The following is a 119,973-nucleotide window of genomic DNA, read 5'->3' on the forward strand; positions in this document are numbered from 1 at the left end:
ACCTGACATTGGCAACACATGAGCAAGCCCAGATGTGATAGGTAATTCTGCCCCACTCTAGCTAAATCCACCAGGAAAGCAAGTTGTGGTTTTGTGGCAGCGCAAGCTGAGTCTGAGATCAGAAATGCCAAGGTCTAGCACACCTTCTTTCAATGACCCCCAGTTTCTAATTTCTTCTATAAATATGGTGGTCTCCGCAAGACGGTGCTTCTCTAAGCCATCTAAAAAAGTACAGTTCCTATTTAAATCAAACTTTTCACAGAAATGCCACCCAAAACAAGAGGGGGACATCTAACATTTACATACAAGTTACAGTTATGTTCAATGATAACGTATGTTTGTGTGTGTAACACTTTTTAGGGGGCATCTTACATTTAGAGTTATCTTTCTTTTGAGCAAATCTGGCATCCACTGGGACTCCTGTCTCTGTGATTTTGGTCAAATTTTCGTTTTCTGTATATTTGGCCATGACCATGTTCCAGTAGAATGAATTCCAAGGAATATTTGGGGGGGGGGGGTGGGGGTGGAGGGAAATCAAATGGGGATGGTTTGCATATCACTTTAAGCATTTTAAAAAATCAAAATGGAATTAGTAGTAGCCCCCCTAGGCAAACGATGACCTCTGACCCATCTCATTCAGCATTGGATTTTCTACAGTGGGTCATCAGATGTTTTTGAGAAACCAATACGCATTGCACAAACAATGCAGCTGCCCTACTAGAAACCTCAAGTGGCAAGTGGCATTCTGACATGCACAGACTTTGTACATGGAAGATACATTCCAGCCTTTGATCCCTCTTATTTTCCATTACCATCTCTGATCTACCCTAAGATTGTAACTCATTCTAGTAACCATTAAAGGTATGTGGAAATGGAGTCCCCAGTGCAGTCCCAGTCATTACTGACCCATGGGATGATATCATATCATGGTGTTTACTAGGCAGACTACTGTATGGGGTGGTTTGCCATTGGCTTTCCCAGCCTTCTATAAGTTGTAACCATCAGGGCACATTTTACTTGATCAAGAGGTATATGCAGTGAAGAAAAAACAACAACAACTAATGCATAACATGGAAGATACTGTTTCCAGGGTCAGATCTCAGTTTTTAGGATACAAAAGAGAGCAATGGAAAGGGCAAAGGGTGCCATTGGAGAGTGCTGCCCATTGGCCTATTTACAGAGGTTTCACAACCCCAATTTTGGGTCCTGATCCACAAGCTGGGATCACTGGTCTAGAAGAAACAGAAGCCCTAGAGTGTCTGCAGCGGGTGCATTTTCTAAGACTTTTGCTTCTCCTATGGTATACTGTAGAGATTAAGAGAAACTGATTGTCACCTGTAGCTAACACATTGTTTTGGCTCTAGAACCTATCGAAGCCTTTCATGTCAGAATGGCTGTGTGCCTGCTGGCCATGTTCCCTTCTCAAATGAAAAAGACTTACCCAATAAATGCATTTTTCAACAGGAGTGGCAGGAAGTAAAGGCACTTTTGTCATTAATGAAAGAAATTGCCCTGCCTGGAATGGTGCCTTTCTACCCCTTATAAAAACCAAGAGATGCAGATTGGATCTCATCTGCTCCGGAATTGCAACTGATACAGAAAGCTGATTTCTCTAACTGTCAGCAAATCAGCAGGTTTTCCCATGTTAAATTGGAGATGAGAGCTGCACCTTAGAAAGGGAGAGTGTGTGTTAACAATGGCTAGCTAGAAGGTTGGATAGAGAAGATCTGGGTTCAAATCCTCTCTCACAGAGTGATCTTCTGCCAGTCACTATCTTTTCCTAACATTTCTGTTCTTAAGAGGATGAAATTAGCGGTGGTCTTAGCCAATGGACAACAGGGGCAGATGTTCTGGGCTTCATACTAGGGGGCTGCAACTGCCCATTGACCCTCTCTCTCAAGGAGGGTGAAAAGAAGAAGAGCAGGCTTCCTATCACCTCTTGGTCTTACCCATCTGGGGCTTTGGCAGCTGGCTTCCACTGGCAGAAGTGGCTCTCATCCAGGTCGCATGAGGTGAGAAACACTCCTCACTACAGGGAAGGGCAGTGGTTCTGGGACCCCATCCTGGACTTTTGCCCAGGGATATAGATTTACTACAACTACTCTTGAGTAAATTGGAGGAGGAGATAGTCATGCATGCCATCATGAGCTTTTTAGAAAAACCCATCTGAGGAGGTGGTGATGAGGTCAAGGATGGAATTCCAAGGCAGACAAGGGGACTGTATGTCGTTTTGCTTGCAGTTGAGTACTTGAGTTGAGGAGCAGCAGTGGTGTAGTGGTTAAGAGCAGTTGTACTCTAATCTGGAGGAACCGGGTTTGATTCCCAGCTCTGCCACTTGAGCTGTGGAGGCTCATCTGGGGAATTCAGGTTAGCCTGTACACTCCAACACATGGCAGCTGGGTGACTTTGAGCTAGTCACAGCTCTATGGAGCTCTCTCAGCCCCACCTACCTCACAGGGTGTTTGTTGTGAGGGGAGAAGGGGGAAAAGTTTGTAAGACCCTTTGAGTCTCCTTACAGGAGAGAAAAGGGGGATATAAATCCAACTCCTCCTCCTCCTTCCTCTTCCTAGAAGTAGCTCCTGGAAGCCTCATCTTGGGAGCGGTGACTATCTTTATAAGCTGGCTGCCATGGCTGGAACAATGGCTTCTACCTCTATGTGTCTCTTGAAAGCTGTGCTGCTTTGTCTTCTTTAAAAAGTACTTGTACTTCTGACACCATGTTTTAATGGACTGTTCAAAGGCAACAGAGGCCCAGCTTCATTAACTCATGGTTTATTACAAGCAACTGTAGAAAAAAAATTGCAACAGGTGTAGCTTCTCCCTTTGTACTTTGATTTTTAGGGTTGCCAACCTCCAGGTGGGGACAGGAGATCTGCCATTGCAACTGGACTCCAGATGACGGAGATCAGTTCCCCAGGCAATATGGCTGCTTTGGATAGTGGACTGTATGGCATTGTGCCTTGCTGGGGTCCCCCCCCTCCACAAACCCTGCCCTCCCCAGGCTGTACCTCCCAAATCTCCAGGTGTTTTCCCACCTGGAGTTGGCAACCCTATCTCTGACCAGAAGCTGCACTTTACAGTCCTTAGAAGAAGAGTTGGGTTTTATACCCCACTTTTGTCTACATTTAAGAAGTCTCAAAGCCTCCTACAATGGCCTTCCCTCCCACATCTGACACCTTGTATAACAGGTAGGACTGATCAAGTTCTGAGACAGCTGTGATTGGGGTCACCCAGGTCACCAAAGGTCACCCAGCAGGCTTCATGTGTGGGGAGTGGGGGAATAAAACCTGGTTCTCCAGGTTAAAGTCCGTCAATGTTAATCACTACACCAGGCTGGCTCTCCTACTGACTAGGCACAGTCTTTGTTGCAGGTTCATAACTTTCCACTTTAACAGACACCACTTCCAGTAGAAGCCCCCATGCCAGTGTAGGTCCAGTCCACATGTCTTTGTTTGCAGGGTGAGTCCATTCATGGTCAAGGCACAGGACTTCTCAGTGGCAACCTCAGTTCTATGTATGGGGATGCCAAATGATGTATGGAGGCCTTTTTTTATTGCTGGCCTTTGCCTGTAAAACTCTCCTCTCAGACTAAGGTCGTTTCCCCACTTGCAAAATGGTGGCCGATAGCTGCGGCTTCCTTTGCTGCGGGACCTTTTGAGCACGGGCTCACAGTCCCCACCACAGCTTCGTCCCCTGGTCAAATGAATTTTGCAGCTGCGCAGCAGCTACGCAAGACTCCCCACGATCCGCTCAGGGGCTGTCCTGATTGGCTGGTCCTGATTGGCTGCTACGCTGTTCTGGGGCGGGGATTTTTTTATTATCAAAAGGACGAAACCACGTCTCCACGCTTTGCCGAGGAATCCACGTGTATTTGAACAGACACAATACACATCTATGCCCACGACGTGAAGACGTGGATTTTTAGTGTTAAAAAGAAAATTTTTAATGTAGGCTGCGTGCGCATAGCGCACACTTCGCCATTGCCTAATTGGATGGAGGGCTCCACATCACCAGCAACGGTGGGAAACTTGAACCCGGAGTCCCCCCTGGGTTTCCGCACTCCCCCGTGCACCCCCACGCTCAGCGTGGGGTTTTTGAAAAAGTACTCATCCAAACAGGAACTGAAATGACGCGCGCAAAGGAGGAAGGAGAGCTGCAGAATCGGGGTTGCTGCGTTGCTGCCGCTGAGGTAGTGGGGAATGCAGCAGCTCCTTGGATTATTTGCCGCAAATGCCCCGCAACTAAAAGTGAGTGGGGAAACGGCCTAAGTTATTGGGACTGATTGTTATCTGTCTCTGACCCTTTCTGCACAAGTGTTTTACCTCATATTCAGCCCACAAATAAAACAGTTTTTCCGTGGAGTTCTGTACTTGTATTCCTCCGTTTGGTGTCAGAAATGCTTCCAAACAACTTTTACTTCAATGTTTTCCCTTGAAACATTTCTGAGCTTCCTTCCATTAACAGTGTGGACATAACCATTCAATCTTTCTTTCCCATCTCACCAAAAAGTCTAGCCATTATCCAGGGCCCCTGTGAGATCACCCTACTTCCCCTTGACTGTCTGCCGTTTCCCCCTGTCCTCTACCTTGCTCCATTTTCCCCCTCAGCATTTACTGCTGTTTTTTTTTAAAAAAAATTCATGAGCATCTGCATTTTTCCATGAGCATCTGAATTCTTAGATGCACTGTACTTCTTTGTAGTTACCTTTGACTACTTTGGCTACCAAATCAGTGCATAATAGATGCAAACTAATAGCAAGTTTATTGTATGCTATTCACAAAAAGCTTCCTAACATGTGTGTAGACCAAATCTAGTGAATGGAAATACAAAGGCATATATAGTCCATAAGAATTAAAAACAGTTTAAGTGGGTTTTCTGTGTGTCTATGGGCATCACCTATGGTGAGGGAAACTTTGGAGGGAACCAGCTACTAGATGGTTTGATTAGACTTTCACTCTTATGGGAATAAATGTAGCCAAGGTATAAATTTGTCTTTGTGTTGTGGTTTATGCTTTTGCATACTATACCTGCTGTATTGTTGTGATGATATTGTGTACCTTTGATTGTAAGCCACTTTAAATTTTGGATAAAGCAACATATGCTTCCCCCCCAAAAAAAATAAATATAAACAAACAGATGAGGAGTGAGACTCTTGTTGGGACTGTGAGGTCCCAACTGCTGATTTTAAACTGGCCAGTGGCAGCACTGTGAGGGCTGGTGGCCATGGAAACAGGAAAACATACAGACTGGCAGAAGAACCGCAGCAGTTCAGGCAACCTTCTGAGAATCCATGAACAGTTCAACCTACAACTCAATTTCTGAGGGGCTAGAGTCACAGTGTACATGAAGCTCAAGTGGACCTCAAGTGGACCTCCAGGATTCCTCCTAAGCTGCAGCTCCATGTCTGACTATCTGTGATGGTGGTGCTTCAGAGCAGCAGAGATTAAGCCAACCATTCCCCCTGCTTACAAGTTGCCAGGTGGGAAGAGCTTGTCAAAGTCTAATATCAGCCAGATAATCCTCAAAGATGTCAAGTCTAACACCAGGCTTTGGATTTTCCTGTTCCCAGAATTCAAAGCAGTCCCTTAAACATCACTGGGAGGGAGCTGCAGTTCTTGGTTTCTTGTTTTGGCCTTTTCCATCTCAGAGGGTTGCTTAGGTCTTTGGGGGTCTGTATGACGCTACTCTACCATGGAGGTCAAAAGCAGCCCCTGGCACAAGGCATGCCTACAACCTGCCACCTTGTTGGAGAGGAGAGGAGTGGCAAGCTCAAAATGTGGGAGTGTCCATTCTGAAAAAGATACAGGGAGATTTCCTCAGTATATTTGGGTGAACTCCATTTGATTCTGTGTTGCTTAGCAACTGACTGGGCTACTGATGCAGTAAGGGCAGCTCCTTCCCTACTCTGTGCAGACAGAGAATCATCTGAAAGTGTGGTGTCTATGTGACAGCCAGGTGTGTGTTTGTGTGTGTGTGTGTGTGTAATGTGGGAGGAAAGGGGAGAGTTTTGGGAAAGCATATGGTGGAATAATACGAATATTGCAAGGTGAGGGAAAGGCAGGTAACCGTGAAGGGGAGATTATCTGCCCCTCCAAAACACATTGGGAATGTGAAGTTATTTGGGAATGTAATTTGGGAATGTGAAGTTACATGAAGGTTCTGACAAGCTACTTCCAGACACAATCAAGCTACTTCTGACAAGCTACTTCCAGACACAATCATCCAGGTGGACTTTCTCAAAACTTTCATATGTATCAGGCTCATGCTTTATCTTCCCAGATTATATCATATGGTTTAGTGCAGAAAATAGTAGCTGGAAACTTTTCTATTTCCTCCAATCGTACCTTGCAAGAAATGGCTTTCAAATGAAAAAATGGTTTGTAAGGATGCTGCTGCCCTGGAATTTCTTTCACAGGGCTTCACTGGATTAAAGTCCAGTTAAAAAGTCAGCTTCAAGCCTCAGTTCTCTTCTATTAACCCTATATCAAAACTTCCCACTCTCCCACCATCCAGCTTCAATGTCCCGTTGCAAAGACCAGTGAATGAATGATGCAGTGAGTTTGGATTTATATCCCTCCTTTCTGTCCTGTCTCAAAGCAGCTTACAAACTCCTTCCCTTCATCTCCCTCCACAGGCACCTTGTGAGGTAGGTGGGGCTGAGAGAACCAGCAGGCATCATGTGCAGGAGTGGGGAATCAAAGCTGGTTCTTCAGTACAGAATCAACACTCTTAACTGCTACACCACACTTGACTCAGAGAAGTCCCCTTTTCTCACATGAAAATGCCCTGAATAGGGTGTCCTGCAATGTGGGAAAGAATTGCTCCAAGCATTTGCTGGTGGGGTGGAGGTGGGTGGGATGAGGTTGAGAATTGGCCTATCTAGCAGTATCTTTCTCTCACCTCTCCTTCATAAACATGGAGTATTTCTGTGTGGAAATTTTGAATGATGGGTCCAGTTATGCTAGTGGTGAGCTGGGATTGCTTCAAGAAGGACTTGCTGCTGTCAAAAACTTTCAGCAAGGCCAGAATAAGACTGCAGCATCACTATAATTTCCAAACTTCCCAGATGTGTCAAGAGGATCACCACTGACAAGAAATAACTGGGAGACGCTGGTGGACAGCTGATGGCGGCTATCTAGCAAGGGTAGATCTTGTTTAAAAGCTCTGATACATGGACAGTGCAATCCAATGCAGAATAGCTCCAGGCTTAGACACTGATTTCAGTGGGCTTAAAGTTAAATCTAGGTTCATGCTTATAAAGGTTGAAGGTTTTGGGTTTAATCTTTAAAGCCCGAAACTGTCTGGGACCATCATACCAGCAGGACCCTGCTCAGAGCCGGAGATCCCCAAAGAGCATTATGTTCAACTGGGAACAATTTGCTGGACGTCCCTGGCCTCAGAGGCAGAGCTGCAATGGGGACATCCGGGATGGCTTGCCCCAGGTGCCACCATTGCAGTCATGTGGAGGGGGCAGGGGCAGGGCAATGTGTTGGGGGCAGGGCAGGGTGGGGCAGGAGGGAGCGCACGGGCACCTCATGCCCTGGGCACAGTTCCCCCTCCTTTCAACACTGCCTGGCCCTGGAAGCTCTGGCCCCAGTCTAGGGGAACCCTCTGTCTACAGGGACTCGGGCCCTGCAGAATTTTGTTCAGATCTGCAGGGCCTGTAAGATGATGTTCTGCCAGGCCTACGGTTGAGGCACCAATAGTTACATCATTGCTGGCCTTCTTATCTCTATTCTTCTCTTTATTTTGTGTTATCTTCATGTGTTTTATTTGTGGTGATTAGATATTGATTAATTTGGTTGTTGCCATTAGGTTTTTCTTTCCATGGTTTGGTCACCAGGTGGTGAATATGAAGTACTGGGTTCCAGGGATGTTGGTATTCATAGTTTTCAATGTATGTGAATTGGGTTGTATTAATATTCAAGTTGTTAGCTGCCCTGAGTCCCCTCTGGCAGAGAGGGGGGTGGAATTGAAGTCCAATCAATTAACCAATCAGAAAGAGAAATGGGGTTGGAGATTGCTAGACCATTCACAGCTCTCAGCTTATTCAATCTAAAATCTACATTTTATTAAATTCACCAATGTCCCAAATGTAAGCATCTTTGGTTTCAATGAGAAGCCTGTGGTGGGTGTGGGTTACCATTCTTGCTGGCTGGTTTTCTGCTGCAAATGGATTGTTTCCTGTCTTGGACCTCCAGGCTGTTGCATGAGTCACTTAGTGGTCCTTTCTCTGCAGGCCCGTCATGCTCGCTGAACACGAGATGGTCATGGTTTTGGTCCATTTTTGCAGAATTTGGCTTGAGGATCATATTGTTGGATGACACCCTTGTAGATTTATCTCTTGGATGTCTCCACTGCGTGATTGAGTCTTCATCTTCTGGTAGGTCCTTGCTTTCCCATTCACTTTCACTGTGCAGAAAATGGGCTCGTCAGCCTTCAGTTTAAAAATCCAGAGTAGAAACTGAAAAAGCACAAACAGTGAGACATCATGTCGTGAGTGGCATTTCCCATGGAAAAATAGACAACAAAGGGACTTGGTTCACCTTAATTGAACCCAGGAACATATACACACATTGAGCATGGGGGAGAAAATGCTGGCTGCATTGGGGATTGAGGGCTGTACCGAAGGGCAGTTTGCTCTGCTCACCAGAGCCAGCCAAAGCCTTGTCTATATTTAACCTGGCACTTTTTCTTGATGTGGACATAAATATATTCTCTGGGTTTCAGTCCCACACTGAGTGCCATATCACACCATCCTTCTGCCCAAGAGCGATGCATTTCCATTAGCACATTTGTGCTTTGCTTAGTGAAAACATGTGAACTCTGCTGGAGAGAGGTGATGGCACATTGAGCAAAGCCTGGGCCTTCATGACTGACAGAAACACTGTTCCTTCTAAACCTGTGGGCTTTATGGCCTCATTTAAGCCTTGAGAACTGAAGTCAAGTCAGGGAGTGCAGAGCCTTCCTTGAGGCTTGCCAGATGAAGACCTGTTGAGGCCCTAAACTGTGTCAAGTTTAAGAGGCTCCTTAGCATTATCCTCAACATTCGTAATTTGGCAGACTGTAGCTTACTTAGTTTATACATAACCTTGATTAGAATCGCCAGCTCTCATTAAGATAATGTTGCCATCACAAAAAGTTCAAGACACCTGATTTCTTTGAACAAGTATCTCATGAGGGTATTTTCCAGCTGACTCCCTTTAGTGGAAGTCCAGCTGATAGAGCGCAAAAATAATGGGGTACCAATAACCTTGGCCTGGCAGCCTAACTCAGACCAATGAATAGACAATTCTAGACAATCTGGCTGCATTTTTAACTGTTTATTTGTATTGATTTTAAATTTTTAATGGACACATTTGTTGTTTTTACATCTTTGCAGCTGTTGCTGCTTGAGTCAGAAGAGATAAGGTGGGGTATAAATATTTCAAATAAATTAACAAGTGTGCTTGTACCTAAAACAGCAGACCTTCCATTAGCATGAATCAACCCTCCAAGCAAAGAGGACAAGACAAGACTACAGTTATGTTTCTTTTCCCCTTCCCCTTCCCCTTCCCTATATTTTTCCCTTTTCCCCTTCCTCAGTGGCCATAGGGGATGGGAGGGAATGATTATGGAACTGCCCAAATGGCTCCAAGTATGCTGCAGGTATGGCAAAGCATCTTCAAGTAGTGGTGTAGAGCATATGCAGGCCTGTCTGGCAGCAGAAGTTGCCACATTTTCCTTTTGATCTGTCCAGGTGACAGCATTGGAATAAAAGATGTTTCTGGTACTTTGAAAACTAGAAGATTGGTTCATGGATTAGGATCTTGCTTTGTCTGGTGTGGAAAGTATAGCTTTAGATGGAAGATCCAGGTCAGTGATGGCGAACTTTTTCGAGACCGAGGGCCCAAATTGCAACCCAAAACCGACTTATTTATCACAAAGTGCCAACACGGCTATTTAACCTGAATACTGAGGTTTTAGTTTAGAAAAAAGGGTTGGCTCCGAGGCGTGCGTTACTCGGGAGTAAGCTTGGTGGTAGTCGGTGGCTTTGCTTTGAAGCAACCGTGCAACTCTTCCGACGGGTGAATCACGACCCTAGGAGGGTTTACTCAGAAGCAAGCCCCATTGGCAGCAACCGAGCTTACTCCCAGGTAAAGGATCAAACTTTAGTACTTTGCATGAAAATCAGTGGGGTTTAACAGCACTTAACAGGGTTACCTACACAGCTTCACCAAAACTAGGTCTTAGGTTTAATGCTAATAATCGAGCCCAGTGGCCCAGGCCAGCCTAAATGTGTGAGGGGGTAGGGGCAACTCTGTTTTCACATGCCCACCGAGAGGGCTCTGAGTAAACCTCTGGCACCCATGCCATAGGTTTGCCACCACTGATCTAGGTAATCTAGGGAGAGGGTGGAGTGTCAGGGTTAAGTGCCCATTAGAATGCTAAAGTTCTACTGTGAGATTCCAATGCAGAACTTGAAAGTTTACAAGATAAGCACAGCATTGCAGTACAGTAGTAATTGATGACTGAGGGAGAGAGAACCTTCATCTCAGTTTAAACCTAGACCAATGTAAAATCTTTGAGTCTTCTTTTGAAGCCCTTTTGTTGGAGAGTGTTTTTGTTGAAGAGCAGAGTGTCGTGGAAGATGGAAATCTTCTCCTTCTGTTTTCTGAATGTTGCAGTCTTTTATATATCAGATATTTGTCTGCTTCTTCTTTTGCACAAAAACTGAACTGTTTGTTCTGTGTGTATCTCACTGGGTAATGAGTGAATGAGTATGAGTGACATTTGTTGGTCCTATAACAAAATTGGCTGAGTAGGCACTGTTGCCTTGTCCAGTCCCTGGGCTTGTTTCTGTTAGATGGACCATGAGTTGCTGGTGATGAGCTGTAGCTCTTCTGAATTTGGGAGATGGCATAGGGGTCTGCCTTATCCTTCCTGGCCAAACAGAAGCCTGCTACTACCACCAAGACTAGTGATTCCCAACGTGGCACTTGTGAACAACGTGGCACTCATCAAATCAATGCATTTCCTATGCCCACTTCCTTCTCCCTTAAAGCAAAACAGCCAGACTGGAGCAGGATGTCCTCAGAAGAGCCCAAGAGGCATCACTTTAGTGCCTGCTCAATTTTAGTGGCCTTAATAGTCTGTGGTCCTCCTTTGAAGCTGCTGGGTGTTGCTTTGAAGTAGCATGCTGTGCATTTTTCAAGAAATAGCTCATCAGAACTCATGGCATTCACCTAAGCAGAGCTGAGTTCATTGAGGAGTCTTTGCTAGCCCACTCCAAATTTCAAGCTTCAACTTCACAGTTATCAACTTCACAGTTATCGACATATCAACCAACGTACATGATAAGTGAACACCACAGATGAGCAAACTGGGATCTGGAGAGCTGGGGGATGTGGTGTTGTTACCAACTCACCAACTCCCCCCCTCCCCAGAAGTCTAGTGCCATCATGAGCGTATTTTCTTGGAACTGCCATCACATTCTGAGAAAGTATATTTCCTTCCAGGTAGAAAAAGGGTTGAACTGAAGGGTTGAACTGAAAAGAAAGTGGCGCACTGGGAAGGAAGAGACACACAGAGCCTGCAGAAATATCAGGGCAAACCTTAAAGAGAGCCAAGGGAGATGAGAATTCTGAGAAAGCGTGCACCCACTGGATTTGGGCAGACAAGCTAACTTGGACAGAGAGATGTGGTTTTTATTTCCTGTTTTAGGCTTAAGAAAAAGTGTGGAAAGATCTCTGGATACAGAGAGCAGAGTGCCAGGTATGACTCTGCTATTGTGCATGTGTCATGGGGATTTTCATAGGGCATAATTTGATTTTGGTGCCAGAGATTTTTCTTTCTTTCTTGTGGACAAGGGGAAGGGCCAGGGTGGTCCTCTTGGCAGAAATTCAAGATGACGCCATCCTCATGAATGATGCTAAAAAAAAAACCCCCTCCCTGTGCACAGCATGAGAATAGACTCCAGGGAGGGAAAAAGAGGAGAGGGCTTGTGGGTAGTAAGTGGCACTTCATGTTAATGAAATTATGATTAACTGTCACAATTAAGCAATGAGGGATGTAGCCTAGTCTCCTACACCCGCCTCCCATGATTGATGAGGTACAGAACCTGCTTATGTTCACCTGACAGCTGCTTCTGCTGACGGGAGCATTTTTCGGAGGTTTCGGCTTCCTTGGCATCCAGAGAGAGCAGACCTGCCTCCAATGATGTACTTGCATGCTGCCTTGCTCAACTAAGCCAAGAAGTAGTTGTCCACCAAACAGAGGCAGCCACCACCTCCTTCTCAAGTGGGCTCATGGATTGGCAGGCAGGGGCAGGGTGTGAGGGAGAAGTGGAAGGTGGAAAGAGGCAAGGGACTCACTCACAAGCTGATGAGTGGGAAAGACATCTGGTAACTGGGGTTCCCAGGGCATCACAAAGGAGCGGCCATGACTTACTGCAGCCGCCATTGCTGCCAGGGGAAGGGCGGCACTTCCGCTTCTTCCCCCTCCTAGGCTGGTAAGAGGCGGCGAGTTCCCAGGGCATCACAATGACCTGGCAGGAGGGCAGAGAAGTAGGCATTTGCTAAATTGTCCCTCTTCCATGATGTGAGCAGAAGACCTGTCAGCATGTAGTGGCCATGTATAGTGTTTGCCCCGTCTGTCCTTCCTGCTGCTTAGGATGGCCAAAAAAGGGGATGGAACCCTCCGTGTGTCATAATTGTATTGATCATGAAAGATTTCAGAATTCCATAGGATCCCTTTGCCAGCAATGCCTATGTCTCCCTACAGCTTATTGAAGAACTTTTTTTGTAGTTCTGCACACTACCGACTAGCCCTTGCAGCAAATCCTAGGTTTGGAAGCCATTCTGTAGGACAAGGTGGTTGGATCTGGTTCTGCAAAGGCCAACTGACAGCAATGGGAAGAGAGATCGGCTCCTACATCACCCCCTCCTCCACTGTAGATGCCCAGTGCTCTACAGGTGATGTCTGCAGTGAGAATATTTGCAGCAAAGGGCTTACTTGCATGCACCAGCCTAAGCAAGATTCATGGCAGGAATCCCCAGAAAGGTTCAGGGGACAGCCTGCAGCTGCCTTTTGAGCAAGACATGCACACAACTCTCTACAGCCCTACAGATTCTGTTATATGAGTGGCTCTAACACAATTTAAAATATCAGGAGTAACTTTTAGCATGATGGGGTGGGGAAGGTGGTCCTTCTCTGGCTGACCACCCTGCAATGGGAGGGAAGAGTTGCTTGTCTGCAGACAAATCTACTCACTGCAAGGGATGGCGACTGGTTGTGCAGCTGTATGTGTAGTTGTCCTTTATACTGGTCTACAAGGTTGGCTCTTGTTCCATTTATATCTGTCCAGAGGTGGGGCCATGGCTCAAGGACAGAACATCTGTTTTGCATGCAGGAGGTCCCAGACATCCCCAGTTAAAAAGAAATTGTAAGTGATGTGAAAGATCTCCACCCAGGGGACTACTGAGCCACGGCCAGTTGGAGCATATAGCACTGACCCAGACAGAACAATGATCTGACTTGGTAGAAGGCAGCTTGTGCATGTATTAATGTGTGCACATGACATTGCCATCTAGCCGTGGATTTAAGTGTCATACAGCAAAAACAGTGAAAAGAAACAGCTGAGCTTTGAACATCACATTAGATATGGTGGATGGGAGGGAACTGGGGCAGAATGCTGGGAGCTGCATGTTAGCTGACCTATCTTGTTGAATTCATATTCTGCAAAAACTGGGGACCAAATTCCTGGGCCACCTCAGGCGGGAAACTGGCTTCTTGTGATAGTGGATTGCTGAGTTCTCTGACCAAAGCTGCATCCCAGTAGGCCAACTGTAGCCACGCCAACACCAAGCTGTGACAGAAGAGGGGGAGTCTGACGACAGAGGCAGAACTTAGAAAGAAAATGGTGGACTTCCTCACGCACCACTCAAGCAACCTGACATGAAAATCAAAGAGAAGTAAGTTTAGACTCTCTGATGGGCACAGTTCCGTGACTTGCACAAATTGCAATTGATTAGCAGTGTTGTTTGGGAATCACAAAACAAGGAATGCAAACGTATCCAGCTCACAGTGCCCAGAGGCATTTTGAAGAGAATGCTGTTGCCTCAACATTTCATCTGACCAAAATGTTTCAACATAGAATATTACAGAGGTTGCCAAATTTCATGACCATATTGTTTCAGTTAGAAATATTCCACTTTCTGAATTGTTTGCCCCCATTATGGATGAAACTGCAATTGTCTTCTTTACTACTCACACTAACAACATTTGACAGAACAATTATTATTAATGTATTGTCGAAGGCTTTCACGGCCAGATTCAACTGGTTGTGGTAGGTTTTCCGGGCTCATGATGACCACGGCCACACAGCCCGGAAAATCCACCACAACCAATTACTATTGAAATGGTTTCCTTGAATCCCAGGAGATAATTCAGTATAAAAATGTTTTAAGTATATTCAATTAAGTTCGTTCGTTCGTTCGTTCGTTCGTTCGTTCGTTCGTTCGTTCGTTCGTTCGTTCGTTCGTTCGTTCGTTCTTTCTTTCTTTCTTTCTTTCTTTCTTTCTTCATCAATGGTTTAAACATGGCACCTAGCATTTAAGTAGGGTTAAAGTCCCATAAAACAAAACAAATTAATTGGAAACACCAGCAGCAAAAAATAATTGAAACAAAAAGGCTCATGATGACAGTATACATAAATAAAAAGAACTGCAAAAGGACACAATTATACATCCCTAGAGCATATGCTCCCTTTTTGTGCCTCCATGGTATGGATTCCCCAGACTAGACAGCACTCACAAAGACAGCTGCTGTGCTGGCAACTTGGTGCATGGTTGCTGATTGTTGAAATTAGCTTGGGAATTGAAAGGGAACAATGTGTGTAATAGACAGAACAATCTCCTGGCCCCAGAGGTCTCTGGTCCAACAATTTCCAAGTCATAAATGTTCACCTACTCCCTAAGGGTAGGATTTGCCAATGTGTCAATGCAATGTGTGCAGACACCAGGAAGGAATGATGGTTAATACTACTATTCTAAAAAAAAAAAAACACCCAAAAATATTTTTATAACCCCCCCCCCCCAAAAAAAAAGTCTTACAGAAAGCAACCTAACCAAATGTTTTTTGTTAATACATGCCAACCAGGTCACAACCAATCATGTATGAAGAACTGTAAAAAATATAAATGAACCATCCCCTAGAGAGTTACAATCGCAGTCTTTATGACATTTGTTTACTGTCACAGTCCATTGGAAGCAATAATACAATTCCCAAATGGCACAGCAAGAACCTACTTGTGTCTCCCTACCCTTGTTGGAAATGAACTGCACATGTGCAAAAAAAGGGGGGGGAAGGAAGCCCCACACCCTAATTTAAGGGTGGGAAGTTGTTGGGGTTTTTTTTAGTGTTCTCCATTAATGCCTTTTGCAATGCCTTCAGATCAGAGATGGAGACATTTGCCCATCACTAGAATTGACTGATGAGAACTAGCATGGTGTGGTGGTTAAAGTGTCAAACTAGGACCAAGGAAATACAAAAATCAAATCCCTACTCATGCGATTGAAGCTTGCTGGGTGACCTTGGGCTAGTCAGGCACTTTGAGATCTGACCCTGGCTACTATTTCGATGGGAGACCTCCAAGGAATACCAGGGCCATGACATGGAGGCAGGCAATGACAAACCACCTCCAAATGTCTCTTGTGTGGAAAATCTCACAGAGTCACCATAAGTCAGCTTTGATGTGATGGCAAAAAAATAATAATGACTGAGTCAACTCTTAACTTCCCTGGAATGTGTATTAGAACTGTATCAGGCAGGCTCTCTTGGCTTAGAGCGAAACCCACAGGTCTTGCAAGTAGAACGAAATTGATTTGTTTGTATTGATACATTTGTTCACCGTTGGAGCTGACTCCAGCATTTGACCAGCTCTATAAATATAATCATTTTGCTAAGAGAACGAATCGTGACTTTGGGAAACCGCACACTGCTTGGGAGGATGATCAGGGACTGAGATGTCAAGCCCTATGAAAAATATCTGGGGGGCTTGGGAGGTTGAGGGGGGAGGATGTGATTTTACTTTTTAAATATTGCAAGGCTGTCTCTTAGAGAAAGGCAGGGAGCTGTTCCTATCATCATCAGAGGACAGGACTCATTATTATGGATTTGAATTATGAACAGAAAGGTGCCAGCTGGACATTAGGATTTTTTTTTTGTTACAGAAAGAGTAGTTCAGCAGTAGAACTGGCTGCCCAGGGAGGTAGTGAGTTCCCCCTCACTGGTGGTCTTCAAATAGTGACTGGTTGAACAATTGCTAGGGATGCTTTAGGCTAATCCTGCATTGAGCAGAGGGTTGGACTAGATGGTCCGTATGGCCCTTTCCAGCTCTATGATTCTGTCTTTTCTTCAGATGAAAACTTACAAGACAATTTACTTGTCTTGGAGGCAGCTCTTGCAATCAGTCTTAGCCAGGGAACTGAATTTGCTCATGAGTGCTCAGCCCCATGAACTGAATTCTATACACTGCAAATGCTGAACCCAGCCAGGCGGAGGCAAAAGCAGGCAGCAGGACTTGGGAAGAGAGAGAGGCTCATTTTGCTATTACTGAGCTGCAAAAGCAACCCTTAGATTTATTATTGAACGTTTCTTTTTTGAATACAGGCAAACTCTCCGTTCCTCCAATGGGAATTTCATTTCAGATTGGAAGCAGCATCTGTAAATTCCTTTGAAAAAATGCTGGCTTTTTGACTGAAGAGTAAAATTGGATTGTGCATGGACGCAGCTACATTATGTGTGGGGCAGGACAAAGCCCAGTGGATTTGGCCTTCCGTCACATTCATCACAGCCCTTGCAAAGAATGAGAAGAAAAGGAACAGGTTGGAAGCCCAACTTGCCTGGGGGGTGGGAGATCCTGGAGAGGCATTTCTGCTACCCATGCCACCCCTTTTACCCCTTCACCACTCTGGTCTCTGGGAGCAGAATCTCCTCATACAGTTGTCTCCACAGTAGTTTGAGAAGACTGGCCATTCAGGTGACCATAAAAACTACTTGCCTTTCCCCCTCTTGTTCTCTTTCTATGTCTCCACTTTCTAGCTGATAGACCATTAACCCAATTTGGTCATCTGACTCACACCAAGGCCTTACTGACTCGGTGAGGAGTTGTCCTTCATCTAGATTGGTGAGGGGCCATGTGCAGGGATTTTTTGAGGGGGTCTTTCCCTGTTATGTGTGGCCTAGCTTGTTCATTCAACCTATCTATATTGTCTTGCATTTATGACAGTGAAATATCCAACACCGAATGGCTGAGTTGGTGTCCTGATATAATTTCTACTGTTCAGGGGAGGAAAAGGAGGCTGACAGCATCCAGATCTTCTCAGTCCTGCATTGGTGAGAAGGAAGAATAGCCAGCTAGGCTGGGGTCAAGACTTGTACAATTTTCTGTGGAGGACTGTTTGGGCAAGGTTCAGAACCAGAAAGCTTGACCAGGAAGAGAGGGCATGGAACTTTAAATTCAGAGACATGGAAGCTGACGGAAAGGAGCAGATTACGCAGTGGAGGAGCTTGGAGCTGAGCAATGGCTTGAGGGCTGTGAGCTTTGAAGCTGAAACCAAGAGAAAAAAGTGCTGCCTAGTCTATTTCTTGGGAAATTTGGATATGCACAGTTGGGAGAACTCTGCTTGCTGTGGCTTCTTACCTGGCAGTTTTAAGGTGTCAGTGAGGTCCACAATACAGTGAGCTGGGGAGAGCGGGGTTAAGTTCCCATGTTAAATCTGAACTGATTCACCAGTTCTCTGTTTTGCTGAACTGTATTCTTGCTGTCTTTCTCTGTTTGTGGGAATCATGATATGGATTGCACAGAGTTACCACTTGGAAATACAACCCTGACTTTGAGCATGTGCTTATTTACTTCTTTACTTCATTCAGACACTGCCTTTTCCTCCCAAAGGGGAGCCAAAGTATCTTATATCATTCTCCTCTCCTCCATTTTAATCCTCACAATGACCCTGTGAGAGAGGTGAGAATAACAGTATGTGATTGGTCCAAGGTAACCCAGCAAGTTTCCATGGGAGACTGGGGATCTAAACCTCCCAGATCTTAGTCTAACCATTACACCTCACTTGCACAGATGGCCTTCAGCACATTCCAGACGTGCACATCTAAATTTGCTGCTAATTTGTGAGGCTGAGTTGAGGAGTCTTACAGGCGAGGTTGTGTGCAGGTATCCTAGTGACTGCGCTGGAATAAATGGGACTTCCCCAAGTAATAGCTCATTTCCTCTTTTTGCTATCGATGGTGCCTTTGCAGGATCCACATTAGCCAGCAGAGTGCAGCAGAATCCAGAGAACCGAAGCCTGCTTGCCTCCTGCAGCAGAGAGAAAAGCACTGCTTTTGAGTCCTTCTGAAGCCATTTGCCCAGCTGCCCTTAGGACTGAAAACAGAAGAACAGCTAATGGAGCACCACTGATAGCTTGGATCTAAAGCAAGCGAGCCAGTAGTCAGTTGTTTTGCACCCCTGAGGACGAAGTCCTTCTGTTATCATGGATGGGGAAAAGAGCCACCCAACAGCCAAATCATCCTTCCCACCCATGAAGGCTCAAGACAACCCTGGAGAGCCCGGAAGGGGAGGGGCGGACTATCAGATCTAACAATTAAATAAATGAATACAATTTTGCACACTGTTCAAAAGGGATAGTGGCAACACGCTCTAAATCCTTCCCTCCCTGTGTGTTTGTCCAGTGCTATGGAAAAATCCATGATAGGGGAGCCAAGGTATCTCTCCCTGTTTTGAGCAGGCATTTTTACCAGTCGAGTCACTCCTCTGTTTAGGGAAAGGCCATTAGCCACCTCAGTGGCGGCAGGAGGAGCAGCAGTGGCGTAGGAGGTGTATCTAATCTGGAGGAACCGGGTTTGATTCCGCACTCTGCCGCCTGAGCTGTGGAGGCTTATCTGGGGAATTCAGATTAGCCAGTACACTCCCACACATGCCAGCTGGGTGACCTTGGGCTAGTCACAGCTTCTCGGAGCTCTCTCAGCCCCACCTATCTCACAGGGTGTTTGTTGTGAGAGGGGAAGGGAAAGGAGTTTGTAAGCCCCTTTGAGTCTCCTACAGGAGAGAAAGGGGGGATATAAATCCAAACTACTCTTCTTCTTCTTCTACTCTTCTTCTTCTTCTTCTTCTTCTTCTTCTTCTTCTTCTTCTTCTTCTTCTTCTTCTTCTTCTTCTTCTTCTCCTCCTTCTCCTCCTCCTCCTCCTCCTCCTGCTCCTCCTGCTCCTCCTGCTCCTCCTGCTCCTCCTGCTCCTCCTTGGAGGTGCTGAATGCTGCTGCAGCAGAATCTATTCACTTTCTAGTTTGTCACTATTAGCTGAGCTGGGGTTGTCTAACATTGCTCCACTCCCTCTCACGGACACATAAAAAGGTAAAGGTAGTCTCTTATGCATTACTGACCCATGGGGTGATGTCACATTATGACGTTTACTTTGGCAGACTTTGTTTATGTGGTTGTTTGCTATTGCCTTCCCCAGTCTTCTACACATTACCCACAGCAAAACAGGCACCGGTACTCATTTTACCAACCTCAGAAAGATGGAGGGTTGAGTCAACCTCTCCCAACTTTTTCTTTTCAAGGTCTAGGGGTCTGCAATTGGCCATGCTGGCAGGTGCTGATGGGATTTGTAGTCCATGAACATCTGGAGAGCCACAGGTTGCAGACCCCTGTGGCAAAGAGCAAAGTACTGTTGTTACGCACAATACCAATTTTCATATGAACTTGAAGGGAGCTGCCGTACCCTTAGTTAAACATTTCTCCTTATTACGTGTGTGTGTGTGTGTGTTTAATCTCTGTTCTAATAAACCCTTCCTTGCCAATTCCCAGATGTTGCCTTCTGGGCAGAGGACAGTTGGTTTGAGCAGAACCTGCTCTGCTCTGTCTATCTGCCTCTGGAACAGTTCATGCCAATCTCACATTGATTTTCACTTCAGTCAAACATATCCTGAAAGCCCCAGAGGGACTTCCACAACAGCTGCAACTTCCTCTGATTTCCTGCATCTTTTACCTCTCCAGGATGCTAAATACCTTTGTGCACTGATATGTTATCAAGGGATTCCCTGGGTGTCTGATGAGCACCTGTTCTTGGGGGTACTCTCTCCTCCTCCAAGCATCATTTAATGTTCTTCCTGATGAGCCACTCCACAGGGGAAGGGAGCCATCTCCTGGAAAAAGACAGACCTCGCCTTCGGACCTGGACAACAGGTGCTCAACTCCTACAGGAGAGAGATTCACTATGGGATTTCAAGAAGGAAACAGGCAGGATGTAGAGAAGAGCAAATGATAAAGCATTTGGAGTGCATCACATAGGCAGCCTGTTATTTGGTATGTTTGAGTTAGAGAAATAGGAAAGAAGCGGTACTTAGTCCTTTTTCAAGAACTGAAAAGCTTTTGAAGGATGGCCCAAAACAATATGGGGAGGGGCCATGCTCATCTGAAAATCTTTCTCAAGACAGAATATTCAGAATTTAGACCACCAGGGCACTATTTTCCACTCTGCCATGAAATCTCCAACATTTTCCTTCTTGTGAAAACAGAAAGGATCCTGTTCTGCTCAGTGGTAGAACACCAGCTTAGCCCTTTCAGTCCTACACCTCTCCAGTTAAAGGGGTCAAGTAGCAAATGAAGTGGAAGACTTCTGATACCCTGGATAGGATTTGTCAGTCAGAGCAGATGATATTGATCTGGATAGCCCGATGGTCTGACTCAGTATCAGTGCAGCTTTGTGTGTTCAGTGCATTCAGTTAATGCACGGTGAACACCAGGGTCCATTTCCTAAATGACAGTACGAGCAGATTTTCAGGGAACTCTACTGAAAGAAACATTTATCACATATCATTCATCACTCCAAGTACAGATATCTCCTTAAGCATTTTGTGTGTGTTGCCACCGAGTTCTGGAGACAAGACAGAGGATTTGGCCTGAATTCTGAGTATCCAGTCTTCTGAATATGTTTCAGATTAAATTTCATTCGAAGCAGAAGACAGTGACGGTGAACCTTTGCTGGACATTCTTAGAGTGCACATGGAACCATTTTAAAATTGGTGCTTTCAAACCCCATGGTAAGATTATAAAAGTAGGCAACTCAGTTGGCCCTCATCACTTTCCAGGATGGTATGGAGCAGTGGTTCTCAACCTTCCTAATGCCACGACCCTTTAATACAGTTCCTCATGTTGTGGTGACCCCCAACCCTAACATTTATCCATTTTACAGATGGAGAACACTGATGCAGAGAGTCTTAGGCGACCCCTGTGAAAGGGTCATTCAACCCCCCAAAGGGGTCCCGACCCCCAGGTTGAGAACCACTGGTCTGGAGTCACCTCAGAGACAGGGAAGGAGAGGCGGTCCCCAGGACAGGCAGCCCAGGGAAAGTGAAGAAGGAGCACTGTGTAGTGCTGTTCACTGTGTTGCAAAAATCTGCCCACTGGTGAAGGCAGGACCTAATTGGAGCACACTGAGAACCACTGTTCTGCTGCTCAGTATTACGATGGATTGTTCCCACGGCAGGCTGATATGAACTGGTTTGACAGTAAACTGAGAATCAATTACATCCATTTACTGTTTAAAATGGATTCCCATCAATCTGAACCCATTGAAGTCAGTGAGATCAACCTCTGGAACAGTGCCAAACAGATGCGCTGGATGGAGAGAGTGCAGGAAGAGGAAGGTGTGTGCAAGAAAGCCCCCTGCTTCTCTACAGACTTTCCCAAATTTACTGTCTGACTGCCTCCAACATCTCTTCGGGTAGCAGTCATAATTGCAAAATTGAACATTAATTATTTCACTATTTGTTTATAAAACAGTAATAAAGGGAAGGGACTGAACATACAATTGGATGATGTAAGAACTACAAAACCGAGGTATAGTAAGAATGACAGGAAGGCATGAAATGGTTCTTCCAATGCATATTACAAAGACTTTGAAGGGGCTCTGAAATGTTGTTCTCAAAGCATTGGCGTGAGATCTTCTAGTATGCTTTGAAGTCGCAGTCAAATTTACAAGGTGGGGGGGGGGGTTGGAGGCATACCAGGGAGGATTCCTCCTCCACTATTTGGTGTGTGCTGATAGGCAAAGCCAAGTTTCTACTCCATGGTTTTGATCCTATGGAAACTGGGTGTGCTAGCTCTGGCAGAGACTCTGGTAGATACATGATCTCTGACAGAGCAACGGACATGGAGCCTCTCAGTTATTCTGAATGGGGCAAAGTCAGGCAGCTGACTGCTAGCCATAGAGAGATGGGGGTCTCTCGGAATTAAACCGTAGATGTGTTGCCATGGAGACTGGCTAATGAAGCCCTAGGCAGCAGCTGGCTTTGACAATGCATCCCCTGATACGAAAGCATAACAAAAATCTCAGCACGGTGTGTGCATGTGAAGGTGAGAAGGCGAAACAGGTCATGAGCTGAGATAAATTTGAGATGGGGAACCCATGGACCAGAGGTCTCTCTTAATATGTCAGGGACCACAAAGAGATGACAAATTCCAGGGCCTTAACAGCATGCACAGAGAGACTTGGCATCTAAAAGGGAAAACCAGGACAGGACTCAGCAAGGACGTGCTGGAAATCTCCCCTACCCGGCACCCATTCTATCATTCCATCCAAACTTCCGCCCTCTTCCCACATTTTTCTTCTTTGTGTATCTTCCCTGATAGATGTGCTGAGAGAAAAATGAGATTTGGTTTTGTTGAAACAAACTCTCTTTTTGCTTTGCTGAATGGAGAAGAGTCTTTCCTGCTGACCAAGAGCTCCACTCACATGTGGCCACTGGTTTACCGCTGCTCCCAGCCTCCTCCTGGCTTTTTTTAGAGCCAGCCTCTGCTGCTGTATCTTTATTACAAGTGTCACCATAAAATACCTGGATGCCAAAAGTCATTGGCTTCTTTATTGGCTGGATAATTTTCTCTACTTGCTTGGATGAAAAATGACCTCTTTGGACAACTGGTGGTATTTTTCCCCTGTGCAGTATATCATACCCATACTGTTCTTGAAGCCTCCACAGGGTCAGCCAGGAGGTGAAGCCAAGGGTCAGATGGCGTTTGCCAGAATGGATGATGGCTACCAGATGTAATGTGAAACTTTGATCTTGGCTGGCTTCAGAAAGTCCTGTTCATATAGTGATTGCTTCAGCCAGATGAGCCAAACTCAACAAAAATCTTGGACCAAGCAATGCAAGATAAACCATTAAAATGAACATCAGCACTGGCTCACACTGTCATATCCCTGCACAGGTGAACAAGAAGGGTCAAAGAAAACTGGAATATATATAAAGGTAACGTTTCCCCTTCAGTCGTGGGGTACCACTGCAAGCAGTGATTTTATAAGCAAGCCTCTTTTGTGGGGTAGTTTGCCATTGCTTTCCCCGGCTATTCTTTACCCCCTAGCTATGAGCTAGGTACTCATTTACCGACCAAGAAATGGATGGATGGCTGAGTTGGCCATTAGCCAGGTGCCAGGATATCTGATCCATAGGGGGCTCGAACTCCTGACCATGTGAGTGGCAGTGCAAGCACTTAACCACTACGCCACACGGCTCCTCGAATATATATATTTACATATTTATCTCCCAGTCCTTTGCATTCTAAATCGATTCATGCTTACATTGTTTTCATTTCATCCATGTTATTCTCACAACAGCCCTTTGAGATAGATTAGAGCAGGGGTGTCCAACTCTGGTTCCACAGATGTTCATGGACTATGATTCCCATCAGCCCCTGCCAGCATGGCCAATGAACATCTGGGGCACTAGAGTTGGACACCCCTGGATTACGGTGAGCAAGAAAGCGACTGGCCCAAGGTTACCAAGTTAGCTTCCGTGGCAGACTTTGGATCTGAATGCGGATTTCCCAATCCTAGTCCAACATTCTAACCATTGCACCATGCTTTGACATGCAAGGAATATCACTTCAATTGCAGTGGTTGAACAAATGGACAATCAAAATCACAGAAACTGTTGGCTACCTTAACTCAGTTTCCATTAATGTTTCCCCATACTCAAGTTGTGTGAATTAGCCTGACAGGGTGGACCCAAGAAGTGGAAGCGATAGAGCTGTTTTCAGTGGGACAGAAGGTAGGCCAAGAAACCATATCATGAATGGTCCAAGCTAGGTAATGGCTCCTGGGCCAACCAGAAAGCTATCTGCTATCATTGGCTTTTAGCATGTGGCATGTACAAAAGTACAGAAAAGCTTCATCTTTGGCCAGCTGTCTCCTGATGGAGCAGAGCAAAGCTGAAGGAAAAAGATAAGTATCTCTGGTAGCAGAAAGCATGGAAAAGCTTTCAAGCAATTTCTACTACTCTTCCTTCCGAAAAGAGATTTGACTCTTGCTGTTTAAGGGAGAGATTAGAGAGGGGGGATATTGGTGTGGAGTTTGATTGTTTCATTGCCTCTTGCTTTTATGACCTGCTGTGACCTGACATCTGGTTTTTCTTGCTTGTCAGACAATCCTCCATGGTCTTCTACTGTGACCTGAAGAATCTGTGTTTCCACTCTTTCATATTTTGTAACATCTGGTCTGATCAAGAGTTCTTGAGTACTCCAAAACCTGCGCACTGTTTTGTCTCACTGTGTTGCTCCTAATAAAGTGCAGTCAAGCCACAGCTCACATAGTGTGACCTCTTTAGGGTTTTCAAGGCAAGAGATGTTCAGAAGTGGTTTGCCATTGCTTGCCTCCATGCAGACTGAGAGAGTTCTGACAAAACTGTGACAGGCCCAAGGTCACCCAGCAGGCTTTGTGTGGTAGAGTGGGTTCTCCAGACTAGAGTCCACCACTCTTAACCACTGTACCACTCTGGCCCTCAATAAAGATACTGCTTGGATGATTTTTTTTGCTTGTTCTTTTGCACCAAGATAGTTGTAAACAACTTGTTGAAGAAGAAGAAGAAGAAGAAGAAGAAGAAGAAGAAGAAGAAGAAGAAGAAGAAGAAGACGACGAAGACGAAGACGAAGACGAAGACGAAGATGAAGAGTTGGATTTATACCCTCCCCTTTCCCTCCTATAGGACACTCAAAGGGGGTTTCAAACTCCTTTCCCTTCCCCCCTCACAACAAGCACCCCGTGAGGTGGGTGGGGCTGAGAGAGCTCTGAAGAACTGTGACTAGCCCAAAGTCACCCAGCTGGCATGTGTTGGAATGTACAGGCTAATCTGAATTCCCCAGATAAACCTCCACAACTCAGGTGGCAGAGCGGGGAATCAAACCCGGTTCCTCCAGATTAGAGTACATCTGCTCTTAACCTCTATGCCACTGCTGCTACTAGCCTGACTGTAGCCAATTGGAGTAGGAAGGGTTTCCACAGCCATCTTGCCCTCACAGACAAGACCTTGCCCCCACCACAGGTGCAACAAGAGTGACTGCACCAAAGAAAGGTGGCTAGGCTTCTGAGACCACCTGTTATGGGACCTTTGAAGCATCTCCAGTGAAGGCCTTGTGGGAGACGAGAGTTAAGGGTGTCTGTTGGGCTCTACTGAAGTTCAAGCTTCTTCTGACCCAATTTTTTTTTCGGTACATGTGAACGTTCTGACAAGTTATTTTTGAAACAATGTGTTAATTAAGCAGCAGTCAAAAACTAATTAAGAAAAACTAGTGAAAACAAGTTCACATTGAGTGCCATATATGGGACCTGTTTGTTTAAAAGGTGCCAGTGACGAAAAGTGAAAAGGCTTCTGCTGTCAAGTGAGATATTTGTGCTCTTTTACTGAGGTCCCCCCAGGGCTGACTAAAGGCAGACTCCCCTCTTCCATAATTGCTAGGCCATTGTGTATATTTTACAATTTGTTGCTCTGCTGTTTTACAAGATAAAGAGTTATCTTTTATTTTAAAGGATTCCAGTCTTAAACTTCAGATTCAGATTGAAAGCTCAGGTCTAAATGAATGTTCAGCCATGACGCTCACAGATTCCTCTCACAAGACCTTCAAGGTTGTTTGGAAGATAAAACAAGCCACTCACAGCTTGCCTGCCAGGCCTTGGCATTGCCCAACTATCAGAGTTCTTCTGAAGGCAAAAGACATTTGAGGCAGAACTGAGGCCTGCTCTGAACTCATAGAAGCCCAGAAGTCTGGTGGTTTCTACCACTAAGATCGATCCATTAAGAGGGGGTCTTAATCAGTCAACTAAAAGGCTCCACCCTGATATGTCAGTCTCTTTCCCCTTTCTACGTGCCTGCCCAGATTTCCAGTCTAGCACAGGCAGTTGGGGGAAGGTAGTGAAACCTTTGGTGGAATATCTGGAAGGGGCGGGGGAGCTAACTCCGAACAGACCAATCAGAACTCTGGGAAAAGCTGGGCAGTGCTGGACAAAAGAAGTGAAAGCAGTCATTTACCTGCCACCATCCTCTTCCTCCTCTTTTTTATAGGAGTTGTTGGAAATCAAAGAGAGAACTCTGGTGGACACAGTTAATGCAAAAGCAGGACCTGACAGGCAGTAGTAGAGGCAGTGACCAATTCTAGACAGATAGCAAGTTTGGAAGATAGCTAGCTAGCTATTCAGTCTTTAACCTTGACCAGGTACCATTAAAGAAAATGCAAAGAATGTCAGCAAGATTACCCACATTTTAAAAATATCTACGGAACTTACTTAAGAAAGCTTTTTATGGGGGGGGGGGACTGTTCACTTTCCCCCCTGTGCAACTAGAATCAGTAAAGTGCACCATTGAGCAAAAGGACAGTGGAGACTCTTTGCATTCTTTGTGGGGAAACTTCCACACTCTGCCTCCAAAGCAAGGATTGTTGTCCTGCATTCCCCCCCCCCCCCCCGTCGCCCCCCTGGATAACAGCAGGGTGTAATGGGCACAGAAAACGCTTCAGGCACATTCCTGTACAACAAAATGAAACAGTGCATGTTGCAGTGCATGCCACAAAGCCCTGCTTGCTTTCTTATGGCGTGTGGTGGTCCCAGGGGACCATCCAGTGGAAACTTTCGTGTGGCACAGATGGCATCCGTGTCTCTTCTGCCTTTAAGGGTTTGTCAAGTCAGATTCTACCATCATGGCATCGTTCTCTTCAGGCCTCAGGGGAAAGCTGACCCTTCCCCTTGCCCTGCATCTGCCTGGCTGTGCCTTTGGGATTGATCCAGATGTTATCAGGCTCCTCCTGTGCCTCCCATCTGCCAGGGGAGAGCCGTTTCCTTGCAGCTGACTGGAGTCTGCATTCCAGCCAGTCTCAGCAGTGAACAGCACTTCCCCCAAACATAATTCTGGTGCTCGCATCTCTGCTAACCTTTGGACTCACACAAAATTTCCACATCTCTGGTCAAATTCTTGCTTCTGCTGCTTGTGTGTAGCTTTAAGCCTGCCCTTTGGTCATTTCACTTTGATTACAGCAGCTTTTTTCTCACACAAATGTTGGCACGGAAGAGCATCCTGGTAACCAAGACCCAGTGAACCGGCTTCTGATCCCAAACCCCACTCCTAGAGGAGGAGGAGGAGTTTGGGTTTAACCCCCCCTTTCTCTCCTGTAGGAGACTCAAAGGGGCTGACAATCTCCTTTCCCTCCTCCCCCCCCCCTACAACAAACATCCTGTGAGGTTGGTGGGGCTGAGAGAGCTCCTTGGAGCTGTGACTAGCCCAAGGTCACTCAGCTGGCATGTGTTGAAGTGCACAGGCTAATCTAGTTCCCCAGATAAGCCTCCACAGCTCAAGTGGCAGAGCAGGGAATCAAACCCAGTTCTCCAGATTAGTGTTCACCTGCTCTTAACCACTACGCCACTGCTGGTAGAGCCTAGATGGATGGCGATCAGAACCAGTGATGGTGTGAAAGCCCTGAATGTATAGGACTGGGGTCTTCCACATACTGGGAATTGAGCCTGGGACCTTCTGTATGCACATCTGGTACTTCAAGATCTTTAAATATTGTGGGGGGGGGGGCAGGGGGTTGATTAAAGTGAAGTCATGTTGAAGTGCATTTTGATTATTTTTGCAGTTGTGAGTTTTAGGCCCCATTTGTTCCCTCTTCCTCCGGGTGCCCTTGCATTCACTCCACCAGCTGCCCACCCTTCTGATGGGCTCAATTGCCATCTGGGCGCTCTTGTGGGTTCCTTCCTCGCCTGCTTTTCTGAACCTCCTTCTGGCTTGCGCAGCCTGCAGCCAAGAGCAACCAGGTCCTGCAAATGGTCGTGCTCCATTCCTCAACGCCTTTCCATCCCATCACACCCCCACCACTGTCTGTGTCCCTGGCCTGCATTTGTCTTCGATTTCCCTTCTGTTTGACAGGTGTTGCCACACCTTTTCTGCCCAGGGTCCTCGAGTGGCACCTTCCTTATTGGGGATCAGCATCACTTGTGTATTGGGGGTGGGGGGGTGGGGGTTCGTCTGCCTGGCTCCGAAGAGTCAAAGGCTCAACAGGTCGCCCTGTGGACGTCGAGATGGACGTCATTGCAACAGGTCGCACGCTGGCGCCCAGCCTCGCCGCTGCTCAAGGACTCCGGGCAGGTCCCACCTTCCGCGTCGCCCACCCCTCCGGCCAGCCGCCCGCCCGCCCGCCGCTAGCTTGGGGGGCGAAGAGGCGGGGGGCACACCCCGCGGGCTTTGCTCGTGGCCGGTAGACGAAGCCCGATTGGAGGGGCTGCTGGGGGGGACGAGGGGGCGCTGCGCGTCCAGGCTGGCTGAGCCCTCCTCCCCGGCGCGGAGGGAGGGGGAGGGGAGGGGGAGGCGGCTGCGTGGCCTCGCCTTGCCACTGCCAGTCTGGGCACGGCGCAAGGCGAAGGCGGACAGCTGGCGCTCCAGCCCGCTGGCAGACGGAGCGCGAGAGCCGCCGGGGCGCCGCGAGGGAGGCGCAGCCGCTGGATCCGGCCCCGCTGGAGCTGCGAGACCGCCAAGGAAGGAGCCGGCGCCGCCAGCCCGGGAGAGAAGCGCGGACTGGGCGGACACCAGCCTGTCTGGCTGCTCAGTTCGGCGCGCCGCGGTCCCTTCGCCGCTTGGGTCTGGCCACAGCCGCGCTGCAGGAGGTAAGCCGTGTCCGAGCAGGGGGGTCGGGAGGGTCCCCCTCTCTTCTCGACCCCCGCCGGAGGGGGCCTGCCTGCCTGCCTTCTCGCCGGCAGGTGCACGGGAGCGATACTGGGAGCCGCCGGCCGCGCCCAGGGGACGGGGGGCTTGTGCCGGCTTTCTCTCTCTCTCTCTCTCGAGGCGGAGGGGCGTTCGGGCGGGCGTTGTTGCCCCCGCCGGCGCCCCCTCCCATGGGCCGACCCCCTCCCCGCGCCGCTGCTGGCTTTCCGTCGCCAGGTTCCCGGCTGCGCCCTCGCCACCCCGCTGCCTGGCGCAGCGCAAGCTCCTGGCCAAGTTGCGCGGAGCCCAACGGGCCGGTCTGGCATCGGGAGCGGGTGCCTGGGGAAGGCTCAAGGTGGGCGCGCCAAGGTTCCCCCCTCCACCCGCCTCCTCGGATGGCCTGCCGGGCGGGGCTCCAGGTATCTTGTGCGGAGCCGCCGACACGTGTCTCCAGGCAGACTCGGGAGCGGAAGAGGGGCCGCGCCTGGGGGGCGGAGGAATGTCCTTGCCGGGGAATGGCGCTGGAGCATCTTGTCGCCGTTGCCTCCGCAGTTGATCTACAGCCGCGGCAGTGGACTTTGCGGCGCTGGAAACCCGGCTGGGTGGGCGGAAGAGGCAGCGGTCAGCGGGGCGCCCGGAGCTCCACAGGGAGACTCGGGAAGGGCAGCGAAGCTGTCCGAGGCTCGGCCGGGGCTCTTGGAGCCTCTCCCCAGCCAGCCGCATCCCTTTGGGTACCACTGGTGATTAATTTGTTGCAGCAGTCACAAAGCGGGGTGGGGGGGGGGGAGGGCGGCCGTGAGTTTTCTCCGGCTTGCGGCCCCTGCGCTGCACAGAGAAGCTGGGCGACTCGCTGAGGAGGTGGGCAACCTGCCGGTCCATCCGAGGCTGGGAGAAGAGGGAGGGGGAGGATGCCCAGCCACTCTGGCGTTTTCCAGCGCCCCTCCTCCCAAGAAAGAGCCTGGGGGGGCCTCAGAGGGGCCTTCCCCGGTGAGCCACTAAGTTTGGGGGGGAAAGAGTAGCCCTTGAGGTGAAAATGTGGTCGACCACCCTGGATAGAATCAGTGGCACATACACACACACACCAAGCCTACTAGAATGTCGAAACACCTGTCAGCAGCTCATCAGAGTGGGGGGGGGGGCGCAGAGGAAATGAGTAGTGCTTGAGATACACATGAGAACCTGAGGGAGCGATCCCTGGTGGAGTGGAACCAGTGCCGAGTGTACAAGGGAGGAAGGCGGAAAACATCTGGAAAACCGAGTTGACAGATATTGGGGGTGGGGTGGGGTAGAGCGGTGCACTCTCGGCTGAGATGTGCTCGCATGGCCAAAGGAGGGTGCCACAGGGCAGGAAATGGAGACCGCCCCCCAATACATCCTGATCATAAATCGAGCTTTGGTGAATCAGCGGTGTGAAGAATCTCAGGGCGCAGAATTGACACCCATGAACAGCCGTGGCGACAGGCCAGACCTTCCTGAAGCTGCCGGGCGCTGGTGCCCACCTGTGTAACCCTCTCCAGGCTTGGGAGCCTGGAGCTCAGCCTCCTCACCTCAAGGTTGCAGGGGAAACCTGGATTTCCTAGTTGAATGCCCTCCTAACGTCCACCCAATTGGCCATGCTGAGCAGGGGCTGATGGGAATTGTAGTCCACGAACATCTGGAGCACCATAGGTTGGCCACCCCATTTTGAAGTCTCCCACCAGCAGCAGAACCTGCTGCTTCCCGGAAATCTGGTTGGGCTCCTACCATGGACAGCTCCCGAGAAGAGGCATTCAAAGCCGTTATTTGCATGTTGATGCCCAGGGATCTGCAAGCGTATGGATGTGCCTGCAGGTGCGTGTCCCTTGGGAGGCTTCGGGAAAGATGGAAGCCTTCCTGGCGGGCACTGAGCAAATAAGACATCTGGGGGGAGCTGGCTTAGAAATGGCCATATGCCTACCCCAAAGCACCTGTTCAGGAAGGAAAATAATGGGAAGCAATCAAGGAAAAGCCTGGAAAGGGGGGGGGGGGGACTGGTGGTCAGGAGTCAGACCACTGAGAATAAAATTAGTCTTGTAGGTGGGAGAGGAGGGTGTGTGTGTTTGTGTGTGGCTTCCAGTTTTGTGCCTCTGCAAAGTACCTTCTGCTCCTCCTAAATACTCCATCAAGTGGCCTGCGCATCACGCCGTGTTGGGTGTTTGGCTGTCCCTCTAGAGCTGGTCCTCTACCCCTCCCCATCCAGAGGGATGCAGATACTTCTGTGTTACTTACAGTTACAGAACTGCACAAAGGAGGTGACCCACCTCTGGAATCGTATGTAGGTGCTGGGCCCCGGGACTGCCCCTCGGCTGCTGAAAAGGAGCCGCGTGCCCCTCATCTCCACGCTGGCGGCTCTTGCTGCATTCAGCAATCTCGGCTTTCCTTCCACTGATGCATTTCTCCCCTGAAGCTGTTCTCTCTCCTGCCTTTGTTTATCTTCCCCTTGATCTCTATTGGGCCCTCTCCTTAAAAAAAACAAACCGCAAAACCTTGAGAGAGAACAAAGAATCTGCTCTCTTTTGTCCACCACCTTCCTGCTTAGGCATTTTTTCCAACCCACACAGCTCTTTTCAATCTCAGGCATCCTCTCGCTTTGTCTCTCCCCCCCCCCGCCTCCAACCCCCCCCACTCCTCCCCCCACACCAGTGATTCTCTTCATTTTTCTCCTCCCCCTCAGTTTTACTATATCTCTAGAAAGAAAACCGATCCCGTTCTCTCTGTGGGTGTATTTCTGCCAAATGTTTACAATGAGTTGCTCAATGTACAGACCGGATCCCATCGTAATTATACACACAGACAGAGACAGTGTAGTAAATAAGCCAGCTGTTGAGTACGCCCCCTTCTTGAGCTGCTGCCTCCCTTGGGGATTTTGCCTCTTGGCCGGATTCTTTATCTTGGGATTTAACAGATGTTGTTGGGGACATATCATGGGTCTACCTGTTATGAATAACATTTGTGTAGGCAGGTGGGGAATGTTTGAAGAAAAGATATTGCTCTGAAGCTGGTTGGGGTCTATCTGTCTCCCTCTCACTTTTCCTCTGAAGCATCACAGAGAGGCCAGCTACGCAGCCCATCAAATACACTCAGGACCCTTAGTCTGATAGACAATTCCTCGGCTTGATCTTTGTGTGTGCGGGGGGAGGTTCTATGGTCAGCTTTTAGTCCCTGCTGTCTGGTTTATTTGCCTGTTTCAGCCACAAGATCATCCAAGACAAGTCCAACACATGTTTTTTGGTCACTCACATTCTTCCCTGGGAAGTGGAGACCCAGAAACAAAGGCTAAGGGGCTGAAAGCCCCTCCAAGGGGCAGAACACGTCACATCTACAGTAATTGCCTAGAGGCTTTCCTGTAGTTTTTGGGTGCAGCATCATGATGAATGGGCTGGTTGTGAGTCAGAGTTGTTTGCAGTGAGTCAGTCTGTCAGCAGTTGTAGTGGTGTAATGGAATGTTTGCCCATCCGAGGAGTCCACGGACTTGTTTGGAATCCAACACCTGCCCCACCAGCAGAAGGGCACGCTGATTTGGTTTAGTTTTGGTTGATGGAAATGATACTTTAAGCTAGATCACTAGGGAAATGGCTCCCTTTTGGAGCCCAGAAATATTGTTGTTTCAGGTGGGTAGCCATGTTGGTCTGCAGTAGAAAGGTGAGATTTGAGTCTGGTAGCACCTTAAAGATCAACAAACTTTCTAGGGGATAAGCTTTTGAAGCACCCTTCTTCAGGTACCTGACAAAGGGAATCTTGACTCTCAAAAGTTGATTTTCTGGAAATCTTGTTGGTCTTTAAAGTGCTACAGGACTAGAATATTGTTCAAAAATATCAGTGTTGTTTGTTTGGGGTAAAGTGCCCTGGACAATGTGGTGCAGGGCAGGTTCTTTGAGTGGTGAGCTGAGATTTCACACTATGTCTTCTGAGTTCCCTTTCGATCAGGGGTCTCCAACCTATGCCCCTCCAGATGTTAACAGACTACAATTTCCATCAGCCCCTGCTAGCATGGCCAATTGGAAGAGCTGATGAGAATCGTCATCCATGAAAATCTGGAGGGCATAGGTGGGAGATCCCTACTTTCGAGAGACTCTTCTGAGCAGGATGCAAAGTGAAAAGAAAAGACATTCTGATCACTTCCTGTTTCTGCTCTTGGGTGACTTTAATTCAGAAGGTGAGCTGTATCTCTGCTGGACGCTCCTGAGTCCTTGTGAGTATGGAATACATCTTAGGTTGTTTGGGGCCAAGCAAGGAGAAAGCAAGGACTGCTCAGTCATCAACCACCTCTCAAATCTGTGGGCAAATTTCCAAGTCTGTGAGGACACAGTGATGCTCCTTCTGGTTTCTGCAGCGTCTGGCTCTGGCTTGTCCAAAGGCTAAAATAAAGCAAAAATCTAAATATGGGAACAAAAAAAGGCTTTGTAGATGGCACCAATCCTCAGGGCTACAAAACGAGCACAGATATTACTTCAAGGGGAGTGAATGAAATTAGTATTACGACACACTGAGATGTCCTATTCCCAGCTCACCAAGGAAGAGCCGAACTAAAAGATCTCATAAAGTTAGAGGTCAGCAACCTGGAGCATATAAAGGGGCAGATCTCATTTAACTCTCAGCTACTTTAAAGAACATGCATATGGGAATAATAAGGGACCGGAGGAAGGTATCATCATTCTGAAAACTTCGGCAGGTTTTTTTTTAATGTGGGAAATAAATCAGTTGTCCTAGAAAAACCAATGCAAAAGGATGTCCATACCTCCGCCTACCAACTATTCAAATTGGAATGGAATTAATAAGAATTGTGCACCCCTGGCAGAAAAAAAAATCCTATTCCATAGACAATTAAAGTTTCTCATTTACACAGTGGATTTAGACAGCTGTGAATCAGCACCAGGGAACTGTTCACGTTTCCTGGGGATGCTCAAGAGTGTGTTGTGACTGTTTTTTAAACAAAACCAGCATTTTGCCCTTGCAAAAGAAATTGAACCCTCGCCTTTTAACTCCACTGGGCCTATTTGCTGGGCCATCACTAGAAGTGTTTATCACCCAGGTATTCCTTGCTTATGCCGCAGCAGCACAGAGTCCACTCATCTCAGACCTGGTGGTGACAGGTGGGGTCACCCTTTGGTGAGTCTACCCCTGTGTCATCATTGGCCATGCCAGATCTAGCAGGTGCAGGAGGCAGGTGCCCCAGGCAGTGGGCAGAAAGGGGGCAGAGAGAGGAAGTGCAGGAGGCTCAATTGCCTGTAAGAGATGGCTCTTTCTGCAGCACATATGCCCCATTACCCTGATTAGCCTGCTCTTGGAGGTGGGGGAGGCTAAATTGCCCAGCAGAGTTGGCTCATTCTGTAGTGCATGCACCCCATTCCCCCAATTAGGTTGCTCCCAGGAGGTAGGGAAGGGAGAGGGAGTCTCTGGGCTTCCAGGAGGTGAGCCCACAGTCCCTTGGTGGTGCTGAAGCATTGTATTGTTAGGCTAGAGTGCAGTGAAAGAAGAGAAGAAGTTTTAAGGCCCTTATGTGAGATATCCAAAGTTGTCAGGTTCTATGTTATGGGAGAGGCAGACTCCCAAGTAAACCCCCTGGCTCCCTATAATCTCCCCCTCCCTGCTCCTCCAGCTCTGAGGCAATTCCTCCCCTCTTCCTAATCTTTGCAGGACTTTTCACCCCTCTGCTTTCTCCCCTGCCCTCTCCCCCATGGCTGGGATCTGCACATTGATTAGTGGCTGTGGTAGGCTTTGGACATATAAGACTTCGGAGGGTGGGGGGGAGAGGTTATAAATACTCACCAGGGGAGAAGAGTTTTGAGGGCTACTGACTGTTAATGGTTTAGAATACCTTTCCCTCCCACCCCCCTGCCTTGTGCTGTGCTGAAGAACTGCAAACCCTGCTGCAGCCTGGGGTCAAATGGGGCAAGAGGAGAAGAGGACTGGCTCTGCTCTTGCCCCCCACTCCACTGCTTTAAAACTGGGAGCTGTGTTATGCTTGACTTTGCCAAAGGCCTCTAGTAGACCTGCCCCCTCATCTGATAGGTATGGCCTTCCCCAAAGAGGCTGACTGTTCACCTGGGGAAAGGGGAGGGACAAGAAGGAGGGCCTGTTCGTGTGCATTATGTGCCATCAAGTTGCTTCTGACTTAAACTGGCTGAGAATCTCCAAAACAACCTCTTTAATAAATAGCCTTGCTCCTAGGGTCAAGTGCAAACTGAGGGCTACATCTTGAGCTGGCTGTCCATCCTCATATGGGTGCTTTCCTCTTTTCCTACTGTCCTCAAAGCAAGCCTCCTAGTAATTAGCTAGCCTGGCTCAAACAAAGTCTGACCCCAGTGACTGCCAAAGAAATGAAATTTCCATTTTAACCATTCTATTCTAGCAGCATACAACTACAATTTAAAGCTTTTCGTATTGTTCTTTATCAGCAGGGCTGCTAAGGAGCGTGAGGTGCATTTCCTCTAGGTTTCCTGTATGTCAAAATTACATGTGCTGTATTTTAAAAAATGTCCGGGAAAAGGCTACGGTTGGATTTTTATGTAGGCAGAGGGGTTGAGGGGATATTTAAACATTATAAATAGATAGAAGTGTAATTATTAATTAACAGCTCATAGAGGTCAACATTCTATTGTTTAAAAGAGATGTTGATTATATACATATATATAAATATGTATAGAATATATCAATACTTTTGCCACCCTTGTTCCAAGGCTGTGATAATATTCCAATTTTTCCCTGAGCACATGCAAGGGAGTTGGACCTTCCTTTCTTCTTCTGTTCCTCTTCCTTCCTTCCTTCCTTCCTTCCTTCCTTCCTTCCTTCCTTCCTCCCCCCCCCCCCCCCCCCCCCCCCCCCCCCCCCCCCCCCCCCCCCCCCCCCCCCCCCCCCCCCCCCCCCCCCCCCCTCCCCCCCCCCCCCCCCCCCCCCCCCCCCCCCTCCCCCCCCCCCCCCCTCCCTCCCCCCCCCCCCCCCCCCCCCTCCCTCCCCCCCCCCCCCCCCCCCACCCACCCCCCCACCCACCCCCCCCCCCCCCCACCCCCCCCCCCCCCCACCCCCCCCCCCCCCCCCCCCCCCCCCACCCCACCCCCCCCCCCTCCCACCCCCCCCCCCCCCCACCCCCCCCCCCCCCCACCCCCCCCCCCCCCCACCCCCCCCCCCCCCCACCCCCCCCCCCCCCCACCCCCCCCCCCCCCCACCCCCCCCCCCCCCCACCCCCCCCCCCCCCCACCCCCCCCCCCCCCCACCCCCCCCCCCCCCCACCCCCCCCCCCCCCCACCCCCCCCCCCCCCCACCCCCCCCCCCCCCCACCCCCCCCCCCCCCCACCCCCCCCCCCCCCCACCCCCCCCCCCCCCCACCCCCCCCCCCCCCCACCCCCCCCCCCCCCCACCCCCCCCCCCCCCCACCCCCCCCCCCCCCCACCCCCCCCCCCCCCCACCCCCCCCCCCCCCCACCCCCCCCCCCCCCCACCCCCCCCCCCCCCCACCCCCCCCCCCCCCCACCCCCCCCCCCCCCCACCCCCCCCCCCCCCCACCCCCCCCCCCCCCCACCCCCCCCCCCCCCCACCCCCCCCCCCCCCCACCCCCCCCCCCCCCCACCCCCCCCCCCCCCCACCCCCCCCCCCCCCCACCCCCCCCCCCCCCCACCCCCCCCCCCCCCCACCCCCCCCCCCCCCCACCCCCCCCCCCCCCCACCCCCCCCCCCCCCCACCCCCCCCCCCCCCCACCCCCCCCCCCCCCCACCCCCCCCCCCCCCCACCCCCCCCCCCCCCCACCCCCCCCCCCCCCCACCCCCCCCCCCCCCCACCCCCCCCCCCCCCCACCCCCCCCCCCCCCCACCCCCCCCCCCCCCCACCCCCCCCCCCCCCCACCCCCCCCCCCCCCCACCCCCCCCCCCCCCCACCCCCCCCCCCCCCCACCCCCCCCCCCCCCCACCCCCCCCCCCCCCCACCCCCCCCCCCCCCCACCCCCCCCCCCCCCCACCCCCCCCCCCCCCCACCCCCCCCCCCCCCCACCCCCCCCCCCCCCCACCCCCCCCCCCCCCCACCCCCCCCCCCCCCCACCCCCCCCCCCCCCCACCCCCCCCCCCCCCCACCCCCCCCCCCCCCCACCCCCCCCCCCCCCCACCCCCCCCCCCCCCCACCCCCCCCCCCCCCCACCCCCCCCCCCCCCCACCCCCCCCCCCCCCCACCCCCCCCCCCCCCCACCCCCCCCCCCCCCCACCCCCCCCCCCCCCCACCCCCCCCCCCCCCCACCCCCCCCCCCCCCCACCCCCCCCCCCCCCCACCCCCCCCCCCCCCCACCCCCCCCCCCCCCCACCCCCCCCCCCCCCCACCCCCCCCCCCCCCCACCCCCCCCCCCCCCCACCCCCCCCCCCCCCCACCCCCCCCCCCCCCCACCCCCCCCCCCCCCCACCCCCCCCCCCCCCCACCCCCCCCCCCCCCCACCCCCCCCCCCCCCCACCCCCCCCCCCCCCCACCCCCCCCCCCCCCCACCCCCCCCCCCCCCCACCCCCCCCCCCCCCCACCCCCCCCCCCCCCCACCCCCCCCCCCCCCCACCCCCCCCCCCCCCCACCCCCCCCCCCCCCCACCCCCCCCCCCCCCCACCCCCCCCCCCCCCCACCCCCCCCCCCCCCCACCCCCCCCCCCCCCCACCCCCCCCCCCCCCCACCCCCCCCCCCCCCCACCCCCCCCCCCCCCCACCCCCCCCCCCCCCCACCCCCCCCCCCCCCCACCCCCCCCCCCCCCCACCCCCCCCCCCCCCCACCCCCCCCCCCCCCCACCCCCCCCCCCCCCCACCCCCCCCCCCCCCCACCCCCCCCCCCCCCCACCCCCCCCCCCCCCCACCCCCCCCCCCCCCCACCCCCCCCCCCCCCCACCCCCCCCCCCCCCCACCCCCCCCCCCCCCCACCCCCCCCCCCCCCCACCCCCCCCCCCCCCCACCCCCCCCCCCCCCCACCCCCCCCCCCCCCCACCCCCCCCCCCCCCCACCCCCCCCCCCCCCCACCCCCCCCCCCCCCCACCCCCCCCCCCCCCCACCCCCCCCCCCCCCCACCCCCCCCCCCCCCCACCCCCCCCCCCCCCCACCCCCCCCCCCCCCCACCCCCCCCCCCCCCCACCCCCCCCCCCCCCCACCCCCCCCCCCCCCCACCCCCCCCCCCCCCCACCCCCCCCCCCCCCCACCCCCCCCCCCCCCCACCCCCCCCCCCCCCCACCCCCCCCCCCCCCCACCCCCCCCCCCCCCCACCCCCCCCCCCCCCCACCCCCCCCCCCCCCCACCCCCCCCCCCCCCCACCCCCCCCCCCCCCCACCCCCCCCCCCCCCCACCCCCCCCCCCCCCCACCCCCCCCCCCCCCCACCCCCCCCCCCCCCCACCCCCCCCCCCCCCCACCCCCCCCCCCCCCCACCCCCCCCCCCCCCCACCCCCCCCCCCCCCCACCCCCCCCCCCCCCCACCCCCCCCCCCCCCCACCCCCCCCCCCCCCCACCCCCCCCCCCCCCCACCCCCCCCCCCCCCCACCCCCCCCCCCCCCCACCCCCCCCCCCCCCCACCCCCCCCCCCCCCCACCCCCCCCCCCCCCCACCCCCCCCCCCCCCCACCCCCCCCCCCCCCCACCCCCCCCCCCCCCCACCCCCCCCCCCCCCCACCCCCCCCCCCCCCCACCCCCCCCCCCCCCCACCCCCCCCCCCCCCCACCCCCCCCCCCCCCCACCCCCCCCCCCCCCCACCCCCCCCCCCCCCCACCCCCCCCCCCCCCCACCCCCCCCCCCCCCCACCCCCCCCCCCCCCCACCCCCCCCCCCCCCCACCCCCCCCCCCCCCCACCCCCCCCCCCCCCCACCCCCCCCCCCCCCCACCCCCCCCCCCCCCCACCCCCCCCCCCCCCCACCCCCCCCCCCCCCCACCCCCCCCCCCCCCCACCCCCCCCCCCCCCCACCCCCCCCCCCCCCCACCCCCCCCCCCCCCCACCCCCCCCCCCCCCCACCCCCCCCCCCCCCCACCCCCCCCCCCCCCCACCCCCCCCCCCCCCCACCCCCCCCCCCCCCCACCCCCCCCCCCCCCCACCCCCCCCCCCCCCCACCCCCCCCCCCCCCCACCCCCCCCCCCCCCCACCCCCCCCCCCCCCCACCCCCCCCCCCCCCCACCCCCCCCCCCCCCCACCCCCCCCCCCCCCCACCCCCCCCCCCCCCCACCCCCCCCCCCCCCCACCCCCCCCCCCCCCCACCCCCCCCCCCCCCCACCCCCCCCCCCCCCCACCCCCCCCCCCCCCCACCCCCCCCCCCCCCCACCCCCCCCCCCCCCCACCCCCCCCCCCCCCCACCCCCCCCCCCCCCCACCCCCCCCCCCCCCCACCCCCCCCCCCCCCCACCCCCCCCCCCCCCCACCCCCCCCCCCCCCCACCCCCCCCCCCCCCCACCCCCCCCCCCCCCCACCCCCCCCCCCCCCCACCCCCCCCCCCCCCCACCCCCCCCCCCCCCCACCCCCCCCCCCCCCCACCCCCCCCCCCCCCCACCCCCCCCCCCCCCCACCCCCCCCCCCCCCCACCCCCCCCCCCCCCCACCCCCCCCCCCCCCCACCCCCCCCCCCCCCCACCCCCCCCCCCCCCCACCCCCCCCCCCCCCCACCCCCCCCCCCCCCCACCCCCCCCCCCCCCCACCCCCCCCCCCCCCCACCCCCCCCCCCCCCCACCCCCCCCCCCCCCCACCCCCCCCCCCCCCCACCCCCCCCCCCCCCCACCCCCCCCCCCCCCCACCCCCCCCCCCCCCCACCCCCCCCCCCCCCCACCCCCCCCCCCCCCCACCCCCCCCCCCCCCCACCCCCCCCCCCCCCCACCCCCCCCCCCCCCCACCCCCCCCCCCCCCCACCCCCCCCCCCCCCCACCCCCCCCCCCCCCCACCCCCCCCCCCCCCCACCCCCCCCCCCCCCCACCCCCCCCCCCCCCCACCCCCCCCCCCCCCCACCCCCCCCCCCCCCCACCCCCCCCCCCCCCCACCCCCCCCCCCCCCCACCCCCCCCCCCCCCCACCCCCCCCCCCCCCCACCCCCCCCCCCCCCCACCCCCCCCCCCCCCCACCCCCCCCCCCCCCCACCCCCCCCCCCCCCCACCCCCCCCCCCCCCCACCCCCCCCCCCCCCCACCCCCCCCCCCCCCCACCCCCCCCCCCCCCCACCCCCCCCCCCCCCCACCCCCCCCCCCCCCCACCCCCCCCCCCCCCCACCCCCCCCCCCCCCCACCCCCCCCCCCCCCCACCCCCCCCCCCCCCCACCCCCCCCCCCCCCCACCCCCCCCCCCCCCCACCCCCCCCCCCCCCCACCCCCCCCCCCCCCCACCCCCCCCCCCCCCCACCCCCCCCCCCCCCCACCCCCCCCCCCCCCCACCCCCCCCCCCCCCCACCCCCCCCCCCCCCCACCCCCCCCCCCCCCCACCCCCCCCCCCCCCCACCCCCCCCCCCCCCCACCCCCCCCCCCCCCCACCCCCCCCCCCCCCCACCCCCCCCCCCCCCCACCCCCCCCCCCCCCCACCCCCCCCCCCCCCCACCCCCCCCCCCCCCCACCCCCCCCCCCCCCCACCCCCCCCCCCCCCCACCCCCCCCCCCCCCCACCCCCCCCCCCCCCCACCCCCCCCCCCCCCCACCCCCCCCCCCCCCCGCCCCCACCCTCCCCCCCCCCCCCCCCCCCCCCCCCCCCCCCCACGCGCCCCCCGCGCCCCCCACCCCCCCGGCCGCCCCCCCCCCCCCCCCACGCCACCCCCCCCCCCCCCCCCGCGCCCCCCGCCCCCCCCCCCACTCGCCCCACCCCCCCCCCCCCCGACCCCCCCGCCCCCCACCCCCCCCCCATCCTCCGGCCCCTGGAGGTCGGAGGGCAGCGTGGGTGGGGCTGCGACGGCCAGCAGGCCGACGACGGGGACACGGTGAGTCAGACGGGGAAGAGGGCAGAGGCGGCTCCATGCGGAGCCTCCTGCCGTCCGCCGGCCTCTCCTGAGGCCACCCGCACGCGTGCGTGTGAACGGCCTCCACCTCCACGCCGGCAGAATTCTTGCCGGCGTGGAGGCGCATCGACGGCCGTGCGGAAACTGCCTGAGTTAACTTTATAACTTCAGATGGCCTGCTCACTAACATGTAAGCAATTGCTATCTCACTGACCAATAACTAATCAATAGATCAGGTCATAAGCAGTGACTTCAGCAACTCGTTTACATACAAACAGTTAACCCTTTTATAGCTGGTTGTGACAGACACTTGCAAAAACCCAACAAGATGTTCTTATATTTATGGTTCACTTAGGCAAGAAAAAGGACAAGGATTAAAAAAATATGTATAGTAGACACAAGAAAAGGGAAGGTTAAGGTTTGTGGGGAACGTGAAGTATTTGGAGCACGGGGTAGTGGATCTTAGATAGGTGTGTTCTCTGGTTCATACGTCTTTAGCATTTGAGGCTACCATGGCTTTTGTAAGTCAGCATTTCCAAAATTGTCTTCCAGAATTGCCCATTTTCCCAAGGGACTGTGCTGCCCTGTACAGAAACTGTATGCCTGCTTCTCAAAGCAAATTCCAAATGCAAGGAAAGCTGTTGAGGAAGTCTTTTTTTTGCTCAGTAATTTTAGTGTGTGACAAGACATGGTCAAATTGGTATAAATTACCTTCTTGTAAGTGCGTGCTAAACTGTGCCTTCAAGAAATTAACTGCAAGAGAGCAGATGGAAAAATGAAAGCAGAAATGTGTATGCGTGTGGGGAGGGGAAGGGAAGGGAATGAAAAACAACAATGTAACAGTTTTTTAAAAACAATCTTTGTTCTTGATGTATTTGTTCCAGTTAAAGCAATGTCTTGTCTATGGTCGAGACACAAAACAGAAAACAAGAGCAAAGTTGTAGTAGGTCTCCTTCTCAGCAAAAGACTAGTGTGATTTTCTGTATGATGGCTGAAAAAGGACAGATTCTCTTTGTGAAGACATCTTCCTTCTCAGTTCATGTGTGGGAAAGTATCTTCCCAATTTCCTGCCCTTACCCTTCTATATTATTTCAAGCTCATTTGGGGCCGTTCCAGAGACTTTGATGTAGGTTTGCTAAGTGAACCTACTCCAGACCTGTGTGGTTTGTGAGTCCTAAATCCCTGTATTTTTACGGGGCCATAGATTTTTTATAAGGTCATGCCCAACAGCATCAACAAAAAGAAAGTATTCCAACAAGGTATCTCAAAAGTTACACAGTGAAGAAAATATAATTGAACGTTATTGTAAAATGCAACTATTGTTATGTCAATTCTAAACAAATGTGGCAAAACCTCTGCACAGTTCAGGCAATCCACAAATCCCGAATATGTTTAATTTATTGATTTAAAAATATTTCTTTACTGCACTCTAGTCCAGCAACAAGTTACTGTGGTAACCCCATGTCTGCAATGTGGATATTATATGAATCAGCCCTCAGCTGAACTCATACAGACAGAAGTATAAATGTCCCAGCCCAGAAGTATTCTGGTTGGCTGAGCCTAACCAACTAATCATTAGAGATGCTGGTTTGGGTAATAGCTAATCAAAACCCAAGGCAGGCATATCTACGGTTGCCAGATCCTCCCTGGTGGCAGGGGATGGTTAATCATAGAATGGTAAATAAGTGAAATTTCCTGTAATGTTCAGATCTAAACCAATCAGATTTGGCTGTTCTTCTGACAGCCATGATGTCTGGAGCCACAGTTTTGCTCTCAGCTTCCTATTGCCCCATCTTAAAGTTTCCACTTCAAGAGGGGCACAGAATAAGGGAAGGGAGGGGAGTGTCTAAGTGGACATGTGCCTGACAGCCACTCAGTCTCACAAGAATACTTGGCCTATGCCTGCCCCAAACAGCAGCATCTTGGCTGCCATTTCTGTGCACATTTTCCCAGTCACATAGCTGGTTCACTGGTTTAGGGATGGCTCTTCTACACCAGCAGCCAATTGGCCATGCTGGCAGGGGCTGATGGGATTTGTAGTCCATGAACATCTGGAGAGCCACGGGTTGAAGACCCCTGTGCTAGGAGCAGACAAAATCCTTGCTTGCAGCTATTGATACAAGATGGGTGGAAGAATGGAGGCAGAAGGGTGTCCCCCCCCCCCTCTCTCTTAGAAGTCCAAAACACACCTGGTGCCTTGGGACAAAGCAAGAAAGATCTTGCTTATTCTTTATAAGGTAAAAAGTGATGTTTTGACACTTTGGGGAGCAGCCAAAGAGCCATAATGTAATTATCTTGCTGTCTCTGCCCTCTTTCCAATTTGCAGAGCAGAAGCTTCCACTCTCTATAAGCAAAAGAAAAGTCAGGAGGACAGAAAAAGATAATATGTAGTGTATTGTCAAAGGTTTTCATGGCCAGAATCACTGGGGTGCTCTGTGGTTTCCGGGCTGTATGGCCGTGTTCTAGCAGGATGGTAGAACATCCTGGCATCCTCTGAAGATGCCAGCCACAGATGCAGGCAAAACGTCAGGAGAGAATGGCCATACAGCCCAGAAACGCGGCCATACAGCCCAGAAACCACACAGCACCCCAATAATATATAATATTAGACCTCATCTAAAAGCTATGGTAGAGGAACCCAACTGTGGACAATGTGTCTACGTATTCCCACATAAAGCATTAGTGGTGGATGTTTTTTTAAAAAAAATTAGATTATGCAAGCAAAGGGAGGTGAAGACCACACCCAACCAAATTTGGCACTGCTGTGTGAAGCATTTCACTTCCTCCAGGCAACCCCGTTGACAACTTGATGGATCCTGGAAGTCAGCTCAATTAGGCTGGGTTGGAAAGAATGTATTATAATGAGTGAGGCTTGTGCAAAGCTCCTGTCCCTATGTAAGGCTTAATGCCACACTCTGATTCTGTTTTAAAATAGCATCTTGGTAGTGGAAGGGGGAAAAACTTTACCACCCTGCCTGCATTTGCCCATTCTGCCAGTGAATGATCTGCCCTGTAAAACAAGAAGTCTTTTTGCTATCTGCATAAATTTGGGAGAGAGACTCCTTTGGGTGAGGCTGAAATCCCTTAGAATTTCATTGGAAACAGATGGGGAGCAGAGGAAGGTTATAAGTGGGAATTCATTTCCCTCAGAAATTAATGGAAATAATTATAAAATTAACAAGTGAGCTCAAGACATGAGATTATGTTATTTAAAAACCCAGATACAATGTTTAACAAATAAAATGAGCCAAACATTAACAGAAGCGTCTGGACACCCTTCTGATAATCATCTGAAAAGAATGTGCCATTTGCACATCATGCCAGAACTGGGAAATGCAGTTGCCATATGTACAGAGGCAGAGAATGGGGGCAGAAGTGCTAACAGGCTTGGTTGCAAGAGAGCTATAGGAAATGGGTGCCCCCAACCAGCCAGGGCTGTTCATTCATCACCTTTCAGTTTACGGCAGTTTGGCTTTTATCCACATTCTGGCTATGGTAAAACCACCTACCCACTATTTCAATGAATGGTAATGGTGAGGCACAGTTGGGTACTAGAATATTTTGTAGCACAATATCATTTGTGAAAATTGCCCCCCCCCCAAAAAAAAACAAAGATTAAAAATGTCAACAACAAAACTAATTTTTTTCACATTATAGAAAATACACTGCTATCTTAGCTGTTGCTAATACCCTGTTTCCCCGAAAATAACACATCCCCTGAAAATAAGACGTAGTAGAGGTTTTGCTGAAGTGCTAAATATAAAGCATCCCCCAAAAGAAAGACGTAGCAAAGTTTTTGTTTGGAAGCATGCCCGTCGACCAGAGCATGCAGCTGTGGAGCGGAAAAATAAGACATCCCCTGAAAATAAGACATAGCGCATCTTTGGGAGCAAAAATTAATATAAGACACTGTCTTATTTTCGGGGAAACAGGGGTATCTCCCCATTTTGATTTGGTCCTTTATAGTCCTGCTTCTTCTTTACTTATGAGGAAGCCCATACAGATTCTTGTAAGGCAACTGGAAAAGAGGTAGCACCACTTGTGTTGCAGTGGAGGTTGGTAGTTTACTAGGCTACTGAAAATTTTGCAAGGAAAAGGAAACATGGTGCACGAGAATCTCAGTGACTCAGCATTCTTGTGTGGATGAGTGATAGTCTCATGGGCATGGTCTTGATGAAGGCTTCACCCTGGAGTAGCCAGGATGCTATGATGTTGAGGGAAATCACAGAAAAAAAATAACATGCTGAGAATCCAAACAGCCCAATGCTGCATCAGTGCACCTGCCACCTGAGAAGTCACTGAGATCACAGCATTCATTTCTTGACTAGTCTACAACAAAAGGCATGGAGATCTCTCAAGTGTCCAAATGAAGTCAAGGAGGCCAGTCACAAGCAGAAACCAGCATTCCTGACCTAGGCCTGACTTTGAGCCAGGCTTCCTCATTATTTGATGCTCACCTAGTGTTTTGGGCCATGTTCATGCTCTCAGCTGCTCAAACAGAGCCTCATCAGGTACCTGAGGCACTTCCACCACAGATATAGGCCAGGAGGCCTTTGGCTATACACCTGAAGCATCTGCATTGACACTGAGCAAACCATTACCTTTTCTCACACCTTATTACTGTACCCTTTTCTCTTCCTCCATGGCAGGTGAGGCAGATCTGCAGGCTATCTATTGCTGCATCCTGAAGTGATGGCACTGTGGAGGATCCAGGCCATATTTCCTCTCCATACTGCTAGTCTCGGGATTCTGATTGTAGTTTATGCTCTCTCGGCTGAAGCTGGGTAAGACATGGGGAGACGGGGGTTGGGAAGGGGGAGGTTGTTTGTTGTCATATTTCATATCGTATGTGGAAAAACAAATTTAAAAACTTAATGGGAAAAAGATGGCAAGAGTATATGGGCTTTGATGAGACAGAAGGAGGGGGATATAATGGAGAAGGGAGGAAAACAGACACACATACACAGCACAGGCAATCACTGTAGGAGGTTCATAAGTGGATGTGAGACCCTACTGAGGTTCAATATTTTGCCCTAGCAAGCCTTCTTCCCACAAAAAGGGAAATGTCAGAGCTTAAGGCCCCTTCCACACATGCAGAATAATGCTCTTTCAATCCACTTTCACAATTGTTTGCAAGTGGATTTTGCTATTCCGCACAGTAAAATCCAGCTGCAAAGTGTGCTGAAAGTGGATAGAAAGGGCATTATTCTGCATGTGCAGAAGGGGCCTAAGTCTGCTGAGAAAAACAAACCCCTTTCGTTTTTCTGGACAGGCTGAAGGGAATGCTGTGTATAATCACTGCATGAATTAAGTGCTGGATACTGCCCTCATCTTCTTCATTATACGGTCACTAAAGTTCTTCTTTCTATTATCATGGACCATTAAGAGGGGGGTGGAGTCCTGGGCTGCAAACCAAAGGCTACATCATGACTGACAGCTTTGGAGGGTTAGTTTGCTGAGAATCTGAGCAGCTGCATTGGTCAGTTGGCACCAGGCACCCATTTCTTTTCAAGTTTTAGTGCAATGGGCAAAAGACTTTGTCAGGCTCCCTTTCTTCCCTACTGTATAGCTAATTGGGACATTCAATGAATGCCTGGTGCTGTTTCTATACTAAAACGCTTCAGCACTGCTGAGGCAGTACAATCAGTTGAAATTTGTATTAAGATGGTGTTTCCACATACCACTTAACCCCTTGGTGAGTGGCAATTAAAGATTCTAATTAATCAATAGATAAATAGCAGATAGATGGACAGGTAGCTAGACAGACAGATAGATCATTATATTCCCCTAAAAATCAGCATCTACAATATCCATAGTCAACAGCTTAGTGTAAGTTTGCTCAGAAGTAAGCTGCTCGACAAAGGTTGGGTTCAATCAGTATGTTTCTCCTTGCCTCTCTATTTTAAAGTAGTTTCTAATTGGTTTCTTCTGTCGCTTGAATTAGCTGCTCCTTCTTCCATTCTGTGATTGCTCCATTCCTGAATTAGCCCTTTATTATTACTATTATTTAATTTTGTTTAATATCACAGCTGCCAGTTCTTTAGCTGGTTGTTGTTGGCCTTTCATTACAACTCGAGCCTCACCCAGAGGCCTAGAACGTTGCAATGTATTGGCATAGTATTCGTACAGATCCCAGCAGGGCTCCCTTCTGAATCTGACAGATGTTGATTTTGTCAATTTGAAGATGTTTTAAGTGCCGCCCTTGTGTTTTTGGAATGGCGCCCAGTGTGCCAATTACCACTGGGATGACCCCAGCTGGTTTGTGCCATTGTCGCTGAATCTCGATTTTCAAAGTGTGTGGTTGTTGTTGTTGTTATGGTTGTTATTCTGTCTAGTTACAGCTGACTGGCAAGCCAGTAAGGTTTTCAAGGCACAAGAAAATCAGGGGTGCTTTGGCATTGCCTGTCTATGTGTCACAACTATTCTTAAGAGGTCTCTCAACCAAATACTTGCGGGGATGGTCAGCCAGCAAGTTTCCATGGCAGAGTGGGGAATTTGGATCTGGTCCTAGTTCAATACCTTAACCACAACACCAATGTGGACTCTCTGAGCCCTTAATTAGTCCATTCCATTTCCTATAGGGGGCAGTGTTTAATAACTGGTTTCCTCTTTGCAATCAAATCAGTTGATCATAATCATAAACTGTCATTATCCTAGGGCTGGGAAGTAGAGCATCCTATAGGCCTCAAGACAGCCTTTTCTTCTCCCACACAGGCCTTGGGCCTCACTGCAATTTTCCCTCTAGGTCTACATTTCCCAGATACCTTCCAAAGCCAAGTGACATTGAAGGGAAAAGGTAAACCAATTGCAGTTGAGGAAGTGGATTGTTGAGAGAGAGCATATAAAACCTACTGGGTGAGGGCTTAGGAAATTCTAGCGATTGGAGTAGTGGTGACCAGGAACAGCTGCATTGGGGGTCAAGAAGGAGCTCCCTGGGCACATAATGCCATGGAATCCTCCTTCCAGAGCGGCCATTTTCTCCCGGTGGACTGATAGTTGTACGTCTGGCAATCAGTTGTAATTCTAGAACTCCAGGGTGGCAACCCTGCAGGGAAGTTGTTCACTATAGAGTGGGATTGGCCTAAAGGATAGCTTGCCAGTCTCTGCACAGGACCTGAGGATCTCCAGAAATTAGAACTGATCTCCAGGCAGCAAAGATCAGTTCCCCTGGAGAAAATGACTGTTTTGAAGAGTGGCATCATACACGACTGAGGTCCCACCTGGAATTTCCCAACCTGGGGACCAGATACAAAGTAGAGTTAGGAGTTTGATGACAGTCGCATCAAGGGAATTTGATCGTTTTCCAGCTGGTTTCTTTCTGTGGGAATTTTGTTCTATCCTGCATTAATTTTTCTTCTTCTTTTAAATTGTCCTCTTGTTTAGCTAATTGTTACAGCATTTGGTTAATAAATTTAATCTTTTTTGTTCATTCCGCTTGGGTACTTAACGTACTCAGTCTTACAGCAAGACATGCCCTGACAGAAGTGAGAGGGGGGGAGTTCTCAGGGCCCTCCCAAGCCCACGAAACAGAGTGGTGGCGCCCCTCCTTTCTTGTTTTGGACCTGAAGAGAGGCGGGCTTGTGGGAAGCAACTTCCTGTCAACATCAGAAACCTGTATACCTTCACCCCTTCCCGCAACATGAAACATAAAAGAAAACATGATCTATTTATTTGGCCATAAAGGGAAAACCAGTTATTACAGTTTTTTCTTCTATGGAAGAAGAATTATTTCTTGACATTTTCTCATGGATTATTACCCCAAACACTGTAATCCAGCTCCTCTCCTACCCAGTTTTGTTCCCCCCATCTCCTGATGAATCTGGACTTAACATGTGGGAATCAACCATCAAGCCACTGGGGATTGTTAAGGGATTGTTGAAGTAAAATAACAACTCGTGTAAAGTCAGTGTCATGATCTGCCCAGTCCTGGCCCGATCCAGTCATGTCTCCCGGGTGGGATGTGGGATCCTCTCTCCCAAAGACAGTTTCCTTTCCCTGCCCCAGGGACTGCAATCTGTTCTTTGTCTTTTAATTTTGTTTTCGAAGCATGGCTTAGTCTGCTTGTTAGACACCTGCTGGTTTTTGCACTTCAAAGCACTGGGAAGTGTGGGTTGTTTTGATCTAGGGAAGGCCATGCTGTCTTCTTCCCATGAGATTGGAGGGGACTGGCACCGAGGGGTGGCATTATGTCATGTGGGGCATGGTGAGGGATATAATGGTGGCTGTTTTGGCACTTAATCTTTCGTTCCGGCAATAGAAGTCTAAATGCCTTTTCCTGATGCTGTTTTCAATAAAAGAAATCGTCTGAACACAAAGTCTTGTTATTGAGCAGTGCAGGGACACAACAGTCACCCTCTCACCTGAACAGTTGACATGAACGAGAGGCTGGCCTGAACTGGGGAAAAAAAGGTCCACAAGCACTGAAAAGACCAGGGTTCATTCATCAGTACTGCCTCAGCCTGGCAGAAACAATGAGAGCTGTGACTTCTGATGGGAAATGTTAAGAGTTTACTGCCAAAACACTGAAAAGCCCTGTGGATGATCCAAGACTATCTACAAAGGGTGCAGCGGGATGCTGCGTTAACAAGGGTTTGCAGGAGTTGTTAATAGCCATCTCTGAATCTAACTTCTACTGTCAGAAATGTGTGTGTGTGGGGGGGGGGGGGGGGGAACGACTTAAATTTATTGTTATGTGGTTTGTTTTATGTGAGTTCTGACTGCTTAACAAGATTTCCTTTTGAGCAGAAGTACTAAAGAGAGACTTGCTAGCTCGTGTACATTAGCTTCGGATTTTCTAAAGAAGCAAGTTTCCAGTAGTTCTTATGATTGACAGCACACCTGAGTCCCCTGAAAGAAGGGTTTTCCGCATGTGAACCCAAACACCGTTTTATTTATTAGCTATGTTTCTTTCCTGTCTTCCCCTGAGAACTGAATCCAAGGTAGGTTATAAAACTGGCACATAAATGAACTGAAACTAGAGCTGAAATCCCCTATCCACACATGATTCTGTTCTTAGCTGGGGTTTTTTGGCTGATGTCATCTCTTGTCGTCTGATCTTCTGGTAGCCTTTTCCATCTTGTTAGTCACAAAGAGAGAGAGTGTGTGAGAGAGACTGTTGAGGTTTCTTGTTTTGTGTTAGTTTTAAAATGATTCCTCAAGTACCTCTGTAGTGTTTCTGTATGGGGACCCCTATTTAATGTGGTGAAAATGTGCATTCATGTTTCAATGAGGCTTGTAACTACTACAGGGTGACCCAACACCATTGTCATCCCTGGGTTCAGCATGGCAATTAGGCTATTTCTGTCTGTCTGTCTGTCTGTCTGTCTGTCTGTCTGTCTGTCTGTCTGTCTGTCTGTCTGTCTGTCTGTCTGTCTGTCTGTCTGTCTGTCTGTCTGTCTGTCTTTCTTTCTTTCTTTCTTTCTTTCTTTCTTTCTTTCTTTCTTTCTTTCTTTCTTTCTTTCTTTCTTTCTTTCTTTCTTTCTTTCTTCCCCCTCCTAAATTTTGTCCCTGGGGGACAGTGGAAGAGTGTAGGGAGTAAAGTGGAGTGATCCACAGTGGGAGGGGAAATCAGTGGTTTTGAGGACATTACGAAAAGCATTTTGGTAAAATCACCACCTTCTTTTTCACCAGTGGAAATGCCATTGTAAGGCTGAACAGACTCAAACAAAGTCAACTTTATGAAAAAGGAACGAACTTTATTGATGAATGTCGCCCTCGGTACAGGGTGCTGGAACTGAGGGTTCTTGCCCTCAGTTCCAGTATATATGAGGTGTGTCGGTGGGCGGTTCCCTCTAGTGGCGGGAACTTTGGAGTTTGGAGAAATGAAACTTACAGAGAAACTGTAGGAAATGAAACTGGCGTCCTGACAGCCATTCTGTTGGAGGAATTGTGTGGTTGGATGCATGCCAGTTTTCCATGTACAAGAAGAAGAAGAAAAGATAATCAAAGATGTGCAGCCTACTCTCATATTACTTGCAGCATCTTATCATCATAATTAATGGTATCTAATAGGAAAGTGGGTAGCTCATGCTAATCACAAACATAGCAGAATCAGGCCATCCACTTATCAGGTAGGGGTTTTTATACACTTAGGGCTGATAAGGACTGAGCATCTCCAGGAGGCACAAAGAAAAATGGATTGGGTAAGAGAAATTGGCTTATTCAAGCCAGGGAATTTATATAATCCTAGAGAGGGAGTTGTATGGGACATTTCCAAAACTATTAATCCACCTCCTACAATTCCTCAGCTTCCCTAACTGCAGACTTCATGGTTGAGTCCCTTGCATGAAAGCAGCCAAAGAGTCAGGGTTGGATTTAGATTCATTGGCCATGCTGGCAGGGGCCGATGGGAATTGTAGTCCATGAACATCTGGAGCACCATAGGTTGGCCACCCCTGAGGTAGATGAAAGAGCGTTTTAAAGCTGAGTAACACCAAGAATGATGACAGGTGTTTAAAATTCTGCAATTCACAATTTCTCCTCTAAAGAACGGATTTAAGATGTCATTGTTAAATACTGATTGGAAAAAAAAAGCATAAATGTTAAAATTAACCCTGAGGAAAAACTTTTGCCATCGCCAAACTTTGTAAACATTTGTGGAATAAGCAGGAATTTTTAGGAAAACGAAATTAAAAGTTTACTGTTATATCCTTGAAAAAACCCACTGAGCTTACAAATTTGATTGCCTAGGAAGTGTTAATAAGATGATCATGGCTACTTGACAATGACAGTGTGACACTTCCCTGGAGAACAGAGGGGTTTTTTTTAACACAATGAAGGAATGTCTGGTAGCAGTGACTGAAGTTTATTTGAGATGACTAGTCAATCTGATGCTTTCCAAAATTCCGACCAAGCTCTGAATCCTTCCTTCCTTGGGCTCAGAGTGGCTTTCACACATGACTTCCACATGAAATGTATAATTTTTGTTCCAGATTAAAGTATGGCAGCAGCACTACAAACCAAGCAGAAGTGCAGGCAATATAGTGTGGAATATCTGAAGTATGGATTTATATCGGCACCAAATAACCAACAGCAATCACTTTGCCTACTGTTATGAAGCCATAAAACATCCCAGGCTTCAGGAACATTTGAAGAAAGCGCACTCTGATGAAAACTGGGTGGGGGGGGGGGGGACCCTAGCATATTTTCAGTCACTCCAAGGAAACTTCCAGACGCAGAAAACCGTTGGAAATATGTTTTGCAGAATTTCACAGCAATCCAATGATGATTTGCGTGCATCAGAAAACATCTCATTGCTAGATTGGATAAACCCTGGCCTATACGATTGGAGAAGAGCTTATTCTGCCAGCAGTGCTGCACACAATTTTGCTCAAGTCACCTGAACCAATGATCCAAGCTGTTCCTCTCAGTAATAACTCTGTTAAAAGAAAAGTGGATGAAATAGCTGAAAACATCGAAGGCACATTGTGCAACAAACTTCGGGAATAGATAGCTTACAATTAGATGAATCCACTGCCAGCCAATGAAGCTTTGCTTCTTACTTATGTTCCTTTCACCAAAGATGAAAATTTGGCTCAAGAGTTGTCATTTGCTAGAGAACCAGAAACAGGTACAAAGGGGGAGACAGTGTTTCAGGTTCTTGAGAATTTTTTTCAAAGAGAAAGACATCCCACTTAGCAACATTCTTGCTTGTGCAACAGATGGGGGACCATTGATAGTAGGTTGTCATCATAGCTTCGTCACTGTCTTGAAAAATGCTGTACCTGGTGTGTTTGCAGTGCACCGTGTAATCCACAGGCAACATCTGGTCACAAAAAAACCCCTAAGTGGTTGACTTCACCAATCATTGAGCAGTCATCCCAGCGGTAAATAAAATCAAGGCACATCCTCTCAATCGGCGACTGTTTCAACAGCTCTGCATTGAGAGTGATGAAGAGTTTGAACGTTTGTTGTTGCGCCCAGAAGTAAGATGGCTGTCCAAGGTAAATTGCCTGAATCATTTGTATTCACTTTTTAACACAGTTGTCGAATTCTTCCAAGACCCCAACGCTGCTCTTTGTGATGAACTAATAAAAATCAAGGATGACACTGCTTACTTCGCAGGTGTGTTCACAGCGTTCAGCAAAGTTAATTTGCAGCTGCAAGGAAGTGGGGTTAACCTTATCAAAGTCAAATCCGTCCTCTCCGCATTTCTGTGCAAGTTGCAGTTATTCAAACGTAACATCGCTCGTCGTGAATTCTTCCAGTTTTCAAGTCTGCCTGAATTAGAGAAGGAGAAGAGCAAACCAGGTGACAGATGACCTTCAAGTTTATTGTGCACACCTGGATGAACTGCATAGAAACATGTCTGGCAAATTTCAGGATCTCTTTTTTTCCCCTTAAAATACCAGACTGGGTGATGATCCATTCATAGATATCGGCCGTGAGGGGACAGAAATGGTGGAGGAAGAACTTATTTCACTCCAAAATGACAGTGACCTGAGACCAAGATTTTAAAAATCGTATCAAGAATTTTGGCTACAAAAAGTCCTTCCTGAGTGCTATCCTGCACTGTAGGACAAAGTCAAGATTTACTTTATTGCCTTCCCAGCATCATGTTTAGTAGAGTAGGGCTTCAGTGCAGTCACCCAGCTTCTTGCCAAGTAGAGAAACAGACTGAAAATTATTGAATGTGGGCATCTAAGACTTCTTCTTAGTTTCTTGCAGCCTGATGTTAAGAAGCTGATATCGTTGCACCAAGCACATCCATCCCATTAAAGCTGTGAAGACATAACGCTTGAGATGCAAATATACCCTTTCATATTGCTGAAACAGCTCAATAAATTGGTTTACCTTTACTAGGTCATGTTTTATTTGTGAAATATGCACGTGTGTTTACAGTTTTAGAAATTGTTTTGAATTTGCAATTGACTTAATATCAAGAAAGAAATGTGTGCATGTGTGTGTGTGTGTGTGTGGCGCTAATGATGTGACCTGGGAGCCAAGGGTGAGGCAGCTCAAAAAAGTGTGGGAACTACTATCTAAAGCACAGGTGTCAAACTTGCAGCCCTCCAGATCTTATGGACTACAGTTCCCATCATCCCATCCCAGTTCCCATCATGATGCTGGCAGGGGATGATGGGAACTGTAGTCCATAACATCTGGAGGGCTGCGAGTTTGACACCTATGAATCAGGACCGGTTGCATTTCCATCATTTCCTTGCTGTTTCCTTAATTTTTGTATCCTTGTGACAGTTCTGTAGTTAACATTTGGCAAGGTGGCTTTTGCTTGTTCCTCAAACTCATCAAAATCTTCTCTAATTTTGTTTAAAAATCCTTAAGTGAACTGTACAAACTTGCACAAATGCTCAGTAACTGCTCTGATTTCTGGATAGCTTTGCTGACCCTGTGAAAATGACCTAGCACACAGGTCCAAAAATGCAGCATAAACACAAATTCCAGTTCTTCCATTTTCAGCTCAAGGTTGTTAGCTTGAAGCCTGACACGATCCTTCTATTAACATCAGACTACAGTCAATTCCACACAGATCAAATATCCCAGGTTGAGCAAGGGAAATATCCCAGTTTGGCCAAGAAGTTCACACGTTCCTGATCCTAAAGCGGGTTTGTCCCACAATATTTCCCTTATTCTGGTGTTTTTTTCAAAACTGCTAAAATCGCAATCTTTTTCCAAAATCCCGAATTGAGCCCACTTCTCTGTGAACACCATGGGAGCAAAAACAGTTTATTTTGCCCACCCTGCCACCTGATCTCCCCACCTGATGTCATGTCAGTTTCATCTCTGTGAGATGCCAGCTGGCAGGGCAGCCCACCCTTCCCGAAACGTTCCCCCAAGTACGTTTTCTGCTCCTGGAATCAACTGAATGCAATTTTGCCTGGGTTAATCAGGAGTTAATTGGGAGTGGAATCCCAAACATGTCCCCGTTTTCTGTTCTGTACATGTACTGGTTGCTCGGAGTGCGTAGCTAGAGAGATATGCAGCTTGGGCCAAACATTACTGGGCATACCACTGAGGGAGAGCAGTGTCTCATTTTCTGCGAAACAAGAGAACATGAGTGGGAATGTGATGCTCTGCCCCATTGTTGCTCAATGTTCTTGGCTAGTGCTTTTCCAGCAGTTGCTGTGGGTTGACCAATCAGAGGCACTGGACACCAGGGATGTTCATGTATGCGCAGGTATGCTTGGGGTGTAAATACAAAAAATCCAGGCTCGTATGAAACAAATTGGAGCATTTCCTCCTGATCTTAATTTAACTCCTTCATAGAAATGAGCACCCATGCAAAAAACCAGGATAAAATAGATTTTAGACCCATGTTTTAAAATACCAAATGTATAATTATGCTGTGCGAAATTGATCTGCAATTGATTAAGACCATCAGTGATAGCACTGTAACTTTCCAAAACAGTTTATGTGACTTTTGTATGTGCCTCCCACCTGGTGTCTGTCAAATATTTAGGCACTTTTGACTGAGGTTGCAAAAATGAAGAGAGATTTGGCTTTTGAAAGTTTACACCCTGAAGCCCTTGTGGATCTCTGAGGTGCTACTGGACTCAAATCTAGCCACATTATAGCAGTAGTAGAATGCCAAGGTCTCATATGAAGGAACAGGAAACTCTCCATCCTTTTACAGGGCCAAATGTCTGATCTCTGAAAGGCAAGTGAAACTGATCCTTCTTGGGGACAACACTGACTGTAGAGAATCAAATAGCATTCAGCAAAACATATTTTCTTGGTTGGAGTCTCTAACCTATTAAATCTCTCTCATTCTGACTTGCTCGGTGATTTCCTTTGATGCATATGCCACCTCCTCCTAGGAATGTGCATATCCTGTGCATCCTCATAACATCCTGGAGAGGAGGGACTGTATTACTCCCACTTTACAGATAGATGCTGAAGGGTAGGAGACACGTCCAAGGTCATTCAGGGAGTACACAGCAGAGTTGCAGTCTCAGTACAACTCTCCATCCAAGGCTGTAAATGTCATTCTAAATGTTAATGATTTATTCTATTTTAAACAATTTGACTCAGGCTTTCCTCTTCAAGGTCTTCAAGATTCTTAAGCCCTATTATGCACTTGGGGTCTGCCCCACAGTGAGTATGCATTCCCTTCAGGGCAGACTTTCTGTTGCATACAGGTTTTCCCACCTTCCGTAGTCAGATCCAATAATCCCCAGGGTTTCTGAAAGCAGGGAAAGGGCAATTTTCCCCCCCTACCTGTGCAAGGAAAGCTAAGCAAAGCAGCGTTCGTTTGCCCTACTTCAGGTTTTCTGTTTCTCTCTGCCTTTCTCCACCCACACAGGAGAAGTTCTGCCCACTCCTTGGCAGGCATTTCTGGGGGAAAAAATGGGCCTTATTTTTTTTCAGAGTAATATTCTCTCACAGGAGTGATTGAAAATTAACCCCCTCCCTCCCCAAAATTGTAAAAGGGAGGGGGAGCCAGCATTCAACCAGCCAATCTCCAAGCAACCCAGAAGCAGACAAAATGGTGGCTGGGCTCAGAAAAATCAGCGGGGTTTCCTCGCATGAAAACAGAGAAATGCAAGGAGACCTCACTGTGGAGCAAACTGCCTCAGGGTGAGCAGGGCATGCGTAAAGGGCCTAAGAGTCCAAAATAAAACAACATCAAATTAAATTTCTTTTAACCAAACCTATTAGTCTAAACACGCACACAAGACAGGTGTAGAACAAACAGCAGAAGACAAAAGAAGCAAGTTATTCGTGGAAAAAAAATGTGGGGTGGGGGGAAGGGAGAATTAAAGTTCTAACTTGGAATCTCAAAGTTAAGAGGATAAGCACCAGTGAGGTTCACCTGGCAGGCTGTCCTATAATTGGATGCCCACACTGAGAATGAGCCTAGCCACATGCTTTGCCACTGAGCCATGACTCTTCCTAGCCCTTCGGGGATGGGGCGGTATAAAAGTTTAATAAAATAAAATAAATAAATAATAAATAGTCAGCATGGATGCCCCCATGTCATCCAGATCCTGGAGGCACTGCCCGCTCACAATTTCTCATAGATTCATGACTCCATGTCCTCCCTTTACCCCAGCTTGAGTCTTCTGTTGTCTTGGCCATGCAGTGCTATGGTACTCTAGATCTGCCATCAAATTTGCACCTGGCTGTGGCCATCAGTGTCTGTTGTGTCTGTTGCAGTATCTGTTGCCACTGAACACCATCTACTGTAGCGGTGGGGATCCAAGTACAGTAGCTAATGGATTGGATTCTTTCGTGTGCTCCCTTTTATCCAAAGGAGTTGGTGGAAAGACACAGTAGAAAGCCTCCTAATTTACCATAAGTCAAGAGTTATTCTTAGTCTTGCTGCTTTTTAAAGGGACTTTTATCTTTCAATTAATATTGTGTCACAAAGGAGCATATTTTGAACCCTACGCTCCCACTCATGCTATGGGGAGTTGTGGGGCCAATGAACATTAGTCCAAGGCAGCCATTTCCAATGCTATGTGAGGCTGCCAGGGAGATTAAAGAGCTGCTCATGCAAAAGTCCTAGAAGCCAGCCCTGCATAAAAGGGCGAAGATCCCTTCGCAATCAGTAAAATTGCAAGGAGAAAGCACAGCAGCAGGTGGACAGTGCTTGATGCCCAAAAGGTGTGTGTGTGCAGGGGGCGGTTGTGGATTCTGCATGGCACAACTATCCTCCAGACAGGACTGGACTAAGCTAAGTAAGCTACAGTTTACAGTCTTATAATGTGAGGTGCCTCTACATCCCCTTCCGCACATGCAGAATAATGCACTTTCAATCCACTTTCAATGTACGTTGCAGCTGGATTTTACTGTGCGGAATAACAAAATCCACTTTCAAACTATTGTGAAAGTGAATTGAAAGTGCATTATTCTGCATGTGCAGAAGGGGCATAAGTACTCCTCTTGCCCCCCAAATGCTACATTTCTGCAATAGAAGAATACAATGGCAGGATGTGTGTGTGTGTGTGTGCTAATGTTGCTGAATGTCTCAAATAGGATTGCCAGCTCTGGGTTGGGAAATACATGGGCCCCTTCCGCACATGCAAAATAATGCATTTTCAAACCACTTTCACAACTGTTTGCAAGTGGATTTTGCCATTCCGCACAGCTTCAAAGAGCACTGAAAGCAGTTTGAAAGTGCATTATTCTGCATGTGCGGAATGAGCCATGGAGATTGGGGGTGTGGGTTGAAGACAGGAGGGTTGGGTTTAGAGAGGAGAGGGATGTCAATGGGTATAATTCTAGAGGGTCCACCTGCCAAAACAGTCATTTTCTCCAGGGGGACCGACCTCTATTGCCTGGAGATCAGTTGTAATAACAGGAGATCTCCAGCTACTACCTGGAAGTTGGCAACCCTGCTCATAAACTTGATACAGTTCAGGGCCAATCCTACTCTTAAGCGTGACACAATTCAGGGCCTGAGCATACCTTAACCTTGCCCAATCTCCTATTTTGCTTTCTAAGGTGAATTAAGAGCATTGATATTTTGAATTCATCCTGGAATTTAAACCAGACTGAGCTCATGTCAATCTTGCTCACAAATAAATCCCCCCCCCACTTACAAACTAGTAAGTGTATTTGTGTTTGTAGCCCAAGGCCATTTTTAAACACCCCTATCAGTCGAGCAAGTAGAGAGTTACAGGCCAACGACTGAGGAAGTGGGTGGTTAATTGTCCCGAAGAGGTAAGGTCGTCACAGATTTCCAGTAAGAGCAGCTTCTCTCTCCTTCGCCTTTGTGTTGAGGACTTCAAAAGACAGGCTCTGCAGAGCTTTTCCCAACTTCCCCTTCGCTCTGCTCACTCCTTTCAACCAGCCACTGCTTCAGAACCTTCATACTTTCTCCCCTAACCTTTTCCCATTGCCAGTATTTTTAAAAAGTGGCCAAATTGATATACACTAGAGATTAGAGCTGCACTCATTTTGATGCTTGGATCGCTTTTTCAGGCTGGAGATGTCCCTACCCTCTTCAGTCAGCAGATTTCTTGGTATATATTATTTTGCAATGCCCTGATGTGTCCCGACTAAAATGCATTATACCATCTTTAAACATAATTGGCGAAGGGTTTGAACGTACGACGACGAACCCTTCACCAATTAGCATGCAGGACGTACAGGGTTTTTGTCCTGTGTGTCTGCCACTCCAATTGGCCATTGCTGCCTGAGGAACACCTCACGGGTGAAATTATTGGTCAGCTATGATTGTAGAAAGCTGTGACATGGTGTCCACTAAGGAGTTCTGCAGTGGAGACCCTCAAAGTTCAATCTGGCAGAACGGGACTAACCAATGCCAAAGCACTAAAAGAAGAAGGAGGAATTCTGGAACATATCCAAGCTAGAAAGTGCAACATTCTAGCTTCTACTGGTCCCCCTATATGATGCCCTATAGGAACATCCATACCTGATTTCTCCTTCTCTCCCTTGATGTTGCAGATTTGCTCAGAAGCATGGCCCAGATATTATCGACGACAGCAAGGACAACATCACCATTTTTACACGCATCCTCGACCGGCTGCTGGACGGATATGACAATCGGCTGCGACCTGGGCTTGGAGGTCAGGCAATTGCATGGGGGCTTGTGTGGGCTGCATGCTAATTTGACCTTGTTTGCTGCCTGGTTGCTCTCTTCCCCCTAATAAATTAATTCTAATTACAGCCCCCCCCCCCACCTGAGCTCTCTCACAACACCTTTGCACGTAGGAGGGCTTCCTCTCAGCTCCAGAGCTGTAACTTCTGGAGACTTGCTATTAATCCCAGCATTTGCTGGAACTTCTTTCTGGAGGAATGTGGTTTCCTGGGAGCATCTCCAGCAGATTGCTTTAGGCTCTTCTGCCCAACTGTTAACATAATGAATTGTTTCTCTCAGAGCCAGTGCGGGTTGTTTCAAGCCGCTGCCTCTCCCCCCCTCCCCCCCTTTCTGTTCTTGCTGAGTTCTAAATAGCTGCTCCCAGCCAGGAACAGAGACAAAGCTTGAAATGGAGATGGGAGCTGAAGTTGTTGGTCCCTCAGCCCCAAGGCCTGGTGCTGCAGTTCAGACAGACAAGGGGGTTTCAACACAGCAGGTTCTTTGCTGGTGGCCTTTGAGTCAAATCATGTCCCCAAAACCAAGAACAAACCACATCCGTTTCAGTCAACCTTGGGAAGCCCATCAGAGAAAGGGGGACAGGAGTTGGCACTGAGGTTTTGCAAATTGCAGCACGTTCAAGTGGGAAGGCTGAGAAAAAGGATTTCCAGCTCCACGTTGGGAAATTCCTGGAGATTTTGGGCTTGGAATCAGAGAAGGGTGGGGTTCAGAGTGGGGAGAGACTTCAGTGGGGTATCGTGCCGTACGGTCACCTTTCAAAGCAGCCATTTTCTCCAGATGAACTGATCTCTGTCACCTGGAGGTCAGTTGTAATAGCAGAAGATCTCCAACCACTCCCTGGAGATTCCAAACCCCATCCAGAAAGCAGGGGGTGTTCTGTTGGTTTCAGTTGCTGTCAATCATCACAAAGGCAGTGATGGAGAATTCTGTGCCTCACGCTCCAACCGAGTCCCATGCAAATTGATGTGAGAGGGATTGGGAGGGCACTCTGCTGGTTCTGAAGCAGACTCCTGCTTTCCCTATCAACTATGTAAGAATGAGAAAGCAGGGAGGTACCATTGGATATATAGCTGATGATGATGGTATTTCAGTGCAATTGAAAGTATCTTTGCCATGTCTGGCAGTAGAAGAAGAAGAAGAGTTTGGATTTATATCCCACCTTTTTCTCCTGTAAGAAGACTCAGGATGACTTACAAGCTCCTTTCCCTTCCTCTCCCCACAACAGACACCTTGTGAGGCAGGTGAGGCTGAGAGAGTTCCAAATAACTGTGACTAGCCCAAGATCACCCAGTAGGAGTGCAGAAACACATCTGGTTCACCAAATAAGCCCTTGCCACTCAGGTGGAGGAGTGGGGAATCAAAACCGGTTCTCCAGGTTTGAATCCACCTGCTCTTTACCACTACACCATGCTGTAGCACAGACAAGATGCGTCTGTGCAAATTTCTGTGCATGAGAGGTAAAGGCCACTGAGAAGTCTAATGCAGCTGGATATCTTCATGTGCTTGTGTTTACATTGCCTTAATGGGAATGTCAATCCTGCAATGCCCTGCAAGTTTGCCTCACACCTTTTCTGCATCCCATCTCACATGAACAATTATTAGATATAAAACAATGGTGCCATATGGGAAAATGGCTTCTGAGACTATGAAAGCAGCATTCTGTGTTACCAGACAACCAAATGAAGACCTCAGAAGGAGCCATCAGAGGCATCTGGCCCAGGCCTCCATCTGGAGGCAGCAGCTATCCCTGCTAGCCAACTATCTCCACACATTGACCTAGGGAAGAATAGAATTGTCATCCCATGGCTGACATAAAATGAAAGACAGCCTCGAGTCCTCTTTACTCTGTCTCTGCCTGTAAAATAAGGTCATTAACCTGTCTCGTAGTGGCACTTTCATGCATAAATCTAGAGACGTATATACATATTATCTTGGATTGTCCATAAAGTGCTAATATTAGGTTTATGCCTCAGGGTACTGACCAATAAAGAGAAGGAATTGAATTCTTCTACTTGCACTTGTCACTATTTGTTATTAGCACAAAATGGAAGTTTTAAAAACAAGTTCTTTTTAATAAAGGTTGATCTCTGTTAGCAACAAATCAAGGAAGTGTCATTGCAAAGAGCAAAGTAAAGGGTTAAACATCCTGTCCCTTCTCTTCATGGCCTCCAGGCAAAATGAAGCTGCAGGAGCCTGAAGACTGCATTTTATGAACCAAAGTGACATGTGATCTTCATCTCCTCTGTCTGAGCCCTTATACTGGTTTAATGGGCACTCTCTTTGCAGGGAATACTGGGCATTGCAATCCTGTTAGGGAGTTAAGGCAGTGGTGGGGTTCAAATGATTTAACAACTGGTTGTTTACAAGCACCGAAGTGTTGCGAATCTGCTGAATCCCACGACTGGGTTAAGGATTTTGAACAGAGAAGTCCCAGTACCCATACAGTAATTGAACTACAATTCCCACAGTCCTTTGGTGAAAGCAAAGCCAACAGGCATTTTCAACTTATATATGAACCAAGAAGTATAATTATGTCCCTCTTGTGTTGCGGGCAGCATGTATAAGAGAGAACATGGATAAAAAATAAAAAAAACCAAGCACACTCTGAATTTCCTGCAGGTTTTATGTGTTACTAGATAACAATGCAAAACAAAGTTGAGTTAAGCTTCATATGTTTTAATGATCTAAAGCACTGTAGTGATGAAAGGGAAATAGTGGGTGTGAGGAAGAGACAAAGAGGAAGAGGTTTTATGGTACTTTTAGCAGCCAACTGATAAATATTTCACAAGAGATCCAGACCAGGCTGAAATGTTCAACTTCTGCGTGGAATGAATTGCCAGCTTGCCAAGGATGCCACATGGTACTGCAAAGCACCTGTTCTCTGCATGGAGAGCCTGAGCTGGCTGGTGTTGGGAAATATATGTGTAAACAGGCCATCTGTGTTGATGTTCTACCTCTTGTCCCTCCACATTTGTTTTCTCAGCCCCGATATTTCCCCATCTGCTTCCACCTACTCTGATGACTCTTCTAGCTTGCCATATGAAGGAAGGTGGTGTAGTGCAAATGCCTGGGTGTGTCTAGCATCACCACGCTAGACTCCTGGCTTGAGGCCTAACAGAATCATCATGGCAACACAACTCGCACCAGAGAGACAGAGGGGGCAAAAAATCAAGGATCATGTCTGGTGCGTCCTTGTGAAATCAGGATAGATAATGAGGGGAGAAAGCTAAACTGGAACTGAGGAACCCACAAGGCATAAACAGATGTATTTACTATTGTACCTTACAACTGTGTCATTCTCACTTTTTCTCTGACATGTAGACATACTTCCAGGCATTTGCTTTCGTAGAAAGGAGCTGGATCTCCGTAGCAACCAAAGTCCCAAATCCAGACTTGTGCAGAGTGATAAAGCACATTAATCGAAGGCAGAAACAACTAAGGCTGCAATCCTGTGCGTGCTTACGTTAAAGCCCACCTCACTGAACAAAGTAGAACTTTCTTTTGAATAAACATGCTTAAAATTGGTTTTCCATTAGGGATGCCAACCTCCAGATGGCATATAGCAGTGGTGGCGAACCTATGGCACTCCCGATGTTCCTGGACTACAACTCCCATCAGCCCCTGCCAACATGGCCAATTGGCCATGCTGGCAGGGGCTGATGGGAATTGTAGTCCATGAACATCAGGAGTGCCATAGGTTCGCCACCACTGGCATATAGAGATATCCCACATTTACAATTGATCTCCAGATGACCAAGATCAGTTCCCCAGAGAAAATGGCTACTTTAGAGGGTGGACTCTATGGTGTTACACCCTGCCTTCCCCTCCCGCAACCCCCCTCCCCCCTCCAGGTGTTTCCCAACCCTATCTGCATAGAGTTTTGCAATGTGCATGAGCTTCCAGCCAAAGCCTCTGATATTAAGAAGCAACAGCAAAGCCTGATTTCCCTGCATTCTGGTTGTAGAGATTGGACCGATATAACAGGATGATCCTAAGCAGAGTTGCACCCTTTTGTCTCTTGAATGGAACTTTAAAAGGCAGAAATCTGCAGTTGAAGGTTTTTAAGGTATGCAGCTAAATAACATCGCCTGATATTTGCTGCAGATGAAAGAGACAGCTAAAGGAACTAGTTTAAAAATTGGCAACTCTGGTCTTTTCCACACAAGTTGTTTACAACATGTCTTGCCACCCAATGCTACATGTTTTTCCTTTAAATTCCTCATGTTTTTTTCCCCTTCTGTTTGGTTCCAGAAACTTTTCCCCTTCATTTCCCCTCTATTTGTTTTCCCAAGTACTTTTACCGTGATTTTTTAAAAAAAAATTAATTTTTTTCTGAGCCAGATTCCTTGCTGAACACTCCATATTACTGTGTTCCAGCTTCATCTAAAGGAGGGCTCCCAGCAAACTGGCTACACCTGTGTGAGGATGTTTCAGAGTAGTGGAGTCAGACGAAAGAATAATAGGGCTACAGTAGAATTTCACTGCACTTGCAGGGCTATGGAAAATGAATTTCTGGGAAACCTGTGACTGTTGAAGGGGTAATGAGGGCTTGGAGCTGTGAGCTCCGGGACTTCTGATTGAATGTATATGAGCTAACGTTCCCATGGTGCTGGAGCCCACTGTATTAAGCTTGTGGTACTGCTGATGGATCATAGGCATCTGTGGTGAAAGTTAGTTCTGTGCTGCTCCATGTGTTGCTTTTGCAGTGAAACTTGTGAAGCTAATAAATTGGGTCTGCAACTGACAATTGCAAAAGCAAGATCAGTTCTGTAAGATGTCAGCTGCTAGTCACTTGGGATCAGTCCCTTAAAACACACACACACCTAAATCTGGGTTTGCTTTCCTCTAGCAGACATTCAGGAATGTGAACAGACTGCAGGCTATCAAAATAGTGATTTAATTTAATTAGCCTCCTAGGGTGAGGGAAGCGCTTGATGCAGCTAATTTGGGGTCTTCTCGTATTGGCAGACACTGGCTGAGGACTGATTCCCTTTAGTTAGTTGTGCAACTCGGTTCTAACCTTATCACATTTTCTTAGTAGCAGACTCTCTCCTAGACTGGGGCTCCACTGACCTTGCTGTAACATCAGGCTGTTCCCCATAGGACTCCCCAAGAAAGCACATTAAATGAGGAGAAGGGTGGAGGGGTCTTGAAGTTAGCCTTAGGGGGGGAAATGAAGACATCTCTTGTATTGGGCTGCCTGCAGCATTTTCCTGCTGCATGAAGAAAATATTTGTAATCTGCTTTCCCTTGAAAAACCCAAGTGTTGCAAAATGCATGAAATGAACATCATTCCAATCCTGTCCACCAAAAGCCACCAAGGAGGACTGACGGGCCCATTGTCATGTTGTGAATTTCTTTCCAGAAGAACCACCGGAAATTTGTAACAGTAGGTGGCAATTCAAAGCCCGTCTACTCTGAGAGCCCCACTGTCTGATACACCCCTGAAGGCCAACAGCTCACCATATTCTGTTGCCTACAAGCAGAAGGCAGCTAGAGGCCCTACAGAAAAAAGCTGCAGTCAGACACACCCGATGCACAAAAGGGCTGTGATGCTGCTCAAGAGGGCAGGGAATCCTGGAGGTTATTTTACGTAGGAGAAAATCCCTGCCTGAGCACAAGTTCATTGCTTCTGGCAGCAAAACTGTGTAAGGCTCCTTCTGCACTTTTAGAATAATGCACTTTCAATCCACTTTCACAATTGTTTGCAAGTGGATTTTGCTATTCCGCACAGTGAAATCCAGCTGCAAAGTGCAATGCAAGTGGATTGAAAGTGCATTATTCTGCATGTGCGGAAGGGGCCCACGGCTCTCCTTGCACCTGCTGGCAGCAGCATCCCCTGCACTGCTCTCCTTGGGTCAGTGCTAAGGAGGCAGAGGCCCCTTCCACACATGCAGAATAATGCATTTTCAATCCACTTTCACAATTGTTTGCAAGTGGATTTTGCTATTCTGCACAGTAAAATCCAGCTGCAAAGTACATTGAAAGTGGACTGAAATTGCATTATTCTCCGTTTGCGGAAGGAACCAGAGTTAGGACAGGGGCTGAGTTTTTGATGGGCAGCCTTCAAAGATCACTAGGCTGCTGAGTGAAAAGTTGCAGTCACAGTCAGTGCTGCAATAAATTATTTCTGTACAGGGTTCACTGCTGTTTGAGAAGAACCATTGATTTGCTTGTCCTGGTATTACTGGAGACCCACGAACTGACCAGCTGGAAAGTTTCATTAATACAATTGAACACTGAAAGAATGGGCTTTCCTCCTTGAAACTGTTCAGAAGGTAACAAACACATAGGTATAGCATGCCAAGGATCTTCAGGGTTTTTTCCTTCCATCCTTCAGTGACTGTGCATGCTGGATGAATTATTTTCAAGCCACCACACAGTACTTAGGCTCTTGTGAGGAGCCTTGAACCATTTCATTAGGGGCAGTTCGAGGTAGAAGAAGTCCAGATGTGGGTCTTTAGAACTACGGGCCAGGCTATGCCCAGTGCTGCAGGAGCCACAATGTCTGAAGTCAGAAGCGGCGTTTCTTTTCCACACTTGGTGTCTGAAGGACACTTACGGCAACCTGCAGAACAGATGAGAGATACCATATGAGTAGCAATTGGGATATGATTGTTCTGGAGAGGGGGCTGGTTGGATTTTAGCTGGCAAGAAAAGCATGTTGCATCCACTTTGTTTCCTGGCAGCATATAACTCAAACCAGAATAATGAGCCTGACAGGGGGGCTGGGGGGAGAGAGAAAGAGGGGTGGGCGATTCAACAGACAGTCTGGAAGTATTCAGCTCAGAGTCACCTTGGGGCTGTGATTCATAGGGGAAGGGAAATAGATAAATCTCCCCAAAGTTTCCATGAATAAAGGCTACCCTTGGGAAAGTCCTTGTTGAGGCTCCCATCTGGAGCTCTCAAAAGGTTCGGAGTTGGCTCTGATTAATACATTTCAAGCCAGAGCAAGGGGTGGAGAAGGCTGCATTTGTAGACTGAAAAGCCTTTGAAACAAGAACCCTCAGAGCAAGGCCCTGAGCCAGAGAGCAGACTTGGCACTCAAGGGGTACTAGACTCCCACCCCTCCCTCCCCTTTGTAATAACTGGTCTCACAAGGCAAGGAAAGACTTGCCAGTTAACAAGCACACGATGCCTGGCCAGAATGGTTTACCTAACCATAATGCATTGTACATGAAGCCAAGGACACCTCCCCAAGAGCCCTACTGAAGAGGAGCCAGTGGATAGAAGTATGGCGGGGTTGCAGTAGGTGTAAAGTGCTACAGCTCAAAAAAAAAAGGAGCAGGCCCCTGGGCAGCCCAGCTGCAAAGAAGCAGCCCAAGAAACCCTTACCAGGGCCAGCAAATTCCTTTCTCCCTCCCCATTAACGACCCTGCTACATCTTCAGAGGACAGGGAAGAAGTAGCAATAACTTGGGGTGGGGGAGATGGAGCATCTTGCTTTCCAGCTAGAATAAAGCTGTGCTTGATACTGTATTCATGAGTTAATGAAAATCCCCACCGCAGGGGAAAAAAACTCACATAGGGTCGCCAGCCTCCTGGTGGTGGATGGAGGTCTCCCATCATTGCAGCTGATCTCCAGGCAACAAGGGTCAGTTCTCCTGGAGAAAATGGCCGCTTTGGAAGGAGGACTCCATGGCAACATCCACTATTAAACACCCTCCTCTCCCCACACCCCATCCTCCTCAGGCTCCACCCCTAAGACCTCCAGATATTTCCCAGCCTAAAGCTGGCAGCCCAATCCCCAGAAGGGTGATGCATTGAAAAATGCCTTCTTTCCCTCTTCTTATACTGGATCATTAGAAAGGAGATCCTTGTCTGTTCTCTTTATGTCATATAACATTAATAACCTTAGATGTATTTTGGAAAGGGAGTTAACATCATTAATTTGCAGATCAGACAAATAGATGTGATTTGCAGGGAAGACCGAAAATGTTGAACTGCAGGAGGCAAGCAGGCAGGCTGAGAATGCTGCTGGGCCATTCTAATTCTAAGTTATGAAGGGAGATAGCAGAGGCGTAGCTCCAAGGGGACGGGGAGGGGGTGACGCACCAGGCACGCAGCCCTGTGGGGGTGTGGCAAGGGCATTCTGGGGGCATGGCGGGGGCATTCCAGGGTGGGGGCAGAGGACGCACCAGTGCACCGGGTACTTTCCCCCCTTGCTACATCTCTGGGAGGTAGGCAAATGAGGAGGCCAGCTTTGTACACATGCAACTGTGTTATACTGAGTCATCAAATTCAGTATTGTCTGCTGTGGCTGACAGGGCTCTCCAGGGTTTCAGTTAAAGGTCTTCCACATCATCTGTTTCCTGATCATTTTAAAACTGGAGCTGCCAAGGACTGAACCCAGGACCTTCATTCAAAGCAGATGTTCTACCACTGAGCCATAGATAGCTCCTTCTGAGATATAGAACCCTGAAGACCCTGGCAGGAAAGAAAACAAGACTGAAGCCTCACTTGTCAGGACACAGGTCAGGAATGAGGGAACACAATGATTATTTTCCATCCATGTGTTTAGGGCAGGGGTCTCCAAACTTTTCCATACGAGGGCTACATCATAGGTTTTACAAATATTTGCAGGCCAAAAAAATTAGTGTTATAAAATAAATGAATTGATATAATTGTCACATGTCTCTTTTGTTCTGAATCATATCATGCTGGTTACAAAAAAAAGATACAAGTGAAATTAATAATTCATTCAAATTTGATTCATTCATTTATTTTATAAAACTGATTTTTTTTACCCACAAAGGCCCCTGCTGTACATGCAGAATAATGCACTTTCAATCCACTTTTACAATTGTTTGCAAGTGGATTTGTCTATTCCGCACAGTAAAATCCAGCTGCAAAGGGTACTGAAAGTGGGTTGAAAGTGCATTATTCTCTGTGTGCAGAAGGGCCCAAATATTGGTAAAATATACAATGTGGTACTAAAAAGTTTGGAGACCCACTGCTGAGAAATAAACAGATGGGCCACAGGGAACATCATGAAGGGAATCACTGTGGGCAGGGGTCCTTTCTTCTCTTGAACTTGACCACCAGAGGCTGCATCTCCTGGCAGAGAAGAAGAAGAAGAGTTTTGGATTTATATCCCCCCTTTCTCTCCTGCAGGAGACTCAAAGGGGCTTACAATCTCCTTGCCCTTCCCCCCTCACAACAAACACCCTGTGAGATAGGTGGGGCTGAGAGAGCTCCAAGAAGCTGTGACTAGCCCAAGGTCACCCAGCTGGCGTATGTGGGAGTGTACAGGCTAATCTGAATTCCCCAGATAAGCCTCCACAGCTCAGGTGGCAGAGCTGGGAATCAAACCGGGTTCCTCCAGATTAGATACATGAGCTCTTAACCTCCTACACCACTGCTGCTCCTCTTCCTTGGGACTGTGGTCCAGATCAACTGGTGAAGCCAGCTTGCCACAAGGAGGGAAGAGAGGGCACCAGACAACTGCACCCCAAAGATTCTTTGGAGCTGTGCCAGGGCTGGACATCAGGAATTGCTGTGGGGCCTGATTTTGTAGCAGGTTGGATGTGGCCTGTGTATGTGGGGGTATAGTTTGGAGATCTTTTGTTCAAGGGAAGGGTGCTATCTTCTCCAGTGAGAAGAGGACAGACACCAGTGAGGATAAATGGGTAGTAACTTGGGCTAACTTTATTTCCTGTCTAATAATGGAGCATCCATTATTCTCAAGCTTCAGGTGGCCCATAATTCTCAAGCTTCAGGTGGCCCAAGGAAGAGGTATCCTGTTATCTCTGGCACGTATCTCCTGTTTTATTTTTTTGAGGAGTGGTGTTTTCCCTTTTTAATTAGATATTCTGGGTGGCATTTTTCAACCTACTCATCCTGATTGATTAAGCCCAGGAAGATGTTTAAATCTGGAAGTATAATTATTAAAGGGACTGATTATACATATATTAATATTCATGAGCCTTTGATGGAAAAACAGGAAGATCAGTTGATGTGTAGAGTTGAAACAATTGGGGGAAAAAATGTGTGTTTCAGGTTGAATTCACAAATATCCGAGGATGAACCGGACTGGAAGATTTCCCCTAATCTTTACACAAATCTACCCTCCCATCCTTCAATTCATCTTCTGCCCCCAAGTTGCCAGCAGGGAGTTGATCATGTCTATTCCAATGTGTCTACTTTGTGTGATTATGCTGCAGAGATTTTTTCACAGCAGCAGGCTCCTCACTCCTCGTCCCCTCCAACCCCCTTCAAATTTAAAAGGCAAATAGTTAAGGGGGAAAAATCCATTTGAATTGAAACTTACTACTTAGGTGTCGCCAGGTATCTTCAGAGTCTGCTTGCTTCGATCATCAAACTTGATTAACTTTCACCATGATGCTGGCAGGGGATGATGGGAACTGTAGTCCATAACATCTGGAGGGCTGCGAGTTTGACACCTATAAAGATTGCCAACAAGCTTAGGGGGGAAATGTCCTGTTCCTTTAACAGAGACTTAAAGGTACACTGTCTACAAGATGATATTTACCTCCATGCCATGAAAAGCTTTAACTTCCTATTTCCATATATTAAAGCCCCTTTGAAAGATACAGAAAATTTCCCCCCTCCACGCCTGCCAGCAACTCTACTCCCTCTGTTTGCTGACATCAGTGAAATATACTCCCAGATTTTTTTTTTCGTTTCAGATGATGAGTGCTTTTGTGCCATGATACCGGGAATATTGCCTAACAATAGAAATAGTGTAATAGCGTCAATTTCCAACAAAACAATTTTTTTAAGGCAACAGCAGCACTCAGATTGCCAATCGGAACTACAACAAATAGCCCTGCAGATTAAATGGCTATTGCCCTGGCGAAAAAGCTGCTCCACCTGAATCTTGACAAACGTCCACCGAGGCAATCTTTTAAGGATCTTGCCTTGCACTTGATGGGGGAAGCCAAGGAAGTTCAGCTTTCCTTGCAATCGTGTTTGTGTTGGAATTCGCAGCGTGCCTAGTAAGGTAGGGTTGGGAATTGGCCCTTCAGCCTGGTTGGGAATGCGGCCCAGAAATCTGAATGAAAGAGTGCACGGAAATTAGGCTGGGCGTTGTAATGAGGCAAACAAGTCTGTTTATGTTAGCAATAAAGCACAGCAATCCTCCTCCATCTTTGGAGCAAAACCTTATTCCAGGGGCAGCCAAACAGCCAGAGAGAGAGAGAGAGAAACAGAGGGAGAGGGTGAGGGATGATGTCCATAGAAGCTCTAATTAAGTAGGGCAGGATCAAAGGCACCGCGTTAAGGGAGGGGGTGGAGTGCAGTGGGCAGGCGCTGACTTCCTCTTGGCAGGTCGGAGATTGCTTCAAGAACCCAGGGGGGCTTCAGCATTAGATGGTGGCACATTCCTTCTCCCTAGGAAATGCTCTGCTGTATTTCATGTGCTCAAGAGCTGGGCTTGTGGAGCTGTGGAGCTCCAAAAGAAAGGACCAGGCAGGAGGAGGTGGCTGGTGCTGCTGCATGGCCCTCTGCCCACCCTATGACATTGACAGCCCCGTCATGGCAATCTTCCTCCTCCTCCTCCTCCTCCTCCCCCCATTCCAAGTGCAACAGATAGAAGCGGGTCTGCTTAGGCCTGAGTCATTAATCGCCGGCTAGTCTCCTGGGGCTGCAGCAAAGGTCGCCAGAGAAAAAGCTGTTCCCTTCCTCTTTTGTTCGGTAGGCTAAAATTGGAAGGAAATTAAATCCCCAAAGTGAGGAGCTGAGAAATTGAAGAATGAGGGAGCCGAGAAGCTCCTGTGTATGGCTGCAAAATTACTGTCTGCTTCCTATTAATTAAACGTTCCATCCCTCTGATCATGACGGGGGTGGAAAGCTTTTTCAGCCCAGGCACCGTTTGGTGCACATCTCTCCACCGTGAAGGTCTCTTAAACATTAACTGTACAAAGTGAAGCAAAATCCTGGCAAATCTCAAAGGCCAGATGAAATGAGCTAAGCTGGTCCCTGGGCCTGAAGCATTGCTGCAAAGTAGCTGAGTCAAGGCATTTTGTGCCAGGATTCGCCAAGCCTCTAAACAAACTGAGGGAGCCCCAGCATTTGTTTCTTTGTACCCCTATTTTGCTTCCACATGGGGTCCCAAAGTAGCTTACATCATCTCATTCTCCCCACATCCCTGAACAGTAGATTAGGCTGTGAGAGCATGACTGGTCTTAGGTCACCCAGCAAGCCTCCATGACAGAGCTACAATTCAACCTGGGGTATCCCAGATTCTCATCTAACCACTGCCTCCCATTCCCTCGTTTTTCAGGCGCACTCTAGTGGGTGTTGTCTTTCGCATCCAAAAAAGCCTCTGAGCCCCTTTCTAATGCTGCCCTCCCATCTTTCTTCCCTGCCCGTCTCCCTGTAGCATTTCCTCAAAGAGCGATGACTTTCCCTAGCCAAAGGAGTTCTAGAGCACCTTTTAATGCTAGAGCTGAAATGTTTTGCGTGTGCCAGACCAGCCAAGAGGGAGTTTAGCCCCAGAGCAGTGGTTCTCAACCTTCCTAATGCCGCGACCCTTTAATACAGTTCCTCCTGGTGTGGTGACCCCCAACCCTAACATTTATTCATTTTACAGATGGAGAAGACTGATGCAGAGAGGCTTAGGCAACCCCTGTGAAAGGGTCGTTTGACCCCCAAAGGAGTCGCAAACCACAGGTTGACAACCGCTGCCCCAGAGCAAACCAGCCTGTGTATGACTAGTCTGGACTGCCCAGAAGGGAAAGGTTCTATCTAGAATGGAGAATGGAGGTTGTTTCTAAAATAGGGGGGGGGGGGTTGGATGGGAGGGTAACACCATCCAGGTATGTTTTTCCAGATTGGTAGCTCTTTATGTCTTAATAAATTTGGAGCATCGGCTTCCTCCCATACACACACACACCTCTCCATTCCCGGCAGTTCTCCCTGCCAAGTTTAGCTTTGCTTCTCTGTAACCCGGATAGGAGGGAGACTTCAGCTCTTCCCTTTTCATGTCCCACATCTGTCACCTAAGCACAGCATCTGTACATGAAGGAACTCTTGCCTTAAGGAAGAGGAACTGCATTGGAGTTTCCCAAGCGGCAGGCTCATTTTGACATTCTTCCAGGGCACACACCTGGCCCCTCCTCACCCCCCCCCCCCAGAGACCAAGCAGGTTTCCTCTGGATCAAGCACCCGAGTAGGGTCCATCCCAGCGATGCTTAGCTCAGCACTGCAAGCAGCCAATCTTCGGTGATTCCCTCCTCCCATCGCAGGCTGCAGTCACCTGGGACGGGATGGAGAGAAAGAGCCCCCACGGCTGATGCTCATCTGTATTCTGGCCCCGTTGCCGCCAGCATTTCCAAAGAGAAAATAAAAATAGCACTCAGTCATTTTGTAAATAAGATCCACCCCCTCACTTGCCTGGGGAGTTGCGAATGATTGCCAGAACAAGGGGGCGTGGAGGGGGGGATCCTGGGCAAAAAAGGGCAAAGGCGAGGCAAGAAGAGAAGAGGGCAGGGGAGCAGAACCCAAAGGAACGAAGCAGGTTCAGGACAAGCGGTGAGGGAAATGTGTCCCCCAAAGGATTCTGTCCTAGGGCAGGCAGGAGGAATCTGACGGCTAGCTCAGAGCACGTTTGTGGGCTGTTGCTTCCTAATGAGACTGACAAATAAGGTGTGACCTTTGCTGATGTTCCAAAAACCAAAGGTGGATTTATGCTTAGAAATCATAATGAAGAGCGTGTATTACAGAGAAGTTTATGATAAACCGGGAAATGAACTGAGGGGTGAGCACAGTCAGGGTCACCCAAAGAGGGCGCTGTAAGCATACTATGATGGGTGGGACCTAGTTGAGCACCTAGTTGAGCAGGTGTCTATTTAAACAATTTACTTATCTATTTAAACCCTCAACTTCTCTTTAGAAGACCCATTCAATTTGGGATTGTGAGATTACAATGATGAGCACCTTTTCCAATCTAAGTAATATTTTCTTATTTGGTTCCATCCTGAATACTTGATTGTAGGCAAAATATATCAGATCTTCTGTCTAGTTTACCATTCACCATCTCCAATCAATCAATCAATCAATCAATCAATCAATCAATCAATCAATCAATCAATCAATCAATCAGTCAATCAATCAGTCAGTCAGTCAGTCAGTCAGTCAGTCAGTCAGTCAGTCAGTCAGTTGGGGGGGGTATCCTATAACAGCTTGGGCTACTGTACTTTCAGGGACCCCAAATTATTGCCAAAAATCCCATTTACTATTTCATGGCCCTAGACAGGTGCAAGCAATCCAGAGTCCAGCCAGCTGTTTGTTTTTATTCACTCCCTTGGTCCCCTGGGACATTCACTTCAGCCAATGGCCTCATCTATGCCCTGTGTGTCATGAAGTCACAGCCTTTAAGGCAACCCTGTAGGGTTTTCAAGACAAGGGATGAACAGAGGTGGTTTGCCGTTGCCTGTCTCTGCATAGCAACCATGGACTTCCTGTGTGGTCTCCCACCCAAGTCCTAACCAAAGCTGACCCCGCTTATCTTCCAAGATCTGATGAAATCAGGCTAGCCTGGACCATCCATCTATTCCATAATGTCCACTTGCACTTTAAATTGTTTTTAGCTATTGACAATCCCTGTGGCCATGTTTGTGAGATAGTGGTCAAGTCCACTGGAATTTGGAAGTGTCCCTTTTCCACAAGCCTGTTTCTCAGGTGTATTTCCAGTCTGTCACTATATATAACGCTGTATGCTAGTGACTACTCTACCCTTTGATTGGTCCCCTGTTGGATTATTGCTTTCTTCAGTGTCAGATGAAGTTGATGACTAGGCAGGCAAATGGCCTCTGAGGAGAGCATGGGCTCTGGTGTCATGGCTGCTGAGGTCAGCCCCTATGTTTCCTTTAAAGCAGAGGCAAATAGTGCTTCCTGGGAGGAAGGAAGAGCTGGAGAGTTTTGGGGGAACAGACAGTTGTAGACTTTCAGTTTCCTGTTCAAACCTGCAAAGCAGATCCACAAACTTGAGCAGGTGTGGAATAATATTATGTAAGAGAAGCAACAAAATGAACAGATTAGCCTACGATAACAAAGAGCACTGAACTGTCTGGTCAGGCTGTGCTGCCTTAATGACGATCTCAGTGCCAGGTTTCAGAATGCTTTTCTGCAAACAGTGATGCATCCTTGAAGCATGGGGTGGTGCCATGCAAGAAATAAGGTACCCCTTCTTAAGAATGAGGACAACAGCAGATATGAATTGGGGAAGCCAGCAAACCCAGAAAGGGGTGAAGGCAACAAGATGCTGCTTCGTCCAGTTGCAACGAATCCAAAGCATTCGATGCATCACTCTTTCTCAGTCTGGTGGATCATTCAATGCTTCTCATGATGAAGGCGAAAAAATAGACAATGAAAAGGAGTGGTTGTGGTGGGTTTTCCAGGCTGTGTGGCCGGGGTCTGGTGGATCTTGTTCCTAACGTTTCGCCTGCATCTGTGACTGGCATCTTCAGAGGAGGTTCAAACCACCCAAGTTAAAAATGGCATTATGTAAGTCAATGTTGTTGAAAGGCACTCGGAGGAGCTCGTCCCTGAAACAAGCCTGGAGGGCTTTAATGGAATCCTGCATGCCCTGTCATGTGTTTAGAAAATTGACCATTATTCAGGGTACAGCTGAGCACAATAGTGGATCATTTCGTGCTAATCCAGGGAAGCAGCTGGCACAGCAATTTCAGACAAAACTAAGGTAGAAATTACATACGGAAGCATTCGCTATGCTAATGCAAATCATTCCTAATAGCTTTTTTCCCCCTTGCAGATGACGTAACCGAAGTCAAGACAAACATTTACGTGACAAGTTTTGGGCCTGTCTCAGACACAGATATGGTAAGGAGCTGCTCTTATAACCTGTGTGGTGAGGAAGTGGCACAGTGGTAGAGCATGTTCTCAAAATGTTCTTCCAAAGGTTCCTGAGGAGAACCGGCCCCATGAGGGATCTTTGGGGGAATCATGAGTGACTATGATCATGAAGGAATGTTCTCTCAGGGTACAACATTCTGAGAACAGCCAGCACTCTTCTTGAAATTCAGTGTTCTGCCCACTTGGAGACTCTGCACCTGAAAAGAGAATATTTCCCAGCCTATTATAATCAGCCTTTAGATTTCCCCCCATCTGCTCTGGTGGAGACACCTAATGACAGATAATGGAAGGAAGGAAGGAAGGAAGGAAGGAAGGAAGGAAGGAAGGAAGGAAGGAAGGAAGGAAGGAAGGAAGGAAGGAAGGAAGGAAGGAAGGAAGGAAGGAAGGAAGGAAGGAAGGAAGGAAGGAAGGAAGGAAGGAAGGAAGGAAGGAAGGAAGGAAGGAAGGAAGGAAGGAAGGAACTCAGTGGGGCAATTCATAGAGCCTCAGAAAAGTCCCTTTGCAGGTCAGGATGACTTGGGCCTCTATACTAACACAAATGTAATCTCTTGCCAACTCTGAGATGCTTTGCCTCAAATGGCCAACTACATTTTACAAAAAGACAGCCGAGCAACTGTAGAGCAAATAGGCACGAATCTGACCATCCAAATCCTAGCTTTCTTACCCATGGCAGAGAAGGCAACATGGTGCAGTGGTCAGAGTGCTGAACTAGGATCTGGGTGAGAATGAAGTTTAAATCCTCACTCTTCTGTGGAAACTTCATGAGCGACCTTGAGCCAATAATTTTCTCTCAAGCTAACCTACCTTACAGGGTTATTGTAAGGATAAAATGGAAGAAGGGGCAACCACTGTTTTAAGTTGCTTTAGGAGAAACCCAGAATATAAATATCTTAATAAAATAGCCTCCTTTTCCACTGAAGGAACCAGAAGAGGCAAAAAGTGGGAAGGGGCAAATGTGACTATATTCCATTTGAGTAAAAATGGAAGTGGAAAAGGAAGAATGAGGGGCCTGGCTTGTGGAGGGAGCCCTATTAATGAAAGCTGGGGACTGGATCAAGGCCTCTTTTCCCACAACAATTTGTCTAATTAGAACTGTCATGTGGAGGGTAACTTGCTAGAAGCCAGTGTGTTGTGGTGGTTAAGAGCAGTGGAGCTTAATCTGGAGAACTGGGTTTGTTACCCCACTCCTTCACATGCAGCCTGCTGGGTGACCTTGGGTCAGTCACAGTTCTTTCAGAACTCTCTCAGTCCCACCTACTTCACAAGGTGTCCATTGTGGGGAGGGAAAAGGACAACGATTGTGTGCTGCTTTGAGATGTCTTAAAGGTAGAGAAAAGTGGGATCTAAAAACCAACTCTTCTTCCAAAGGTAGGCCAGGTGGGCTTCATGCCAAAGGATTTGGTGAAAACTCCCATGCAACAGAATCATCCACCCTGATCCTGAGTTATGAGGAATTATTACTTCCTGGCATTCCTCCATTCATGAAAACTTATACAAAATGAAACAGTGTCTACAGGGGCCTGGCTTGTTCTGTGCTCCTTAACTGCACTTTCTCTGTCCTTATGAATTAGACCATGCAAGCTCAGAGATCTGTAAGCATAAAGGACCAAGGGGACCCTTGCTAATACCCAAGACTTGCATTTATTTGCCAAGGTTCACTCTGGGGATGCTGTTGCTTCTTGTACTCGTTCGCTGAGGGCCAGAAGTGGCTGGATTTGGCTCTCCTGGCAGAATCTACCAGGCCCATCATTCTGTGTTGTTTGTGAGCCAAGCCTCTTGCCTGACCCCTGCAAAAAGGCAGGTAACATAGGCAGGTTAGCCAGACAAAAGACTCTTGCTGAGGTTTCCTGGGCTAGGTCGCCACATGCAGCAGCAAACTACGAGGCTGTTTTTCTCTGAAAGATAAGTCAAAAAGCAGAATGACTGACCCAGGGGCTTTGGAAATAATTAATGCTCTATAATATGCCATTTTTATGAGTTCCCCATCAATGGGCTCTTTCTGGCCCTGGAAGGCCCTCTCCCTCTGGGGTGAGAAGTTAATTCAATGTCACTCGAGCCGCTGCTTTTAATTTGGCCTGGTGTCTCTCTCTTGCTGTCACACTACCTTCTTCTCTTTCACACCAAAGCAAAGAACCTTAGTATATTCAGCCATCCAACCCTCAGGGAGTATCTCATAATTACTTCTAAGGTGGAGCATATTTGATTAAGGGAGCATGTATAATGAACTGTGAAGAAGGGGGAAATGTAAAGGTATTGAGAAATGGAAGGTGATTTTTACCAAATGTACTCAACATGAGGAAGGCAGATAAAGAACATTATGTCCCAACCCACCCTGCTTTTTGCTCTGGTTCCACTCTGTTGGCCCATGCATATCAACTGTGGTGCTTTAGGGGCACCCAAACCAAAAGGGAATCGGCTAGCACCAGCCTCTCAAAGAGGAAGAGACGAGGAGCTTTCACTCCTGACTCCTTCTCCTCAATGCCTGGTTATCTGTCCCTGGCTATTTCAGCATGAAAGCCTTTTGTGCATTCTGGCACAAGCTGTTGTTGGCAGTGGTAAAACACAAGTGTTTCCTACCCAGTTCATAGGACTTCTCAGCCAAAATTTCAAGGACCCTTTGTGAATGGACAACTGCAGCAGAGGGCTGCAATGCAGGAGTGTAGTTGTGGAGGGGAGAGGTAACCCTTCCACAGCTTTGGACACTTTAGGCTCAGATTTGTGGTGCCTGGTGGCCCGGGTGTTGCTAACACCCTGCTAGACTGAGCAACAAAGAAAGGAGGCTCCAGAACGACCCGTAACTTCACAAGGCCTCTCAGAGGCAGAAGGAGGCAAAAAAGCCTCATTGTAGTGATCCTCTGTTCCAAAAGGCAGAAGGGAAATAGCTGAAGGGAGGAAGTACCCAGTGTGAAGCGAGAGTTTTGTATCTGTTGAATGAAATACAAACAAGCGAGAATGACCCAGTAAGAGGGCAGCTCTTTGTGCTCGCCAGGAAGAGCGGTGTTGGCAGCTACAGCATATGTTTTTGGCATTGTTTATACTCATCTACCCCACCTACTGTTACTGTGGAAACTGGCATTTGGCGTTGTGTTTGGCTGCACTTGTTGCTGGGTCTTCTGTGTTCCTGCCTCGGATGAATCATTGAGAAAGAATTGGAAAGCTTTATAGACAGCGCTGCAGCATGCTGTTAGACAGAAGCGTTTATAGAGCTGACAGCCCTGCAAAAGGCCATGCACCAAATGCACAGTGAGGAGGAGGAAGAAAGAGGGAACAGTGACAGGAGAACTTCTGGGAGCATCACCTCTCAGTTGCTGTTCCTCTTCTCTTTTTGCAGAATGACAGGAACGAAATAATCATCAGTTGATCTAGACATAAAAAATCTCCCCATCCATTCCCTTCACCTGCACATACAGTACACCGCACATCAATCCTCTTCAGAAAATGCTTGGCTAAAGAAACCAGAAGCATTGTGATTAATCCCCAAAGAGACTGACACTTAGAGCTGACCTAAGTTACAAATGTATGTATATTTTCATGTGACTTTAATTGTTATGGCTCCTCCAAAAGAAGGGACTAGGGTTGGTCAATACTAAAAAAATTCGGTAAAATTCGGATTTGGGTATTTTGGGGCATAAAATGATTTGTATGCCCGAATCCGAATCATAGCCGATTCGGATATACCCGAAAATTCGGGTAAATCCAAAAAAATCGGGTCCGTTTTATTATTTTTTTGAATTTTTGGTGTTTTTACACGTTTTGGCCTGCAGGGGACGCAATTTTAAAGCTAGTGGCACCAAAATTTCAGGATATCATCTGGAGACTATCCTGATTATTCTCCCCAGGTTTGGTGCAGTTTGGTTCAGGGGGGCAAAGTTATTGACCCTCAAAAGGGGTGCCCCATCCCCCATTGTTTCCAATGGAAGCTAACAGGAGATGGGGGCTACACTTTTGAAGGTCCATAACGTTGGACCCCTGAACCAAACTTCACCAAACTTGGGGAGTATCATAGGGACAGTACATTTATGATACCCAGAAATTTTGGTGACAGTAGCTCTAAAACTGCACCCCTCACAGTCACCCAAAGAAATTTCCCCAGATTCTGTGCTCTGTAGTGGCTGGCTGGCTCCATTGCAGCCAATAGGAAATTTCTGTGGGAGGGCTGTGGAGTGCACATTTCTCATGGTAAACCCACAAAACCTCAGGGGGTGTCTTCAGGGAGAGTCTCTTCCTTTGACATCATCCAGGTTTGGTGACCGTTGCTTCAAGGGGGTTCAATGTTATGGGTAGGGTCCATCTCCCACTGCCCCCCATAAGCAAAGTTCCTCAAACCACCTGGATGGTGTCATCCAAAGACTCTCCTGAAGATACCCCTGAACATTTTGTGACTGTACCTTGATAAATGTCAGATTCCCCACAGCTTCCTCCACCAGAGAATCCCCATTGACAGCAATGCAGAAGTCACTGCAGAAAAAAAGAACCTTGGGCAAATTTTTTGAGGGGTGCCTGCAGAGGCGCGATTTTTAGACATATGCTTAGCACCAAAATATCAGGGGTATCATCAGGAGACTGTCCTGATGACACCCCCATGCCTTGGTGCAGTTTGGTTTTAAGGGGGGGGCCAAAGTTATGGATTCCCTCAAAATAGGTAGCCACCATCTCCTTAGCTCTCATTGGAAACAATGGGGGATAGAGGCCCCCCTTTGAGGGGTCTATATCTTTGCCCCTGAACCAAACTGCACCAAACTTAGAAGTGCTTCATCAGGACAGTCTCCTGATGATAAGCCTCTGAAATTTGGTGCCACTAGCTTTAAAAATTCCGGTTTTCATGTTTCACCGCTCCCTGCACATGAAGCCTGCTGGAGTGAGTGAAGTGAAGCCGTGAAACCACGCAAACCAGCATTTTGTAAAAGCTAGTGACACCAAACTTTCACCAGGGTAACATCAGGAGACTGTCCCTGATGATACCCCCAAAGTTTGGTGCAGTTTGGTTCAGGGAATGCCAAAGTTATGGACTCTCAAAGGTGTAGCCCCCCATCCCCTATCAGCTCCCATTTGGAAACAATGGGGATAGGGGTTGCACCTCCCTTTGAGGGTCCATACCTGAACCAAACTGCACCAAACTTGGTGGGCAACATCAGGACAGATATCACCTGATGATAATTCCTGATAATTTGAAGTTGCCAATACATCTCAAAATGCGTCCCCTGCGAGGCACCCCTGCAGAAATTTGCCCAAGATTCCTTGTTCTGCAGTGACTTAGCTGTATTGCCTTGCTGTCAATGGGGAATTTCTGGTAGAGGGGGGGCTGTGAGGTGCACATTTCTGAGGGTATGGTCACAAAACTTTCAGGGTATCTTCAGGAGAGTCTCTGGATGACTACCATCCAGGTTTGGGGAATTTTGTTTCAGGGGTTTTAATCTCTATGGGACCCAAAAAAGGGTAGGGCCCATCTCCCACTTCCCCTGAAGTAAAAGTTCCCCCCAAACCTGGATGGTGTCATCCAGAGACTCTCCTGAAAAGATGGGCCCCTGAAAGTTTTGTGGGTTTACTCATGAAAAAATGTGCACTCCACAGCCCCTCAGAAATTCCCTATTGACAGCAATGCAGTAGCTAAGGTCACTGCAGAACAAAGAATCTTGTGCAAATTTCTGGGGGTGCCTGCAGGGGGGTGCATTTAACAGATGTATCGGTACCAATATTTTCAGTGTATCATCAGGAGACTGTCCTGATGATACCCTCCAAGTTTGGTGCAGTTTGGTTCAGAGGGGCCAAAGTTATGGACCCTCAAAAGGGTAGCCCTCATCTCCCCTTAGTTCCCATTGGAAAGAATGGGGATAGGGATTACACTTGCTTGGGGGTCCATAACTTTGGCCCCCCCCTAAATTGCAAAATGCACCAGATCTTTGGGAGGGGAATTAATTTCATCCAGGACAGTCTCCTGATGATACCCTGAAAATTTGGTGCTGATATGTTTAAAAATGTCTCCCCTGCAGGCCGAAATGTGAAAAAAACACCAAAAAATAAAAACGCAATTCGGCTGGTAATCCGAATCCCATGGAGGCCCATGGGATCCATGGATTCGGATCTGTTAGGATTCAGACAGCTCAGATTCGGCCCCTGCTCGTCCGAATCCGTCCGAATCCATGCAGATTCGGTAAAAATTCGGATTTGGACTGTCCGAATCTCCAACCCTAGAAGGGACTGCAGTAAAGGTTTCGGTATTTTATTATCAGATATCTGTCACACTAGAAACCAGGCGACACTGTTGTTGAAAATAAAGGAAAAGGAACACTTGGAATTTGAAAAAATGTCACCAGTAAATAGAACCGGGGGGAGTTTAACCAGAAGAGGGAGAATGGTGAGAAAATGGCCCAAAGAAAACCATGGTGGCCAGCCCTGGCCTCCTACTCAGCTGCTCACTTGTGGTGAGTAGTGGAGGCACACCCCTGGGCTCTGCTTTGGTGATGTAGCAGCAGAGGCACGTGGGCTCCCTTCAGTGTTCTCAGAGTCATTTGGCAAGACTTCTTGAAAGATAAGGTCTCGCAGCAGTTCAGCTGAAACCAGTATTTTTGCCTAGAAGTGTATCTTCACTGTGTCCATTATAGGAGGATGAGAAAGGAACCAGAGTTATGGCAATGCTTGGCCTTCCCAGAAGGTATGGAGGTGGTAGTCCAGGCCCCAAAAATCATGATTAAGGACTTCAAGGCCTGTTCCCAGAGAAGGGGATGAGGAAAAACTGACTGTAGGAAGCCCATCGAAAGGAGGATGCCCATTAAGACCAATGGGGAGGAAAGAGAAGAGCCCTTGAGAATAGTGATGCCCCATCCCCTGGTCCTGTGGAGGGATCCTTGGCTTCATCCGCCAAGGATGCATCTGCCAAGCTACCTGCAGCTCAGGAAGGCCTTCTTCCATTACCAGATCTAAAAGCAGTAGGAGTCATTCCATCTCTTCCAGAGTAGAGGGGGAGGTGAAATCTGGGACAAACAACTCTATGCAGGTGTCCTGCTATTTAACCATAATTCTGCACCAGACCCATGCTACAACAATACTTATCCCTGCAACAATGATCTTGCATCCAGCCTTCATGGTGAGCTGGCCGTGGTCCTGACCAACCTGAGCTTATAATGACAGCATGGCACTATGGACAGCAGCCTGACACAGGAAGCTTCAGCACCTTTGCTTGTGAACAGTTCACCCAATCATTGATACTTTTTGTATGCTTTGCTTTCAAATCCCCCTGAGATGTTCTCAGAGGGTCACTGAGCCTTTGGCAGCCATCTTCAGGGCAACAACATCCTGGGGCAAGGATCCTGGGGCAAGACTGTGGGGATGAGCCAGTAAAGTAACAGCCTGTGGAGGAAACTAATGTTTAAATTTGGGTGCTGTGTGGTTTCCGGGCTGTATGGCCGTGTTCTAGCAGCATTCTCTCCTGACGTTTCGCCTGCATCTGTGGCTGGCATCTTCAGATGATCCTCTGAAGATGCCAGACACAGATGCAGGCGAAACGTCAGGAGAGAATGCTGCTAGAACACGGCCATACAGCCCGGAAACCACACAGCACCCAAGTGATTCCGGCCGTGAAAGCCTTTGACAATACAATGTTTAAATTCATAAATAAATGCATAAACTCAATCCAGCACAAAGTGCTCCTTAGTATCACCTACTTGCCGAGGTATCTCTCAGGCTCTGCAAAGGATCCAAGGCTCTACTCCATGGTAAGTTCCAAAAAGGTCGAGAAATAGTTAAAGGGTCCACTAAATATAAAATTGCTAAGTATCAAAAATACATATGTATTTATTATAAATTAAAATCATCTACTTTTGTAAAAGATCCATAATAGCCTGCCTTATGTACACAATATCACAATTACAGTACGCTGATGGGTCCTATGGCACACTTTTTTGATCCTTAAAATCAGACACATTTTGGCCAACTATTCTTCCTCAGTGGTAAAAAGTAATACAATAATACAGTATTTAGCTACCAGACTAAAAATTACTAGTATAACATTTTTATGGAGGAGACCAGTTGTAAGTGTGTTGTTTAAAATCAGCACCCAGGACTTCCACACAAAGTCATGTCCTCTTGAAGAGTATAATGCAATGTGCCAATCATGCCCAATCCTGCTATGGCAAAACCCTATAAGACCTTAGTTATAGGAAATTCTTTTAGTCTGGAGCAAATGAATTAGGTCAATCTGCCTCACTTTAATGATGGGGAAAGTGCAAGTTATTTTCTAAACAATCATTTATCCATTGCTTAATCTTTAATAGTGTAGTGCTCTGGTGAGTCAGGCTAAAAAGTGTTTTAGACCGTGTACAGTCCACAAGACCAATGGGAGATTGTTTTTGTCTGTCCTGTAATTTTTGCTGACCGTGCTTACCATTTAATTCTTCTCTTCTCTGGCAGGAGTACACTATTGATGTTTTCTTTCGGCAATCTTGGCGAGATGAGAGACTAAAGTTTGATGGTCCAATGAAGATCCTCCCCCTTAACAACTTATTGGCCAGTAAGATCTGGACCCCAGACACCTTCTTCCACAATGGCAAGAAATCAGTAGCCCATAACATGACCACACCCAACAAACTGCTCCGGCTAGTAGACAATGGAACACTTCTCTATACCATGAGGTAGGCATCAATTTGTGCCCTAAACATAAGTACTATTATTCTATGCTCAGTGTAAGCTGATGAATTGCTGCTTTGAGCTCTGAGAGAAGAAGATATAAAGAGCTTTCAGACTTTTCTACAGCTTTGCACAAGTCCCATCTTTGAGGCAGTTTGATCAGAGGCCTACCTGCATACCTTTCCTGCCCTATAGCCATTTTGGATGTGATGTAAAAAATCACAGTACTATCATTTGACACACCATGTAATTTCTATTGAGCCAAATCTCAATAAGCATCTGTGGTTCAGAGTGGAGAGGTTGTGGCTCAGTAAAAGAGCACACGTTTGACTTATAAAAAGTCCCAAATTAAGTTGCTGACGTCTCCACATAAAAAATCAGATATCAAATGTTGAAAAAGACCCTTTTCCACTTGAGACTAGTCTAATATGAATGTATGTGAGTCATCATCTGGGACCTGGATTATAGTGATCAGCTCACATGGTTGAATGATAAGAATGCACCAAAATCATTGCTTGAGGCTGGGAAAAAACAGAATTGGCAATGGAATTTTTCCTATGGGTTTCACACCTGACAATCACATTGGCAGTGGCCATTATGTCTTGCAGATTGACCATTCATGCAGAGTGCCCCATGCATCTGGAAGACTTCCCAATGGATGTCCATGCCTGTCCACTGAAGTTTGGGAGCTGTAAGTACTAGACCGCCAGGGAACACAAAACATTTGTTTCTTGATATACAGGTGGACAGAGATTTTAATAGCCTATTCATCAAGAAAGCCAGCACCTCTGATTGTGATCTCACGTGACAGCCAACATTTATCAGTCCATATAATAGCATGTATTTTATTTTATTTCCTATCTAATAGTTTTATTTGTTTGTTTACTATATTTATAGTTCACTTATCTCACTTAGTTTCGAAGCAGATGACACAGTGCAAATTAATACAATCAATAAGAACTTGGTCTTGCTAGAGGACTAGGACTAGGGTCACAAAAATCAGAATAAGTATAGCATATTAGGCATGATATAGAATGCAGCAAATATATAAATACATTCTATGTGGAGCAGATTTGTCTGCTGTCCCTTTCCCATTATAACGTGCCTTACTGAATCATTCTTTGTTGCACACTGCACTTAGGAGAAAAGCCCTCCTGAACAAGTCCATTTTACATTGTGAAACGAATCCTCCTGCTTTCTTCAGACAGGCTATTCCATGAGGTGGGGGCCACAGTGGAGAAAGCACGTGTGCAGGCAGTTGTCAGTCTTGTCCATTTGCAGGATGGCACCAGCTGAAGGCCCTGAAGTTCAGACGTGCATAGCTGCCAACATGGAACACAGGAGGAGAGGCAGTTCTGCTGATAACATCCAAGGCCATGCAAGGCTTTGTATGTGATAGTACCTTGAACTGAACTTGGTAACTGATGAAAAGCCAATGGAGTGACTGTAGAATGGGGGTGATATGCATGCTCTGCCAGAGGCATATCTAGGGAAAATGTAGCCCAGTGAGGGTTTTTTCCGCCCCCATTCCCTTATGGGCAATTGTCCTCCCCCACCACGACCACACTTTTTTTGCACCAGGGCTTGAAGTCAGTGTATGGACCCAGGGTGGGGCAGGAGGAGGTGGGGTGTGGGGGGGCAATTTTCTGCCCACCACGTGACTAAATGGCCACAGCCCAGGGACATTTGACCCCATATGCTAACCAGGTTTGAGGTCATTTGTGTTCTGAAACCTGGCTCAGATGGTAGTGGGGATTTGACCGGGGAGGTCGTCCCTCAAACCTGGTTAGTTTGTGTTCTGAAACCTGGCAAAGACAGTTGTGGGGATTCAACCTAAGCTGGAAGAAAGCATTTTTCGTTAACTTGACTCTTCAGCAGTAATGCTGGGTCTAGTAGAACAGCTGGTTATGCTGAATCAGCGAGAGTCAGCTGAACTCCATTGAAAGTGGGGAGTATACTGTCCTTCAATGCTTCAGCCTTTCCACCCAGTATTACTTCCATCTTATTAGAAGTCAGTTTCAATTTGTTTGCTCTCAGCCATTTAACCACAGTGGTCAGACAGAGGCTCAAAAACTCTACTGCATCAGCAGAAAATTTGGACAAAAAAGAGATAGAGATGGGTTTTATCAGCATATTGGTGATACCCAGTTCCAAATCTATAAAATCCTAGACTTCAAGTAGAGATTCAGGGGACTTCCCAGGAATGCAGAAAATACAGCTTTCTAGATTAATAAAAAATGACCATCCCTAGTGGTTTGATGAGAACGGAGCATTCTTTAGGAGGCATGGAATATTGAGTGGTTGAAACTAGGAATGTTCAAACACCCACCAGTTCAGTTCACATTTTGTTTGCCAGTCACAAACAGGGAGCCAATTTTTTTGTTGATCACTCAGCTGTTAGTGAACAGTTTGAGTCTGTTAATTGGACTACTTTTCAAGTGTTCCAACAGTAACAGTGCAATACAGTTCAATTAGCAGTGCCTGACACATGCATGTCCTCACACAGCTCCATGAGAATTCTAGTTCCTCCCAATCCCACAGACTTGTTATCACTGTACTCTTCTTGACTGTCAATTGTATAAATATTGAGCAACTCAGCCCATCAGCCTGTAATTAGAAATGAATGCTCTGGGTTGGTGTTGTTGTTTTTTTGAAGTATTACAGTTTGGTGTTTAATAGGGGTTAGGCAGAGCATGATTATCACCCCCATTCTACTGCATCACTGAGGTTTATTTTGTACATGCACATTTTTGAGTTCCCTTCCCACATTGTTTAATTACCTGACCTGGCCAACCATAACATTGTGGGAGGACTGATTCCATCTACTATGCAGATGCCGAAGCACCTGCCAAGCAAAAGAAGTTCCACCACCACAACAAAATACAAGTCCACTTACACAGCTGCTGTGCAGCCACAGATCTGTGTTATGGCTGTTCTGCTAGGAGTGCAGTGAACTGAACAGATCCCAGGGTTGACTTATGAATGATTGCAGCTGTCAATTGATGTATGGTCAGCTACTGAACCCTGTTTGCCATGAATTTTGCAGTATTCCTAACTTATACTTAAAGAGCAAAAACAGAGGAAACTTGGGAAGCTGGTGTTCTCAAGTCCCAAACTGCTGGATGGGGAGACTTAGGGTCAGAAGGGAAACAGAGTTCCTAGTGCTTATCCCTCAAGGATCACTGAATGGCTAACATGGGTGTCTCCTCATGAACTTTGACCGTTCAGCAGCTTTGTGAGGCAGGCTAGTCTGAAAGCGAGTGAGTGACTCCAGATTATTCCATGAGCTTTATGGCTGAGTAGAGATTCAACCTTAGTCTCACAGGTCCTAGTCAAACACACAAACCGCTGCTCCATACATGAAGACTATGCAATTGGCCAGTGAAATGAGGCCACTCTAAGAGAAGGTGGTGATTTTTGCTTACCCAGGGGGCTTCCCAGTATGTAAAAAGAATATTCTATCCAGCATGCTCAAAAAAAATTATACAGTTAATGACCAGCGTAAATTTTACAAATCCCCAGAGCCATTAGTAACCCATAATCCCTAAAATAATATCCACTTAAAATTGCATAAACACATAGAAAAATATAATTAAATGTATAAAAGATTTAAAAATTCCAATAGTTAACCTCAACCCAGCAGTATCCGGCGAATTTTTCTAGCAAGAGTGCAAAACTTTGCAGCATATGCAATAACCTTTGGTTTTGTATTTATAAGAAGCATCTTAATATATACAAAACCTGATCGGCCAGGATAGCTGTTTAGCAAAGGAGTAATAAACTTAAAATGGGCCTTTTGATGAAAGGGGCAGCTGGGTAAAACGTGTTCCACACTTCCACTTTTCCCTGATTTGAAGGGGACGTATTTTATCCTCCGTGGGAACCTTTTTATAACTTGCATCCAGGACCGCAGATGGGAGTGCTTGGCATCTCGCACGGGTGAATACCTTCTAGGATCCTCTAATCTATTAAGGCCTCGACCACTATGAAGCCTAAAGACCATGGAGGGAATTAATTAAGTATGGTTAGGTTTTTGAAATCCTTAATGAATCCTTAATTTCAACCATAAAGTCTTCAAAGTGCCTTACTAGTACATTTAAAAAGTACAATGTTAATAGTTTCCCTCCCATCCGCTGTACATTACTTCCCCTTACTAAAAGAATACTCTAGTCCCTTAATCTCAAGATGAAAGGACTGAGAATTCTGGAAGTCAAGCAAGGGGACCCCAGGCATTGCTTCACCATAGCATAAAAACACCCCAAACATAAAAAGAATGCAAAACAAAATCCAGCAGCTTCAGCGGTGTACATAAAACACCCACTAGACCTCTACACACACAGCAGGGCTCGGAATGAGGATGCTAACTGGCCAACCGGACAGTATGGGAGGAGGTGGTCCTTCAAGCACCCAACCCCCAACCCACTGAGGCCCGTCAAGGTAAGAATTGGCACTTTTATTTCTGCCCAGAAACAAATGAGCAGTCAATGCAGATCTTTCAGCCCAGAGATGGGGCATCCCCTTGGATCCATCCCTTAAGAGAAGCTTGGCAGCCACAGTTCTGAGATTTCAAAAGCCGCCCCAGAGCCCTGTTTCATTACACTACGATTAAAATTATAATTAATCATCCTTTCTTATAATAAACATTGCCCAGTGTATTTTTTTTATTTGACAGTAAGCAGAAGAGTGGCGTTTTTAAACGATTTGGAATTCCTGGCTGCATCCCATCTAGCTGTGTGCTTCCTCTGCCGCTGCTGCTGCTTTGCATTTCTTTGTTTGCCTTGAGCAGCAAACCTGGGGGAGAGACTCTTGATTTACAGCACTGTATGTTTCAGGGAAACATAAAGGCCAGGAAATCTCTTCCAGTGGCTGTTTCAGAGAATGGAGTGAGCTTGTAAGAGAGAAGTGTTGGAACATTAGTCTGCGTCAGTTGCCCAGGTTCCTAGTCTGAACAGCTGCAGAAGTCTGGCATGCAGTTGAAGACTATATCCACCGCTCCAGCAGGGGGTGCTGCAGTTTGGTGATAAAAGGAGGGAATGGAAGCCAGTGAACTGGAGATGCATGAACCATCACTAGGCTGAAGGACATGGAAGGACCTGCTTGCTGACTTGTCCCCTATGTACTTGCTAACAGCCAATCATAACCTTTAAGAAGGGGCAGGCTGGTGATGGACTTTTTTGTGCCAGGCATGGCTTGCATTCTAAACAGGGCCTTCTTTCCTGACCTTGGAGTTGAATTTGTGGCCCTTACCCACTAACCTCAGTGTGATTTCTGCCTTAATTCATGTTGGGCAAGGACTGCAAATTGCAACTAATGGTCTGTCTTTTGTCCTTCCTCTATAGATGCCTACACCAAGTCTGAGGTGAACTACAACTGGACCCTGGGGAAAGTGGAGGTGGCAGAAGGAGGCTCACGTCTAAATCAGTACGACCTTTTGGGTCATGTTGTTTCAAGAGAGGACATTGAAACAAGCACAGGCAAGAGAGTCACCTAGTTCTTCTGGGACTCAGGCACCCACACAGTGACCAGAGAGGCTTGGGAGGGCAGTTTCTCCACAACTGGCAATAGCCGCAATCCTAGTTCCTATACGGCACTGTCCTAAACCACAGTCAGTTTGGGGTGGGATGGAGATGGAGGGAAGGGTGTTCATTTTCCCTCCTAAAAACTAATGAGAAGCCCAGCTGCTTCCTTTCTTCAGGGAGACAGTGTTCAGACTGCAAGGGCAAGAGGCTTCAGAGCATCTGTGAGAGGATTACAAAACTGGCGTATGATTGCTTTCGGAAACACCTGCCCTGCGTTCTGCTGGATTCTTAGAGGCAGTCAATAATCACTGCATGAGCTGGTGATTTTTCAGGACATGGGAGATTTGCCTCACCTCTCCAGATGGCCTCCCCAGCCAGCAAAGTACAAATTCAGCAACTGCATTTAGTAACGTATTTCTTCTCCCTTTGCCTTCCCTGCTGGTCCCCCCAGGGGTGTACGTTATGATGATCACTTATTTCCACCTCAAGCGCAAGATCGGCTACTTTGTGATCCAGACCTACTTGCCCTGCATCATGACGGTCATTCTGTCCCAGGTTTCCTTCTGGCTCAACAGGGAAAGCGTCCCGGCACGAACTGTGTTTGGTGAGTATCTCATGTTAAGAAGCTCAGGGCAACCCAGGAGAAAGGAGGCCCGGAAGAAACTAGGTGTTGTTTCTTGGGTGGTGTCTTGGGTGCCACTCTCTGGAATGCGACACTGAGGGGTAACATTTGTATCAGTTTTAAATCCAAAGGTTTCTCCCAAGTGAGGACAATTGTGTTTTGAGTATCTTGCTACCATAATCTCAATGACTGCCAACCACAGGATTCCCCCCGCCCCCCCAAGTGGACAGCTGTGATTGAATTCAAAAGGAGAACAGAGTTCCAAATCTTTTCTGGAATAAGGGATGGTGCAGCCTGGATAGCCAAAGTGATTCTAAGCAGGCTTTGCAATTAGAAGGGCTATGGAGTTTATAAAACTGGACGTATGTATTCATAAGAGAGTCATGTGGCATAGTGGTTTATACTGGGCTGGGATCAGGGACATTTCATATTTGAATCCCTACTTTCTCTGCTTGGGAAGCGTGCTATATGATCTTGCACCAATTACACACTCTTAGCCTACACAGGTTAGTTATAGAGATAAAATGGAGGAAAATAAAATGAGATAAGCCTCTTTCAGTCTCTACAGTGGGAAGGGTATAATGAAGTAAACAAAATAAAAATAGTTGTGGGAACTGAGTCAGTGGAGAAGAACAGTGTCGAGCAAAGATAGTGAAAATATTGTATTCATTGGGGGGGAGGGCGTATCATGCTTAGCTTTGAACATGAAATCTGATTAATTCTCTCAGACTTCATACTCAACCAGCATGAAAGTTTCAAGTACGCTAAAAGCTGATATTTTAGCCCTGTAGTTGCCTGAGGCAATTGATGTATCCATAAAAAAAGGTTTTCCCCATTGTCCCGTTAGTTTCTGTCTTGCGGGGGAGAAGAGTTCCCACAGAAGGAATTAAGAACATCTGTCTTTCTACATCCTCTCAGAATGCTTCCAGCTTCCCTCGCCAAAATCGGAGACTGCCCAGTTCCCTCTCCCTTTCGTTAGATCCTGCCCAATAGTATGAGGGATGCCAGTACTTTTGGGGGATGCAAACTTTTTATACATCTGGTCCAGATAAACAAAGCCAAGTTATCCTTGTAGAAAGAGGCCTCCAATTGGGAACCCATCAACTAAGAAGCAGTTGTTTGGGTTCTCTTTGAAAAGGTAAAGGTAGTCTCCTGTACAAACACTCGGTCATTACTAACCCGTGGGGTGACATCTCATCACAAATTTATTAGGCAGACTATGTTTATGGAGTGATTTGTCATTGCCTTCCCAAGTCATCTACACTTTATCCCCAGCAAGCTGAGTGTTCATTTTACCAACTTCAGAAGGATGGAAGACTGAGACCCCTTCTGCACATGCAGAATAATGCACTTTCAATGCACTTTCAACATACTTTGAAGCTGGATTTTACTGGGCAGAATAGCAAAATCCACTTTCAAACAATTGTGAAAGTGGATTGAATGTGCATTATTCTGCATGTGTGGAAAGGGCCTGAGTTAACCTTGAGCTGGCTACTTGAAAACAACTTCTGTCAGGATCCAACTCAAGTTGTGAACAGAACTTTGAGCGCAGTGTTGCAGCTTGCCACGCTGTGCCACAGGGCTGTTTCTGTTCTCTTAGCTACAGCTAATTCTTTAACCAGATCACACACACAAACACAATCTACAGGTATTAAGAGGAATTTTCTTAATTCCTCTTTATCCAATTTCTCCCTAAAATCCAGCAGTCTGCTCATGTTCCTCTGTTTAGGAATTTGGAGTCTGTTTTGAATCAATTCCATTTTGATCAAATATAAATGTAAAGAGAGGAGAAGTAGGAAGGGAGGTTCTGCAAAATTTCAGAATTTCACTTGGTTGATGCTCAAAGGCAGTCAATGCCTTTACCAAACCTTCTTACCCTCCAGCTAGAGTACCCTCTGGTTAATTTATTTATTATTTATTCTTTAAATTTATAGGCCGCCCTCCCTCGAAGGGCTCAGGGCGGTGAACAACATAAAACACAATAATTAAGTATAATAAACTCACTTCAAAAGCATGCAGAGAGATGTAATGGAAACCTTCAAAGGGAAATTCTTCTTTTGAAAGAGAATAAGAAGAATCAATGGCTACATCTAAAACAAACCATTCCGCACCCCATAACAATGCTAACAACCCCACACACACACTTCATTTTATTTTATGATTTTACATTTTATGTTTTTATTACTATTGATTGTTTCCTGATTGCTTACTAGACCTATATGACAATCATTAAGTGCTGTACCTTATGATTCTTGACAAATGTATTTTCTTTTATGTACACTGAGAGCATATGCACCGGAGACAAATTCCTTGTGTGTCCAATCACACTTGGCCAATAAAGATTCTATTCTATTCTATTCTATTCTATTCTATTCTATTCTACACTTTGCAGGACATGACCACTAACTTGACTCTGTGGGTCAAGCCACACTGATGCTGGAACTTATGTCTCAGAATATGGCCCTTAAAACAGTCATCGCAGGAGAGCAGTCTGGATTGGGGCCATGGCATTTGGGGCTAGCTCTTCCCCTCTCTGCATGTCGTTTCCCTGATTGCCTAATACCACATTCCCTCAAAACCCTAATCAAGCTAACTTATGTTCAGTTCCTGGGAAGGTGTCCCAACAGCTTTTCATCCTACAAGTATTATTGTGTTCTAGGGCTTGTAACCCAATTTCAGTTATATGGGGAAAGGAATGGTGGGAAGCAGAGACAAGCAACTAAGGTAAAAATGGTGATACTGAATACAGAAATGGGAATTTCACTTTTTCTTCTTTTTATGGTACTATTAGATGAAGATTGGGGGCATTCATGGCTGGAGAGGGCAGAAAGGCCTTCCTTACACTTCTTTTCCATCAAAAATAGGTCCTGAGGGATACAGAGAGAAAAGAACATTGACTTTTTAAAAAGTGTTACATGTCTCTGTGAACCTGAGAACATGACATTTTCTCCCTAGCAGGGGCTTCCTCCTAAGTGTCATGCACCAATGAATGCTGGTAACTGCTGAGTTGTCCTCCTCCCTCACTGGTTACTGCAGGTATCTTTCTTGATGCTGGGACTGAACGGCCACCAGCTGATGTAGCTGACCTAGAAATCCCAGAAGACTCATCATCAAGTATAACTCTGTGGATGAATTTATCAATGCCAATTTGGAAAGAAATCCACCAGAGGTTGACTTAGGAGTCAACAGGGCCCCCAAAAGCCCTACATTCAGTGAATGACAACTTTCTGGTGATCCCTGGCCCAAAGACTGTCCACTCTGGTCAAGTGAGACCCAGGCCTAGTGGTGGGATTCAGCAGGTTCACACCACTTCGGTAGAATTGGTTGTTAAAATGATGCTTGTGAACAACCAGTTGTTAAATTATCTAAACCCCGCCACCGGAACCGATTGTTAAATTGTTTGAATGCTACCACTGCAGGCCCTGTGGAATGTATTACAATTCTGTGGGGCCTGTAGGATAGAGATGTTCTGTCAGGCCTGTGGTTGAGGACAGCAATGAATCTTAAGGAATCTGGCCTTTTCTTCCCTTTTCCCTTCCCCTTTTCCCATTGTTATCTTTTTTTCCACTTTCCCTTCTGAGCCTTCGGGGAGGGCGGTATACAAATATAATAAATAAATAAATAAATAAATAAATAAATAAATAAATAAATAAATAAATAAATAAATAAATAAATAAATAAATAAATGTATGAGTGATAGATGTGGGTGGGAGTGGTATTTTATTAGAAATGTTTTATCCCCCAGAAGTAATATATGGCACCAGAGTCTATACTGCACTGTATTAAAGTTTTAACATTGTTTTATTGTAAGCTGCCCTACGCCCATTGGGGAAGGATGACCTAAAAGTCAAATTAATCAGCCATGTCAGTCCTGGATCACAACAGAAGATTTCCCTTGGCCTTTTTTTTTTTTTTGCTGTTGTTTTTGACATGTAGGGTCGGATCCAAACAGCTTTTCTCCTGGTGAAAATATGAGAAAGGCATCTTCTTTGAACACAAAAAGGCAATGCTGGAGATCATGGGAACAGCATCCTACATTTGGAATAGCCATGTGACAGGGAGCTGTAGTAAGAATTGACCAAGATTGAGTGAAAAAAACTATAGCCACTTTTGTCAACTATGCTTTGGATTTCAGGACCTACAGTTTGGCTTTTCTTGAAAAGCACACATACACACCTTTAAAATATCTGTATCCTCTATGGTACTGGAGACTCAGTTTCATTACTGGTATCTCAGACTGTGTCTTACTTTTGGGATTCAGAGTGAATCCACAAGAGCTAAATTCTATGGATGAGTTTTTAGTAACAGAAAGAGCTGTTGTTCGAAACCATTTTGTTCCCATGGTTATTCGTAAGGGTCATATCCATTTCAAACTGACTATGTCCCCTTTTTCTCTACTGCCTATGAAATGAAGTCATACAAGATATTTAATTTTACTCCACTCCTTACCTGGGCCTTCCAATGAATAATTTCTGGCCAGGCATGGAATAGGTTGTATTTTGGATTATTCTGATGCTCCTGCGGAAGATGACAACCATGAACCATGGCCAGGTCTGCATGTGGGAAGCGTTGGAGCTGCTGAACCAACCCTTCCCTTCAAGATGTTCACAGCACAGTCAAAGCTAATCCAGGGGGCATCTCGAGAATCCCCACTGCTGCCTCCTCAGGTGGGAATTATTCACACAGCCAGAGTCCTTTTTCCCATTCATCAGCCAGATCTTCAAGCTGCCTCAGGATTTGCCCTCTGGTTGCACTTTTAGGCCTTAGTACAAGAGAGAGTGGGTCTTCTTGGCCAATGCCATCAAACCTCTTCATAATCCACAAAACTGTCCAGATAGTTAAGAAAACAGCACAGACAAAATGCAGTCACTGTACACATCAGTTTCTCCCTCCTGTTCTCCCCTTTCTTACCAGCTTCCTGTCTCCTTTGCACTAGGCCTCAGTGCCAACCATCTGGGGCAAAAGATGTTTGTGGCCAAAGGTACTGATGGTACAGGTGGACACAGTCCCGTTGATGTCAACCAGGCTGTGCCCAGTTGTGACACGAGTTCCTTTGGTCTTCAGTGCATCTTTATAGCATGTCAAGGTGGAGGTTTCTGTGGCAGAGTGGCCAAAGGAGGAACATGAGCTGTGTGCCAGTAGAAACGCACTGGGCAAGTCTGCTTGGGAGAAACCCTTCTGTTCCCTTTTCAGCAACATCCTCTCTGGTTTTGTTTCTGCAGGGGTCACCACAGTCCTTACCATGACTACTCTGAGCATCAGTGCAAGAAACTCTTTGCCAAAAGTGGCATATGCGACGGCCATGGACTGGTTCATAGCCGTCTGTTATGCCTTTGTGTTTTCTGCGCTGATTGAATTTGCAGCAGTCAACTACTTCACGAAACGCAGCTGGGCCTGGGATGGCAAGAAGGTTCTGGAGGCTCAGGAAATGAAGGTGAGGTCATGGAAACAGAAAGGCCAAAATGGCCAGCTGAAGCCCCACACAGAGCTTTGGGAAGTGTGTTCAATGCTATGCCAAAGGGCGTGAATCTGTCTGCAAAGTGGGACGGTGATGCTTGGAGCCTAACAGGGAAACCCAGCCTACATCCACAGGGAGTTGTATATTGCACACACTGTGCCATTGAAATAATTTGCAAATGAGAGTTCCTCTGGCCAAGACAGTCCACTTGTAAATGATGGCTCTAGTGCAAAAATAATGCAATGTCCAACCATGTGTGGGGGCATCCCAAGAAAACCATCAGCTGCATGCCCTCACTTTCTGACTTTTTGCATGTCACAAGATGAGTTCTGGTAATGCCTGTAACTGAAAAGCAATTTTTGAGATATGAGAGGTTAGTTGCACATGCTAAAAAGTCATACTGTGTATGCATTGCCTTCACATAGATAATTTCAAATGTTTATCTAATTAATACAACTGGTTAACAAACCTCACCTGCAAAGACACCATCATTACCAGCATGGTTTATTCATTTTTTAATTTCTCTATATTACTCGCCTATAACCAAAGCCCCCGGGCAATTTAAACATATAAGCCATGAGACACTCCTTTCAACAAGAAGCAAAGTTATCTAATATTTGTTTGTCATAATCGTTCTGTTGTAGATAGCATATCTGATACAAATTTATATCTGCTATGGTCCTTTCCACTATAGATTTGCTTCTTGATGAGGCTGTACAATTAAAATTGATTCAGGATTCTCCCAATCTTTTTGAATCTATGGACACATTTGGAATTTTGAGAATGCAGAGTGGGTACCAAAACAAAACATCTGCCATGGGCAGAGGCAGAGCAAGGGGAAACTGCGCCGGGACGCATACGCCCTGCGCCCCTGCTGTGGCATTGCCCACCCCTGCCCTGCCCTGCCCTGCCCTGGAACGCCCCTGGAACACCATGCCTCCATCACTGCTCCACCTGGGGCTTTGCGCCCTCCCTGCTCCATGGCGTTACGCCACTGGCCATAGGTGTGGGGTGCGGGTTAAACACAAAGTGTTGGGTGGTTGCAAGCCAAGCATCGTACTACATTGGAAGCAGCTGTTTTGAATGGGTGCAGGCTGGCAAAAACACAGGTAATGCATCCTGGGTTCTTCTGAAGCACCTCCTTTTCCAGTGAGATGGAGAGTTGGCTCTTTGCTTTAGGGAAGGGAAGCAGATGGGCACCTATCAAAGAAGCAAATGGGCACTTGAAAACCTATTGGTGGACACCGTGGCCCCCACAGGGGCCACACTGGGGATCACTTCCAGCAGAATATGAGAAATGAGCCTTGGTGAATTTATTTCTGCAGCATCAGCAATTTCTGGATGCCTTATATGAATGGATCTTTCATCTGTGCAACCATGCCAACATATAAAGGTTTTTCCCCCTTTCCTTCTCAGAAGAAAGAGCCTGTCACTTTGGCCAAGAAAACCAACAACACTTATAACATTGTGGGGACGACATACGCTCTCAACATCAACAAGGAGCCAGGCCTGCCCACCATTGCCAAGAGTGCTGCAGCCACCACAACCACCCCTGCTGCTGTTGTCGTCCCTCCTAAGTTGCCCCGAATGGAGGAGAAGCCCCCTGAGAACAAGAAGACCTACAACAGTGTCAGCAAGGTAGACAAAATGTCCCGCATCGTCTTTCCTGTCTTGTTCGCCATTTTCAATATGGTGTACTGGGCTACATATGTCAACCGGGAGTCAGCCATCAAGGGCATCATCGCCAAACAATGAAACGAGGCACATAAAACCTTCCCTCTGCCCGTGTGAACCAGGTGGAGGAATCTCTGTGGGGTTCCTTTGTCACTTGGCTGATTTGAGATTTGTTTTCTCTGCTGTTCTGATTCATTTTCTTCTCTTGAGTTCGTTACTCTTCCCCGTACAAACCAAACTGTGATTTTACAAGAAACTCTGATTTCTTATTTGTTTGTTTTTGTTCGTTTTTATTGTTGAGGGGAAAAAGTTCCATGGAAAAGTGTGCCTCTAACATGGTGAGTCTGGCGTCCACCTCCCCAGCTTCCCCTGCCTGCCCCCTCCCTGGAAGCTGGCTGCCTGCCCTTTCCTTCCATGCAAATTCTGCTGAGGAGAGCTGAGCTGTTTCTTTTCCCAGGCCTCTCCTGCCTTCTGATGGACTGCCCTGGTGATTCCAATTGTCTCTTTTGCACGTAGGGGTCCTCTGGTTGCTTCTGGAATCTGGTCAGTAAGGCTCATAGTGGCTTATCCGGTGCAGCTTCTTGTGCCTCAGGGAGAAAGAAGTTCCCAGTTGGGAAAGCAAGCCAGCTCCACTGGAGGGCTGTCATGTGGAGAGGGGTGACAAAGGAGGTGGGAAGATGTAGTGGAGACCTTTATGCCTAATAAAGGTTTACTGTACTGTACTGTAGTGGAGACCTTCTAACCCAGGAGTGCACCAGGCTGGGCTTGGTGCAAACTTCTGCTGTTGATAAGGTCAACTCTGCATATATAGCAGTGATTGTGTGAGCACGTTGCTGCACTTGACGGGCAAAGGCGCTCTCTTCAGCCATCTGTCAGCAGTGTTACGTCACATCCCTTGTTTTCCTTGGAATGCTTAGGAAATTCTCACTCTGGACTTCATGGTTCTGGATTACCTGTTTCAGAACACATGGGGGCATCCATTCGTTAGTTCCCTGATGATGTTGTGGACCGAATTTTCGGATGTCATAAAGTTAACTGTGCAGGCACATGTTACAGCATTCCACCCTTTCGTGCCTTTTTCTTCCTGCATACGTTAGGTGCACACTGAAAAACTGTGTGCAATGATTTGTTGAGAATGCATTTGCTCATTTGTATGCATGAGCACATCATTGTGTGCATGTCCATTTTGATTCTTCATGGAGGGTTTATAGTCTACACATTTTAACGGTTTTTCAGATAACACCATAGTTCTCTCTCTCTCTCTCTCTCTCTCTCTCTCTCTCTCTCGGCCATAGGAAGAGTCATTTAATTCCAGCTGTAGGCTGATGCTGAAGCAGGGCTGAGCAATTCATTCTCAGTTTCCCCTTGTGAGGTAGGCCCTGTGAAGTAGGACACAATTGCAGAAAAGGTTGCCCTCCCTTTCCTTATTTTTGAGTAGAATAACAGAAAAGCTACAACTCTCTTGGATCTTTGATTTTGCACTGACTTTTCCAGACTTTGCCTTATGATAGGCTTAGATTTGTTTGTTTCCTCTCTGGCCCATCCCATAATAGTAGACTTGCTGTCTTGCATCCATTTGTGCCCACCTAAATTAAATATACGAGGTCAAAAAAGTGTGCCAAAAGGGGGCACCTTGAGATGCATTATGAAGTAGCTGGATTAGCAACTAATAATAATAATAAATAATAATAATAGTAACTTAAGAACTTATTTTATCTAGTGCTTTTATGTACCATTAGTCCACCCTTATGGGTCCTCAAACAGGTTAACAGATCAGAATTTAAAATATAAAACCAGCCAGAATTATGAAAAATACAGCAAGAGGTAAAAATTCCACAAAAACTATAACAGCTTCAGAAAGTTGTGAATGGACACCCTGACCCAAGTTCACCACTTAAAAACTATTCTGATAATGGAGAATGGGTGTGAGTGTGCTTTCACTAAAAGAGAAAGAGAGAGGTTATAGAAGAGGGGAATTGTAAGATATTGAACATCTCAATCATTGTTTATTTAGAGAGTTCGAAGCTTTGGGTCATAAAATATCTAGAAATAATATTTACCATAACCCACACCAATGGTTTATAAACTAATACCTCTGACCAATAAAGCAGATTCCTGAAGGCTTTTACGCTTGCTGGAATAAGCCATCTGCCGCGGGATGAGCACACACATTCTGGCATAACTAATTATGCATCAATACCTTTTTTATACACCCCACTAAACCAAGCTCCTGAATTTCCCTTCTACAAGCTCCTGAATTTCCCTTCTACAGCTCAGGATCTGAAAATCCATGGGAGCTGGAAACCAATTTTGGGCTCATGACTTCCTCTGTGGAGATCATCCCTGAAGTATTTCAGCAGCGCTAACTGATCTCATGAAAACAACTACATTCTAATGCAAAATATAATCTCTGGACAATATAAATTACATTGAATGCAAGCTGCTATATAAGCCTTGCATAATCACCAGGCTGTCTGGGGGATTGATAAGCGACATGTTCTAAAGGGAGGCCCGTCCCCTTAATCTGCTTTGAGGCAGGAGAAGCAAATTCCTGGACCCATCACATCTTTCCTTGTGTTACTGCCACTGACAGATAAGTGCTGCATGCTACCTTTGATGTCTGCTCAATGTGTCTCCTATCTAAATTATTAAACGTGTAAACATCTGAGGTAAACAACCTGAACGCATCCAGCAAATCTCATTAGCCTTGACATTGTGCCATCCAAAAAGTGCTCCTGCCAAGCGTGAGCCACAGGGACCCACGTCACCGCCCACCTGCCCATTACATCGCCTCTGGGGTGCTGTAAGGAGGGAAGGGCGTAACTGGAGCTGGGGGTACTGAGTTGTGGGACATGTTTCCTGGACACCTCTTTGTTCCACCGTCTCCTCCTCCTCCCTCACCCATTCCAGGCCTACCTTATTCATACTAAGATTTCTGCAATGAAACAGATGTTTCCCATAGAACGTAGCAAGCAGATTGGGATGGAACCAAAGCTTTCCTGCCTTGCAGAGGTCTAATCTTTGCTGTTCTGAGCCAGTCGGTAAATGGTATCAGGCTTCTTCGCACCCTCGTAAACATCAGCAAGAATAGCAGGAGATTTCCTCATTGAGGCTTCTTCCTGTAGGTGGCCACCTTGTCCTTTCCTCTCCGTGTTCTCCTGACCTTGGCTGCGAATATCTATGCAAAGATGTTCTAACTGTGTTTAGGACACAATGAGCTCTCCAAACCCATCTGAAGCTTATTTGTCTCCCTATCCAGCAATGTCTGTTCCACTCTCGTTACTTTGGGCACACGTGGGTGAAGGTGCACGGGGGCTTAGGAGGTAGGAGGGGCATCCCCTGGCATTTCTTGCAGAGATTTACCTTCCTTCATATTCTTGCCGACTGCCAGGCAGCTTCAGGCTCACGCTGCCGCTCGGGCCTCCATCCTTTCTGTGCCTCTGGTTGTCAGGGATGTCACTTGTTGCAACTGAGCTGATGTTTAATTTTCGAATTTCTTTTGCCAAGTCTCCCTGCTGCTTCCTTCTCTGCTGAATGCTCACAAGGGACCACTCGGTTGCCTATCAAGCAGTGAAAAGATTTTGCTTATCTGCTTTTAATGGGGATGGAGGGGCGGGGAAGCAGAGAGGGGAGAATAGCTGCTCCGGCAGAGGTTTATGATGCAATCCTACACCGAGTTGATTCCAGCAGACATAGAATGAATCTACTTAGGATTTCATGGTCAGAAATGGATCTTTCCTGTCTATGGGTACAGTCAGCTTGAATTAACATCCCCCATCTCTCTGCTCACCACTTCCACACTTCTTTATTTAGGCCAAGCAATCCTCCTTTTCCCAGGGAATACCTCTTTCCTTGGTTCCTTCAGACATAAATCCCTCCACTCTGTGCAGGTCCATTGGAGGGATATTACAGAATTCTGAATTTCCTGGTTAGGGATCGCACTCTTTTCTCATTTAGATATATCATTCAATCAATCTACTGTGTTCATAGGCCAGCATAAGGTAAATAAGATACAATTGAAAGGAAAAATATATTAAATCTGTAAATATAATAATGGATTCTGTTAAAAAAAATCTAGAAGCAGGGCCAATAAAAAAGATGGCAGCTCAGCTTCCAATCCATCCTGCATAAACAAAAGTCACACTCTTCTCCATGAGGTACTGCTGAGTTTCTTCATTTGCAGGACATTTGATATTTCTGAAGGAATCTCTCTGTTTTCTACTCCAAACCCATAGAAGTGATTGGGACTCTGCTCTGAAACTCTCATTTCTTTCTCTAGCGCTTATCTTCACTGCTTGCAGGGCTGTTCTTTTCCTGATATTCAGTGAGATAACTTGGGTTTGTGAGCACAAGCAGCATAGGAAAGGATGATGGAGAGGCAAGCCAGGCTGAGCACCTGGCTCTTTGCCTGGGAATGCCTGTGGGGAAAAGTATAGCTTATTTACAGCAGCAATCATTTAATTTTCAAAGAGAACATTGGAAAAAATAGTTTAGTAATAATGATCTTCAACTCGGACTTCCTGCAATCTGTTAATGGTTTGCTCACCTTTCAAAGCGATCAGTATTTTGAGCAGGGTCATGTCTATGCAGTTAGCATCATTCAGCACAGTGGTTGGCGAAATAGCCACTTTGGGTCTATGCTCAAAATGTATCAGCTCAGTTGGATTGTGTATATGACCCAAGGCCATCATGGGCTGGTCATGCATCATTTACATGCAGTTGCCTTTCAAAGTGTATGTGTTGTTCTGTGCCTTTGCTGCCAGCAGGATCCATTATGCTGGACATAGTCAGAATTTACAGGATTAAACTACAATTCCCAGTTGGCAGTGCCAGAATGTGCAATGTATTTGCAATAGAGTTTAGAAAAGACACTCAACTTTCCAAGTCAGGTAGGAAAAAGGGACAAGGTTGCAGTGCTCGAGAGATAAGCTGGACAGCTTCCCTTCCCCCTTCCCCCCAACACAGAAGGGTCAGGGTAGTCAAGGAAGTCACCCTTTTTATTATTATTATTATTTTCTGTTAAATGGATTTGGTGAAGGAGTGTGGGGGTGGGCAAACAGGAACAGCCACAGAAGAAAGAATAGCAGGGACCAAACGTTTGCGATGTAATTTAGAATAACTTCAAGTGCTCAATAAAAAGCAAACTTTGAAGGGGTGGGAACTGTGTGGTCAGACTGACATTCAAGAGGAAACATGTCTGAAAATCACATGCAACTGCTTTGCATAATCTTGCATCATCTGCTTAGCATAATTTTTTCCTTTAAGGTTCCAAACTCCTAGAATGCTATGGTTAGTTACACATCTTCGTTCTGTGACTTTTGAGGGTATGACTTCAAATTATCAGCTAGGGCAGTGGTGGCGAACCTTTGGCACTCCAGATGTTATGGACTACAATTCCCAGCAGCCCCTGCCAGCATGGCCAGCAGGGACTGATGGGAATTGTAGTCCATAACATCTGGAGTGCCAAAGGTTCGCCACCACGGAGCTAGGGTAACAAAAAAAACAACAACCTCCCATTTCAAAGGCAGCATCGCTTGATCCCGGGAGTAAGCAAAAAGGAAAGCAATTTAGGAGCTTTCAGCCATCATCTAGCTGGGCTTGGGTGGAAATAAAATGTCTACTCTAGATAACATGGCTAGTCTTGCAAAGCAATTCTTATGTTTTAAGAATGCAAAAGAGGAAGCTACAGCAGAAGACTTTGGAAGGGATAGAGACACTTAAGGCTGTCAAATAAGAGGTTTAAGATAGTAATACTCTTAAAAAGATAGAGCTGCTTCGAGGACAACAGTGTTACAAGGATAGGCTTGCAACTAAAGGGAAAAGAGTGTTAGAATGGAGTGCTTCTTAAAGGCAAGAGCTCCTTTAGTGGAGAAATTGGCTTATGGGATAGAAGTCTGTAAGAAGCTTGGTGGAGGCTAATTTTTGTGAAATGTTTGCTAGGGCAATCATGCCAAAGCTTTTTATGCTTATGAACTTTGTGAGATTGTGCACAAAATCTCCAGGCTGGAAGTGACCCTAGTCGGGGACCCTGTGCTTTGACTCATCCACATTTTTTTTAAACCACAGCATTCCTGGAGTAGAGAACCCAGCAGAAAACTCACACACTGCACAGAAGATGCAGGAAAAAACAGCAGATCCCAAAGGGCTCATTTAGTATCTTCCTGCTCTATGCTTGGCCCTTAAGCAGTACCCGCAGGCCAGTCTAGACAAGCTTTGTGGCAAGTTAGGATGAATGGTCCTTGGGGGGGTGCCATCTAGTCACAGTTTCCTTATTCTGACTCCATAGGGGTTTCAAGGCAAGAGATGAACAGAGGCTGCTTGCCATTGCATTCCTCTGCGCAGTAGCCCTAGACTTCCTCAGTGGTCTCCCAATCCAAGCACTAACCAAGGCTGACCCTGCTTAGCTTCTGAGATCTGATTGGATCAGGCTAGCCTGGGCCATCTAGGTCATGGTAGAGTGGTCCAAACCAAGTGCCAAAAGAATCCACATTCTGCATTAGAAGCAGAAATACAGAGTTATGCAAATGCACTTACAGTGCCATCCCAAACAGATTTACACCCTTTTAAGTCCACTGTATGTATAAAGCTTGGAAGGATGCAGCCCTGCTTTGGATAGCCCTCAAAGTCTGCAGAGAGGGAAGGCCAATTAGCTATCACTGTTAAACCTGGAAGGCAATTTCCCTTATCACACTTGCTCTTTAGTTACAACATCATCCTCAGCTTTCTTGCAACTACATTTCTTTGAATTGTCATTAATTCACAAATGTCAGGGAGGACTGCAGCTGAGGCCCAGCAATGTGATTAAAACCATGTTTCCCCCCAAGTTGAAAATGGAAAACATTTGAAAATTAAAGACTGACCTTTTTAATTTCAAACTTTCCCCTTTCGAGATTTGGGCTTGCTAAACCATTTCAAAAATTCACAACTCCCCCAAGCCTTATTGTGCAAGTGTAAGGCAATGTTAGGCACCAGTGTACCAAATCTGATAAGATAATAACTGAGTTTTTTCCCGTAACCCCATTAATGCAAAAGTATCTCACATTCTGAATGTTGGAAAAGTTAAATTAGGAGAATGTGGCTCTGACTCAGTTCTAGGCTAGTTTTTCTATGTGCAGTTCTGGTTGATTTACATGAAATTGATCCACCAAGCCCTATGGAGATCAGATGAGCATCATAAAATGCAGCTACTGGTATCTGGATGTTTGTCAACATATTTGTGAATGCACCATGAAGTCACAGCCAACTTATGATGAGCCCTGCATAGGTGTCAAACTCACGGCCCTCCAGATGTTATGGACTACAGTTCCCATCATCCACTGCCAGCATGATGGTGGCAGTGGATGATGGGAACTGTAGTCCATAACATCTGGAGGGCCGCAAGTTTGACATCTGTGCTTAGAGGTTTCAAGGCAAGAGATTTCAGAGGTGATTTGCCATTGCCTACCTTAGCATGGGCTGAGAGAGTTCAGAGAGTTCTGGCCAAAGGTCACCCAGCAGGCTCCATGTGGAGGTCAGGAACTGAACACAGTTCTCTAGATTAGAGTATACCAAGCTTAACCACTGCACCACACTGGCTCTCTTGTGCATTTTACAGGTAAATCCAAGGGTTTGGAAGAAGGGTGACAGGGGCTGCACTGGGATCTAGTTCATCAGCATTTAGTTCATTGTCTGAAAAGGAATTCTAGGGTGAAGCATACTGGGAAGAATAAAACGAATGAGAGTCCAGTGCTAACCATGTGACAGGAAGGGGTACAACAAAGCACGTGCATCTAAACTATCTTTTAGAACATGGGGAGACAGGCAGTAGAATAAATATGGGGGGGGGAGGTTAAGGGAAAGAAGCCAATAAATAATGGTAAGCCAACCTCCTACAGAAAAGATACACTCCTAAGCAATGCTATACTCTTCATTAAAATCAATGGATATAGGGCCAAACTACACATGGCACTTTACGGAAGTTCTCATTGGGTATGAGCAGTCATATTTCAGCTGTGAGTCCCCAGTGGCAATTCCATATAATAGTGTTGCAGGGGTAAATAAACCCCCCTGCACCATTTAAAATAGTGTGGAGGGCTAGATAGGAGCTCCCCCTCCCCCTATGTCACGGTCCCAACCAAAATCTGGCCCCTTCAGCACTACTAAACAGAGTTCCCACAGGAAAATTGCAGCAGGTGTATGGCTAGCAGCCCCTGTGGTGAACATGTAACAAATGTCACCTCTAGTTTAGCCCTTAGGAGGATGTGATTCTATCACGGATTGCACTGTTGGATTAGCAGAATGGCTAAATTGGGCAGGTGAGTATAAAGAAAGGGGGAATAAGATTTGAGAGAGACTTAATGAGCTCATTTTGAATCTGTCAAAGAACAGGAAGCTGATGGAGACCAAATATGGTAAAGGGGTGCAAGGTGGTCAAAATAATGAGCAAGAAAATGAATCCAGACTACAGAATTAATAATTACAATCAAAGGTTTAAAGAGAGAAAGCTAAAAACCAATCAGGAGAAAATTTCAATCGACAGGTTCTAAGATGATTACGGTCTGTACAAGAGGTTTAGCAACATCAAACGTCAGAAATGAATGGATTTTTGAAACATAAAGACTTTATTTCTTCTGTGACTGGGAGGGGAAATAAAGGGAAAGATCAAAGGAAACTCTAAGATCAGAAGCCAAAGAAGATGAGTGAGCAGCGATACCCCCAATATATTTGAACAGAAATAATCACTGGAGGTCTTCACCAGGGCTGTATCCTTGCCAAGAGAGGTCAGATTCCACACTTGTGCAGGGGCGTGTGTGGGAAAAAATGGTGCGAGTCCACACCAGTCAGAAAAAAAATTCTCAAGAAAAATTGGAGGATCACTGTTAGAAGGGGATTGTTTCAATCATTGTTGAAAGGGATAATTATTGGAGTGAGGTCTTTTTTGCTCTGTTTACTAAGGGAAATAATAGCATATTGTTATTATTTCAATTAGTAATGTCAAATGTCAGAAAACATTATTATTTTTTGAATGAACAGGTCATCAAAATGTGAAATGATGAGATCCAGAGGAATGTCTAGCGCAGAAAAGAATGAAATCTACTTTGTTAAGAAAAGCTAAAATGAAAAGGGGAGCAGCAGAGACAGCAAGAAGCAGGAGGTGGAAAAGGAACTGCAGTAGTAAAAGAAGAGATGTCTGGTGAATGGCAGGTTTTAATAAAATACTCAGCAAAAAGGAAAGAAAGGAAGGGAAAAAAGATAATTGAAGGGAGAAAATAAACCAGGAAAGGATGAAGATGATTATATCAAACCAGAGAAAATTAGGAGAGGACACAGCAAGAGACAAACAATTGTGGAGCAAGTTCATTTTTTCTTCTTTGTGATCATTTGGTAGCTCCGATGTAAACAAAAGCAAACCAAGCAGGGGAGATTTCGTGATGGAGCAGGAAGCAAAAGATGCAGGAAGAAAAAATGTGCAGGTGAAACATCAAACAAAAGAGAATAAAGAAGAAAAATGAGGGTGGGGAACAGAGGTGAAGAAAACAGAACACAATTAGTCCGCGTTTAGTGCATGTGAATGGTATAGTATTTTGTTGGGGTGGTCGTGAAATAGAATGTGAGCATGGACCGAGTAGCTGAAAGCAACAGTGGTTTGGAGCTGAAATGCACACGTTCCGCAAATGTTTCCTCTTTCCTCTCCAATGAAACCTGCCCCTTTTCCCAGCCATTTTTGTGCCACCATGAGAATGGCAAGGGTGCAACTGTTGAGCTGAACAGAAAAACAATAAGGAGTTGCAGAGGCAATCAGATCAGTGTTTCTACACCCTGAACCAGCCATGTGATGTTCTAAGGCAGAACGAGCATGGAGATGGGCATTCAAATGCACATCACCCTAACGGACAGGTGGAAACGATCTAGATATGCGTCTGGATGTAGCCACATGGTGTGTCTTTGAAAGGGGTCAGCCTTCAAATGCACATCCCATCTACATTCTGCCCCAAGCAGACATGTATAAATATATACAGCTGTAGAGCGAAATAAGAGCACAGGTCTTGCCGGTGGGCAATGAAAGAGACAGTTCAGCACAGCAAGAGCTTTGGCTGGCAAACTCCTTCTCTTCCTCTTCTTGTCAGGACATGTGGAAAGATTCATTTGCCCCCCACACCCAAATCTTACATATCTATATGGCAATAATTCCAGATGGGTAGCCTTGTTAGTTTGCAGTAGCAAAATAAAGCAAAAGTCCAGAGGCACCTTAAAGACTAACTAACAACATATATTCCAGAATGAATTTTAGTGAGTCAGAGCATCCAATCAAGCAAGCTCTGACTCACATAAGCTTTCTCTACAATCAATTTGGTTAGTCTCTGCTGGACTACTGTTTGAATTGTCTACAGGCAGCCATGATGTCATCATGTTCACCATATGAAACTTAATTGGCTGGGATCACACAATGAAGAACTCTTCAGGGTTTATGGGGGGGGGGGGTTGTTAATGGTGCTTAAGCCATGGCAGAGCAGACAAAGAATGGCTGTGAATGGGTACAAAAATGCATAAAAGAGTAGCAGATTGGGCTAGTCATGGACCCATTCCTTGCAATAGTGGCTTTTGCAGCAAAAATTGCATGAAAGTTTAATGTAGCGCTACTTAAAGTGATGAGTTCACAGAAGAAAGGCGAATACACTTGAGTCACAAAGGCAGCAATGAGTAAGGATGATATCTAAGAAATGGCTGTGAGTAAGGAAGTCGGGGGGGGGGGGGCATTTTAGAATTGAGAGAGAGAAATCATTGTGTAGTAGCTGAAATGCCCTATCCACTCGTATATTAAAGTCATCACAGGGCAAAGAAGAAGAAGAAAGGAAGGAAGATGGAGAGTTGGGCATGAAAACAGAGGGAAGGCAAATTCCTGTGATCAGTAGGTCATGAAGGAATAGCCAGATGCAAAATTAAAGGACAGAACGAATGAGCTGCATGAATTTCACATTCAGAAATACATTAAAGATGGAAACAAATTATGATGGAGATAGTAAATCACCAAGTGATGTTCAATTTCCCTTTCTGTCTTCCCCCCAAAATATGTGTGTGTGGGGGGGGGGGAATATTGGATGGGACCGATGAAACACTGTGAGTGTTAATGACTCTTAGACCCATTCTGCACGGGTCAATTACAACAGGTTAAGGACCTTTTAAAAACCATTTGTGTGTGGGGGGGGGGTTCCACAAACTATGGCAAGCAGGAGTGTTCACTCCCCACCCCCTTCCCTTCACCATTATGGTGGAGCCGCCATTAGAGGTGGCTGCCATGTCATGCCGGTAGATGGGGGGATTCTCAGCTGCACAGTTCACATGGAAACACTGCATTTCCGTGCGAACCATGCTGCCTTCTGCCTCTAGGATTCTGATCCTGGCTGGATCCTGCAGCCACTGTGCAAACAGTGGCAGAGGCAGCAGAAATGGGTTCCATGAACATATTGCTGCCTGTGCAGAATCAGCCTCTAAGAGGCCAAGCCATTATGGCCAATACAGTTTCACACAGAGAGAGAAACTTTCAGTGATAAGAGAAAAACAATTTGAAAGACAACAGAACAAGACAGAAGTGACATAAGGAGAGAAAGATAGCTGACAGCTAAGATAGCAGGACACAGAAGTAGGAGGATGAGGATGAGAAGAGCCAGGGTTCGCATGCATCTCATCAAAGTGGAGAAATTATTAAATGAGAAACAGCATGATGCAAGAGATGGAGGTACAAGGAAAGGAGACCATGAGAACCGCCCAACTCCCAAAGCAAAGAAGTTTGACACGAACCAAAATTTATTCTAACATTCAGCTGAACACATTTTCTGCAGTAGGGAAAAAAAATAAGTGGAAAGCAAGGTTTTGTGCTGTTGAGCACCTGGGGTTTTATAAGGAGTTAGGCTGTTTCTCAAAAATAGATGAAAAAGGATATAAGGTAGAGGGGAGGGAGAGCAAGATTAATACTGTGTCACTTTCCCTGTCCAATCCTCTGTCATTTCTCTTTATAATTTCTTCTGGCTAGAAAAAAAGTTCCCGTGTGTGTGCCTGCAGATTGGGTAGGGGGCATGGTGCATTGCAGTGAAAAGAAAAATAGAATCAACCCTGCCATGAAGAAGGGCCTAGTCATAATAGCAACAAATACCAAGTTTCAGAAAAGTACAGAGAGAGAGAGAGAGAGAGAGAGAGAGAGAGAGAGAGAGAGGTATAAAACAGGTCAAGATACTCTTGATGGCCTTTTCTCACAATGGTTCCTTTTGGTGGATTACCCTTCAGCAGCTGCCTTCAAGGCAACAAGGTCTTTATTTTTGCCTCTAGGTAGCAGATGGGGTTAAAGCTGCTGGCATTCTTGAAAGCTTAAACACCTCAGTAACGCCAAATTAAAACCATCCACTATGAGTCTGTGGAGCTAAACTGTGACAAGAGGCCCTCTGGAAAGGGGCCATGGCTTGGTATGATATTGATGGCTGCGAGGTATAAATATTTAGCGCTTGACCTTGTTATTGTTGAGGCAGCCAAATGCTACAGGGCTTCTATTTTTGCAGCTCATAAATTCGTTGCATTTAAAAGGGGGGAGGACGGATGTTTTTCTTCCATGGTGGAGAGGGGGGGGGGAAGTGTCAGCATTTTTAATGACTTTCCTCTTCACTTTTGGGTAAACATGAAAAAAAAACCCACAACATTTTTAAAAAGAGACAAAGGGAACTGACTTTTCCGTACAAGGAAACAAGGTGGGAACTAATCAGATTTGCATTCATGGCTCAGTAATGATTTGATGCTTGAACCAAGGACACTGCTAGGAGGGCTGCCAAGCACCCGTCAGATAAAGGCACTGAGGAAGGACAGCAGTTTTACTGACAACACCCTTTTATTAGTGACCCGAGCACTGGGGCTTGGCTGGAGTGACTTTTAAACCCCTGAAGGCTGAGCAGAAGTTTCAGCCCCTGAATCATATTGCCATATTATTACACAAGACGTGGCAAGTAGCCATTGTTTTTCATCAACCACCCAACAGGATCAAATCAAAATTAAATGCTCTTATAGCTAGACATAAAACCGCCCTCCCTCAGCAAGGGCTGCCCTCCGGAAAATTTAGAAATACAGGTGGATTCCGACATTCTTGCTGCCACAGAACATTTCGCCCTGTCTGCATCTATTCTGTGCATGTAGCGCCTTCGGATCAGAATGATGCTGCTGAGTGAACCGAGATGATTAAGGGGTTGGAACACTTTTCCTACGAAGAAAGGCTAAAATGTCTGGGACTTACTATGCATGGGCGGTGATACAATTAGAACTCTGTGGCTTTCAATTTAGTTGATGTGAAATAGAATCAGGATAGACAAAAAATATTTATTTACTCAATAAGTAATTAAATTGTGGAATTTACTAGCTGTGGACATAGTGATGATCGTGAACATAGATGTTTTTAAAAGAGGATTGGACACATTCATGAAGGGGAAGTCCATCAATGGTTAAAAGAGGATTGGTCACATTCATGAAGGGGAAGTCCATCAATAGCCACAGTGACTTCATGGGTCCTCCAGAGCCAAAAACAACTAATCTCTGAATAAGGTAAAGGTAAAGTTTCCCCTTTAGTCATGTCCAACCCTGGGGTATCACTGAAAGCAGTGATTTCATAGGCAAGCCATTTTTGTGGGGTAGTTTGCCATTGCTTTCCCCGGCTATTCTTTACCCCCTAGCTATGTGCTAGGTACTCATTTACCGACCAAGGAATGGATTGGTGGCTGAGTTGACCACGAGCCTGCTGCCAGGATATCTGACCCACAGGGGGCTCGAACTCCTGGCCATGTGAGTGGCAGTGCAAGCACTTAACCACTACACCACGTGGCTCCTGAATCCCTGAATCCCAGGAAGCAAATGTTTGGTGATCCTGGGCAACTGATTAGCTACTGTGTGAAGAAGGATGCTGGACTAGATGAACCACTAGTTCTTATGAGCCTGTCTTTGTTTTGCTGTATTAATAAGGATAGTGCCTTTGGACAGATGTCTGGATTCGATGGTTCCTGATCTCTAGAAGCCTCTTGTGCTAAGAGAATATGAGGATCCACTTCTTCTAGACCCAGAAATTCATGTTAGTTTCTTCCTCTCCTGCAAACTGAATGCATGGAACTTTCTAGTCAGCCACAACGAAAAGCCACTTTATTCTGTTTTTCTCTCAGTTGTATCCATACCCGGTGAGCAGAGTAACAGGCAAGGAACTGACTGAGCTGGGAGGAGAATATTGGGTCTTCCTTATGGAATTGTTTTTTGATCTCAGAATGTGCTAATGTTGAAGGCTGAAACTGCCAGAGAGAGCGAGAGCTAGATATGTCATGGAGGCAAGATCAAGATTTACGGGCAATGTTTTCCACAGCAGCTCTCACAGACAATGCCTAACAATTGCATCCTCATTTCTGCCTTAGCAATGGCTAGGACTACCTGGAGGGCTAACATATTGCCCTGCGCATGTGGGAGGGAGGAGCTCTTGCATCTATCTCCCTTGCAATGCTTCTGAATTTCACCATGTGTTGCTGTTGTTCTGAATTGGCATGCAAAAACGGCACCCACTGTAAAGAGAGCATCATTCTGATCAGCAGTGGAGAAGATAATCCAATATAGCTCCAGTTATCCTGTCCTGTTTAGGAGATGCGACATAAATCTATGGGCTCCTTGCTAACTTGAAATCTGCCTTTCCACCTAAGAAGAATAGACACTGTATTTGGGGTTTTTCCTTTATAATTCCCTCCACTTTCTCAGTTTTCATGCTCACTTTGCCACAATCATCGCACCAACAAAGTAACAGTAAAATAAAATTGTAGTCCATTTCTCTCACATCAGATACATGGATGGTTCTTGTGTTGTCTGCTAAAGTAGGGCCAGGAGTCCAGGACTGATCTAGTTAAACCTACCCCCACCGATATAATGTTTTCATCTTCTGTTGCGCTTGAAGAAGGATCTTATTATCTAAGATGGGGTAGTAGGGGCAGTAGGAAATGTAAGGCCCAAAGGACCACGCTTAGCTCACCCAAACATGTCTCCTGCCTAGTAGCCGAATATCTGTGGCAAGTTACCTGCAGGCCAACCATTTCATGAGCAAAAGGAGGAGCTAGAGGTCTCCAGGGGAAGGGGCTAGATGCAGCTCCTCACTCATGCTTGATCTTGGCAATGTTGGAAAAAGAATGGCCACCTCTAAGTCCAGTGCAGATTCCTCAGACCAGATGCAATGTGTAGCCCATTCCCAGATGCATGGGACAGTGTCTAGTCAGTCTCAAGATGGTGGCACCAGCCATTTTTATTAGCTGCAGTGCTGGTGTCCAACGTGGGATATATTCATGAGTGAAGCACCAAGGCAGTCCATCACGGCAGCAAGAATGTCCCCAAGAGGCCCTCATCCAACTGCCTTATGTTGTGTCTGCTCCCACCTGGCCTCCTTGTGTTTCCTCTCTCATCTCACATGGGACTGTCTTTACTCAACTAAGGCTGATTCTGCATGGGCCAAAAACAGCGGTGTGAAAACGGTGTGAAAACAGTATAAACCCCTTTACACTGTTTTAACCCCTTTTACACCATTTTCACACTGTTTTCACACTGCTGTTTTTGGCCCATGCGGAATCAGCCTCAGAGAGAGAAACCAGCCAGCAGTAGTTGAATGCATGACAATCCTCCGACTATTCCTCAGACCACAGCTGTAAATATTTTGTGGTTAAAAAAGAGGTACATCTCTTTTATTTTCGGTTGTATTTTCTTTTCTGAGCTGGCTTTTAGCCACTTTCTTAAGGGATGTAACTTATGAAACTGTGATCTTTCTCTCTCTCCTGTCTGAGATCGGTGTGTCGAATGCTTCTGGTGCCATGTTTAATGCCTGTTTGTATTCTGAATTGTATTTTTCAGCATCTGCTGGAGACCTCATTCAGCCGGTTTTAACTGGCAGGATTTTTAGTCCTGCATTTTTTTCAGCTCTTAGCTTTTTTCAATAAGTTAAAGCAATGTAAAATGTTTTGGGGGAAAAGGGGGAAAATAAATATTACTGCTACCAACTTTGGTAATGCAATGAAAAAAAAAAGAGAATCAGCAGGGGAGCCCAGGTGGACTGAACCACCAAACTGAGAGGAGAGGATCTTTCTAATCACATCCTCCTCTTCCAAGATCAAATGTGAGCTGGGTCTGCCCAGCCTCCTTGCCAAAGTAGATCACATTGGCACTCTGCACACACTCAAACTCCAACTGAAGCAAACCAATAAATTCATATTTTAACAGAAACCTGAGCCGTTATTTTCTTACAGAACTGCACTCAAGAGTGAGTTTCATCTGGTGGGGCACACAGGGAGAAGATGCAGCTGTCTGAGCTGGAGGGATGCATAATTGTAACTGAAAATTAAAACAGGAATCCAGTGGCCCTAACAAAATTTAATCCAGCCTAAGCTGCCATGAGTCAAAGCTCCAGAAATGCTGACAGCAGGCACTGGCAAGTAATGTACATGGCTGCAAATAGCAACACACACCCTGCTCCCCCACCCCTCCCCCCAAAAAGAAAGGAACGCCCCTGTTTGCAGTGTTTTCTCCATATTCTGTAGCATGGCAAGGTGGAGATAGCAGCTAAACAAGCCTAAGTCATGCCTCTTGGGTGGCCTTCTGAGTCCAAATTCTCATCTAAGGTAGCATTTGCAGTAGCCTCGTCAGGCTGACAGGCAGCGCAGCCGCTCTGAAGCACTGATGCAGCTTAAATGGCCACATTACAAACGTAGAGCAAGAGTTCTCCCAGTATGAGTGTGCCTGTGCCAGCTGTGGATCATGGCTTAGGAATCAACAGCTCCTATTAGTATTTATTACTGGGAAGCTTCCACTCAGCGTCATCTTCAGAATAGTGGTGGTTGCTTTCAGTTGCACTGTACATGTGTCCCAGAGTCTGTTTACAGTATTCATATCCTACAGTTCTGCACAGTGCACCACCTAAATGGGTACAGCCTATCAAATGCAAAGACAATAAAACAGCAATCAGAAGAGCCACCATGCAAAACATGTCAAAATGTATAAAACAGCTGGCAGAGAAAAGTGAAAATTCAGAAGAGGCCAGAAAAGAGCCTGAAATAGGCACAGCTCTCAAGGGAAGAGGTATGTTTGGCTACTTTCCTAAAAACCATTGAAAAGCATGGCAATTGAATTTCCCTGAGGACGTCCCCCCCCCCAGTTGCTGCCACTAAAAAGGTTCAGTGAGGATGGGATAAAAAAACATGGCCTTGCCAGATGTTATCAATGTCTGGGTAGGTTCTTATGAGAGAAGGCAGTCCTTTAGAAACCCCAGGTTGCTTAAGACAGAGATCCATGGCACACAGCAGTGTGTTTCCTGATAACCACTTCCTTCTTCCATTTAGCAAAAGCTAGTCAGACTCTTTTTTCTTCACCACAGTGAAGAGAAGGTGCTCCAGAAGAGCCTTTGTATGTATCCTGGGAGCGCTCATTTGGAAACTGTTGCTTCCATTGGAGGATAACACTTGGTGTGGGACCTCCCAGAATTTTTTGAATGGCCTTTGTCCCCATGGCAGCCATTTTGTGTTTCATTGCACCCCTCATAGTAGACAGTTTATGATGGCAGCAATCATCTGTTCTCAAAATTCCCAAAGTGCCCTCAGGTTCAGCCAGAGCGGGGGGGGGGGGGGCTTGATTTAGTGCTTGAGAGGTTGCAGCTGGTTTACCTGCTTAAGCAAATACAATGCTCTCCTGATGCTTCTGGTACCTGAGCAGGCAGGAGCAAGGTCAGGTCAACGGCCAACCTGGATCTTCAGGGAAAGTATAGCCCCCATTAGTCCTACAACCGGAACCATCAGAACTCTCATGCAACATCTCCACTATCTTTTCTGTATCAGGTTTCATTTTGTTGACTCTCATCTTGCCCACCGCTGTCTTCAAACACTGGTTCAAATGATTCCTTGCCTTCTTAACAGTTGATGAAATTCCAAAATAGAGGTAGATACCATCAACATATTAGTGACCACAGCTCAAACTTCCTGATCATCCCTTCCAACAGATTCACATAGATATTAAACACAACAAGGACCATGATGTTCTTGCAGAAGAACAGCAATCCTAGCACTATCTTATGTCAAGTTCACTCACAGTTTCACACAGAAGTTATGAATGTTGGGAAGATGGCCTCCACTACCAATCTGGAGTGAAATCCTAAGCAGAAACACCAGAATTTTGAGTGTGAATGGTAAGGTCCCAGTTTCATCTGCAGAACTTTCTGGACCTGGATAGGCAAATGGTTATACCTGGTTTGACAAAAGATATTCACCTGAAGATGCTGCAACATCCTTCAACAGAGAAGATGGCAGAATTCTGACAAGGTCAGTTTCCTTTCAAGGAAGGTATCCCACAGTTTGATGATATTTTTGTACAAATGTGTTTCTTATTTGAATGGGAACAATAACACCTTTGGCATATGAACAAAGAGGTGAGGTATCTTTATTGGGGGGGGGGGTTTCAACAGCAAGCATCACTCAGTTCTGACTTCCAAAAATTCCATTCAGCCTTGACACACTGTTACTCCCCCATTCATAATGCTATCATTAGGCAAACTGGTTGTGGTGGGTTTTCCGGGCTGTGTGGCCGTGGTCTGGTAGATCTTGTTCCTAAGGTTTCGCCTGCATCTGTGGCTGGCCTCTTCAGAGGTTTATCACAGAGAAAAGTCTGTTTCACACTGCATCTAGTGAGAAGATCACACAGCCCGGAAAACCCACTACAACCAGTTGAATCCGGCCGTGAAAGCCTTCGACAATACATTAGGCAAACTGTTTATTCTCATTCAGAATAAATGAAACCTCCTTGGTCAGGAATGAAACCACTTTCTGGCTCATTACTGGGGAAGTATTTCTTAATTGGACACAGGATATAGTTGGGAGGCAGTTGCTACTGTTGAAGCAAAGCTGTTCTTAAGCTTCTCAACGCTGGGAGGTGAAACCTCTTAGGGAACCCTGCTCTTGACCACGGACAACGACTTGGATCCATGATAGCAGAACAGAAAAATACATAAATGCATTACAGTTTGCTAAATCGGGTTTTCTGTTATTTGACGACGGAAATTGTTGGTTTTGCTGTAATTTGCTGATGCCTCCACTGACATATCCCGGCAGCTTCAAAGTGTAAGCTCTCTCTCTAAGATCATCGGCAATTTGAGCTACACTTCCTGCTGTCAGCCATTTCAGTGCTTGAACCTGGGGGGGGGGGGGGAATAAGAAAACAATGGTGTTTTCATTTTGACCCAGCTGCCGGGTTTATGTCAAGAAACATGGCTGCAGCCTTGAGATCTATTTCATTATAAAAACAAAAACAAAGCTGCACTTTGATATCTATCCCAGTTCACTATCACGGCAGCTAAGGAAGAGTTAACTTGAAGGGAGAGCAAATATTCAAAGGAAATTGTTGGTATATTTTTTTTTTTTGAGTACGTGGAAATCGAGTGCTTAGCCTAAAGCTTGGAAACTGCAGTAGAAACCAGGGACCATCCCATCTCTTTCCGGATGCCCTCAGATTGCTGTACCAAGACCTTGCTGGTGGGCAGCAAAAAACCCACAGGAAAACTTGAAGCTGCTGTACAGGCAGTCAGATCATTGAACCATCATGGTAGCCTTGTCTACTCAGACTGACTTTGGGGTCTCAAGCGGAGATCTTTCACATCACCTGCTACCTTATCATTTTAATTGGAGATGCTGGGGATTGAACCTGGGATCTTCTGATTCTGAATGCAACCCAAGTTCAAGATGAAAAAAATGCTGCTAGGGGGAGGCTGAAACCCCTTCTTCGTGCATGGCAGAGTCACCAGCGGAACAAGGCCCATGTCTATCTAGGAGGCATAAACTCACGTCCCCTGTCTGATACAAAGTCTTTGTAATAGACATGAGGATTTTTTTAAGAAGAGAAATTGGTTCTCACCATCTGAACATGGGGGCTTGGGTTTCAGAGGATGTTGAGAAAGGATCAGGACTTGGTACTCTCCCACTGAATGCTGATGGATTCTTTTTCAAAGTCTACTTCTTCTTGTGGCGTCTTAAAAGTTAAAACAGATATTTCTGCATAAATGTACATGAACCAGAGCTCCTGTCATCACATACATTGGAGTGTTCATTCAAAGTAGCTAAATTTATATTTAGAGTTCATGTAACAAAACGAGGGTGGGGGCATCGAGAAACATTACAAAGAGAGGGCACAGTAAAACAAGAGTTAATTTTAAAAAGTAATCAGTCCATTCAGAATAGTTCACACACTCAACTGTTGATAGGCAGGACTGGATTAATATAAAATTGAATTATGGAAAATAAATATTCAGTGAGGCAGTACAGATACTATACAGCAGGGTTGTCCAACTCTGGCACCCCAGATGTTCATGGACCTGGCAGGGACTGATGAGAATCGTGGTCCATGAACATCTGGGGTGCCAGAGTTGGACAACCCTGCCATATAGCAATACAGCTGAATTATTTAATGGCTGTTAAATTTGACAGCCAGTATGGTGTAGTGGTTAAGGTGTTGGCCTGGGACCTGGGAACCCCAGGTTCAAATCCCCACTCATGTCATGGGAGCTTGCTGGGTGACCCTGGGCCAGTCACATACACTCAGCCCTGACCCTAGGTCTGGGGTGCCATAGGTTGGCCATAGATGTTCATGGACTACAATTCCCATCAGCTGCTGCCAGCATGGCCAATTGGCTGATGGGAATTGTAGTCCATGAACATTTGGAGTGCCATAGGTTGGCCACCCCTGCCCTAAGTAGTATTTGGATGGGAGACCTTCACGGAATACCAAGGGTGTGATGCAGAAGCAGGCAATGGCAAACCACTTCCCAATGTCTCTTGCCTTGAAAACCCAATGAGGTTGCCATAAATCAGCTGTTAACTGATGTCAGAAAAGGTGGGTCATGCTAAGACTTCAGCACCTCCTCTCCACTTTTCCCCCTTTTCTGTTGTTTAAACTCTTATAAATGTAGCTGCATTGGATGAACACTCTTTGTATTTGTTGAAGTGAGCTCTGCTCATGAAAGCTTATGCTGCAATAACTGTTCATTTTTTTTAATTCCTGCTTAATTTTGCTACAAAGCATTAACATGGCGATCACTCTGGAATTATTCCTCTAGTTTGGAAATATCATTAACACCTCCTCTGCGGGAACATGGTCTCTGGCTTTGCAGTTCCCTCCTACCAGTGAGAAACATTGTCATGCAAAAGGATTGTTGTGAGATGTGGGGATTTTGCTCTTTTTTTTCTGAATTCCATAATTGTTGCCTTTGTTGAGATCAATAAAGGAGCGATAAAATCTTCGGGAAGAAAACAAACATTGTGAAATGAAGGAGAAAAGAGACAATGGAACTCAGTCCTTTTAAATTTATTGATTTACTTCATTAATTAAAAAAACTCAAGTCATTTTAAATTTATTGATTTAGTCCATTAATACCCCGCCTTCCTTTCCAGTGGGAAACCAAAGAAGCTTACGTGGTTCTCCTCTCCATTTTATTCTCACAACAAATTTGGGAGGTAGATTAGGCTGGGAGAGAGGGACTGGCCCAAGGTCACCCAACCAGCTTCCACGGCAAAGTGGGAATTCATACCTGGGTCTTCCAGACTCTAATTCAACACTCTAACCACTACACCACACTGGTTTCTTTAAAATGGTATCTCATCTATCCAGGGCACAAAAGAAAACTGTCTTATGAAGCACCAGCACTGATTCTCCTACACATGACATTGCTTGATGAAGACAAAGATGCATCTGGGTTTTTTCTAATCTACAATTGTGCAATCAACCAGCTGTCTGACCATGACCTTCCACAGAGCATGTGTGGCACAGCAGTGAGGTTTGGTGGATCCAGGCCGACCAAGACAGCTTTTGTGTTACTGGTGCATTTGGGCAGTTTTTGCACGGGGACTGCAAATTTAGTCACATGAATCAATCACAACAACTGCTCCACCACACAGCAAACAACAACAATAATAATAATGGGAGTAGAGCTCCAAGACACGGGAGGTGTCTAAATCACTGGGAGGATGGGGGGGGGCTCAGAGTCCTCAATGTGGAACCCACTACCTACTGAAATTTATCCTGTTCCCGTTCTAGCAAGCAGCTGTTTTCCCTAACAGTAATGTTAGGGTCTTATATTTGTTAAAATATCCACTCTGTTTTATTTTCCAGGGTGGATCTATGAAGTTCTGTTTTTACGATTGGATGCCAATATAACATTATTGATTGTTGTTTTAATGGGGTTTTATTGTAACTATTGTTTTATTGTGTTGTTCACCGCCCAGAGCCCTTTGGGGGAGGGGCGGTATATAAAACCAATTATAAATAAATAAAATAAAAAATATATAACACCCCTCCTATGAAGCAGACCGCCACTGCCTGGCTGAATGCAGTTCCATTCCTTCTTACAGCTGGCAGTGCAATTGGGCCATCAAGGACTCAAGGCTTGGGAGATTACAAAAGTCTCCATTCTGTATCACATACACCTGCATATGTTTCATCACAAGGACTTATTGCCTTCGGACATAATCGCTGACAACAGCTTAACTTGATCACTTCACAAAAAGTCAGGCTGTTTGCAAAGAAGAGTGTAGGGGATGATCGAGAGTTGTGTTGAAAATTAACATGAAATAAAATGTTTCTCATCAAATTCATGCAGTCATCAAAATGCAAACCTTGGAAAACAAAGTCAAAGCTTTTAGTCTCACTAGCAAACTTCAGGGATGTGCAACCCAGATTTGAGCTCCAAGCACTAGGGCAGTGGTGGCGAACCTTTGGCACTCCAGATGTTATGGACTACAATTC

The 119,973-nt window shown here is 47.4% G+C and overlaps 1 protein-coding gene and 1 long non-coding RNA gene across 3 annotated transcripts; one reads left to right on the top strand and one right to left on the bottom strand.

Annotated features, from left to right (window-relative positions):
- Positions 1–4,893: 4,893 nt before the first annotated feature.
- On the bottom strand, positions 4,894–28,424 carry LOC125442431. Its single transcript, XR_007246001.1, has 3 exons — positions 28,414–28,424; positions 16,931–16,941; positions 4,894–4,954 (listed from the first exon to the last, which is right to left on the bottom strand). It is a non-coding gene; the product is annotated as an uncharacterized LOC125442431 (long non-coding RNA).
- Positions 28,425–28,732: 308 nt separating this feature from the next.
- LOC125442867 (gamma-aminobutyric acid receptor subunit alpha-3-like) lies at positions 28,733–102,518 on the top strand. 2 transcript variants are annotated; one of them, XM_048514632.1, is made up of 10 exons: positions 28,733–28,978; positions 45,575–45,709; positions 59,295–59,416; positions 75,181–75,248; positions 83,688–83,908; positions 84,512–84,594; positions 89,243–89,377; positions 89,874–90,026; positions 95,267–95,478; positions 96,919–102,518. In XM_048514632.1, the coding sequence occupies exons 2-10, from the start codon at positions 45,618–45,620 to the stop codon at positions 97,255–97,257; spliced, it is 1,425 nt and encodes a 474-aa protein (XP_048370589.1). In that variant the 5' UTR covers positions 28,733–28,978; positions 45,575–45,617; the 3' UTR covers positions 97,258–102,518. The 2 variants fall into 2 exon arrangements, with proteins under 2 accessions (XP_048370589.1, XP_048370590.1); XM_048514633.1 differs by lacking the exon at positions 89,243–89,377.
- Positions 102,519–119,973: the final 17,455 nt, after the last annotated feature.

This window comes from Sphaerodactylus townsendi, linkage group LG13 (genome assembly GCF_021028975.2).
Source record: "Sphaerodactylus townsendi isolate TG3544 linkage group LG13, MPM_Stown_v2.3, whole genome shotgun sequence".
NCBI classification, from domain to species: Eukaryota; Metazoa; Chordata; class Lepidosauria; order Squamata; family Sphaerodactylidae; genus Sphaerodactylus; species Sphaerodactylus townsendi.

Excerpts from the sequence above, each read along its gene's own strand:
- LOC125442867 (XM_048514632.1), top strand. The coding sequence starts at position 45,618 with ATGGCACTGTGGAGGATCCAGGCCATATTTCCTCTCCATACTGCTAGT. Across the intron at positions 59,417-75,180 it reads GCTGCGACCTGGGCTTGGAG|ATGACGTAACCGAAGTCAAG; the intron begins GTCAGGCAATTG and ends TCCCCCTTGCAG. Across the intron at positions 75,249-83,687 it reads CTGTCTCAGACACAGATATG|GAGTACACTATTGATGTTTT; the intron begins GTAAGGAGCTGC and ends CTTCTCTGGCAG.